The 141,473-nt window shown below is 46.8% G+C and overlaps 4 protein-coding genes across 5 annotated transcripts; 2 read left to right on the forward strand and 2 right to left on the reverse strand.

The window, feature by feature from the left end:
* Positions 1 to 9,839: 9,839 nt before the first annotated feature.
* On the forward strand, positions 9,840 to 12,282 carry NDUFB4 (NADH:ubiquinone oxidoreductase subunit B4). The gene is made up of 3 exons (XM_056341739.1): positions 9,840 to 10,087; positions 10,300 to 10,446; positions 12,131 to 12,282. The coding sequence occupies exons 1-3, from the start codon at positions 9,887 to 9,889 to the stop codon at positions 12,188 to 12,190; spliced, it is 408 nt and encodes a 135-aa protein (XP_056197714.1). The 5' UTR covers positions 9,840 to 9,886; the 3' UTR covers positions 12,191 to 12,282.
* Positions 12,283 to 15,563: 3,281 nt separating this feature from the next.
* On the reverse strand, positions 15,564 to 41,911 carry HGD (homogentisate 1,2-dioxygenase). Its single transcript, XM_056341268.1, has 14 exons — positions 41,803 to 41,911; positions 36,162 to 36,233; positions 33,589 to 33,677; positions 31,805 to 31,910; positions 27,821 to 27,880; positions 27,249 to 27,340; positions 26,613 to 26,647; positions 25,340 to 25,419; positions 25,106 to 25,205; positions 21,931 to 22,055; positions 21,247 to 21,351; positions 19,951 to 20,077; positions 16,510 to 16,691; positions 15,564 to 15,912 (listed from the first exon to the last, which is right to left on the reverse strand). The coding sequence occupies exons 1-14, from the start codon at positions 41,815 to 41,817 to the stop codon at positions 15,781 to 15,783; spliced, it is 1,320 nt and encodes a 439-aa protein (XP_056197243.1). The 5' UTR covers positions 41,818 to 41,911; the 3' UTR covers positions 15,564 to 15,780.
* An 11,027-nt stretch (positions 41,912 to 52,938) lies between these two features.
* RABL3 (RAB, member of RAS oncogene family like 3) lies at positions 52,939 to 64,631 on the reverse strand. The gene is made up of 8 exons (XM_056340922.1): positions 64,474 to 64,631; positions 64,193 to 64,284; positions 62,915 to 63,044; positions 59,901 to 60,015; positions 58,176 to 58,326; positions 57,424 to 57,495; positions 56,286 to 56,324; positions 52,939 to 53,667 (listed from the first exon to the last, which is right to left on the reverse strand). The coding sequence occupies exons 1-8, from the start codon at positions 64,517 to 64,519 to the stop codon at positions 53,602 to 53,604; spliced, it is 711 nt and encodes a 236-aa protein (XP_056196897.1). The 5' UTR covers positions 64,520 to 64,631; the 3' UTR covers positions 52,939 to 53,601.
* Positions 64,632 to 64,802: 171 nt separating this feature from the next.
* On the forward strand, positions 64,803 to 117,423 carry GTF2E1 (general transcription factor IIE subunit 1). 2 transcript variants are annotated; one of them, XM_056341050.1, is made up of 5 exons: positions 64,803 to 64,926; positions 72,152 to 72,629; positions 107,269 to 107,470; positions 112,260 to 112,507; positions 115,736 to 117,423. In XM_056341050.1, exons 2-5 carry the CDS (start codon positions 72,182 to 72,184, stop codon positions 116,164 to 116,166), a joined length of 1,329 nt encoding a protein of 442 aa, XP_056197025.1. In that variant the 5' UTR covers positions 64,803 to 64,926; positions 72,152 to 72,181; the 3' UTR covers positions 116,167 to 117,423. The 2 variants fall into 2 exon arrangements, with proteins under 2 accessions (XP_056197025.1, XP_056197024.1); XM_056341049.1 differs by lacking the exon at positions 64,803 to 64,926 and adding an exon at positions 68,083 to 68,107.
* The last annotated feature ends 24,050 nt before the right edge of the window (positions 117,424 to 141,473 follow it).

A 141,473-nucleotide genomic window follows, 5' to 3' on the forward strand; every position in this document is an offset into this window, starting at 1 on the left:
ACAGGGTCAGGCCATAAAAGCAGGAGAGTGACAAGCAGTATCATAAAGGCAATTCCAGCTGTGGAGCTGGTGAGTCACTTCTCCTGTGCCTGGACTAATGATCACCTTTTCCATGTCACATCCTGGTCTCTCACTGCCACAGAGCACAAACAACAAGCAACTCTTAAGCAAGAAAGCAAGCCTTTGCTAGAAGTCACCTCGGCATATCTATGCTCTGATCAACTAATATTCTGTCCAAAGGAGATCTCACCCAATCCCTGACTGTTCCTTTCCTCCATGAACAAGGTATCAGGCAAGGACAAGCCAATGCAAACAACATTATCAGCTCTAAACTGCTAGGAACATCTCCCTGCAGGAAGCTGGGCTGCATGCTGTGCGCCAAGGTCTCCTTAGGGCCATAGGCAAAGGCCAATACCCTCTGTAGGAAACTGCTTAAACTCAATATTGGTCAAAGCTGTAGCTGTCTAGACTCTAGGCCCAAGAAATACTTTTGCACTTTGCTTCTGAACAAGGTCAAGATAAGGCACTGAGTGACAGCTCCTCCCTCCAAAAGGTCCCAGGGAAGAGACCTCTCACCACAGTATTGCATCTTGCAGTTGCACATCTGTGCATCACGCACAAAGCATCAAGAAGTATGTATGAGCGGTACGCTGCACGATCAGCAAGTCAGAAGAACTTGTCCCAAATCTTTTCACAAATCTAGATGTAGCCACTGGACAGGTTCACCCATTGTTTGCTAGAGCTGGTGCCAGGTGCAATACACATCCACTCAGACAAGACAGATAGAGATGCTGGTATTTGGAAGAGGTTGTGCTGTGAGAAAATATGATAAAAGCCCATAAGCTGTCAACTGAAGTGATTTGCTTGACTGCTATCAGAGGTGGGAGGGTACAGCCAGAGGTAACTCTGCTCTGAGACTGCTCTGCAGGCCAGAAAGACCTTTTCCATCATTGCCTGACAAGAGGACAGCGTTGCTGTCAGGAACAGATCTTGCCCCTGTGACCCATCTGCAAAATGTATGTCTAAGAACAAGGAAACCAAAGCTTCATAATTCCACTGATCTTAAGAAACACACAGTAGATTTTTAAGAATAGGGGCTCAGTTTTCCTGCTTTGTCCAAGCTACGGTGAAGTAAAACAAGGAAGGAACAAGGAAATGAGGTAGTCCCACAGGGCAAAACAAAGGGATGGGAAATGAGATCTTGCTCTGTGCTGGGGAGGAGTTGTACAACTGTAAAGAAAAAGCACTTTTGACTTTGGTGACTGTTGTGCAGAGTGGGTGATTTATCATATTTCAAATTTTCATTTGGATTTGAGACAAACAGATTTTGGCATATTAGCTTCTCCCATGGGTGTATCCCAGGCATTTTCAGTCCCTACTGGGAAGGACTACCTTGGAATAAATTAGGCAGGCTGAGAGGTGACTCACTGCCCTTATTCCTTCAGCTGATGGGATGTGTTCAGTCCCCAGGGAAATTATGGAGAAATGCAACCTCCCTATTAATGGGTCCAGCAGAAGAGGCATCCCAGCCAGCTGTGAAAGCCTGATACAGACATAACAGCACTACGCTTTGCAATTCCCCTTGGACTTGTTCAGTCTGTGACCATATGTCATGGGCAGCTCTGGTCACAGCAGTGACTGGTGGACCATGTCATGAACAAGAGGGAGCTGCCTCCCTGGAGCAGCTTGCAGCAAGACCCAACACAACAACAGAAGGTGGTGATACCATGCCTATGCCCGAGCAAAGACAAACTCACTCCTGAGGGTACCACGACACACAAAAAAAGGAAGGACCAACCATGCAAGGCATTTGTACAGAGGTGGATGGGCCCTTCTCCGTAGCCTTTGCCATGGCACTGGTCTATAAAATTAAAAGGCTTGTTGCAGAAACCGAGTTTGATCAGCCCTCATGTGGTGAGGAGAGCCAGCAAGCAGTATGATGGCTGCTTGCACTTCGCTTGGCTTCAGGCCAAGTAGGGCTCTAAAGTAGGTGAAAGCAAAGTCAGAAGAACACGAGCGCCCCTGCCCCCAATGTGCTGTGTACAGGTTGCTTGACACAGAGAGGATGAGAGGAAACAGGGCACAGAGCACCACAAGGCTGGCAGTTGCCATCTGCTAAGCATTTTGCAAGTGGCTTCCACCACGACTGGAACTTCTTGTGAAGATGCTTTGAAGAGAGTGAGATATGGCCAGGAGAGAGCAAGGAGAAGACTGAGCAGCAAGTGTAGGAGGCAGAGGAAGTCAAGGGAAGTCAAAGCAGGTTTAAGGAATAAAGAGCCCTTCAGCAGTGGTGGAGCGTGGGAGGAGAGGGCTGGGTAGGGCGGAAAACATCTGCAGGTAAGTAGCAGGGAAGCAGATATGTGCAACAGGATGGAGTGAGGGGCAGTAGGAGAGCAAGGAAACCAGTGTCTAAAGGGTCCTGCAAGGATCACACCAGAGGCAGAAATCCTTCCTTCAGGGGTTACAAATCACAATTACACCAGCTGACTAGTGGGACGCCACTCTAAACAGAAGTGGTTTATCCAAAGAGCAAACCTCTCTGCTAAGAGCTCATCTAGAGAAGTATGGAGACATTAATTTAGGAGGCAATTTTCAACCCTGGCAGCTGCCTTATGCAGTCTCCCCAACAAGGCAGATGAAACCTGATGGATACAGGGTTCTACAATGCTAAGGGGTATTTCTAATTCAGATAATGTTACCGATTTATACAATGATACAAGAGTCCAAGGAAAGCACTGCCATTATATCTGTATAGGTCAGAAGTTAAAGGTTTTAGTATTGCCATCATTTTTTTTTAAACATTGAAATACCAAGGCTGGACACTGTATCTTTTCCACTGGCTGGCATTCTGCAGCAACAGCCTCATTTGTATTCTGTCTTTTACTTGAGCAAAAAAAACCCCACTCTGCATTGCCACAACTAAGTACTTCCCCGTTGCAATACAGAGATTGCCAAGCAGTCACACTAAATTCAACATGTCCCCACTAACATATTTTATTCACACTGATGGTCTGCTTCACAGCGTGTTCCCAAAGACTTGCTTTTAAAATTTAAGCTGCAAACTTCTAACAAAATATATAAAGCAAAATAAAGTCAGTATCTTTTTCTACGTAGCTGTAAAATGGAGCTGCCTCTCCTTCAAGGCTGATCTATCACAGATTTCAGGCTAGGTTTTTTAGCCCACACAGGGCTTCAGTGTCTTCTTGTACAAAGGAGAAATCTGTGACTTAAAGAGTTATTGTCTATAAAGTCCTGCTCCTTTTCCAGTTAAAAAATTATTTTAGGCTGTGAAGAAGTTTTGGAACGGATAATCCCACAAAGTGAGGCTTTCTGCAAGATCATGTTTATGAGTGGTCCCCACCAGGACATGGAAATCCCTGACATGAAACCAACCCTTGAGGCACTGTATTTCTGTCTTGAGGAGCAGAAACAGCCACATATGTTGGAGGTTAAAGTCTCACTGGCCTTTTTTGGTTGGATCTTTGCACAGTAGCCTTTACCGCACACTCTGATTTTGTTTGTGAAGGGAAATTCAGCTAAACCCATGAGGTAACTTCAAGTAAGGTGTGACAGGGAATCTGATGCTTTTGTGGGCCAGAGCCATTTTTGGAGGGTTTTTCCTTTGCTGTCAGCAAGTCCAGGGTTTCACCTGTGGGCCTGGGCAGAACTTACAGGAGCATCCTCCAGGTACAATAAAGGCTGTGTAACATTTGGCCTCCAGCTACATAAGCCACAGCACTTTGTCATACATTGGACAGTCCAGGGGCTGGGAAGTATCTGGGCTAAACTAGACTCGTTCCACAGCCCACAGGGAAAGACAGGATCTCCAGGGGATGGCTCACAGCCTCTCAGACGTGTTTTAGCGTAGGAGAACTCACCATCCAAAACTCCCTCCGTGGTGTCAGAGACATGCAGGCAGAGTTCACAGTGGGCACCGCTATTTCTCCAATACTTCAGCTGAATGAGGCAGATCTGTCCTTTCTTTCATGGGCAGAACAAAACACCTGGGGAGAAATAGGGAGAAAACAAACGTCAGCTGCTGGTGGTGATCTGTGTCAGGAGCAGTAGGCCAGAAAAGACGTCTTCCCTTACCCTGGGTGAAACATTTCCTGCAACACTTATTTCCTCTCACTGACTCTTGTTAGCAACTGCTTTTTCAATTCTTACTGGTGTCAGTTTGAGTCCACCCTTGGTGCCACACACACTCCCTATGGTCATGAGGCTGAGCACTGCTCCATGAGTGACGGTGCAGTCCAGGGACAGCAAGACTGGGCTGCTCCATGGAGAAGGCAAGCTGGGAGCCAAACAACGTGATCAGGGCAGGTCCAGTGGCAATAACCATGATCAGCCACAGTCCAATGATGTCCAGGCAAGGCCAAAGTGACAAGAAAGGTCTGAGGACAAACCAGGCACTTCAGCCACTGCTCTTCAAGGCTAGCCACAACGCACACTTGACCCAGCTCAGGCAAGAGCTAAGGCCAAGGGACTGAGCATCAGTGCTGCTTGCCAGTGGGTAATGGAGGGTCCCGTGGAGGCTGGCTGGGGCAATGACAGCTTGCTGGGGTACTCCAGTTCCTGACAGCCATCATGAGGGGAAGCCTACGAATAGTGTTAGCCCTTGGCTGGTGAAGCAATTCCAACAGTTAGCCAATAACAGGGTTGCCCTCAGACATTCAGCTTTCTAATTCCCACCATACGTTATTCTAAGCCCTCTTCCTCTCCCGCTCTTCAACATTATGTGACTATTAATAGCCTCTCCTGTGAGGAGCTGGAAGCAGAGGGAGAGCTTATACTACAATCAATGACCTGCAAAGGAGTGGAGAAGAGATGCCTGCTGCCAGCTTCTCTCTCTCCTACCAGACCCTTCCAGGCGGCATCAGCTCCCTGGCTTGGGCAGCTCAGCCGCAGCTATAATTCAGCGTGAGTCAAAAATTTTATTTTGGCAGGAAAAGCTGAAACAGCAGAGGGCTTCTTGTCACCATCTCCGGACAAGCCCAGGAGAGGCAGAAATGGTTTGTTTAATGCCGTCTCTCATTATTCCTGGCACTTTATGACTCATTAAGTGTCCTAGTTTTGCAACTAACTCCTGCTGAGCTCAACATTTGATACACATTTATGGGTGGCCTGTTGGTTGTAATAACGATTGAACTATTCATAATTCCCCTAACCATGTTAACTCCTTCTTTTGCATGCCAGGCTTCCTTTAAACAACTGTAAGATAAACATACTGGGGACTTCAGTTCTTAACGCAGAATGAATTACATTTATCTGGACAATTTATTAACACAGCTACATACTGCAATTAGACACACTTGTTCTGAGCCCAGATAAACTATGTGTGTACTAATAATTTCTGCACTGCTCCCCTTCTGTATTTACTATGCTTTTTACCATGGATGTATCCATGCAGATGGATGTCTGATACCAGTTCCCCTCAGAAGAAGGTCAGTGGCACACACAGCAGTATTCATTCACTTGTATGGAACGGGAGCAGGAGCCAAATGACCCTTCTTGCTGATTACAGATGGAAATTAGAAGTAAAGGACCTCTGTTCAGGAACCTTCTTGTGATATGAGTGATCTTGTCAGCTTCTCCCCTGTTTTGCAGCTTGCTTTCTTTGCAAAAGGTCAGTGAGAATTCAAAACAGAGCCCAGTAACATGTTGGCCCAGCCTGACAGCTGATGCAAACAGGGCAACCGCAAGTACTCAGAACAAGTTTGACAGACACAAGTATTTTTTGAGATGACAGCACATTTAACCTGTATCTTCTGAAAGTGTCATGCACGATCACCTCAGAAATAGATAGACAGATCTGTGAATCAAGTTAATTTTTCTTTCATTCACTTGAAGCACAGAGTCTTTTAGTCTGGTCACTCTGAAAAGATGTGACTTTGCGTATACTGTTGAACAAATCCAGTCTGTGTGTATTTTGGAGCATGACTGAAAAGTCACCAACAAATTCTCACAGGTCTAAACTGAAGGTCAGTACCTTGGGTTACTTTAAATTCAAGGTGGATGTTTCTTGCAGCTTCAACCAAAGAGTCTGTCATACAGTTTTCAGACTGTCATACTGATTTCAGACTAATTTGGATGAGAATGCTCTCAGAAATTCAGCAGTGTGTAGGACAATATTCAAGATGACTTTGTACTGGGTCTGGATGGGCTGGAGTTAACCTTCTTCACAGCAGCCCATATGGAGCTGTGCCTTGCCTCAGTGGCTCTGTGGCTATTGCATTGGTAACACATCAGTGTTTTGGCTATTGCTGAGCAATGCTTGCACAGCATCGAGGTTCTCTCTCCAGCGCCCCGCCACCAACTTTAAAGGTCTGTAGGCTGGAGATAGGCAAGAGTTTGGGAGGGAGAATAACTGGGACAGCTGACCCAACCAACCAAAGGGTTAACCCATACCATATGATGTCATGTTCAGAAATAACAGCTGAGGGGAAGGAGGATGATGGCAGGACATTTGTAGTGATGTCATATGTCTTTCCAAGCAACCGCTATGTATACTGAGGCCCTGCTTCCCCAAAAGTAGCTGGACATCTGCCTGCTGATGGGATGTAGTGAATGAATTCCTCTTTTTGCTTTGTTTCTGTATGCAGCTTTTGCTTTTCTTAATAATTGTACTCATCTCAACTCATGGGCTTTTCCATGTCTTTTTCTCCTTCAGTCTTTTTGAGGAAGAGGAGCAAGAGGGCAGCTGGGTGGGTGTCTGGCAGCCAGTCAAGGTCAACCCTCCACAGGGTTCTGGACAAAGATTAATTTTCTTGACTGGTTCTTTCCATTTTGGTTACTGCTACTCACAAAGAAAACAGATGATGTAAACTTCAAAGGCATTTTCATATGAGAATTGTCAATTTAATTCAATACTGCCAACCTCAAACTTCAATAATCATCAGTTCTGATTAAAAAGAAGAAAAACACTTGGGGTCTTACCTTTCAGGTCTTGGTGTCTGAGCCCACAAGGACGTGGTTTTACGACCAGCAATATTCTAGTTTAAGCCTGTGTTATCCTACTGAGAGTGGCCCCACTCTCATTAGTGCCTGTTTCATATTCCTGCTGCTTGTCTTAGGTCAACAATAGCAGTCAGGAGGTGAATGAAATGAGCTTCATGATCTGGTTGGCAAAAACAAGGGAAGAAGGGTCTCATTCGTTCTTGCAAAATCTTTTGTTTCAAAGGTGGTTTGCAGTAGCAGCCTGGTTGTGTTCGGAGTCTGCCATAGGGTGGCCCAGAAGGAGTAGATGGTGTAAGAGGTCTTCACAGGAGTCCAGTTTGTCACCGCAGCATTTCTCACTGTGTGCAGCAGTTCCTGTCAGTAGGAAAAAACCCAACAATCACTGATTTCAGTCAAGTGCTTTAACTGCAGTATTTCTGTCTTTGTCCTGCATTGCTTTATGCAAGGTTTAGACACTTGCTATTGGTGTCTCGGGCTTTTGCTAAAGGATGGTGTTTTAAAGTTAGAGACATGGCTGTTATGAAATGAAGCAAATGCACAAAATCACCTCCAGAGGAGTGCTAAACCACAAACTGCAATGCACAGGCTTGAGTGTCAGAGAATACACTTCTCTGGCAGGGATTTAGTTATTTTCTTACCCCATGAAACAAGTGCTATCTCTCAGAAAAGACTCCCTGTGGGGAACTTGATCCTTTGGGAGGGAGGATGAGTTAGTGATTAGAGATGAAATGCAAAGGTGTTTTCAGCATAGCGGCTGGCTTCTCAATTTTCTAATACATTACATTCTAATACATTATATTGTTAATGGAAATGCAGCTTTGCACCTTCTGTTTTTCTCCCAGTAGAATTAATTTTGGCACTGTTTGCATGCCAAGCTTGCACACTCGCAACTGTGAACTCCGGGTAGAGGGAGAAGGCACAGCTTGGACCTGCACAGATAAGATCACAAAGAGTCAGCAACAGGGCTGGGAGCTGAAGCTGAACCCGCTGCCTTTGCCAAGTGACTTCACCACAAGACCATCTTTGCTCCTGCCCACAGCAGCTGTCCCACACCATTACAGACAGATCTCAGGAGCCAGCAGATTGGGGGAAAAGCATGTGGCTGTTTTAAAAGTCCTTTGGGAGATCTGCAGGGACAGGATTTTTCCATTCCACTCGGTGACGCAGCAGAGAGGGGAAAAAGACCCACCATTTCCCACAGCGTGCTCTCTTTTCCCAGAACGCTAATCCAACCTTGCACCCCTGTTCCTGCCAAGAATCTCTCTGTTTCAAGGCTGCGTGTGTCATTTATTAAGAAATAAGAGAGAGCAGGGAGGAACAGCTTTTAAAGAAGCAGGCTGTGCACAGGCAGGGAAACACAGGCTGCCAAGTCTTTGGGAACCCTCGGAGATGAAAGTACCACAGGAGTGCCACATGGCAGTGCTGCTGGTATATGTAGCGCGCTGCTCAGGTAGCTCTCCACAAGCCAGCTACGGAGAAAGACAATCGCGGGGCTGGAGAGAGAGCTCATGAAATCTGATGGTCATGAAATCGGAAAGTAAAGGGATTAAATTGTTCCATGCAAGAGGAGCCACTGTCCCAGGCTGAAAGCCCTGGGAAACAAAGAAACAGGGCATGTAAGTACTTCTTTGGGAGCTGACTGTGAAAGAAACAGCTTGGTTTTCACTTGGATTTGCAGCCATGTGTTTGTGAAGAAAACGAGGGTGGAAAAGCTGGAGAAATGCTGGGAGAAAGTTTCTGAGAGGACTGCAGGCTTGTACTGGAGAGAGGGAGAAGTACCTCCTGCTGTGGGGGTGTGCTCAAGGTGCACAAACTGCCGGAATATCCAACTTGTATTTCATCCTGCTGGAAGCAAGTCACAAAGCCTCAGCTCCTAATTAGCTGCTCAGACCAGAAGGAGACTATTTGTTTTCCAAGTGCTTAGGTATAAGAACGAAATCATAAAGATGTGAAGCCAAGCTTCTGCTTTATTATTGCAGTGCCAAAGCACAGCATCTTAAGTAAAGTCAGCAATATTATTTTGTGTGTGTTTAGGAGTAAACTGTAATCCCTCATCCAACATTACCCGAGTCTGTAGTTACCCCAGTGTAAATGAGGCCATAATTACAGATACACAGCCATTAACTCACTCAGCTCAACAAGCACAACTATCATTGCTTTGCATACCCTAAAGAAGAAAAAAAAAACCAGCAGAAAACTTGTGTACTGGTAGGTTTGTTTCCGGAAAGGCAACTTGCATGTATTTTTTGCATCTCTGGACAACAGAGCTGTTCATATCGACGAGACAGAAACTTCCTAAAGCCAAAACCTTCAGGCCAGGGCTTGCTTTCTTTGCCCCCTGTTCATCAGCAAGGGTGATTTGTGAACCTGTCAATAAAGGTTATCAGGGCAGCGAGTCACAGCACAATAATCCTGAAGGTTACCTGGCGGCTTACCCAACCCACCCGGGCCTTGCTTAGGGAATCTCAGAGAGGATTTGCAGCTGAAAGCCAGTAACGGCAGGATTTGGCAGCTTCTAGCCCACCTGCGATGAACCACTTCTGTAAGACTGAGTGTCTTGCCTAAATGTGCGTGATGCAGGGCTGGGGAAGGGCCGGGAAGCCACGGCCGCCCCGTTCTCCCCTAGGTGGGCAGCCCCTTCACCCGCCCCGCGTCCCTGCCGCCTCAGCTCTGCCCTGGAGGTCCCGGTCCCCCCTGGAGGGGGCAGGGGACGGGCCACGCCACCCTCTGGAGCTCTGGCCAGGCAGGGAGCGGCCGCGCCTGCGCCCCCTCTCCTCAGCCGAGCTGCCGCCGGGCGGGAGGGGGCTCGTGCCGCCGGCGGGCCGGCAGGGGGCGCGGCGGCGGCGCGCGGGCCCGCGGGGGCGGGGCTTCTTCCGGCGGCGCGCGGCCAGTCCCGCCTCCCGCCTCCCGCGGCGGACGGGGCGCTAAGATGGCGGCGGGACAGGACCCCCCGGCCGCTGAGCCGTACCGGCCCAGCCGCTACGTCTCGCTGCCAGCCGAGCTCGATCACGCCACCTACGACGTGTCTCCGGAGAAACGCCGTGCCGAGGCCGAGCGCTTGGCTATCCGCGCCAGGCTCAAGCGGCAGTACCAGCTGCAGCTGAACAACCCTAACCCACCGGCCGTTATCGTGAGTGGGGCGGGGGGCGGGGGGCTTGGCCGCCTCACCCGGCGTCCCGCAGCCGGGCCCGGGCGTAGGTCCGGGCGGGGAAGGCGCTGGCCTGCCCGTGACCTTGGCCGGGAGGCAGCGGCGGGCTCTGTAGGCCCCAGCACGGCGGCGGGGGCAAAGGGTGAGCGGCGCTGGGCCCCTGGCCCCTCACAGCCGTTTTCTTTCCAACCCAGGAAAATCCTGCCTTGCTCCGGTGGTCCTATGCCAGGACATACAACATCTACCCGACTTTCCGCCCGACCCCCAAGACATCCTTTCTAGGAGTTGTTTGGGCGATAGTCCCCATCCTCTTCTGGTCCGCTGTCTTCAAATTTGACAGGGTAAGTCAGCTGCCGAGACTGAAGGTCAGCGACCGCCAGATTGTAAAATGTCCGTTGGCCTGGAGGCTTAATTGGTGGGAGCCTTTTGCACCTAGGAATGTTTATACCGTTAAAGTAAGGAGGGAAGGCTGATACTGAGCCTGCTGTCTCAAAAGCCTCATTAACTGGTTGCAAAGTCCAGTTGCGTGAAGAGCCCTGTATCGTGCCCTTCGGTATGGCCAGTCGCAGTTTCTCTGATCAGTGTATTTTACTGTAATAAAGCTCTCTGTAGCACTGGCAGTGTAAATCAGTCATAACAGACTTACTTTCAGTTGTTGAGGTGCAGTAACTAAGCTTTCTAAAATAAATAAATAGGGAGCTTATGGATGACAGAGCTAGCAACATCTCTGTGAATTGCTTGACCGTTTCCCTAATCTCATGAAGCAAAAGGGGAGGAGTACTTCGTGCCAATTGCAGTGTCTGATCTCAGAGATTCTGGAAGGTTTATCTTGCTTCTGTTCTAACTCCTGAAATGTGGGTGTCGGAACCTGAGTAATAGATCATTCTGAAAAACCTCAGCTATATACATAGATAAGAACATGCTAGGTTACTGGCAGACAGTGGTTGCTTTTACTAGTGAATTTGTGGCTATTGTAAAACACTTATTTCCCTCTTATGCACAAAAGTAGCATTTTTAGATCAAGTCATAAACTGAGAAGCACAAACATCAATTAAAATGAAGAGTAGTTGTAGGGAACGCTTGCTGGGATGAATTGAAAATACAGGTTTTGGGAAACATGCCGAGCATGTTGATATAAATGTTTTTGACACTTCGGCATCTCAGCAGTATTTTGTCATACTGGTTTTGTTTTACATGTGAAACCATGAAGTGTGGCTTAGCATGTGAGTTCTTGAAAATAAACCTGCGTGAGTGGAACCTAGACATCCTTGCCTGGGAATATTTAAGCTGAAGTCTTTAATGTAGTCTCCAGAACAACTTGTTTTCCTTTATTCTAGTTCCCTTACTGATGTTTGGGGGATTTTTCTTGGTTTTCTGGTAGTATATGAAGCTCAATAGCTATTATACTTTTTTTTTTTTTCCTGAGGGGTGTTTGCTGTGTTCTGGGAAAGCAAGAGACAAATTGCTGAGTCTTAAGCAAATGTGGTTTTATCCAGCAGAAGGAATTGGGGCAATATCTGCAATGTCTCAGTCTCTGTACTGTAACAGTACTTGTCAGAAAGGTACATGACTGCAGAGTGAGATACAAATGGGCTGAAAGTGAACACAGGCACATTAAGGCGAGTTATTTCTCCATAATTGGATCTCTAAGCTGGATTCTTCAGCCAGAAGGAGGAAGCAGAAACTAAATGTATAAATTAACTGCGACACAACTAATGTAGTGAAAAACGCATCACAGGAATTGGTCTCTGTTGGCCTGTGAGAGTGGCTAGATGTGCAGAGGTCAATCTGAGCACATTTTCTGTGGCTGGTAGGTGAATCTAAATGCCTTGTTCTTTTGTTAACCATAACAGGTGTTACCAGAGTTTGCTTATGGAAACATTTAGGTAGGAAAAGACCCTTAAGATCATATGTGGTGCTGTCTTCCTGTAGTCTATGCTATAATACTAAATGGGTTTTCTCTTATCCCAGGCTGATTGAAACTTCTCTGATAGGATAATGATGAATGTTCTCTTTCTTCCACAGGATCGTAAAGAGAAGCTTATCCGAGAGGGTAAATATGAGCGACCGTTCAGTGTATTTTAAGCTCCTGGAACTGCAGTGCTGTTCATAGGATATAAATAAGATATATTGTATGCTGACATTTCTCCTTGATTAGAATAAATCTTAATTGCTTATTGGTTGTCTTGTGTCTTTAACAATTATGGAAAGTGCAAAAATGCAGGATCTTTGTATCTAATGCAGATTGATACAGAGAGAATGTTCTGAACTCAACCAGTGTAGTCCTTTGGTCTACACACAGAGGCTCCTTTTAAAGCATGGAAGTTGCTGCTGTCAGAGCAACACAGGCTGAAATTTAAAATTAGTAGCAGCCTAAAATGTTAAGCAAGCCCAAACAGTTTCCTAAAGAACTATTCATTGCTTGCTAGGTATTTCTTCCTGTTGTTGTTGGTTTGACTATGTAGTTTGCCCTAATTGGATATAAGCAAGTTCTGTGATACGTTTTTAATAACTTTAGAAGTCTTCTTGCCTGTTCTCAGTAAGTTGAGTTAATTTTTATTTTCCCTAATAAAATACAAGCCTGAACCATGTGTTTATTACAATAAAATTCTGGATAAAATTATACCACACCTGGAAATAGTGAGCCTAACATTGTCATGCTATAGGTGACTAGCCTTTCCACTCATTCTGTGATTCTTGTGAGTGGGAGACAAGAAGTAAAAAGATAAGGATGATTATTTTTGATGCTGCTTCCTTTACAGTGTAGGAGAATTCCATTTCATCCTTGCAAATGGGCTGTGATTTAAAAAAAAAAACAAACACCACAAAACCCGCCAAGCCTAACAGCCTTGTCTCTGCAAAGGTGCCTTCTCTGCTTATGCTTATAAGAAACAAGTCTTTTCTGCCCAGGTTAACTGGTATATAGAGCTCTGGATCTGTTACTGTCAAAGTGCTGAAATGGGAGTGCAAGGAAAAGATTTTTAATATGGGCTTGAATTTTCACATGGCCTGTAAGTGCCTTCATGATCCAAACCCCCTCATTCTTCAGACTTCGTATGGGAGCGGTTTCTTCCCAAATGTTGAGGTCAATGCTGAAACCTCAGTTTGATGTAAAATTGGAAAACTTCCCTCTGCCTGCTGGTAAAGCGGCCTGTGCGAAGTCAGCAAAAGCAGCACTGCCCCATCCCTTTCCTCCTTGATAAGGGCAATAATACAGTCCATGTGAAGTCCCTCTCCATCAGTGAGTCGATGAGTTTTTTTCACATCATCACAGAATGGCTGAGGTTGAAAGCGACCTTGGGGGGTCATCTGGTCCGACTGCTCAAGCAGGGCTACCTGGAGCGCGTTGTCCAGGATGATGTCCCCAGGGCCTTTTGAGTATCTCCAACGATCAAGACTCCACAACCTCTTTGGTAACCCTCAGTAAAAATGTGTTTCCTGATACATTATTTATTTATTTATTTTACAGTTTCTTTTTGTAGCTCTTCTCCTTCATGGCTGGGTCATGAAATGTTCAGGCTGTGGGGAGCTGGGTACCAGCGCTGCGTGCAGCAGCTGTGCAAAGCCATGGCCTGCTTTTGCAATCCCATATGTGCTCCTAGGACCGCTCCTGCACCTGCCGCTGCAGCTTGTTCTGCTAGCTGAACTAAAGCAAACCCAGATCATTCTCTCTGCAGAACAGCTTCTAAAAGGCTGTCACAAATGATATTACACGATACGGCTGTGGGTCAGTGCAGAGAGGCAACAGTGCATGGGGAAAGTGGTATTTAGGGAAAGAAATAATTGCTTGTCTGAGCATGCTAAATTAACTATCTTCCTGCTGCCACAAAATAATTTGATCTCCCAGGACCCATTTCCTCAGCTAATTGGAACTTGGGTTGCCACACACGTAAATTCTGCCTCACAGCTGTATTTGTTTCAGGCCAGCTGAGCCAGCGGTTGGGGATGGGCTGCAGATGAGCGCGGTGCCTCTGGTTTCTTAAGCCAGCCTCGGACCGATGCTTGTGGTACCTGCCACAGCCCTTTGCAGATGAGTGTCTGATGCTGCGTCCCTGCAGATTTGAGCGTGGTGCTCAGGGAAAGGCTGCCCTACTTTCTCTTGATATTTTGCAGAACTCTCCTTGCTGTTTTCTTGGAAGGAATGAGCGTGCTGTGCTGCTGGAGGTGGGGTTGGTGGCGTGGGGGGGTGGTGCTGGGTGCGTAGAGGAAGGAATGGGGAGTTTCCCTTGAGGAAATGTAGGGTGAAGAGAGGAGCATGAATGCGCCTCGTGGAATTTTACCCTTGACTGATGTGTTACCAGCCGTGTGTGCCTTCAGTGATGAGGCTATAGCAAGAGAAACTCAAGCCTGCAGGTCACTGGATGATAAATTTGGTCCCAAACAGAAAACAAGCTTTTCCCCTCTGCCTGTGAAATGTTTAGACCTCATTTATCCCCAGATCAGTCTGTTTAAATCAGCTTCTCTGGCAAATTGATTCTCTGGAACATCCTTTTCTAAGCTGGCTATTTTATAGTAAACATCTCCCTGCAGATGTGATAATGTAACACTTTGCTCAAAGCTCATGGTTTCCAACACCCCCCCGCCCCCCCCCCCCCCCCCCCCGCAAGGATCTGATACAGATCCAAAACTGATGATGGATGTAACAGACTGAACTTAGGTGTTGCAGCTCTCCATTTCCTTCTCTTTTGGAATAATAGGGATTGTTTCTCTTGGGAAGTGCGAAGCACAGATCCCGATGGCACCAAGCTTAGTATCTTTCTCATGGGTATGTGCTGAAGTCAGGCCTGAGGGCCGGGGGGCCTGGGCTGTGCTCCTGGTTCCCACCCAACCTGGATCCTCGCTTTCTGCCTCTACCCTATGGAGCTCACTGCCTGGGGGTGAGGTTTGCAGACTCCAGTGCATTTTGATGTCTTCCATGACATTGTCTGCATTTGAGCTTTCTTCCAGGTACCTTCCCAGGAGCAAATGCCTGGACTGGCTAGATGAGCCCTTCCACATTTGCTGTGCTGCAAATTAGCGCTGAACTAGGGAGGGAATTTGTCAAGTGCTGACATGAGGAGTCGATGTTGAAGGATAGCCAGAGCATGGGGTTGGAAAGGAACCTTTCCATCACTTAGCAGTGAAGCACTGTGGATTCTCCAATCTTTTCTAATTTACGGTCTACTTTCCTGACCACCAAGTCTTTCCTTGGCAATCCTCCACAGAACAGCAGGCTGGAGCGGCCTGCTCGAATAGGAGGCTTAGGTCTGGTAGATCCTTCAGCTCTGTTTGTAAAGCTCTCCCCCTACAGAGAGCACAAAATGCTTTGGGGATCCCTGTCTTCTCCCTCTGGCAGACACATTTGGGGTGGTATTTTCAGGAGGCGCTGTGAGCGGGGGGCTGGCTGTCACCTCATGTCCACACCAGGTACAGCATTCACACCACCTACATGTGGTGAGAGCCGCGCAAGCACTTCAGCTTCAGTGTGTCACCAGGAAAGCTTTAATTGGTAAGAATAATCGTGGTTTTAAACGGCATTGCCAAATGCAGTGGGGATTTTCGTGGCTTGGTGGCTGCTGGAAATGCCGTTCTGTGCTCGAGCACTCCGCGTTGCCGGAGCTGAGTGCGGCACCACACGTCGGTATGCTGGATTTCCCTGCCTTCACTCACGTATTGCAAACAACAAATACTTCTCTTTACTTGCACTTAGGATTGAAATGGCTTTTCAGAGGTTCCCAGCACTTGTAGTAGTTTTTATCTAGGCGGTTGGAGGTCTGGAGGCCCCATTTGGTGACGGCGAGGCTGAGGGACGATTCGAACATGAATGCCTGTTGGGAAGAGGGAAGATAGGTTAGGGCAAAGGAGAAAAGGTTTAAATCCAGGCAAGGTGGCCCTGCTCCACTGCAACAGGACTTTGTACGTGTGGTCCAGCACTGCCAAATTCTGCCTCCTGGCTGATTAACCCAGGGGCAGAAAGCTCTTCAGAGCTGGCATCGCGACGCTGGTATTAACCAGGTCTCAAGAGTGACTCTGTGCTCCCTGCAGCCCCAGGAAAGCCAAGTTGTTCCAAAAGCTCTAGTTCAAGGTTCTGTTGGTGATCATCATTAGATTTTAGGGGGTGGAGAAAGGAGGACACTCAGAGGTTTTTCTTCTTTGTCCATAGGCTAAGACCAAAATTAAATTAATCAGCATGAAAATTCCCAGCTTCCTGCTCAGGCAACAATTTGTGTGGGCAGATGATCAAAGCTGCCTGGCATCACATGTCTCCAAGGCAGCTCCTGGGAGCTGAGCAGTGCGGGAGGTGAGTGCTGCAGCAGTTTGGTCTGAGTACTTTTCCAAGTTGCCAGCAAGAAGCCAGGCTGTGCTTTGAAGGCGGCACTGTGCCATGCTGTATTCAAAATCCTCTAGCTCCCTTGGCTCCTTACCATGGTCCCTTCCGCAACCCTCTCAGGCTCCAGCTTGGCTTTGCTCGCCTTCTCAAAACAGTCGGCATCTGGCCCGTGCGGAGTCATCATGCTGTGCAAGCTGGCCCCTCCGGGCTGGAAACCTTCCTCCTTTGCTTCATAGTGGCCTTTGATGAGCCCCATGAACTCGCTCATGCAGTTCCCTGCAGGAGGCATAGAGAAGAGGTTGCAAGGCAGAGTGGCCTGGAGGCATCGCAGCTGGGCCGTGAGCTCCTTGAAACCCACAAGCTAAGCTGGGCCAGACAGTGGAGCAGAGGTTTCTAAGCCAGGTATCGTGAGAGGATGCTGGGGATCCTGCAGGCGTGGCTTGGAAAGCTGTACAGGTTTTATTCCACTCTTAATTATCTGGATTCAGAAACAGAGCTCCCTACCGATGGTGCATCGATGCTGGCAGACCTGTGCTTTTCCTACTGCCTCGAGCTGCTTAAGTGCTACACCTGCCTACGGGCTGCGTGGTGGAACCTGATATTTACAGACTTGGATCAGAGATCTTAAAGCACTGGAAAGGGAGTTTTCCATCATCATCTCCACGGTACAGGCACAAAATGCCTGGCCAACAGTCTGGTGGGAGAGCCTGGTCTGCTGTCTCAGGTTATAAGCATCAAATCATTTTGTTTGATATTCTTCTATCACCTCCAGTGCAGTCAGGTGCTTATGCTTTTGTTTCACCCATTATCCACCTATTTCTCAAGAGCCACTGTGTGCCCAAAGACAAGGAGCCAAATCCTGTCCTTCCCTGAGGAAGAATACTTCAAGTAGACCCTTTGAAACCAACGGAGTAGTACACCACTAACTTAATTAAGGATGGCTGTGTCTAATCACTCACTGCTTACTGAGTTATGCTCCCTGTAAGTACTGTAACAACTGCCGGCCCAGTCGCTCAGCTTTAGGACACCTGATGTGATTCATCTAAATAACACGGCAACTTTCTGCTTAGTGGTCAGTTTTTGCAAAACCAGGACAGGCTTCTGTGGCTGTGTTATATATAGCCCTTTTTAACCACTAGTTCAGTCTTCGTTAAGTACAATCCAGGGTCTGAAATGTTTAACAACAATACTAATTTAGCTCAAAGCAGGGTTGGCCTATATACCTATGCAAACTTCCATTAATTTTCATCCCAGGCTGCCAGTGTCTCGTGTAAGACTGGATTGTTATGGGCTTTTCATTGACCCCGCTCTGTGCTGCGCTTGGCTCATTTGGACTGTGCAGACCCGAAGGGCTGGGTGGCCAGCGCTGCCGCAGCAGGGCTCACACCGGCACGGAGGGAGAGTGGGGCGGGTGAGTAGGAAACCAAGCTGGGACTTAAGACCTGAGCTGAGACCGGTTTCTTACTTGCTCACAGATGGCCTGTGTGACCCTCAGCGACTTAGGTGTGCCTCCATTCCCTGTCGGTGAAATAGCGTTGTCTTCTACAGGCAGGATGTTGTGAAGTTAAAATCCCTGAGTGGCCGTTAGATACCCAGTCCCAGCACGGTAAGAAGCATACAAGTACTGTCTCAGACATGGGGCAATATATGCCCACAGTATAAAAACTGCATCAGACATTTTCCAACCTGTGGTCCAAAGACCCTAGGAGTAATTCAGAGCCTCCAAGGATGTAGAAAGGTGACCAAGAGAAGTTGGTATTTATCAGCTGCACAGCCACCTTTGTGTGTAAAATTGTTGTGGTATCTAAGGCAAATATTTTTGGGCCACCGTTGTTATATTTATACATGGGGCAAAGTTAGTGCAAGATGAAAACCGTGGCTCTGAGTGCACAAAATTCTCTGAACACAGGCTTTCCACTGCACCTGAGAAGAGGAGGCAACAGGGGGTTGCTGGCAAAAAAAATGGGCCTCTTGTGAAATATTTGGAGAGAGAAGAGTTCAGAGCACTGAACCTGTGCTACTGCCCCAGAACAAGATTCTCATCATGGTACTAATTTCAGAGGGAACCAATGTCCCCAGTGCCTTGATAACTGGCCATTGCGGTGCCTGCCTTACCCACTCAGGCTCTGCCCTCCGTGCCTGGGATGAGCAGACAACCAAGTGGCTCATCATGAACCCAGTGTTCAAGCCTATGGCTGAGGTACTGTGGTGGGGTGAGTAGCTGGGGTAGCTGTATGGGTGCGCTTAGAATCACAGCATGGACAAAAGAATGAGAGTTATTTCAGCTGTCTGCTACCACGAACGAAGCAAGGTTGAACAACTTCATGTTCGTTAGGGCTCACGACGCATCCATGGGACATTAGCACAGCTCTGATGATGGGCAGCAAAGTAATTGTGGTTAACTAGGACTGCGTCTCACCTTTTAGGGTCTAAAAAAAGTGACTTGGCACTATCCCAGCCAGTCAGGAGACCCATTTCCATGTGGGATTCATTATTGCAAATGAAAGCAGGATGACAGGCCAGGACTTTGCTGGTGGGATTTACCCAGATGGCTGCATAGCTGCCTGCTGTGCTTGCAAGTGCCACTAATTCTGCCAGCCCCCAAGATGCTTGGAGATATGTCTGAGTAACAGGAGGAGTTGGCTATTAAACTGTGGTTAGTAAGTGTGCAGAAAGCCTCTCAGCACTTCAAAGTGACCACAGTGCAACCTCAATAGCTTCTGAGATGGGGCCTTTTAGCTGTTGCCAAAAGGGGTGCAGGATGGGTGAGAGTCCCCCCTCGGTCTCGCAGGGCAGGGTGCCCCATCCCCACCCTGAAGGACAGTCCCATCTGGGGAATTGGATTTCTAGCAGCCATTCATTTCAACACATGGCCATGCTCTGCCAAGACGAAACCAAAAACTACCCGAAAGAAATTAGCTCTGGTGATGGCAGCCAAATTCCAAAACCCTCAACCAACTCTCTGCCTGAGAAGGAGCCCAGTTCCTGATCTCTGGCTCCTTACATGCCAGGGGTACTTCCATCACTGTGTGGGAGATGAAGGAGGGCTCAGGAGAGCCAGCTCTCCTTTTCTGTAACTCTGATCTTGCCCTACGAGTGGCCTTGGGCAGCTTGACACACCTCTGCGCTTCTCACCACTTGTGGTATCATGTCTTCCTTTCTCCTGTTCTTTGTCTATATACTCTAGTGAGCTATTAAGGAGCTCATGGATGACAGGACAATTTCTGACACACTTGTGCAATGCCAAGTTCAATATGCACCCCGTCTCTGTGGGAGCCCCTTGAGTACAGGCACATCCATCTATGCAGACGCAGCCAGTCCTCACCCCTAAGTTTTTCTGAGATGCTCTAAATAGGAACATCTTTGGATTTGTTCATTTTCCAGGGAGGACTGACTGGCTCCGAGCAGCTGACTGCAACTGTGCCAAAGGCAGCCTGTCAGACTGCTTCTTCCCTGCGCCTGCTCTCAAAGAAACGGGGCTTGTTTTCTTTCTGCAGCCCTGTACTCAGGAAGAACCAAGGAGGAGCAGACATACGGTGGTAGTATGGTGGCCGGAAGGTGTTGTTAGCCACCCCCCATCGCGGGGGGAATATGACAAAGTCAGCGAGTGCCACTCCAGGACGGGTCGACTTGGCTGTCAGGACGGTGAAGATAGAAGGATCCTGAAAAAAGAAAAGCAAAAAGCATGAAGGAGAGCAGGGCTCAGAGCTGTCCGCTCCGGTCAGCCAGCCGGTAAACCTGACCGACACAGCCTCTCCCTTGCCTAAACACTTCTACCACCTGCACCGCATGGTGCGGATGAGATTTGTGACCCTGTATGACAGCACCCAGCATCTCGATCCCATGCTGAACATGGGGGGAAGACATGGGAATGTGTGGCTCTTCCTACGAGCAGCTTTGGAGAGCCCTCGCTGCCCCAAGCACAACACCCTCGGCGCTGGAGGCATGGGTGGGGGCAGCCGCGCAAGGCAGGGTGCTGTAATTCCAGAAGCAGTCTCCAGCACTCCTCCTACCACAAGACCATAGCTCTTCCTTAGCTGGTTACAGAGGACAGGAACATCCTGCTGGAGCCATTTAGCCTCACCGCCCTGTTAGTTTACAAACAGGGAGAACAAATTTCAGATAAATTGTGGCTTGCTGCAAGGATTTTTGAAGCCTCTAGTCCACTAAAGTGATTTCTGGGCTTTGATCTCAAAACCATCCTTCTCCTGGCAGGTTTTTCTGGAGTTTAAACAATGCTTTCTGTTGGTTTTCTCACTAGAAATGCTCCAGTCTCCTTGCACACCCACTTACAGAAGCAGCACTGAGAGATGGCATCGCTGTGGGCGCCTCTCCCACGGGGCTGGTTTCCTTTTTAGAAGAGCTGCTCACATTAGTTTGGGCTTTATTTTCCGTGAGATCTAGAAATTATTGCAATGAAAGCTGCCAGCTCTTGAAATGAATTTCAGTGCTGGGCTCGGAGGCAGCAGGGGAAGGAGGCTGTGCAACTGCAAGAAAGAAACCGAGGCAAGAATTTGAAGCAAAAGTCTTTTTGCTGAGTTGCATGTTGTGTGTTGGCTTCAGCATTCAGCCCTTCTCCAGGGTGCAGAAATTCTATGCTAAGCTGCTTAAAGCTGTTTAAGAAGCCGATCAACCTCCAGTTACGTCTTTCTACCACAAAAGAGGTGGTCTTTCTCTACAAGGGCTTGGTTTGGGTCCAGGGAAAGCAGTGCAAGAGATTTCAGACTGTTTCTTAGAGCACAACGTGTTTTTTAACGAGTGCTGAGCCCTTGGAGCTCGAGGTGATTTATCCACGAAGCATCGCTTTGCTTTACCCAGCTTCAGAACTTACCGCGTGGTCAAAAGCAACGGAATTAATGACCATGAATTTTTCCAGATGGTACTTGTACGGTGTGTAGTTCCCATGCCAGGCTACAACGTTGAAGGGGGAGAAATCCTACCAAAGCAGAGAGGTGGAGGGTTACTGTACACGGCCTGCCAACTTGCTGCACATATGCAGGGCGATGCTTTTTCCCAAATTCAAAATGGGTTAGTGGTGGGGAGAGTTGTGGCTGCAGCCTGGAGCACGAAGCCTTCAGGTACAGCCTGACATCGCAAGGATGTGATTTTCCTCAGCATTTCCATTCCGTGAGCCTCAGCCCTCCCCTGGGGCTTGGTCTCTAAGGGCTTCTGAGTGTCCAGGCAGCACCTGAACCAGGCCAGCTGGCGGCCACGTGGGCTCTCGGTGAGGAAGCACTGGCTTTCCATATCAGCCCCAGCTCCTCTTTTCTACTCTGCCACTACAAACACACGGAAACACTGAGGCAAAGACCATGGTTGAGTCTTTGGGCAACCAAGTCTTCACAAACATTTTTTTTGAAGATGAAGGAAGCAAGAAAGCAGGGGCTCAGTCCTGCTCTGCTTAACCCAGCAGGACCTCCCAAGACTACGTGCATGTGACTGAGTTGCACATCCCAGGTCATTTACCGGCAGTCACTGTGCTCCAGTGTTCCCTCTTCTCCCAGAGCATCCTCACCTGCTGGGCTGAAAACAGCTTGCCCTGGTACTTGCTGATCACCGTGTAGCCCCCCGGCACTTGGCGGTCCTCAAACCATGCGACGGGCACCAAGAAGTCCCGTGGGTTGGCCAGGCCGTTGGCTCCTGTGAAAAAAAAAAAAAAAAAAGAGAAATGCCAGAGCTCTTGGGCCACCTGCTAGCACAGCGAGAGGCTGCTGCAACTTTCTGGCTTTGTGGGTGCCTTTCTGCAGTTTGAATGACCTCACTGCTTCTTGGCCCACAGCGAAACCTGACATGGTCATGTACTTCTCGTGCTCGTATGAGTAGGTAATTGTAGTACATCCTAGCGTTTAAGTCCATGCTCCCCTTATGTGACTAAGACAGGTCTCCCCTCGTTGCCTGCTGAACATGATTAGCATGTCATCCTCGATTAAAGTCATGCAACAACTAGGAATTAATCAAAAAATGGAGGGTGAGTGGCTCTCTGTTCCCAGACACCCTGCTGGCTGGACACAGCCATGCAGAAGTTAGAGGCATGTAATGAGGGGTCCAAATAAACTTCTGAATGCTTGCAAAAAGAGTAATAAAATAAGAGATAGTGGTACCTACAGACTCTGGGCACACTGAGCAGTTGGTTAGTGTGAGGAGTGCATTTTCAAAGTGCAAAGCACCATATGGGTGCCAAAGCATTCTTCTTCTTCTCATTAGTATTATTGTTACAAAGTGGGTTTGAATTTCTTAGATAAAAATGCAGACATTACTACCTGCTGCGAAGGTTTAACAGTCAGTGCTTTCCTCCAGCTGTCATTTTTCAAGGGAAAAGTGAAGTCAGAATAAAGTAAGACCGAAATACAAAGGATCTTGGTCTCTGAGGGGAAGGCAGGTAGGTGGTGAGAAGAGGAGCTCTTATAATTGCCACCTCCTGAAAAAGTTTACAGGCAAGTGCACTCATTTTCTTTTCTCCAGAAAATAAACCTTATAATAGATTCCTGCCTTCTGGACTGGGCGGGGTGGCGGGGGGGGTGGTGGGGTGGCGCGGGGAGAATCCACCACACAAACCCATGCCAACAGTGTCTGAAAAACCAGCTAATGGGAAAACTTGTTACAAACAGGCTGGAGCAACATCAGTCATCAAGTGGAGCAGGCACGGAGCACGAGAACTGGGTGAAGGTGGGTAACCTCAGCTGGCTGAGAGGAAAGCTGCTGAAAACCCACGGTGGGCTAGATGTGGAAAGAGATGTGCCCGGCACGTCATACAGGAGAGATGCTTGAGGCAGGTTCCATGAAACAGCTGCAAATTGGGTCAGTTCCCCACTGTACAAATGACCATCTTCACTGTCACGGTGGCCATGAGATGTTTGCAAAGGCCCCCTGAATGCGGATGGGCCATGCCAAGCTTGTTACTGAGCAGTAACACCTAGTTAGGTTGCTTCAGGCAGGGCCAGCCTTTTAGATCTCACTGAGAGCTAGAAGTTAAGCCCAGTCTAGTGTGGAAAAGAACCTAAAATGAAAAAAAAAACAACTCATCTCAAAACACTGGTCCGAAAGCAGTGAACTATTGGTATGGGGTTTGTGGTGACTTGTAGAGGAATGAAGGCGGTGGGTTGATTAACATTGGTAACATGCAGCTGTGGCCTTGCCTCGAAGGCAGTGGGTTGATGGACCTGGATGATGTGCAGCTGTAGCTCGTCCCCACTAAGTGGTTAAATAGCCCTGAGGAGTGTGGGAGAGGTTGGTTGGTTGGTTGGTTGGTTGGTTGGTTGGTTGGTTGGTTGGTTGGTTGGTTGGTTGGTTGGTTGGTTGGTTGGTTGGTTGGTTGGTTGGTTGGTTGGTTGGTTGGTTGGTTGGTTGGTTGGTTGGTTGGTTGGTTGGTTGGTTGGTTGGTTGGTTGGTTGGTTGGTTGGTTGGTTGGTTGGTTGGTTGGTTGGTTGGTTGGTTGGTTGGTTGGTTGGTTGGTTGGTTGGGTGGGTGGTTGGGTGGGTGGTTGGGTGGGTGGTTGGGTGGGTGGTTGGGTGGGTGGTTGGGTGGTTGGGTGGGTGGGTGGGTGGGTGGGTGGTTGGGTGGGTGGGTGGGTGGGTGGGTGGGTGGGTGGGTGGGTGGGTGGGTAGCAGTGTGGTCTGATCTCTGGAGGAAGGAGCTACAGCACAGACAGTGTTGCAGCCTACTAGTTTGTGCTGCAACAACTGGTGCCCTGTGTGAGGCTGACTGAGTTGGACTCTGACTACAACAGCTACTTTAGCTGTTATGGGGCAAGTTCCACCTTCCCTCCCTGTGACAATCTTAGCAGCAGCAGCCAGGTGTTTGGTTTTTTTTTGCAGCAAGAAAAGTTTGGAGGCCAGCATTCCAGGGGTAAGGAAGATGAAATAACTGGAGCTGAGAACCTCCAGAAAGCTACCTGGGAAATCACAGCGGGGATGGTGGGGCTTCAGGTGCCATGCACCCTTGCCGTACCTTTGCTGCGGCAGCCAGAGGCCGTGCCTTTGCTACCTGTCATTGCCCAGCCCAGGGGCAGCTGGCAGAGGGTCTGTGGGTCACAAGAGCTACACCTGTGCTGGCTGAAAGTGGATCTGGGGCACAACACAGAGGTGCAAATGTGGTGCTGGTCTGAGTCCTGTGCCTCTGCTGCTTATTTTCTTGATTTCTAATTCTCCGAGGGGAATAGCTTCTGACACTAAGGCACTCTATATTCTAGAGCTCTAGGTGCCTCTGTCAACAGAGGTGGGGGGAAGAAACACACCTGACTAAATCTAAAATTTGGCTCCAAGAGTATCTGCTGCCTCTGAAATCTGCCTTTCCCTTCACTGGGTAAATTCCCTCCTATCACTCCAGCGTATGCCATGTCTGTTTGTAAGAGGCCTCAGCGATGACTGCCTTTTGAGTTTCTTTTGGTAGGAACATGTTCAGAGCCAGCAGACGGGGACTCCCAGACCAGAAGGGTAGAGAGAAAGTGGGAAAGAGGATGGGAGAGAAACAGTCTCCAGCGCCAGGGGAATCTCAGAACGACTGGGTTGTCACATTTTTTGGGGGGGATGCTTGCTCTGCTGGGGAGTAACAGTGCTGGGATAGAAAGCATCTTCGTGAAGGAGGGCGTGCGTGGGAGGATGTATTACATAGGGTATCAAAAGGTGGGTTGGGACTTGCAGTTCTTGCCTGTCCCTATGAATTTCACTGTAAGTCTGATGGGAGATTGTTACCGATGGGTCCCAGGTCAGGCAGCTCGAAGTGTGCCCCGTACACCTCCAGGAGGTAACCTCGGGTCTCTCCAAACACCTCCACGCTGAAACGCATTCCTTGCTGGAAAATAAAGGAAGATACTAGGATCCTCCCAGGATCGGGAGGTTTGCTGACAGACCTTGAACAGCTGAATGCAGAAGCTGGCTTGCTTCAACATCAGGCTCTGAGCCACAGGCAAGGCGCAGTCAGCTTACCTGGATGACACAGATTTCGTTGGGCTCCACTAGCATTTTCCCAAACTCAGTTGTAATGAGCAGTTTCCCTTGCTGGGGCACTGTGGAAACAAAATACAGGCAGAGGAGCTGAAGTAACGTGGTGATTGCCACCTTCTCTGTCCCCCCAGAGCACCCAGGCTCCAAGGCAGAGCACCGGGCCTGTTCTGACCCTGCTTCACAGCGGGACCGGGCTCCCTCGCCTGTGCGGAGCCTGCGGCAGAGATGCCCATGCTGGATGCAGAGTTTCCAGACCAGCCCCATGGCCTCCACGTCACACAGGTACCTGCTTGAGGCTTGGCCATCCATCACCTCCTGGTCCCTTGATGGAGCGTTTGTGCCACAGCCCAAATAAATGGGACTTGCTGTGGTTTTGGCCATACGTGTCTGTCTCATGACCTTCACGATAAAATGGTGCACATGCCCATCCTTGTCATAACTGTGGTGGCATGAGATGGCTGGGAATAACTAATTCTCCCTACTGCTGAGGGTGGAAGCAATGCTTCACTAACGTCCGCAGTTTTCCATGACTGTCCTTGTGCAGGGGAGCTCACATTTTGACTTAAAAACCTAGCAGATTTACAACACCTGCCCTAGCACTTTTACTTCACAGTAGTGAGGGAGGTGAGTGAGAACAATTTAATAGCTATTTGATGGGGAAAATGTTTCTGTTGGTGACCTGAAGGCATTTCTGTCCCTCGGTCAACCAAGACACAAGCAAATATCAGACTTACGATATCGCTCAGAATATTTTTTGGCATATATGTACTTTATGTGCCAACCTCGATGCTCAGTGTGGCAGCCTGGTTGCCTGAGGCTGGTGGAGCACGGGAGTTAAGCTTCCATCCCAAATACTCTTGGACTGCAGCAACGAAGGCATCTAGCTGTAAGCTGTTCAGAAATCTTGAGGCTTATGTTTTCCAGAAAACCTCCGCCTGTGGTGTGCCTCATACCGGTCAGGGGAGCACGGGGAAGCGATCGCTGAGCACCGCACCAAGGGAGCTGTGTCACTGCTCAAAGCCAAAGCTGAGGTCTGGCTCAGAGGGGCGCTCCCTGAGCTGCGCAGGAGCAGCGCAACCCACCCAGCAGCCCAGCTGGTGCCAGACCACCACATCGGGATGGCACGAGGGTGAAGCCCACCCTCTCCTCCAAATCTTGGCTGTTGGGCCCAAGGCTTTGGAAGAACAAAGAGGCAGCAGGTGGCAACCCAGGTAGACCCTTGTGGGGGAAAGGACAAGCCAAAGCATCAACTCACCAATCAGGAAGTCGCCATCTGAATTATAAAGGCATCTAAAGAAAAAGGAGAACTGGAAGGTCAAGATGCTGTAAGCCCCAGGCACTTACACATGCCACGACCACGGCTGGGGGTTTTGAGCTGGAGAATGACGTGGCAGAGGTCTCCCCTTTAGCACCAGAAATGCTATTTGCAGGTCAGTGAATGCAATATACTGGCTGGTGCAGAGGGAGGTTCAATATGCCTGGCCGGGAAGCAGGACGTCCTCTGACCTCTGCCAGGTCTCTGCTGTTGTGGCCATGGTTGCATCAGACGTTGTAAACTAGGGAGCAGGGCTGGCTTCCCCCATGAGCCGCTGCAGGGGTAGCAATGCCTGTCAGAGGCTGTGTGCATGGTGACCTCCAAGGAGCAGCTCTGGTCCCTGAGCCAAGAGCACCTGGATCCAACACATCCCCTCTTGTTGCACCCCCATGTCCAGCTCCTTCCTCTTGGAGGCTGCATCCCCACTCCCCCCGTGCTTGGCCATGGAGCACAGCCTGCCATGGACACCATGAGCACCACCCAACATATGGACACAGGGACATAAAGACAGTGACACTGTACACGTGTGGGCAGCCAGCCATGGGCACCCGAGCCTGCGGAGCAGCAGTCACTGACCTGTTGAGCATGGAGGTATTGCAGACGAAGACATGCACGGCAATGCCGTTGCGTGCTCTGGGCTCGCCGGCACCACACAAGGTGTGCAATCCCTGCGGGAAAGCCAACGCATCAGGAGTGAGTGGTGGGCACGGGGCAGGGGGCAGCCCCCTTTTCTCCCCTGATCCCACCCCCGTGCTGGGCTCACCCTCTCTCCTTGCTTCCCACACCACTACCAGCCTTCCCATGTATGGCTTTTTGCCAGACATCTTGACTTTCCTTTAATAGATGAAGGATTTCTTAAAAATCCATGTAAGCTGGTGTTTTCCAGCCTGGGAACTGGGGAGAGCTGCAGGTTGGGGTTTGTGTGTTTGGTTTTGTTTTTTTTTTTTAAGAGTTCCTTCAAAGGCAATGAAGAAAATCAAGTCCACTGTCAGTTGGTGGATATCTGGGAGCCTCTCCCCCCTCCCACAGACGCTCTGCAAGCCCAGCAGTGGCAAAACTGCTGCTGTTAGCCCGCCGCTGAGCATCCCACGTGCCCCCCCACCACCCAGGGGCAGCAGCGGTGGAGGGTGCCCTGGCCCCTGACTTACGCTCACAAAGTCCAGCTTATTCTGAGGGGCTTTGGGGATCTCGAAAGGTTTCCATCGCAGCTAGATTCCAGCAAACGAAAAGCAAGAAAGGGATGCCAGTGGTTATAACACAAAAGGTGGCAATTCCAAAGAAAGCAGACCCCCGTGTGTCCCCCCGCCGGCTTCCCTGCCCTCTGCTAGCTGAGGTAGCTTTCTCTTTCCTCCTTGCCTTGCTTAATTTGGTTTACAGGTTTCTTTTGATTTATGGCACTTCTTTTCCTTTTTAATCATAATTTTGTAAAATAATTGGCAGGTCTGTGTGGTGCAAAGGTTAAAAAAAATAATCCTATTTAAAAGCTGTCTCTCCCTCTATTACTAACAACACTACTGACAGCAAAGAAATTCAGTTCAGCTGTCTTTGCACAGCCAAATCGTCACAGCCCTGTGCTCCGCTCCGTGCTGGATGACTCACTCCCTCCATGACCTGAGCTTAACGCTTCTGTTTGCTCCACCTCATTTTCTCCACATCTGAAGCAGAAAAATCTCTACCTGCGTGAGTGGGAGCTGCGAGCAGCGCTAATTACTTCTTAAAAAGCCTGTGGAGATCCTCAGGCAGAAGGTGCTAGAAATGTCCAAAGTATTTATTACTGCTAATATTGTGTTAAGGGTCTTTGCAGCTCTTGGGAACAAGGTGCTGCAGCTGAGAGCTCCTCGCTGGGGGGGTTCAGTGCAGGCCAACCCAACCCCCCCAAATCAGGAGGATGCTGACACGGCAGCTGCCAGATGTATCCCCTGCATCGATGCGCTTGACCCCAGAAGAAAGCGCTGTGACTCTGGGAACCCACAAAAACATTTTCTGGCTTTTAGCTACCTGACCTGCGGGTTCTCAACATGTTTTTAGGCTGCTGCCCTGAGAAAACAAAGTTTATGGGACTCTGTGTCTGTGCCTGCTGCTCCCCAAAATTGTGAACTATGTGAAATTTTGGCTAAATTGGAAAGGGATACAAAGTTATTCAATTCCCCCAAGCCGTGTTGCAGTTTTCCAACACCAAATCAAAATGTGGGTGCCCAGGCAACTTGTCAGGCTCTCCAGAGAGCCGGCCTTGGGAGAAAGCAGGCGGCTGCACCCAGCCAGTGCATCGCCAGCAGCGCTGAACGAAGCAGGGGCTCGTCGCTAATTAATCGGCTGCACCCCAGGCTTGGCCCCGCAGCTTGGCCCCCTCTGCTCTGCTCTCCAAAGCCATCTGCTCCCCCAGGGCATCCCACCACCACAGCCTCGTGGCAGCCCTGGGTCACCGGGGTTGGATCCATCCCTCCTCCCTTCCGCCCCCCATCCCGCTCGCTGCCTGGCAGAGGCATGTTTTCCTCCCTGGGAGACCCGGGCAGCTCCGTGCCAGTGCCTGCTGAGGGTCACACTGCTGGGTGGAGGGGAGGAGGCTGCTGGAGAACCTGTGTGTTCTGGATGGAGACACCAAATGCACCCGCCAGCAGATCAGCTGTGACCCTTGCGAGACATTGACACCTCACAGATGAGCCAGTGAGCCAGTGCTGAACCTCAGGGTTTGCTTTCAGCCCTCTTTAAAGCTTTTTTTCCCCTTTGGCTTCCAAGACAGCCTTCCAGACGTGAACCAGAGCCAAAGCAAAGCATGGTCAGAAGGTGCTGCAGAGCCTGCTGCCACCCCCAGCAGCGGGACCTCCCCCAGGTCCCGTTCATTTCGGGGCATCTGTGAGGGCCAGCGGTGGTGGCTCAGAGTGAGCTGTTCCTCCAAGAACTGTTTTAAGCCTTTGGGGTTGGGAATTGGGACCCAGTGGGTAGAAACCGTTGGGAAATACGGACAAAAAGGACACGCAGAGGGACAAAGAGAGAAGACCCCGAAAACGAGGGGGAGAGAGGCGGTGGGGAGGGAGAACAGGGGAAAGAAAAGGAATAATGTCAGGTATAAAGATGGTCTAAATAGAAGCAATTTTTCTGGCTGAGGAATACAGAAGATGACAGTAAGTCTACAGACGAAGTACTAAGTATAGTGCAGTCCCTGCAGAACAGCTCCATTTTCACTTCGGTCCCTGCGGACACCTCCACAGCTGTCATTCCCGTGGGACAAGGGGAGCAGTAAGTGCGTGTGTCATCCAGCCTGTTGGTTGCAACTGAAAATGGTGTCTGGCCCCTCTCCTCTGAAATGTTTGCAGACTGCAAAGCCACTGCCTGGCTCTGCGCCGTTTGTCCACCGTGTCTCTGCTGCACTTGGGTGTCACCAGCGCAAGAAGAGAAGGGGCGCCCTGAGCCAGAATTCCAAGACAGCCAGTGGCAGCCAGCACCAGGTGCTTAAAATGGGGGGGGCTTTTAGTGTTGTTTCCTTGCTGCAGCATCCGTGAGCCTCCTGAGATATGGCACCTCTGTGCTTACTATTATTTTATGGGGTTTTATCTTCCCAAGGTTTGTCCGATCCCTTTTTGAATCCACCTGCATCCTTTTGCAAGAAGCTCCACCGCTGACGCTTTTTATTTTTAATTTAATGTGACGTTTGATAATTGGTATTTGTTTTCTCCCTGCCTTTTAATCATAGCTTCCCTTGGTCATCTCTATTCCAGGCTGGAGAGCTTTCCTTTGTTCCTGCATTTCTTGCACAGATGCTACCCATATTTTTTCATCACCTTTGTCCCCTTTTCTGTTTTGTCCCCTATGCCTTTTATAATTCTGTCGTTGTCTTTGGGCAAGGTTAAAGGATATTTTTTCCCATTGACTTCAAAGGGCTTTGCATAAGGTGCCTCCATATGGCCATCCTTTTAGATGGATGATGATTGGGAAAGCTCCCTAAGTGAGCTGGGCGAAACGCAAAGCGCCGCAGGGAAGTGTCGGTCTTTTCCAACAAACTGAACCTGGTCCCTGGCTCTGCTTCAGAGAGGATGAGAGGGAAAGCAGGAAGATGGGTCCCACTTACTGCTAGGAAATGATCCCTCTGGGTTTGGTGATTGCCATGGAGAGCGGTGAGAGAGAGTGGGCAGGAGCTTTGTGGCTGTTCCCTTAAGTAAAAGATGTGCAGCATGTAAATGGCTTGAGATGCTGGAAAGCCAGGCATCGTGGAATTACTGTGACCGTAAATAACCACAACAGTAGATGTGGGCTGCAAAAGAGCATCAGAGAGGGATGAAGTGGTCACAGAAGTCAATGGATCTTCATCTGAGAAGGAGCACCAAAGGCACGTAAATATGAGCCGGTCACCACTCCTTTGTCAGTGGCTGGAAAACATATTCCAGCAGAACTGGGAAAGTATTTAGACAAATGGGGAGGCCGCTGGGAGGCTGGAAATTAGCTAATGATGATGCATCAAAGGACAGAACCTGAGCAGAGTGAAAACTGATGGCCATGAGATGATGTTGAGAGGAGAATGGCGGGAGGAGATACTCAGCTTAGCAAAGCCAAATGTTCTGGGGCTGGCAGGGAAGAAATCATGATTAAAGATGATGGCAAGGCTGTAACAGAGGAAGACAAATGCCATGTCTCTGCATGACTCTCCAGAATGAAGCCTGATTTCCCACAAGGGCTGCGGAGAAATGGGCTGGCAGCCAGCAGCCTCTCCAGAAGCGCAGGGAAGGAGGGGGTGGATGGCAGAGACATGCTGCTGCTCTGCCTGCCGGGCCCGGGCATGATGAGCCTTTGATGGGGGACACTGGAGAAGAAGAGAAAGCGGCCTGAGAGGTGGCCAACAGGAGCCTCCAGGGGAGATGATAGAAAGCACAAGTCAAACCCTGTGACACCGGGAAGCAGCACAAGCATCCATCAGGGTGGGAAGCAACAAGCATCACCTCAAGGTCTGTCTTTCCTTGGGTGAACCAAAGGTGAGGAGCAACGGATGGCACCCAGGACCCCAGCCCCTGTGTTGGCCAGCCCCCCAGCTCCCTACGGCTCTTCTCAGACCTCTTACAGCTCAGCACCTTTGCACCCCTGTTAGCTTAATCGCTGGGCTGTCATCCTGGCAGGACCAGAGCTCTTTCCAGCATGGTTACCTGGTTGGGGTCAGGCTCAACTTCATCCCAGTTGTGTGTCAAGTGGCCTTCCTCGAGAGGCTTGAAGGGTTTGTGGCAGACTGAAGGTAGGATCCGATACAGCCAGCTACAAAGAAAGAAAAGTCCTGGATTAGCCTGGAGAAGAGGTTAAACCCTCTGGGTGGCTGCCGGCTGATTGAGCTCCTGAAGGCATTAATAACATTTATGATGGTGGCAACTGGGCCAGAAGTATTAAATACCAAACACTAGCTCATAGGCAGAGACTGCCAGAGAGATGGCTTTTTGTTATAGGCTCTAATTACAAATATATGCTGTTCTATATAGGTAAATGCCTATATGTGTGTTTACCTATACATACATTTACATTCTCACACACACCTATATATATGTATATAAAAAATAAAGATACAGCTTTATCCGTCACTGCAATACAGCCACCTCTGAAGTGAAATAAAAACCTATTTAACCACAGCTACAAAGCCGGCCGGACACGGGATGAGCGCAGTATCTAACTGTACGTACAGAGGAACCTTCAGGAGCCAGAAGGTCCCATCCAGTATCTGAATTTGGATGCGCTACTGCAAGAAGCATCCTATGCCTGGCTGGCCACGCCCATAGGACCACCAGCAAGCCCATGCAGCGAAGGCCAGAGTTTTATGTGGGATGCTGTAGGAGGCCTTCCATGCCTCCATTGCCACCTGGGACTGTCACTCTCCTTCCTGGCTGCCTGCCGTGTCCCTGGCTGCAGCCCCTGCTGCTCCAGCAGCTGCAAACAGCATCCGCACACCGTGCACAGGTGCAGCCAAGCCTGAAACTGGGCTTTTAATCAGGCAGGTGAGCAGAGGTGATGGGGAAAGCCTGAGACAGGCAGGGCTGCCAGTGCCTTTGATGTGTTAACAGGGGTGGTTGCAGTTTGGGTAGGTGGGAGAGGGGAGGAGGGAGCTCTCCCTTGAGAGCTGGAAAATTTCCATCAAGGACGTCTTTGTGCAGCAAACAATGATTCATCCCTTTCCCACGCACACCGCGAGCTGGCACCAGCCCCGAGAGCAGAGCTCTGCTAGGCAGCTTGGATGATGCATTTGCCTTTCATTTGAACGAACAACAGAAGGGACAGAAAAGCCACCGTGGGAGAAGTGAAATGAGAAATGCATCTTCTGCAGTCTGGTCATGGATGGAGCATGACGCCTGGGACAGAGCTCCAGGACGCTTGCTGCTGGCTGGAACAAGCCGTCCCCAGCAGTGCTGGCAGCACGGGGTGGTAGGCAGGGTGCTGGGTGCCTGGCTCTGCTCTGAGCCCCTGGCCAGTCCCAGGACTGGTACAGCCCAAGCTAGCGCCTCACCAGCCCGAGCCCATGCGCAGGAGCATCCTGAGGAAGAGGAAGGGCTCCTGCTCAGAGGCTTGGTTTTGACACTGTCCATCAGGTGCTTACCAGTGCCAGTCGCAGCAGCGCTGAGGCGCTCAGGCTGAGACCCTGAGATTGTTTTGCACAGCACACACAGCCCACTCAGGACCATCTGGCCCCCATGAATATCACCTCCCCTTCCTCGCCTTGCTCAGAAAACCACTTTCTTTCCCACCCCAACACCTCCTTTCTCAGCATTTTTGTAACCCACTCACCCCACTGAAGCCTTCCCTCTCCCATGGTTTTCTGCCCTTGTCTCTCTCCCGGGAGCTTTTTCAGCTGGCAGAAGGCACTGGTGGCCCAGAGGCAGCTCCTCCATCGTTCTCTGCTGCATGCCCCAAGCGCCCCCCATCACCCGCCCGCTGCTGGGGGTCACAGTACCTTCGCTTGTTGGTGGGCCGGGGACAGGTGAAGGCAGAGCCCGAGAGCTGCTCAGCGTACAGGCCGTACGGGCAAACCTGAGGGTTGTTCTGAATGGGAGGAGAAGGAAAAATAAGGAGTGAGGAGTGGCAGCGTGGGATTTAACTGTGGAGCCCCAGACAGAGCACAGTGATGGGTGCCCAGCACCCCGATGCCATGGGGTGGACTCTGCTCCTGAGGCTGTGCATCAGCCCTGGAAGCTGTATCTTCTTGCTCCCATGATGCTGGGTGCCCCACGGGTACCACCCAGCCCCCCAGCCCCTTTCCCACACGAGTGCCCTGAGGAATCGGCACAGCCATGGAACAAGCTGCAAGAGGGCAGTGCTCATAGCACCAGCAACGGGAGCGTCAGGGAAAAGGGGGTTATTCCCAGTGCTTACAGATTGCAAAGCAGACTGTTATCATGCCCAGATTTTTCTGAGGAGCAAGCATTCAGAGGGGTTGCCCCAGAGCCTCGTGTCTAGCTGGCTTTCCAGAGGACAGACTCCCAGCAGCTGCACCTTTGCTTCTCCGCTCCTGCGCACTAAGGGCCCCCTTCTCCTCCTGCCCTCTGCCCAGGGGAGGGGTGATGGAGCAGGCATTTGGGTGGCTTGCTCCTTCCTCCTGCCCGTGCTGTTTGCTGCCTGAGAGCAGGGTGACCTGTGTGGGAGCCTTTGCTGTGTCTCAGGGTTTCTGCGCAGTGCCAGTCCTCCTGCGGAGCACAGAGGGGACACCTTCCCCTTCGCAGAGCCGTGGGTACCACTAGCGCAGGTTTAGCAGCCCTTGTGAGTTCACGACTGAAGGACAGATTCCTCCTTTTCAGAGAACAGAAACGAAACATTTTGATCTAAGTAGGCCAGCGTCTATTTGTTTGAGATCAGCAAGAAGCAAAGGCATCCAAGAACTGCAGGAAATATCCCGGTGGGACAGTCATACGCCATTTGCTATCCCATCTCCCTCCTGCAAGGTCTAGTTTAGCATCCTGTTACCCTGCTGCGGCCGAGCCGCTCAGCCATCCATACGGCATCAAAGGCTGCCCTGACAGGTGGGCAGAGGGAAGAGGTAAAGCTCTCACAACCCACGTAGCTTCCAGCCTTGAAACTCCATCGTGTCCGTATGAGTATGCAGTGAAGCAGGGGGATCAATAGCCCTTGTCATTTTTATCTTAGCCAGCACTACTGCAGATGCCAGTCTTATAAATACTGCAGAGGGGAAAGGATCCACCTCTGGGACTGGAGATTTTTTTGTGTCTAACTCGTTTTCGGATTTTTCTGTTAACCCTTTGGACACCGAGGCCGACCTCTGTGCAGATGAGGGCACCTCAGTCAGGAGCTGGAGGGGTCCTCCTCCTCCTCCTCCTCCTCTGGAAAGCGGTGCTGCCCGGGGACATCACGAGGAGCACAGCTCACTGCCTGTTCAGACCAGCAGCCACCACTACCAATCTCCCAGTTTTCAGGTGCCTCTTTCTTACATTTTTTCTCCAAGCATCTGCTATAGCCAGTCTCAGAAACAAGGCACTGCACCAGCTGAGCCACCAGTCTGACCCAGCACAGCACTCTGTCTTTTTTGTGGGCACACCATAGGCTGCAATGCAGACCCGGGGGACATATATATGCATTTAACGCGACCTTGTGTTGTGTGTTACCAGCCACACCAGCACACAATGTGTAAAACATCAGAGCTGGGGAGATCCAGAGAACTCAGGAAAAGCAAAGTGTAGAGCTCCCAGTTTGACTTTAATTCTACTGGGCTCTTTGCACAGAGGATGATGAGTTGCTCCAAGAGATGTCATTGACTGAGCATCAGATGCTGCCATCCGAGCACGAGGGATTTCCAGAGATCCAACAGAGGGCACAGTCAGCCTCGAAATGTGCGCTGGTGTACCGGAGACCAGGGCAGGAGAGATGAGAACACTTGAACCCTTCAGTTCTTGCCTTTGCAGACCAAGTGGCTACTGTCACATGGGTCACCATTCCTTTCTTTCAAACAGAATGACACATGATTTATTTTCATAAAACATGTTCATAAAACGTTTAAGAATGGATCTGTTTGTTTATATACTACAGGCATTCATGTCCCCTCCCTGCAAAGAAGCTGCTCTCCTGCCCAAGGCTTATAAACCAGCTTTGACAAACCCAATTCCTACAGAAATTCCCAAAGCTGCTTCTTCTGCACGAGCACATCTCTCTGCCAAGCTTCAAACTTCTGCTCTGGTTTATTCCAGAGCCGGTGGCTTCCTTTTCCGTGCCACTTGTACCACAGACTCCTTTTGGAAAAAAACCCTGCTGTTGAGCAGAGGTCATTTAAGCAAGTCTTAACCTCAAGGTGAAACTTGGAAGCTCGCAAGTAACTTAAAAATAGAACGTATGAACAGAAATCTTTAATTCTGATTTTTGCCAATGTCTTATTATTCCAGTCCTGCATGAAGAAGGATCCTGGAGACTTTCATGGTGGCAGAGAGGAAGGAAACACGTTAAGATGAAAAGAAGCCCCAGGAACAGATATTCACTCCATTGCATGTAATTTTAATAAATCACTTTAAAAAAACTCGGTACCTGTCCCTCTGGTAAAGCTCCTGGGCAGCGTGGATCCTCAGAAACATGTTCATTTCCAAATCCTGACATGTACTGTAAAACAAACCACACAGCTCATCAGCGATTTGAAAACACAAGCTAAACCTCTCCAAACCACCCAGTCATCACTTCCCCGTGTGTTTTTCCAGGCTCTTTGTGTGCATTAAGAATTTCTCAAGTCATCTACTTGCATATTGCCACAGGCCATTTCCACAGTTTCTAGGTTCACTTCAGTAGCTAACTTGTGGCCTGGGAAGCACGGATGGGATCTGCTCTCCTGCCAAGTCTGCACATCTATTCTGACCACACTCTGCAGCATGAAGGCACTTGAGAAATAAGCAAAATATCACATATCCAGTCAGACTGTATCAAGAACAACAGGGTGATGTACAGGAAGAGGTGAGCACCAGCATTCCGGAGGCATGCTAGCACCATCCACATTAGACCTGACTTCACTTGAATAAGGGATGTTGCAAGATCTGCAGACTGCCTTGCAAATTTATGCACTCACATGCTCAGGGGCCGAAAGTGGGAGCCATTTGGTTGTCACGTTCTTGTGATACAACCCCATGACCATCAAGAAAAAGGTCAGGATGTAGGTGGGATGAGGGAGGAAGGGAAACTCACCTGGGACTTAAACTGTATCACTGATTTGCCCTAAATAAGCATCGCCCAGTGGGGCGTGAACTGTCCACCGTGGCGGTAAGTGAGAATTAATCCATTCCCGGACAATAATCTGATTTTCTAGGGCGATGTCAATAATCTGATTTTCTAGGGCGATGTATACCGGAGGGACCCATGGCTGGAACAGAGCTGCTTGCCCTCCCGTGCCTGCCCTGCCTGGAGCTGCGATGCTCTGCGCGTGGCTAAAAGCCACGGGATCCCAGGGGACGTGGCTCCCGGCTTTGCGGCACTGAGAAAAGCCCCACGGTAACCCTGAGGCACACAAGGGAAGCCGGTGTAACAGAAACCTTTGCTTTGCACTGACAGAAATGTAAATACAGTCCCTTCAGATCCTATAGAAAGGCACGAAGCCACCCTGTTGAACTCTGCGTGAACACGGAGGTGTTTTGGCAGCGATCAGTGGTTCAGCTCCGTGGCCTGGGGAGAGAGTTAAATATTAATGCTCCCCTCTGTCACCTGCCTTCACCCAGCAGCGCTGGGATGGCAGAGCCCAGGATTGCCAGCGCTTGGCTGACACACACACTGCCTGTGCCGGGGTGGCTGCGGCACTGCCATGCGGCTGCACCCCAACAGCTGCCGGGGGGCTCCAGCGCCGAGACACCCCGGCAAGTGGCAGGGACCCCCCTCGGTGCGGCACCTGGGAGGCAGAGGTCTGGCACAAAGCCAGGGGGACAAAGCCCCTATACCTGCTTTATTTTACTATTAGAGTGCCTGGATTATTTCCCCCAGGCGTTCTCATCCTTGTGCAATTTGCAGCCCCCCTCCCAGAAATTTCCAAGCGTAGCACACAGAGCAAACCGAAAACCGCCTGCGAAACCCAGTGGTTTCCTCAGGCACCTTCCAGGGATCTGTAAGAAAACTCCTTTCCCAGTTGCAGCCAGGCTGGCTGGAAGCCCTGCTTAGCCTGGCCCTGAAAACATCTCGCTTTCCATCAGTTCGGGGAGGATATTTCTCTCCTTACAAACGAAAGTGCATCACCAGGACTCTGCTTTCCCCTGCAAGAAGCATATTGATATGCAAAGCAGCAGGTCACCTAAGCAGCCTTGGCAAATGTATTGTACTGGAGCATTTCTTTTTTTTTTTTTCCCTGCCCTTTTTTTTTTTTCCCCTCCCCTCTTTTAAACGGAAATGCAGCAATATCTGATGGGACTGCAGCAGTTCCAGAATTAACTGAGACCTTCCGCACTGCATCCTCCTCTACCAGCCACATACAGGTGGTGGGAGCATTTGCCTGCGGGGCAGCCTAGATGAAAAGGCGAAGAAGGGAGGAAGAGGAGGAGGAGAGAGGCAGGCTCGTTTTCTAGAGGCACAGCCAGCAAGGCCCAGCAGGTTCTGCCATTATTAGCACAGCAAGGAGAGGGTTAACGCAACGTGCAGGCTGCTTTGCTGAGCATCACCTGCAAGATGCTCGACTTGAAGCTGGTGGGGGACTGGGAGGAGACAGTCCGTGGTCCTCGGGTGGGTTTGTCTGGTGGTAACCAGCATGTGCTGCCCAGCAGCCCCTTGCCACGCTGCTGGGGCCAGGGGGGAAGGCGGCACGGAGACTTTCGCTGTGAGAAATCCATCGTCCATCCTTCAGGCTGAAAAAGCTGGTGAGCCACATAGCTGGCCTGCCCGTTCCCATCGCCAAAAGCCCCTTTGCTCCTGCCTGCTGGGCCAGGGGACGGAAAGGAACCCGGCTCAGCAGCGAGGACCTGGTGCCAGCCACTGCGCAGTGCTCACCACCGGGCAGCGGTGCAGGCGGCATCTGCTGCCTTCCTTGGCTGTGCACCACCGGGGGCTGTGCACAATCATGGGCTGTGCACCATCGGGGGCTGTGCACCACCGGGGGCTGTGCACAATCATGGGCTGTGCACCACCGGGGGCTGTGCACCATCGGGGGCTGTGCACCATCAGGGGCTGTGCACCACTGAGGGCTGCGGAGCTGCTGCCACCACCCAGTGATGCAGGAGGCTGGGTGCTCTGGGGCAGGGGAGCCGAGGCAGGGAAGAGGTGGCGTTTGGGAGAGGGTGCCATCACCCTGCTGCCCTGAGAGGGGGGGCAGAAGCTGCTGCATCATTGTTTGGTCAATTGATTCTTCCTTGCCAAGAAAAAACCCCAATTAATCCTCAGGTAACTGCATCGAGGGCCAAAACAAAGACATTGGCAGGACTGCAGCCACGGGAGGGGAGACATCATCCTCCCGGTGATTTATCACCCCGCGTGTGGCTCCAGGGTTTTGCCTGGATGTTCAGAGTGGCTTTTCTCATTCGCTTGGTTTATTTTGTCTTTCCCTGTAGCAGACCTGAGTCTCTCTGAGGATTCTCTCCCCGGCACACCCTTAGGGGTCGGTGTCAAACACCACTTGGGCTGCCACAAAGAGCTGGGTCACCCAGCTCACCGTGTGTGTGGAGGCATCACGCGCCAGGGCTCTGGGGCACCGCACTGGGACCCTGCCGGTGCAGACCTGTTGGGAGCAGCGGTGCAAGTGCCAGGCACATCACAGCCCTTCTCCCTGCCAGCCCCCTGAGCCCACCTCCTGCCTCTCCATTGGCATTGCACAGGGTGCCCCCAAGACAGGGGAAATGACCCCTTTCTGCCCACCCAGCACCTCCACCAGAGCATCCTTCCTGGGTGGCAGAGATCCGGCAGGATGGAAGCCAGCCCTTCTCCATGAAGTGGCACAGTGTTTTCAGTCCCACGCAGCCTCCCCCCAGGTCTCTGCCTGGCCTCCACAGTCCCCAGCCATGTTCTGGGCATCTCCAGGCTGGGTGGGTTAATGGGCACTATTCTGGTAACTGGGCAAGTGATTTCTTTGTAGAACAAAAAGTTCTCTGTGGTCCTTGTTTTCACTTTTCCTTTTAATTACTGTTGTTATTTTGTTCGAGATCCTGTAGCTTTATATGCAAACAGGATCTTAGGAATTCATCTGACTCCTCTTTGTTTTTCGTTTTGTAGTTTTTCAATAAAATGGGAGAGATAAAAGCTCAGCACGGCATAAAAAATTCAGCAAAGCTCATTGATTGGAATAACTGGGATGCAAAGCAGAGTGCTCGCAATGGATGTCGTGCTCTGACCTATAAACTATAACCTTTTGTTCACCGGATTAGACAGCAGGCATGGGAGAAACGCATTTGAAGTCTGAACACACAGACTGCAAAATAATTAAGGTCCTTCTTCAAACACTGCATAATACATTTCTCTATCAGCTTGTGCTGCAGGACACGGGAAAACAATATTCATCACCCCACAAAAGGCACGGCACTTTGTACTGGCTCTGTCCAGCCAGCACCACAGCGTCTAACACAAACCCGCAGGAACAGGGACACGAGCATTTGGGCAGTGAGCAGAGCAGGTCTCACCCCCTGCATGGGGCTCCACAGTCTCCCTGAGGGGTAAAACCAAAGCACCCAAACTGGAGCTCTGCCCGGTGCCACCACGGTGCCATGGGGCCAATATCCCTGGCAGGAGCTGCCACCTCCCCGGCGTCTTGCCGACCTTCTGCTCCAAAAGTGCTGGGGGTGGTCCAGGTCCCAGACCCTTCCTGAAGAGACCTGCCCAGCTCCAGCATGGGGGAACTTGGTGGAGGAGGGAAGAGAAGGGTGGATGCCAGGAGGAGCGGAGAGAAAGGGCGAAGCAATGGTCTTGGGGGAAAGATGCCGAGGGAAGTTGGCTGGGGAGAGGTGACAGTGGGGTGTGGATGTATATGATGCCTCAGAGGAGGTGCTGGCACAGCAGCTCGTTCCTCTGGCCAGCTCTGGGCAGAGCCGTGCTCAGCCTGCAGCCACGGTCACACCAGCCAACAAGGTGTTAGGGTCTGCTAGGAGTGAGTTGAAGCTGGACATGGAAGATGCTGTCTTTGGTACTATATATAGGGCTACAGCTCGATATATCCTCACTACATAAAGCGGAGCTGCAGCTGTACATGGCAGATGCTGTCACAGCCGTGGCAGAAACCAGTGCCCACCCACCCAGAGTGGTGCAGGGGCAAGGCTGCCCCACTGCTGAAAGAGGATGGTGAGAGCTAGGGGTGTCGGGGACAGGCAAGGAAGAGGCACGGTGACGTTTCACTGTATGAGACAGGACTCGTCAGAGATGGATCAGCAGACCTGTAACACCGTGGTGTAAAATAACAAACATGGCGGGAGGTGGTGAAGGAGCACATCCATGTGTCTTTCGGGTATATCCAGAGCCAGGAAAAGGCTTAGTGACAACCACAGCCCCAGAGTCTGGGGAGAAGCATGATGGTCCTGCACAAACCCTTGAGACCCACCACGTCCTGGGGCCAGCCCTTGCCACTCACGCACCCTGACGGCCCCGGGGCAGCCCCCCAGCAATGACGAGATGCTGATGAGATCCAGGATTGTAAGTCTCGTGTTCCTACACATGAACGCCAACCCCACCGCATCCCACCCTTCTCCCCAGCCTCCCCCATGCTGCAGGAACGGCGGCAGGGGAAGCTCCTGCTGGCTGCCCCTCTGGGGCTCGGAGAGGGGGGCACGGCTGGACCCCGATGTGCCAGCGTGCCATGTGAGGGGTGCTGAGAAACTGCCCTGGAATGGAGCCGCTGCTCCCCTGGGCTGCCGCAGAAGATGGTGGCTGGGGTTGCAACATCTGGGCAGATGTTGCCAGCCAGATTTCATAGGCTGAGGGGGAAACACCCCCCTGGCAGCGGGGGCAGGAGGAGGGGTGCTTGCGGAGGGTGGGGGAAGGACAAATCATGCGATGAAGAGGTCCTGTGCTGGGACAGCCTGACCAAGAATAGTTTCCAAAGAAGGAGAAGAGGGAGAGAAAAGCCTGTTCATAGATGAAAAGCGGCGAAATCCTTTACCCCAAGAGAGCTTTAAAAAAACACACCTTGGAACACCAGGAGGTGCACACGCACTGACACCAAACCCAGTGTCGGCAGGGAAGGGGTGTCCGCAGCCAGCACCGGGGGTCGCAGACACCGACTCCTTACCTGAAGGCCGGTCATCTTCCTCCTGGTCTTCCTCCTCTTGGAGCAGCCACAGAGCCCTGGCTGGTCCCTGGCCGAAGCAGCGAGCCTGCTAGCTGGCTGGCCGAGCTGGGCTGGTGGCAGGGTGACAGTGCTGCAAGTGAGAAAGTCCACAGGAGTTTTCAACCTGTTTGCTCAGCCCAGTCTGTGTTTAACCAAGCACCAGCCCTTCGGCGCAGGACCAGCCCGGGATCCGTTTGAAGATGATAAGCAGGGGGTGAGGGGGACTGGGTTCCCTCACTGCCACTGTTCCTCTTTAGATCTTAAAAATGGGGCTGTATTCCCCACCCATGGCGTGGCAAAAAAAGAACAAGGTGTTTAAGAACAAAGAAAAACCACTTTTGCAACAGTTTTATAAGCTTCTTTCAAAAGTTAAACCTCTAGAAATTTTTAGATACCGTCCTCTAAACGTGTACCAAAAGTTGTTAGTTATGCTGTGTTATGGTGGGGGTGGAAAGGATCACATCACCGTCCTGGTGAGGGTAGCAGTATTTGTGAAACACCATGTGGCAACATTACGCAGCGTTTTGGGGCCAAAAGTAGGGGAGGGTTTTGTATTCCTGTGATTAGAAGTAGTGAGAGGAACTTATAAATTCTGAAATATTAGTATTTTACAAGACAGCTGTTGCTGAAGAAGGAGCAGCAGCAAGCATTTAGCTACAGAATACTAATGAAGGTAGTTCTGCATTTCCAGAAGTTGCAAGGAAAAAAAAAATCAATTTTTTTATTTGATTTTGTTTTCCTTTGAATTTTCATCTGTCCTCAAAAGAAAAAAAAATAATTTGCAAGCAATATTTTTTTTTCCCTTTCTGTGACCTGCTCTACTATTAAGTCCTGCCAGGAGGAACGCTCTAGGAGGCACACACTGGAATTCAAACACAAATGGAATCCAGTGAAGTTAACGTCTCCCCGCTCCTAGAGGATCCTGGAGCATCCTGGAGCATCCTGGAGCCTTCCCTCCTGAAAGCAGTTACTGAGCGAGAGCTCGGGCTGCAGGAGGGACAGTTCATGGGTTTGCCTCTAAAAACCAGCACCTCCTCACACCACCGGAGCAGCGTCAGGGCCACCGGGAGCTGCCACCTTTCAAGGTCTGGCAAGACAGGTGAGTGGCTACGAGGGAGGAGGTGGGGTGTATGACCAGGATGTGGTTACGGGTGGGGGACACAGAGCTAGTGTTCCTCAGCTGTCCCTTCTGGTCTTAGGATCACAGGATCAGAAAATATTTGAGGTTGGAAAGGACTTTAGAAGGTCCCTAGTCCAACTCCCTGCTCAAAGCAGGGTCGGCTCTGAGGTCTGGCTGGGCCGCGCAGGACCTTATCCAGCCTTGTCTTGAAGACTTCCAGGGATGGAGACCGCACAGCCTCGCTGGGCAGTTTGTTCCACTGCTCGATCGCCCTCACCACCAAAAAGCTTGAACTTCCCTTGTGTCAGCCGATGCCAGCTGTATCGCCTCCTCCCACCACGCGCCACTGTGAAGAGCCAGGCTCCGTCTTCCTGGTAACCTCTCAGCAGGTATTGGGAGCTGCTGGCTGGTTCCCCGGAGCCATCTCTGCCCTGGTTCCTCCCCGTGTGGGCTGCAGCCCCCAGCCAGCCTGGCTGGCCCCTGTGGTTGGTGTGGGGAGCTGGTTTGGTAGCCCCAAAGCCGGGCACGGGATCTTCCCCTGCACCACTTGCTCCGTGGAGCAGGAGCACCACAGCCCGGCGGCACCTTGCCTGCTGCTGCTGTTTCTTCCTTTGCTTGTCCACATGTCCAAGATGTTCTGAGCCACTTCTGTCATCGCTGCTGCATGTGGTTTTGTCCTGAGAAAACAGCAAGACAGCAAGCCCAGGCAGAGCGCTGGAGACATGGTGTGCGGGGGAATTACTGGGGACTGGACGCAGAGGGCTGCAGTTGAAGGCTTGTCTAGAAAGCAGCAAGGCTTATTTATGGGCAGCATGGGCTGCAGCTGATGCCTCACAACCCACAAGCACGTGTGTTGTGAAGAGATGGCCTAAGAAAGCATCTTATCCTTTCCTGAACTCCACAGGGACTTGCTTGAGAGCCACCCTGACCCACTGCCTCCAGCTCCCCCAGCACAGGGCCAGTCCGGGGGCTGAGCTGGGCTCCCCTGGTTTCATGACGCCGATGGTTTTATCACATGGTCACCAGGAACAGACTCGGCTAACCTGGCTGTACAGCATCAGGTAGTATTTTCTCTAAAACAGATCAAAATTCAGCCCCGGTACAATGTGGGTGGGGTGAGGATGGGTACAAGCGGGAACTTCCATCATTTTCTTACAGCGGTACCCAAAAGTCTTGAACCGTAACCTGGACCCCCTTGCGTTAGGCTCCAGAAGAACAGACTGAGTGATCTCCAAGCTGTGAGTCATCTTCAGGTCTCCGTTACCGCTTGCCATCTTCTCACTCGCCCAGGAAGGCTCTCTCCGTATCCTGGCCTCTTCCAGCTTTGCCATAAAAACCCGCATCAGCTGCAAGGAATTCTCCAGCTCCAGGCAGAGCCCGTGAAGGTGTTCTCACCCCGAGCAGTGATTCATCACTGCCAAAGAAATAAAGTACCTGGCACCTGCCACCTACCCTTGAGAATCCTTTCCTACCAGACAATATTTAACAGTAAAGAGTTCATCTCACTTATTTTCTGACAGTGAAGAATTACACATTTGGCTACAGGTTTGCAAGCCGAAGTTGCAAAGTTTCAGGGGTTTCCAAAATCTCCTTCTGCTGAGCCACGCAGCAGGAGCGATAATATTACATTTTAGCGGATATTGCCCTTTGAGAACCTGCATTTCACCTTGTTCACAGTTCTTCACAGGCTCTCTTCTCTTGTTTTCTTCTTGTGGGACAGGTAAAAATAAAGGTTTTGCTTTTTAATTATGGGGAGACCTGCTTCTTGCTTGCTCTTGTTTCCTGAGAAAGGACGAGGTATTATCACTTTACTCACTTGATGGCTGTGTAAATGTTTTAGAGCTTACTAGGGTGCTGACCCTTGCTTTTCCATTCTGTGCAGGGACAAACATCATTTAATGAGATACTGTTGGAAGTGACACTTGATTTATTGACCTCCAGATTCTGTGGAATACAGAAAAGATTTCTTAACGCTCCTGTGGTGTTTCTGACCTAGCCCATCCCATTTCAGAGAGAAATCATAAATCCATGTCGACTACTCCCAATCATCTTAATGTCCTTCACGCATCTGGAAGCAGTTTCCAGGATTAGTTGCCTTGGAGTGATGGAGCACCCCTCCTCGGGGATGGAGGGCGAGGCCGACTGGCCTGTAGTTTGGTGGACTTTCCTTTTTGCCCTTAAATGTGAATAGTAAGTGGTCAAACACTGGAACAGGTTGCCCAGAGAGGCTGTGTGTTCTCCAGCTGTGGAGGCACTCAAAACACAACTGGACGTCATCCTGGGCAACCTGCTCCAGCTGACCCTGCTTGAGCAGGGGGTTGGAGTAGATCTCCAGAGCTTCCCAGCCTCAGTGATTCAGCTTAAACAACCCCTTTAGTTAGTTGCAGCAGCTCTTAACTATAGATCTTAGGAAACATTAAGTATAGATGTACTTCATTAATAATTTAGCAACTGTCTTCATTATCATGTAAATACGATTCAGAAAAACAGTGAATTGTTACCACATAAACATCATTCATAAACACAATGAATTAAGCATGGAAGAACAAGCATAGAAAGCGTTTGGTGTCTTCTCAATGATCTTTCTGGGTTTATGACATCTGGCCAGCACATAGCTTTACGTGGCCTTTACTCCAAGGAGATCCCAGCTGAAATGCGTAATGACCTAAAAGAGATATGTACAAAAGCATAGGATATCAATGCAACTGTTTGCTGCCACATGATGTATATGCAACTGTATAAGCTGCGCACCAGCAGCTTTTTAGATATGAACTCTTCTCACAGGCATCATGATGGAGATGTGCAAGGTGCTCATCTCAGCGTCAGGGTGAGATGGAGATGCACAAGGAGCTCTTCTCAGAGTCAGGGTGAGATGGAGATGCACAAGGAGCTCATCTCAGAGTCAGGGTAAGAGACCGTGCCAAGGGACTTGCTAGAAAAGTCAACAGCTGGTGTTCAACATCTATCTCAGTGGTGAACGGAAGATGAGGAGCAGAATGGAAAAAGCCTTTCCAACAGAAGATGAGGCAGCAATATTTGACCCGATAGACAAAGGGAACTCAACTGAAATTCATAGTGTGGGCATTGAAAGGCTTCTTGTTTCCTGCTGGATCACTTGCAGGTTCAGGTAGCGGGGCACTGCGTGGGTGAGTGACCCAGGTCTCTGCGAGAAACGTGAGAGACATGGGACAGCAATCCCTTTGCGTCCCGATGCTCCCCACCAGCATTTTCTTTTGCAATGTGTATTTCATGCCACGTGGCAAAGGCAAAGCTATATATTCTTCCTATTCTTCCCTGTCCCTTTACCTTAATACTTGTCTATCAGGGTATACACTTTCGAGCGGGGCCGATACCTTCACAAACCCCTCCATGCTTAGCGCAGCGCTTTCTAGCATGGATATTGCAGTCTCCCAGTGCTGCTATGATGAGTATAACTACTGGATCATGGCTCACCACCACTTCTTGTAGCAGGTGGTTGGCCAGTCCCAACAGTAAAGCTCCTCCGTCCCACGCACAACATATTTAAGAGGTAACAGAGAGGGATAGATCCTTTCTGATGTGGCCACGGACCTGCTGTTGCAATGGCCTGTTGCTTTTCACAGTGACGTATCTTGTTTCTCAAAGTACCAACCTCTTCTCCAGCCTCTCTTCATCCAGCTTAAATGTATTTATCGGTGTACATATTTATTAATATATCCATTCACTCCTGTCTCTGTAATCTCAGCTTCCCCAACTTGCATTTCTTCTGGGTGTTAACCCTTCGCATGCTGCCAAATGGGACAGGAGCTCTCTAGAGCAGCTGCCTCTGTTTACCTGCTGGTGTACCGTGTACATGCTACCAGAGGATTTAATCTCTTTTTTGAACTTTTCATCATAATATGAGAAAATAAAGCAATAATATACTTTTTTATCACTGCCAACAGCTTTGTGGCAAAAAAGGCTCTTTTTAATAACATGTACTTTTTTGTAGTGTGACTCTTATGAAATATGTCCTTGTCATTTTTCTGGGATCATTCAGCAGCAGATGCCAGACAAGTTAATTATTACCATTTATTTGTGCAGGAAAGATCATAGAAACTGTCTGCAGTGGAGAACACACACTCCTTGTCACCAAAAAGCAGATGCTGCATGAACAGAGGCTGGAGATGCCACCTGCTCACCTTGCTGTGATGCTTCTGTCTTCAGGCTAGAAGAAGCACTCCTAGGAATCAGTAGAAAATTTAGTCACCTTGCCCTGTTCTGTCCTTCCCACTCTGTTGCAACGGCTAAAGCGGGTGCTAATTTTGGACAGTCACTGAATTTTGTGGTCTGAACTTTTATTCATCAAGGGTAGGACATTCATCAGGCCCATGTAAGCCACGGCAGAACAAGCCTGGGGAAGAGAAGATGGCATCAGACAGCAAGATACAAACTATGGACTTAGTCCTAGCTTTCCAAGCTACTGGGCCTCCTTGTCCTTTGATAAATCTTTAACCCAAAGGCAGCAGTACATTTCCACTTTGTAAACGTTAACTTTCGGGTCAAAGGGAACGTGGCTGTTCATGAGTCAATCGTACGCTATTTCACTTCATGGTCCTCCTAGTTTGAAGAAATGACTGAACTTTCACAGTTGGATTGCCCGCACAGCCCAGACTTTTATTCGGTTGATCTAGTCAAGAAAAAGCGTGTTTTCATTTATGAGCTTGTCTTGTATTCGATGTCTTTGTGAGAGAAGCCCGTGGTGGTATGCCAAGAAGGAACATCCCTGTGCAATTCCAGTAGGTATGGAACCAGAGTTTCTGCGCAGTGATAAGCCCAAGGGGCACAACAAGCTGTATCTCAGCGATGTAATGCCAAAGCAGGAAGAAGAAAACACATCTCTGTACTTAATAGTATTTGCAGCAGGGCTGGCTAAGCAGCTGAACTGCCAAAGCCAGATTTCACAGTCTCTTTGCGGCCACAGATAGCTGATCACCTAAACCAAATTCCTTACAAACACGCTGGGGGACTTTTCCTCAAAGCTGTGCTAAAGCTCGTCTTTCAGAAAGCTACTAATTCTACCCTGAAAAACCCCAAACAATGACAAATCTGCTTTTTTTGCAATAACTGTTTCGGGCATCATCACTCTCACTATTAGGTAACTACATCTAATTTCAAGATCCTTTTAGACTCGGGTCCCGAGAAACCATGGTTTATTGCAGCTTTGCCTGCACAGCTGGAAACCCTTACGCTGCTCATACACCCATGGATAGCGAAAGAAGAATCTGAACTTCTTCATTAGGTTCTCATGTTCCATAAAGAAACATGTGTTCCCCATTTACTGATCAGATGTGAGAATAACCCCACAGCAGCCCAAGTGGGTGACACTGAGGACAATACTTCTGGCCTCCTGTCAGGCCCTCGCTAGGCAGGGCAGCTCTGCCATTGATTGCACATCTGAAATAAAAAGAGGATTGGGACCGATTTTATTCTCCATCCCCTCTTCTACCTGACACCTATGTGATGCTTTTTCCAAACCCAGTGTCGGCCTGAGGACCTAATGCCAGTCCTGCAGTAAGGCACAGCTTCAGCAGAGCTTTCCTCCAAGCACTTTCTGGCACGTCGCCAGCCAGTGACAGGTTCATCGATAACGATAACGGCTTTTTGTCAAAGAGAACTAGTGCACTAAGCCACAGACTTGCTCAGCCCTGTAAAGGAATCAAAGCAAATGGTGTCCTCGTAAGGAAAGGGAGACAGGAACATGACTTCTAATGGGAAGAGCTGACTAACAGAAGAAATAAAAGGACTAAGCTCCCTTTGCTGAAAAGCAGAGGCAGGTTTTCGACCAGTCAAAGTCTGTCGCCTCCTTATCAGCTGAGGAATGAGAATTCAAGCCCCAACTTCACTACACCTCACCAAAAAATCCGTTGGCTGCAGGCTACAATGCAGCAGTTTGTACCTCATCTGTGATAAATGGAGCATATTGCAGCTGCTTCTGCAAATACTGTTATCAATAATGCAAATTTGTATGAAGGTTGTACTGAAACCCCGTTACTGGATAGGTTTCACATGCTTAAAGCCAGCGTCACCTTTGCTAAAGATTGCTGCAAGGAGCAGGCGATCCTGTTGCTAGGAAAACAAAAACGTATACTCAAGAATTTAAGGTTATTGTACACATGGGTCTCCTACTTTTCTGCATGGAAATCAAGAGGGGCAGATTTGGGTTTTTTTCCACATTTAGGACATATTCAAGCTTCTGACTATTCCCCTCAGTCATCAAACGGGTCATAAATCAACAAGAAAGCTCTGCCGAGTCCCTCGGGAAGAGGAGAGGCTCATTGTTTATTAGCTATACATTTCACCCGTGCACACATGGGTAGCCCAACACATCTCAAAGGTAGCCGCGTGAGCCCTCACTGGCCCTTGTGGTACGCAGCACCCCGGCTTACAGTTCTGCCTGAGAAGTCAACAGAAAGATTGAGTAGCTCCAGTTTAAAGGAACTGCATAAAAGTGCTTGGATGTGAGATCTGTGTGCCTGTGACAGGCACCAGAGAGACAGACGGAAGGAGAGATGTAGGGAAACAGAGAGGCAGCAACAGGCAGAGAGAGGAACAGGGAGAACTCGAGTGGTACAGCCAGAGAGACAAAGCATGGTGGAGAGAAACAGAAACAGAGGAAGAAAGGGGGAACAATGAGAGGGGTCTTTGTGACCCCCGGAGACAGAGCGATCAGACAGGTAGGGCACGGAAAGTGGGGAGAGAAAGAGGAATAGAAACTGGGAGAAAGGGCGCTGGAGGAACAGAGAATGGGGTGTGGGTGGACAGAGGCAACACAGACAGAAGGGCCATAAAGGGCATGGGGGGACGGGGGACACAGGGAAAGGAAAGGTGAAACACAAGAGGAACGAAGTGTGACACAGAGTCGTCTGGCGTCACAGCCCCAAGAACCTTCTCCAAGGTGCAAACAGCAACACCACTGACTCCAGCTGCTGACATACTCCTGGGTCCGACAAGAAGCTGGCACCTCCTTTGAAATGAAGTGTAATGTCATCAACATACACGACTTCATTACACATCACCTTGTCCTAAAAGGAAAAACTATACCTAATGGCGGTTACCTGCTGAGATCTAAACAAATAAGATACTTAATCTGGACTGGAGACCTATCTGTATTAAAATAGCAAAGATGTTGGATTCATGACACAACATTAACACAGGTGTAAAACAACCACTACACTTAAACCCGTGATCAAAAAAACAAAAAGGGTTTGGCTGCACAATGAATATTTGGGAGAAAGATCAACACAGCTTTTTTTTTTTTTTTTTTTTTTTAAGTGACAATTTAAAGACTGATCTTTAGACACTTTAAGACAGAAGTAAAGCAGAAGCACGGAAGGGGTAGGGTAGCGAGTAAGCGTAAAGTCAGTAACAAAAAGAACTGGGGTGGTCATTCTGCAGCGCCCACTGGATTCTGACATTTGATATATGGCCACAGCAGGTGTGAGACATTCTTGCTCTATAAACAGAAACAATATGGGTACCACCAAGGTACAGTGCTAAACTGGTGGCACTTGCGTACCGAGCCACTACCTCCCATTAAAATAAAGAGAAAGATGCACCTAATCCCACACTACACCTAGTCAGTAGGCTAACGGTGCCTGCAACAACTTCTACAAATTTCCATGGTTTGTCTAATATATAATTATCAGCCCATTCTGGCTCTGCATTACATTCAGGAAAACAGAAGCTATCACTCCAAACAAAAATCATATGGAGCTACTTCAAGAGAGCTGCAGTGTGTGTCTGTCACCTAAATGTAAAAACCATGAAACAGGGATAGTGTAATTATCCAAATCCCAAGCATGGGAAACCCACAAAACTTCAGGATTGTATTTAAAAATAACTGGAATATGCTACTATCCTTAACTTGGCCCTGATGAAATAAGAGAAGAAAAGTAGGTAAAAATACATGGAAAAAACCACGTGTTTTACACAGTAATTTATTCTAATCTGTGACCACGAAGGCTAAAACACTGCAATCATGGCGAGATGGGTCTGCAATCATTTTTCAGGGCTATTGATGGAGACAGCATAGAAATTTAGCCTTTACCCTTTACAATGATAACCAAATGACAGGTGTCTAAAGGATTTCAGTGAATTAAAACTAACTGCCGAAGTTAAGATTGGCAGGACAGAGTTAAGGGTGGTGATATCAGAATAAATATTGTGATGACACAAACATCTTGGAACAACCCTGATCCTCATTTTCTTCAAGTTAAACATCCAGACTTTACTCTTTAAAACCCTGTGTACTGAAAAAAACACAATTTGATAAACAGATACATAAAAGCCATGCTGCCAGCGGAGCCTCCTTCATTTTGCAAATTGGACAGCGAGACTGACCATGAAGTCGCTTGTCAACCACACAGGTCTGTTCAAGAGTGGATGGAGGTGTCCAGGGAGGAGTTTTACGGCTTCCAGCCGGATGAGTGAGCCCAGGCAGACTTAGCTGAGCCTCAAACAGGAGCTGCAGCCTCAACCACACTTCTCTTTCAATCTGCTACCACCACTTGCCCACAAGCTCTACATTTCCTCAGTACTATTCTCTATCTTCTCCCCTCCTACCACAATAGCTCTACTTTGCTCCCAAATCCTGATTGTCAACCTTCAGTACCACTGATGCCCAGGACTTGTGCATTCCCTCCTATTCCTGGAGCATGAACCGGGTTTCTCATACAAAGGCTTTGCTGTTTGTTTGTGGAGCCTGAGGTGAAACACACGAACACAGGTGTGCTGCAATCAGGGCTCAGGCCACCTACAGCATGCTGAGCAACGTTCCTTTTTTTTTTTTTTTTTTGATTATTTGAAGAGGGCTACTTTGGAAAGTTGCTTCCTCCAAATCAAAGATCTGTGCAACCGTTCTTAAGGCAGCATCTTAAACTAAATGGCCTTCCTTATTCTGGAACACTTCCAATTCTCCTAAAGAAGCCATCAGGTGAAGAAGAAATAGCCCTAGCTTGTGTTCTGCTCTGCAGTTCCTTAGTAACCCGAGGGAGCCCAGGTCTGGTTACCCTAAGGCGGCACCTGACCTGGAGAAAGTAATTCCAGCTTTCACTGTCACAGGAGCAGAGAGAGACACTGGTGCTGTCACTGTCATGCTGCTATGAATGTTTTGGTACCTTATTTTCCCTGGTTGTAAACTGAATGTTAAGTAATAACCTATTTCACACAGGCATCTGAAAACTTACTGCACTCACCTTTGCAAATGCTCCAAGACCTTTCTGGAAATGGCCTAAGGAAAATAATACCTTTGACTGGTGCACCTCTCACTGTCATTTTTGTGCCTGATTAGTGGCAAGAGGCAGTTTTGCATTTATTTCTAAGCAGCTGTTAAAGGAGAGCTGCAGGCAGGCGTAACCTGGAGACTGCGAAACACTGCTTGCTGTCAGTTTCACACCAGCGTTTTACTTTCTTCTACCCCCATTTATTATTAATCTGTATTTATATCTAACTGCAGCTCTTAGTTAGCCTTTGCCAGAGGCTTAACCATTAGAGGTGACTGTGAGGAAGGAGGGGAAAGAAGAAGCTGCCATAAATCAGGCTTTTACCACTCCATACAACTCCGGGGAGGTGAGAAACTATGCAAAGCTTTGGCTATTTAGGAAGACAACAGCTTGCACAGTGGATCAGGTCAAGTCTCCTTTTATCCTTAGTACTAAATATGAAAAGGAAACATCCCTATCACAGAACTTTCCTTCTAATCATGCTCAGTTCCTACTTTCTACAGTGCTTTAAAACCCTTTTAAATTTCTGCCTATTCTAATTCAGAGGATGTTCTCACATTTAATGTTTTCTGAACCCACTAAGCCCTCAGGCTCAGTAAGACCATGTCATATTTGTTCTGAATAAGCACTGTATAAAAATGCACTTTTTCTACCAGCTTTCAATGCACTGCCTTTTAATTCAGTATTAAGAACAAGACCACACTCAATTACGAAAAAATAAACAGGAGTACCTGATTCACTTTGTCCTCTCCAGAGTAAACAGTTTTAATTTAAGCAGTAGAATACCACTTGTTTTCTACTCACAATTTTCTTTTTAAGGCTTCAAATCCTTTTTCATCTCTTGTTTATTTCTTTTATCCCTTTTGAATCAGGCTGAGCAGTGTGTTTCAGGTGAGACACCACCATTCATTTAATGAAGACATTTATTATTTTCCAGACCATTCCTCACCCATCCTTACATTTCACTCACTTGGTTTGTTCACTTTACTGTAAATGAGAATCCCACTCAGTGTCATCTTTCCTTTAGAGGTAAGATAAATGTAATTCATTACAAAGACTGTCCATAAGTTTTCCAAAATGGAGACACAGATGTCACATATACTTGCTGTGTATGATAAAGGTTCCCACAGCAGCGTGAGAGGAATTCAACTTCTTGTACACTTTCCCCAGATGCCCCCATGTATCCAGATGGCCTGCAACCCCAAGAAGCACCAGGCTTCAGATTAGATTTTTGGAAATTCTTCCCCAAGTCTTTTCCAGCAGAAGTAACTTCAGCAGTCTACCGAGCCGTAGTATCATTTTACTCTGCTTGACATAAGCATTATTATCTTTAAGCAACCAGTTGGAATGGAAATGTTGTTAGGAACTTGGAGAAGTCATCTTCCACTTATTCAGCGTTCAGTCATAATGAAGGCTCTTCAGTGTCCCTCCTCCAAACCTTTTCCTTTCAGAGAAGCCAGGAATCTAGAGACAGAAAAGGTAAGTTGTAATGTCAGAATCAGCAGGAGCTCCCTTTAGCCCACATTTGAGAGCCTGTTACCAAACCAGCTGCAACAATGCCTTCCTCTTCCACACCGTCGCCAGAATCAGGACTAAAATGCTTCAAGCTTACTGCTAGAGGAGCAGCACCATTAATTAAACAAGCTGCAAAACTTGAGTATGGCTCATTTGTTCTATGGAGCTCCTTAAGGCTTTTTGGCAAGGGTTACAATGAAAGCCTTAATTTCTTGGGCAAATCCTAAACCAGTTAATTGCAGATTTCAAAGTCCATATTTCCCCCCAGATTCAAATGCATACCAGAATTTCTCCTCCATTCATTTTTAAAACTACAAAATAGTATTAATAAGTCCTATTAAAGAGCTTTTAGGACTTTATGCCTTCTAACCTGAGACAACAGCAATTCACTGGTAGTTGAAAGCACAGTTTTATCAACTGCTGAAAACTAAGAAAACCATCAGAATAGAAATGGCTGCAACAATGCAAAGGATTAGCACTCCTGCTTTTGTAGCCAATCTGTAGATACTGCTCACACCGTGACAAGGAGTGCTTACAAAGAAAATCTACCTGAAACCATTGGAAGCTTCTCTGGCTTAACAGTATTTCAAACAGATTTGCAATCCAGTGCACCCTTGAATCCCTTAAAAGAAAGGGATGCACTGCTTTCTAATACTGTGTACCATGTTTGTCCTATTGGCATCATGAAACTCTCCGATTTCAGTCCAGAGTAACTTTTAGGTACCTAACTACACACAAGCAGAAACAGCAGACCCAGTGAGCACATGCTCCCAAAACAATTTCACACTCTCATAGGAAATACACGGTGGAAGGTGTCAAATGAGCACTACAAATCATGCCAGGAGAACATGGGCATGTAAGGATGGGATGGGAGGAAAATGTAATTTACAATACAGAGCAGACTGCTTCATTGGTAAACTGAAAAAGCTATTACCCAAAATAAAAGTCCACTAAACCCCCCACAATTTAGATTTAGTTAGGGTTTTCAGGCCCAAAACTCAAACAGATATGCAAGGTATTCATTCAGGAATTGTTTTATTCATCTCTGAGAAGCAATCATTTCTAAGGGAAAAATCAGGCAGATTTTGCACAAAGGTTCATCTCATGAAAACTGCTTTGGGAATTCAAAACGGAAAAATGCAATCATTAGACCTAAAAAGTAGCAGGACACCATAGATAAAATGTTATCTGTTTCTGTATTTTTTTATATCAAAGTCACTAATTAAAAGTAATAATTATTTATCAGAGATCTTATCGAAATCATGGCTACAAACAATTTGAAACTTATCATTCTTTTCATCCTGAAGAAGTCTATAACAGAAATACCTCAAAACACGAATGATCGAAGTGACCTATTGTAGAAAACCCACAAACACGTTCATAAGATTTACATTCGGTAGATCATTTCAACTAACAACTTTAAGAGGTTATATTGAAATCTCCAGTTCCAATGTGGATTTTGTCTCTTTAAAAATGACTGTCCACTACTTAAGATTTGTTTTAAGCTTCTCAGCTATCGTCAGTGAGGCAAATGAAAATAGTCATCAGCAGGCTGTAATCTTTGGCACGTGGCCATAAGCAACATAAAGTTAATCCCTGGCTAGCCACTAAAACCGATCAAATCAGAAAAATAAAAATCTTACATCACTCAAAGACAACCAGCACACAAGCAGATTTCTGCATTAGGCTGTTATCCCCATGAAAGGGAGACTCTCTTTCACTAGAATGTGGGGAGAAGGGGAGAGGGGAGGAAAAAAGGCAGCATGCAGAACTGAAAGAGGAAAAAGCAATTTTTGTTTTTAAAAGGCATAGAAAAATGCTCAAAGAAAGTAAGCATTTTGTAATTTGTGACTATTCCCCCCCCCCTCCCCATCCCTAAGGGGCTTTCAGCACAGCTACATCTAACGATACATTTGATTGTATTTCGGAGGTGCTGTTCATGGTAATTTGCAAGCACCTCACAGGTACGGTAAATGGAAACTCACTGCTCCCCGCATGGCAGACTGTGCACGGCGGGGTGGGGGGCACAAAGAGCTGAAGTGGCCTGCCCAAACCAGAAGAGTCATTTCACTGCTTCTTCACCACCTGTACTGAAAACAGTTAACTCAGCCACTAGGAATGGTATCTTACTGCTGTTCTCCTTGTGGCTCCACTGGTTCTATGAAAATTACCTGTACAAAACATAAAATGCTAGTTCCAGCTGTGGAAAAAAAAGCCTTTCCATTGACCTTCAGGACAGCATCTCTGGCCTAAATCTGCAACCAAGCAGCCTGAAGCTGACAGATCTGACAGAGATCATATCTGCCCATTTTATCTCACTCTTGCAACTTCTGCTATGTTAGCATACTTAATTATTTCACTGCCAATCACATTACAAATACTTTAGCTGAGAAAAGTCAGCCATTTTTCTGTCTATCCAAAACAGCTGTGCTCCCACAGATTTCAAAACCCAATTACCAGCATAGATTACCATTTAAGTCACATGAAACCCATGTTCTAGAGGACTCTGTCAGCAGTTCACATTACAAAGGGAGAAAGAAAACAAAAAAGGAGGAAAAATTACAAACCTGATTGCCATCTCTTAAGAAGTATCTCTTCTCTATGACCTGGGAAAAACAGAGAATGATCTTAGCTGGCACAACATAAGCATAACCTCAGATTCCAATCAAAACTTCACATGTGAGCACCGAAACTCATGGCTAACTGGGACAAGGTCTGAAGTCATGTTCCCTGCTCCAGGCCTATTGCTTTAAGTGCAATGCTCTAGTACACATAGAAGGAGTTGCCACCTCCAGCCATTCTTAGTAAAGCTGTGTTATTCTGAACTTAGACACACATCATTTAGTTAGCCCTCTTTAGTAATGGAGGTGATGGTTTGGGTGTCTCCTTACTCATCAGTTATTCCCATCTCTTTCTGCAGATGCAGTGGTTCTGAGCACTAGAAAAAAATCTCATTCTGCAGGTGCATAACACCTCCAGTGGTTCTGAGTAGCCCCTGGGCACAGGTGATGCTTGAGAATAGGTAGCCTGACTCATGCTCTGAGAGTGATGCACAACACTGTCTGTGCTGAGGGGTACCTATGGAGGCAGTACTGTCAATCTAAAAAATAAAAAGTGATTTGTATCATTTGTACAATCTAAACTCTCCTCCAAAGAAAATCCAGGTCAAGCTTCCTCTAAAGCATGACGTGTTACAGGAGGTGATCTGCTCTGCTATGGTATCTTTATCCAGGGGGTGCTTAAACCAGAGCATTCCTTCTATCATTTTCACAGTAGGACTTGATGGTTTTGCACAAGATGTCTTTTGCAGGGAGGGAGAGTACATACCAAATCTCTTAAGTCCTAAAGTTTTCTTTAACCACGATCAACAGAGCTAACCACAGCCTTGTAACTTCCCGCATTACTACCTCAGCACACTGCAAACCTTCTGGCCTGCCAGAAGGCTCCAAAAATATATGCAGTGTCTCTGGACATTTCTGAGCTCTTTTTCATTGCTCTATGCAGATCAAGAATCAACTCTTCAAGCAGATCAGCTATTTTCTGGAGTTTCCAGGAGCAGACCAGTCTTTGGCACCTCCATGCCTGGCTTCAACCAACTCAAAAAGCAGAACGTGAAAGAGGCAGCTAAATGTTGTTCCATGTTCAAATCACAGACAGCATTCAATACACAGAGCAATAAAACATAATTTCCTTGACTTGACTTACTTTATCAAAAAACCTGCTTAGTTTGACAGCGTTGGATGAACCTGCAGCCAGGTAACGAGGATTGGTACAATCCTAGAAGACACAAACAACAACACAAACAACAACAACAAACCAAGCACAAGGAAATCAATGCAAGGAAGCTGTAAACATGGAAATCAACCTACCCTTTCCCCTGACACACGGACCTGCAATCAGCTAGGGAAAATACAGTCTATCTGCTGCTTTCTGCCTCACAGTCCTTCAAGAGAAAAGGCCAACTTTTGTTCTGTGAATTCACCAGAAAATTCTAAGTAACCCCCTGTGCGCTCCACGTCTTCCTTCTGCTACCAGCTATACAGTCAACTAATAATTTGTACAGGCTACACATGAGATTACACACACACACATACAAACACTTACGCAGCACAGGTATATTTTTATACATATATATACACATTAAATATATATAAATAAAAATAAAGTGATCCTGATGTTTCATTCAAGGATAGTGTCAGAACTAAGAACAGGGAAAACTGAATTCCCAACCATCAATTCCAAGCTGCAGTGACCTTATCTAACACCCCATACACCTCTCTGTAGTGAAACAAGGACGGTCATTTCATCAAGCAAGGGGGACAGCCAACCAAAATGTGATTACTCCAGCATTATTGAGAAAATCTCCAAAAGCCCAGTTTTTGTCACATCTTTACTTACTAAAATTTGGACTCACTCCCATATAAAATAAAAACAACAGCGGTGACAAGGATACTAACCAGATTTATCTCTTCAGCATTGAAGTCCTCAGCCAAGAAAGCTGTTCTGGTCAAAACTTCATTCCGCTTAGTTTCTGGGATCTGATCCAGCTTAGTTCCTATTACCAGCAGTGGAATTTGGTTATCAGCAAACTGTTCACGGTCATAGTCACTGGTGAGGGAAACAAATACAGTCTTGAATACAGCCATGGTCATGTAAGTGGGCACAGGGATGCCAACAGCTCCCCCTCTTTTTCAAATAATGGTAATTTATTTATGGGTCATTATTTATCTAAGAAAGGATGTGCTGCATCTATCAATTAAGGCAGGGCTTCTGCATCTAAGTCACTACACAGGAATTAAAAGGAAAGAGAAAAGAAACCACGATTTGGATTTCTTCTCAGCATAAATGAACTGCAGAAAAAATGCTAACACAAGCAGGAAAGAAACAGGAATGCCAGTATTGTACCAAGCATATGCAGCCACCAGAGACATATCAGGCAGCTGGCATTGCTGAACATCTAAGTTTCTACATACATAGACTGTTAAAGGAGGGACAACGAAATAAGTTGCAACACTGAAACACTACCCCTTTCCACGTTAAAGAGGGCTGCAGTAACAGTTGTGTGGTGTCAAGTTATTAATTCTTCTACATTCAAATAAAGGCAGCCACCATAAGCTGAATTCCAACAAGCTTTGATTCAGATATGAATAATCATCAAAGATAGCCTTTATAAAATAAACAATAAAATTAAATGTCATCACAAATCCAAGCTCCAATCATTCTCCTCAGCTAGGATAATCACTTGTCTTTCATTTTTACCTAAAAGAAGCTTTCTAGAAAGTAATTTTACAACGAACAGCAACAACTCAACCAAGCAATTGTTGGTGGCTGAGCATCTGTCCCTGACAGAAGCTAAGCTTTTGAAGATTAAAACAATTATGAAGACCCTGCACCTGGAAAAACTGGAGAAATTTGCAGTTATATAATGCAAATCCTCTTTCTCTTCTCCCAAGTTTCTGTAGAAAGACCTGCATACCAGCATAGGTAGGGAAACAACTGATATTCTTCCCACAAAAAGCTACCCTTTATGATTGCTTCCCTGCTCATGTGTGAGGTTTTATCAATGATCTTAAAACCTCCTTGACTACATGTATAACAGGAGCATGGAGGTATAGGAGGAAATACTTGACACCATGTTGGAAAGACAATTCTGAACATGCTGTTTAAGCAGAGTTTTCTGTGCTTTTTTTAGCCACACTCCTGAAATAATTCCTTCATCAGCCGTCCCACCCCCCCAAAAAAAAATAAAATTAAGTGAACTTCCTCAGCCTTGGTGCATGGAGGGAAAGCCTTTTGGAACAGAGACATGCCATCCCATGACACTTCTTGTGCAAGGGCTTTGCACATCCCAATACAGACACACAAGTCTTCAGGTATCAGGGACTGGACCCACTCTCACAGAGGCCTCACACAAATGAAGGATGCAGTAAACATCTTTTCCCTTAAAGCAAGGTCTCTGCCATACAGTTTGGGAATCTACTGGCAGAATGGCCTGATTTGCAGTGTAAAACAAGAACAGCAGTGATTTCCTTTGATATCCTGCGCTTTTTTTCTTTCTTTCTTAAAAGTCTAGCCACATCTAATTTCATGTGGATTTCAAGTAGCCTAAGGGATGAACAAAGACTTCCATAACAGCTTGGATTTACTGTATCTTAACCCTGCATGTGTGTTTTTTCTCTCACCCATTTGTCACGAGAACTCCTGTTGGAGCAACATCTCTGTTGAGTGCTTCCAAAGACCAGCGATACAAATTCTGGGATGATTTCTTGTTAGTTAAGTCATGCACTAAAATTATCCCTAAAGTGAAAGAGAAGACAGCAAGATGCTATTTAATGATACACATTTTTTCCCCTTATCTTACCAAAACGACATCTGCAAGTTCCCAGATATCCGAGAACGAAGAAAGGGATGTATAACCGGTTCAGTTACAGTGAATGAGTAAAGCTGAAAATATCAGGATGTAACAGGTTTTTTAAAGCTGCTTATCAGGAATAGGATAAGAGCTAAGAGAAAAATCTCATGAAAGGAGGAAACGAACAGCCACCTCAGGGTTTAATCCGCAAGTGGCTTGCAGGCATTCCCTGATGCTGCTCTGTCTAGGCCTCAGATACTGAAACTCTCTATTCCTGCAGCAGAGAATGTAGCCTTCCTCTGTTTTACCTAATTGGTAAACTTAACGTTCTTTTTGTCACACCACCTAAGAGTCTAAAAGCTGTTTCTTTGTTTCAGAGAGTTTAGAGAGCGCTGTAGCTTTCCTCCATTTTCAACAACTAATGCTACATACTTGGGGAGGTATCCAAAGGGAAAACAGACTGATACAAATTTTCACAGTTCAAGTGTCTGGTAGAAACGTGAATCAGCAAGATTTCATGTATTTAAGATTAAGCTTCTAGCATTTTTCATTACCATGATCCTTGAAAATGTAAATTCCGAGATAGAAAAATAGCCAGCCAAACTTCCTAGCTGTACTATTAACAGACGCCCACTTCTGATAACCACAGTTCCTAATTCAATTACCAGCTCCTAGCTAATTTCTTCTATTTATTCACATCTCCTGCAGCCTGTGGGACATTCCCACCTCCTCCAGACCTCAAAACATCACTAATTCAAGGGCAAAATGTAATGATACCGCTTATCTTCATCAGCATTCATTCTCAACACGCTGCACAGCCTATAGGTGGAGGAAATTATTAATTTATATTCTCTCATCTTAACTCCCAGAGGTGCCACCCACTGTATACGCTATGAAAAAACCACATTTCCACAAACATTTTCCACTACCTCACAGGACTGTGCACAGTCTCTCCTATGAGAGTTGCCAGCATATCACAACCATAGCCCTATTTCAAAGCATTTATCGCAGTAACAGCATAAAAAGGTAACTCAACTGCGAGTCCACCCCCGGAGTAGGGAGAAAAAGCCTGCTGCAACATAACTTGGCCTATAGCAACACGTTCAGAGGCACTGCTGCATAATCTGCGAGAAACACTCTCCACCTCCAGACACTCATCCTCAGTTATGTCTTTGATTGGTCAGTTTGCTTATCTGCTTCACCGAAAACCTACACAGTTAGTTGCACCAGCAGAAAAAGACTCTGTCGACATCAAAAAAGAGCAGGCAGCACCCGTGACTACTCAAGGAAATGTTCCTCCCACATTAAGGTCTGCGAGCCATGGCCCTGCTGCCTAGTCACTGTCCCAGACTCTCACAGTCCACACACCAGATGCCAAACCAAAAGCAAACCGTACCCAACCTTGTCAACAACCAGGTGTTCCTGACAGCCTGCACAGATGCTGCCACCACCAAACACTAACTGCCTTTTGATCTCAGCTTTTCAGACCATGGCAAGCCCAGAAAGCACAAGCAGTCAGACAGAAAGAATTCTTCTTCTCTTCTTAATTCTTCATTCATCTTCTCTTCTTAAATCAGGTCAAACAGAGGCAATTTGCAAGACAAGCTCTAATGAAGGAATTAATCTAATGAAAGAAACCAGAGCCAAGGCTAACTACCAAAGTCAACAGTCTTCATATGTGAGCTGCCTAATAATACCTTTTGGGCAGTGGAGATAAATAACTCTAATAACATCATCAATTATAATTCAGACACATAAGTTCAAGATCTCATCTCCTAATGGGCTGTCCTAGGATATTTCCAAGTCTGACCCACACTCACTGGCATACTGTGGATGTAGTGTCAAAAAGAGATCAATGTTTTTCATACACCAAAGAGGCTTGCTTTGAGGACACAACACAACTCAAACCTTATTTACATTAACAATATAAGCAAGAGGTACCTACACAGTTTTCCTCCTGGGAAAGGAGAAAGAAATCACTACTTAAATAATCACAGAGCAAAAATGTTTATTGTATGGCTTAACATATTATTGAAAGGCCCTCAAATGACTTGGAACAAGAAAAGAGAATCCAACAGAACATTTGAGACAGATTTTCTGAAGCAGTTGTTAATCTGCTATACATCAGTTTTTAGTGAACTATCCTCGGGTGCCAAAAAGTAACAACGGAAATTCCGCACTGTTTAGTTTGTAATCTCTTATTTGCTCTTATTAGTGGTACAGATGAACTGCTAGGCCTTTAAGTCAGTACCTCAACAGAAGGCATAATACTACTTTCTATATACAGCAAGTTGCAAGATTCAATTCTTAAAAATAATTTGGCAAATTAAATGAGCAGAGGCAAGATGGTTATCAACACATTGCAATTTTATGGGAGCTTTAAATTTGCCAGGGTAAAACATAACTATCAAACTTCATATAAATTCAAATAAATATTTTCCTGCTGTAGGTTTTGGAACTGAATAGATAAGAAAATATAACTCATATTTCTGCATGTATATCAGGCCTGGAAAGGTGAAGGCAACATTTATGTCTGCCAGTGTAGCTGGAAGGGACAACACTGCAACTTCAAAGACTCCCTGTTGTGCCAGCTGCACAAGACTGAAATGAAAGGCTGATCAAGCTAATCTGCACAGGTTTGCCTAAAAGAGCTTTCCAGTTCAAAACTGAAATCATAAAATACTGCCTATGAATGCTATCAGGTTTTTTTCCTGTGTAAATGTACCGGAATCAGAAAAGCAAACAATATAGCCCTCAGCCAGACCTAAAGGGATCTGGCCCCAGAACCAAGAGACAGCTCATAACTGAAACTGATAAAACCAGATTTACAGCAATCAAACTTACCATTCAGCAAGTTATAAAATACTGCTCGTGTGCTTTTCACACTAGTGGCACTACCCACTGAACCTCCAACATCCCACAGCTCAATGTAGTAGGTCTTCTCTTCTGGAGTCCCTTCTTTGTAGTCATGTATCTGATGAAAAATTCGCATCATATGTAAACACATCACTAGCTCACAGGAGTTAATCTACACAACACTTAAGACATTCAACTGAAAGGATTATTATACTTGGACAGAAATCTGTAAATTCTCATGCTGACACCATTTCAAATCTCTCAAGTAGAAGAGATGGAATGAGTCAAGCAGTGGCCACTGGATACCACAGCTCTTACATGTGAGATGGAGCTTGGTGAGTCAGCCGAGAGTAAGTATCCTTTCCACCTCAGTATTAACAAACCTAATGCCTCATGACACGTTTAGAAGAAGCATGTTGCTAAAGCAAGATGAAAAAATAAGGTTGTGACTTCTTACAGTTCTTAAAACCCACACAGTAGTACTACAAGAATATTAACCCAGGTGACCACATCAGATTTTGACTACACCTTTTTCCTCTCCAAATTCTCATAGACATCTTGACTGAATTAATCGATCAACAAGTTTTGCCCCTGGATCTGCTAGAGTTTTGCTCCACAGTCAAACAGAAAACCACGTTTCTTTCCCCAAATTTTGGAAGTATATTCCTAACCTATGACAATGCATTTCAAGGAGAATATAGCAAAGAGTGATAAAGGAAAAAAGCGTTTATAACTATCCCATGAGGACTGTAGCTTGGGCCAAAAAAACCTGCTAGATGAAATTCCTCATTCTGCTGACAGTAGGTCCTGCAACGAGCAGGCAGGAGGAGCAGCAACCCTACAGCCACGGCCAGCACCCTCAAACTAAACAAGCAAATTGTTTTTCCCCGCCACGTTTGGCTGACAATTTAGCTGTGCATGAGGTGTTTCTCAGGGCAGCGTGGTTTCAGTGGCGTGCCTTCTGACTGAACCTGGCTGCTTCGGGCCCTGGAACACAGCGCTGGCCACCGCAGCGAGGAGATGTGCTACGAATGACAAACACGTCTGATTCCCACAGCCTTGGAAGGTCAAAATTTGCTCAGGCAAGCACTTGGCTCTTAATAACATTTGCCTCGAAAGATGAAGCCCTCAGCAAACCAAAACACTGAAAAAAAACTTTATCTGGGACAGTAAGTAATGGAATGAAAAAAAAAAAAATGAAGTCAAGGCCCTTGCCTTCCCTTACACTTCAGGCTAGGGTACCCTGCCGTCGGGCACATCACCTACTCGAACGTCCACCGAGCAGCCCACGGTCCAGGACGGGTTTCCCAGCACCTGGTTCTGGCACAGGAGATGCACAAGCGAAGACTTGCCGACACCTGCAAGCGCACAGACAGAAGGAGCCCTGGGCCCCCGCCAGGCAGGCCGCAAGGCCGGCAGCCGGCGGGCGGCAGCTAACGGCGGGGCCAGGGCCTGGCGGCAGACAGGCCCCGCGGCTCCCGCCTAGGCGGAGGGGCCGGGTGAGTGGGTCCCCGCCCGGCTCCGCGGCGCAGCGGGCATACACTCACCAGAGTCGCCCAACACCAGCACCTTGACCCTGTCCAAAGCCGCCATCTTACTCTACCTAGCAACAACACCAGAGACACACACACCCACCCCCCGTCCCGGAGCCGCCAATCGCAGCGCTCGTTCCTTCCGCCGCACTCAGCCTATTGGTTGCCTGCCCGAGTAGCCGGCGCCACTGTCACTTCTGACTGGCTTCATTCGCATGAGGGCGGGAACGCTAAGAGGTCTATGAAGGAGCTGATTGGCTGCTTTCCTGTCGCTCACCGCTCAGCCGCAGAGGGGAACGCGTGCCGGGCAGGCCGTGGGGGCGGAATCGCGCATGCGCGGCACGCGGGGAGCCATTGGGCAAGGCGCCTGGCGCCCCGGTGACGCCACCAGGGCGCGCGGCCGTGACGTGCCCGCGCGGAGCCGCCGGAAGCGCTGCCCGGAGCGGGGAGAGCTGGAAGCGGCGGCAGGTCAGTGCCGGCCCTGGCGGGCGGCGGCGGCGGCCCGGCCCGCCCTGAGGCACCGAGCGGGCCGCGCCAGGCGCCAGGGTCCCCCCGGGGTCCCCCCCGCTGTCCCATAGCCGTCCCTGGCGGGGGACTCAGACGCGGTGCCGCCAGAGGAAGCTGGCCGGGAGGCCCCCCTCCCCCCTTCCGCCTGGGGGAGTCCCGCCGCCGGGGGTGCCCGAGGCCCTCAGAGCCCCCGCTCCGGCGCTCCGCCCCCCCCTTGTTTTGGGCGCCTCTGGGGGCCTGAGCACGCCGGCACGGGGTCGGTGCTCCCCGCACGTTGTCCGGGTGGGCCTCTGCCCCGGGCCCTCGCACCACTTTCAGCTCCCTCCCACCGCCTGCCTCTCCTCTTGCGTGGTTTGGGGGGGTTCTTTGTGTTTTTGTTGGCGTTTTTTTAGGAGGACCTGCTGAGCCCTCAAGTCTCTTGTCCTGCAGGAGCCTACACATTCGGATGTTTCAGACTCAACACATAAACGTGGGCAGGGAATAGGGAGCTGTGCAGGTAGCAGGAGGGGTTCCCTCCTTCACTTGGCCATAACGTAGTCTGCTGCTGTAGCCTAGGGAGGCTGTGCAACTTGTAATTTGAGGGAAGATGCAAGAATCTGAGGAGTAACTAACAGTATAACAAACCTAGCTCGTTGCTTTTTGCCAGGTTACCATTCAGTTCTCTAGCTCAGGAAGATCTTTATTATTTTTTTTTGTGCATTAGTTTTCTTCTGGCTTCATGAGCTTGCTGGTTCCCTGAGGGGCAGATGAACATCACATCTAATGGCACCAAGCTGTTAAATGAGTACAGCTGCCAAACTTGTATTTTTACAAGTGGCTCAGAATGAATAAGGAAGAAGGGCATTTTGCAGAGAGTGTTCAGCAGTGCACATTAAGGTGCATTTTCATGAAATACAGCTGGCTTAATGTTTTTCAGCCATGAAAGGAGGAGGCTCTTCTTTCATCTCTTCTGCACTGGCATCCTCTTAGATCTGCTGATTCTGTTGCTCATCACACTTTCCTACTAGCTGATTAAACTGTCAAAAAAAACTAGTAGAGGGAGGGGGGGAGAAAGGGTATTTTTCTACCTTTTAGTCATGCAAATTGGTGCACAGGAAGGTCTTGTGAGTGTGAGAGCTGGCATGGGAGAGGGCAAAGCCATGTCCTTGGGAGAGGAGCAAATACCCTTCTGGCAGCTGTAAGGGATGATGTGCGAATCTCATTCCTACCTTCTGCTTCCTTTAAGATTTATAGCTTGCTTTCACACAGGATGCTTTAGGGAATTCTTCTGAACAAGAAACTACATGAATTAAAGCTAGCCTGATATCTTGTTACTTAGTTTCTCTGCTTCTTTATTGCTTACATCCTTAGTATATAGACTAGTTTGCTACACCCTGATGCACTAGAACTTTTCTGAACCTAATACTTTCATAAATTTTTGTCTTTCTGAAATTCTTGACAGTCAGACAATACCACTCACATAAGTGTGGTGTTCTAGGTCTCATTGAATGCAGGGTATGGAAAACAATTTCTGCTTTCTTCCCATCAGAAACTTAAAAGGGATGCTGGGGCTAAGCCCCCTGTACTTCAGTGTAGTCATGACTTCTTAGGCTTGATATTCATCAGGAATGCTCTTTTTGTCCTTTAAGAAAGCCCCAAAACCTTACCACTTCATTACATGAGAGCCAATGCTGAGATGTCTCCAAAATGATGTTCTTCTGCTGGTATATGTTCAGATTTAAGTATAAATTTTAAGAGTTTCTGATGTCCGTGGTTAAAATGTGCTAGTGGCTTCACATTACAATTGAGTCATCTCAATAGTGTCTTTGCCAGCACGTGGGGAAAGCTCATGTTTCTGTATCCCTAGCCATTCTTTCTTCTCTTTGTTTTGTGTAGGCTCTAGTCTAGTAACATAAATGATTCGGTTCTTGAAGTTTTCCCTCTTGCTTCCCTCTAAAATATGCTACTTTTTTTTTGACATGTTTGTTTTTCACTTTTATCAACTTGATTTACCTTGCTAAATGAATAGGCAACTGTCAGAATTAGCACATGATGGCAGGGGTTGTGGCTGAAGACTGAGAAGGAAAAAGACTTCTCTGTGGGATGGAGGGTATAATTTGTGACAGGAAACTGTACCTGCACTATTCTAGTTGCTACATTTGGCCTTCCATAAATAGTGCACTCCAAGTTTTTTTCCCCTGCAGCTATAACTGTTAATAGTTTGTTAATGCTGATGTGCATTTGAAGTACTTCTCAATATTACATCTGTTTGTGTACATGCGCGTAGGTAGTCCTTTAATTTACTGACATCTTGCTGTTATGTTGGACTTGGATTATGAATGTGATTGAGAATTACATCCCAAGCCTGTATTGTTCCAATTTCTGCCTTGCATGGTCAGACCTTGCATCCTTATCATGTGGGGTTCCATATATTTTACTTGTGAAAGAAATTAGGTGAAAATGTCCTAATTTCAGGCAGGGTGTTCAGCCTTTCTGTGTGCAGCTGTAGCACAAATTTTCATCTTTAGTGAAGAAACCCCTTTGATACCTATGAACTCTTGGTTTCAGTTTATGGAATGCCAACAAGAAGGTAGGATTTGAGTGAAAGCAGATTCTTCTCTTCTCCTTTAATGCTTCAGGGTAGGTCTTGAAATTAAGATACACGATTTCTCATCAAGATGTAGTGGAGGAGGAAGGCTGAGCAGCAATGCTCCTGAAGTCTCTAGGGAATGGAATTCAATAAGCTTCTGATAAAATACCAGAAGACTTTGGGTTTGCAAGTGATGTGGGATAAAGGCAGTTCTGGATAGTAGCGATGTGTTGCACAGATTATCCACTTACTACGGAGAACAGTGACAAAAAGCAGACTGGAAAATGGAAGGTTCTTTGCCATTTTTTGGAAAGATAGAGTAGTGTCTGAGGTTACTTCATACAGACATGTAAAATCTTGATGGCATGTTTTCCCACTGTAGTTCTGAAATTTGTGCCTTCCCTGCCTGTACTCAGGAAGATTCAAAATTGCCCCTCTTAGCTTAACCTCATAATCTTCTGAAATAATTTTAATTTAATTAGAGCGAAGGATCTGCTGCTCGCAAGTGACTGCTGGAGTGGGATATGGTACACACTGGCTCCCAGAAGCTTGTTGTACTTGCCATGTTTACAGGTGAGGGACTCATAATCTGATTTTGATTTTTCTGAAGAAAATGTCAGTGGTATAAGCAAATAATTTTTTTTGTCTTTTTAAATCTGATGGCAGAACCCGCAGAAAGGTTTTCCAAACAAATCAGCAAAATCTGGTCTCAAAGATTTAATGAAAAAGAATGCTAACAATTTCAGTTAGATGTGGGGAAAAATGGGAAGCACCTTTCCAAGTATGTCTGATAGGTGTAGGTTCCCAGCCAACCCTACAACTCCCAAGTTTTCCCCCAGAAGAGATCTGGGGTGTTATAAAGGGTTTCTCTACCCAAATGAGTCTGAAGAGCAGTCTGCTTCCTTTTTTGTTTCTGGTTGATTTTTTTCCCCCTGACCATGTCCATGGTGTTCATACATTATTTAGGTCAGTACAGACGTGATTATGAAAGATTCACGTTCATTAAAACCTTGTTAGGAGATGTTATCATACTTCTTTGCACATGTAATTAATTCAGGCTTGACTTACTGCTTGGAGGAAAGGTGAAATCACTGTTCAAGGATGCAATGGTAAGGTTCCTTGCTTTTGGATTTTAAACTGATACTCGTGGCACTGGATTGCAGCTTCTGAGCTGGGTCGCTGTCGGTCTTGCCTGGTGGTACGGTGACAGGTAGCAAGGATTTGCAGCTCATATGCTGTAGGCTGAGATTCTTTGTGGGCTGGGTGTCAGCTTGTCCCAGAGAAGCAGTTTGTTAGGCCCTGGCCTGGTGAGTTCTGGCAGTGGTATGTGCTCACTCTTGTGCCATTGCTCTCTGTCGTAGCTTACGTGAGAACGTCATTTTCCAGAATGATGTAGAATATGTTCTTCATCCAACCATACCGATCTTGTTCAAGCTTTTGAGCAGTTTGGCATTAGGCCTCAATGTAATATAAAAACTGGTGTTTGCTGAATGTGTCTCCATGTTTGTTTTTAGAGGCAAATTCCTTGTGTTCAGCATTGTTAACTTGTAGCAAAGCTTGATGAAGGGTGATCTTTGGTGGCTTTATTTATTCCTTTATTTCTTTAAAAACTGACACAAGTCAGTCAGTTGGCTCACACAAAGGCTGTCTTCTGCAGGATTTAGAATTTAATCCGTGGATTAGTTGCATCACCAAGCTTTTCTGGAAGGAATTTTCAGGGGACAGTGAACTGGTGTGGAGAGAAGGGTTTTTTTGCTTCGTTAGTTGGGTTTTTTTTTTTAGATCAGCACTTAAAAAACTTTTGCCTTTCAAAATCCGACTTTTTAAATCTCTTCTGTGGTGCCAGGTTTTATTTAAAATTGATTAAATCTCATTCAGAGTTTAAGCACAGTATATAATGTAAAGATCAATTTGAATAAATGAAAGCTTCTGGCTTGCTTCTGCATTGACATTGTTTTATAGCATCAGTATGTTGCTGACAGATCCAGTCAAAAGCAAGATTTATCTTTAAGTAAGTGAAAGACTGTAAAAACACCAACAGAATGAAATGGATTTTCAAGGACAATGTCCTGTGACAGTATTCAGGTTGGGTCTGACTTAGAGATTCAAATATACTGTATGGCTAACTCACAATGGGGCATCCTTTATTGCTAATGCTTTCACCTGTAACGCAAAGCTCTCTAAAACTGTCCTTTGTGTGAGATAAATCATAATGCATCTGCCATATAAAAGAAAGCTGACTAACTCGAGAAGTACTTGTTTCATGGCTAATTCATGCTGTGATAAACATATTCTATTAAATTTCCTTGAAGGGAAGCTAGGGCTGGGCATCCAGGCACTGTTTTCTGTAAGCTATCCTGAGCCTGCACAGCAGCAGTCAACAGATGTGGCTCAGTTCTTTTCAATTTGAGCACTGTGAATACCATCGAGCCCTACGAGAAAAAGAAAAGCTCAACCAAGGAAGTGTTTTAAAAGGAAAGAGTTAAGGTGGGGTTTTTTCTTACCCATAGGCAGAAAAGACAGGACAATCTTAATTTACCTCCTGTTAAGCTCCACTGTCCGCAGCCTAATTGCTTTGCAGTTGCACTGGCTGTAACCCTTGAGAGGAACATACCTCAGTTGCAGAGGAGGGTAGGGGTTGGAGGGAACCAAAGCTTCAGTGAGTAGTGTTACTTACAGTTTTTTGAGAGGGCAGTGTTTCTCATACCAAAAAAATTAAAATAAAATAGATTTCCAAGCAGTCTACTGCGATAAATGATCACGGATTTTTGAGTGGTCTTAGCTGATGGAAGTGAGTCATCAGCTGCTTCGTTTAATGTAGAGCTTCGTGATTTCAGTGGGGTGTTTGGGGTGGGGGGTATAGAAAAGTTCTGTAATGGTGTTTTGTCAGAAAGGATATTACAGGTTTTATGATAGCAATGAAGAAAATAGGATACCCATCCAGATCCTTTCTTCTGCTGTCACTCTTCTCTATCCTTTATTTGAGACTTGAGTGCTGAGGAGGTACATATACAGTATGTGAAACATCTAATGGAAGAGAAAATTGAAATTGGCAGAGTTTTACTATTTATGATATTCATTCACAGATAAAATTGCTTAGCAGTGACAAACAAATTAAGGTGTGCACTTTTTCTTCAATTGAAGGAACCTTTTTCTTAATAAATGGTTATTCATATCTTAAACTAGCATAGAAGTCTCATATTGAAAAAGACTATTCAGAGTTTTATTTGAAGTTAACTGGAAGTATAACCCCCTGAATAGGTATTTCAAAAGCACCTATAATACGCCATGATTATCTTGAACCTTTCATACATAGAAATCCCAGTGCATTGTGAGTGGAAGGGAATTTTGTTACTGCCAACAGATGTATAGACTTGAAAGTGTGGAGAGAAAATGCTCAAAACCACCCTGTGAAATGACAGTAAGGGTTTGCTCTGTGTCTTACAGAGTCGCTTCCCTTTTTCTCTCCACTGAACAAAACCAGCTGCTTCAGAAGAGTCAGTGCTGTTAGTTGTCTGCTGGGGTTTGATTTCTGGCTGTGTCTGTGGTGGGGGTGACAACATGAGGAATTCCTTGCATGGTATCATCCTATATGTCCCATGTATGTCACAGAAGCGTTGTGTGATTTCATGATGGTTGGTAATTGTTAACAAGCATTTGTGCCATTTGATGTTAAGGTGAAGAAAAATAAAGTGAAAATACAGTATTTCTGTAGAAATTATTGTCTGGTCAGACAGCATGGTACATTGTGATAAGTAACTCAAAGGATGCTTCATGCAATATTCTTTTTCTTTTTAAACATATTGTCTCTTAATGCTCACCAAGTCCTGATTTTTACTTCCTTTATTGTGCTATAGTATCCATGGGCTTCTAAGGCCTGAATGTGAGACACTTTAAATGAAGTATCCATCCTTTGGAAAGACCTATTTGCTCATCTAAGATCCAGGCTGAAGCAGCCTGTGTTGTAGGAGTTGGTAGTGCTAACAGTTTTCATGCTGCAGACTGTTGTCTAAGGTCTGTTTATCAGAACGCATCAGAACGTTGTGCAGCTGGGAGCTTTTGCTTGAATGCACATCAATCTGTACTAGCAAGCTGTCCTCGCATGGTATCTCTGCCCAGCGATACCCCCAGATCTGAGGAGTAGAAGCAGGCAGGGCTACTTACAGTGTGGTCAGGTGACACCAGCTGGGGCCGTAAGACAACTCCACTCACGGGCTGTCTTAGGACCTTTCTTGCCTTAGCCTCTTTCTGCTTCTCCCAAGTTACAAGTCTCAGCTGATCATGAAGCTGTCTACTGGAGCTCAGCTTCAAGATAGTTTTCTTATTCCAGCTCTGTTGGCTGTGACTGAGTAGAAATGAAATCTGTATGTTATGGTACCAATTTCTTGTGTGCTTTTTTTTAAGTTTTCCACCATTTTGTTTTGAATGGGAGGTACAGTCTTCTAATTCTATTTCTGTAGCACTGGCATTATTAATACCTAAGGAGACAGTGCAAGGCTTGGGAAAGAGAAATGGAAAACACCCCTTCCTTTTTTTCTTTTAGCTCTAAATGAGATAAATTAAAACTTCTGGAGTTAGAAGACTAGCTAAGAGTCCATCTGTCGTCTTTCATTGCAGTGTACATGAAGCTTGAGATCTGAATCTGCTATGACTGACCCAGACGTCCTCACTGAGGTCCCAGCAGCTCTCAAACGCCTTGCCAAATATGTGGTGCGTGGCTTTTATGGCATTGAACATGCTTTGGCTCTGGACATTCTCATCAGGAACCCCTGCGTGAAGGAAGAGGACATGTTAGAGCTCCTGAAGTTTGATAGGAAGCAGTTGCGGGCTGTCCTCAATACCCTCAAGGGTGACAAGTTCATCAAATGCAGGATGAGGGTAGAGACAGCTCCAGATGGGAAAACCACCCGTCATAACTACTACTTCATTAACTACCGCCTTCTGGTTAATGTGGTGAAGTACAAGCTGGACCACATGAGGAGGAGGATTGAGACGGATGAAAGAGACTCGACCAATCGCGCCTCTTTTAAATGTCCCATTTGCTTCAGCACTTTCACAGACTTGGAGGCCAACCAGCTCTTTGACCCCAGGACAGGTAAGAGTACAGATAACGGAATGCTCTTGCTGTCTCCTTTGTCTGTAAGTGCTGGACTTTAAAACAGCATCTTACAAAATTCTCTTGAGTTCAGCCAGAGCTAGAGGGCACTCTGTTTCTGTGGGTGGTAAATGTTTGAGCAAGATACAAAAATAATGTATACAGACTTATAAAGTCTGTACAGACAAACAGCAATGTTGGTAAAATGCTTGAGTGACAAGCAGTAGAGAGGTGGAGGTCTTACTGCAATAAATTCAAGGGTGAATAAGGCAGTCTGTCCTTGTTGGAAGCTGATGTTTTTTCAGTATAACCTTTTCTTGCCTGTAAGCTGTATGACTTAGCGGTAGTTTGCAGAGAGGGCATATGTGTAGTTGACTTTGGTATGCAAAAATTTTTTAATTTAGACATGGTCATGCAAGGAGTGAGTTGTTACTATTTAATTTTCTTCTAGCCAGTTCATTATACTGCACACCCTTGTCTCCTCAGTGTAAGGCAGTCTCACAAAAGTTAGAGGAAATTAATTACAGGCTTGTCTGTGGTTGGAGTAAACAAGGTTCTTTTTGAAGTGTGTGTCTCAGTTGAGGTGCATGTCTTGTCTCGTGCATATGAAACAAGATTTTTTTTCTGGGTGTCATTGCCTACAGGGGCAGCCCAAGTACTTTGTGCTTCTGTGCTAGGGAACAAAAGGAAGAACATCTGCACCTGATGAGAACCCATTTTGATAGTCTAATCTGGGATTATTTTGGGGGGAAGGCAAGGAGCAGGGGTTGGGTGTTAGGGTTCCACCTTCTGAATTAGTTTCTTTACTTTTAAATTTTTCCTTTTGAATTCTTTGTCCTGATCTGACCTTTCCTTTTTTATTTTCATGGAAAAGTAAGAAGAGCTCTTAGAGGTATTGAAGTGTGTTGCTTTGTGTCAGTTATAATAAGAAACTAAAAATTTACTGTTTAGTCGTATTGGTACCACTATTTAGTGGTATCCGTCTAGGGTACTGGTACCTGATCTGCTTTGGAGAAGGGCAAACACCCAACAAATGTTCAGCCTATCATTTGCCCTCTTTCCTGCCTCCAAAGATCAAAAGCTGTGAAACTCCTTTTATTTGAACAACTGTGACAATTGTATTGAGTACTAGAGAAGCAGATTCTACTAGGTCAAGTAACAGTCGTTGCTGTAATCCAGCACAGCTCTCTGAGTAAAAGTTGCTCCCTGATGGAGCACCAAAACCAGCACAGATCTTCTATACTCACCGCTGTGTGTGGAAACTATACGTAGTCTCTACAGTAATGATCATCTGTGGCAGCTGCAGTCGTGGGTGTTGGGCTCAATGGGAATTAGTGCTTTTGCAGTTTTCTTCAGTAAGGAGAGAGTGGGGAACCAGCACAGAGAACAAATGCAGTGGGGAGTGTGAGAAACTAATCCCAGAGGGACCTGTACCACTTTGCAGGTGAATCCTCGCAGCCTGTGTGGGTGTTGAGTTCCAAGAGCAAAGATGTGGCTGTTGAGGAGGTGCAGGACACAATAGTGCTGGGATTCAGCTCTGAACAGCAAGGCATGTGCTCCAGGAACTGATGAGGTCAACCAAATGTTTGTGTGCAGTACAGGCACTGGCTGTCTCCACAGTGCAAAATCACTCGCTGGCACACAGTGTGTTTTGCAGCTTTGCTGATGGAAGGAAAGGTTGACTGCTGTTTCCCCAGCAATTCCCAGCAGTTGGTTTCTGTCAGTGTAAAGGCAAAGAACAAGATAGCCAGTTTACCTTCACTTACTTTCAGTAAGAACATACCTGTCTAGAATTTATGTATATTCTATTTCTCCTTATATGACTTCTAAGTCAATGATAGCTTCCTCTCAACAATGCATGATGATACAGTAGTTTCTCAAGAGCTTTTACAAGGAATACCAGTTTGGATAGGGCTCTCCAGTTACTGTGTAAGATGGTCTCACACTGTCTCCAAATCATGAGATAGCTGCTTGTTTCCATTCTGAGTAAATACGTGGGCAATTTTGTTTGCTTTTTTAGTGAGAATGACTGCTTTATCTTACAGTGGATTGTGTTGTCTGCACAATTCTGTATTGGAAAAGAATGGAGACTCCTTTGGGCCTCTCACAGAGGGAGCTTGTGAGGACAAGGCATGTAGAAGAACAAGGTTTATTAGACAGCCGGTAGCATCCCTTTTCCAAGGATGTCTTTAGCCCTTATCAGTGCTATACGTAAACCTCTCCCACTCTTTGAAACTTCTGGCAGTACCACTGCTGAAGGGTAGCTGAAAGCCACATGGATTTGCGTCATGGTTGACCTGGCTGCAGTCTAGGAGCAGCTCAAATTGATAAAATTTTGTGAGTTAAAGGGCCTGCAGGGCCACAGTTGTAGTCCATGGAGCAGGTAGAGCATGGAAGACATCCTCTGCACTAGTCTCGACCAAGCTGCACTTAAATTGGCAATTTGTTGTTAAAAGACATCCAGTTTCACTGTCTGCTTTTTGTCCTTGTCACTTGGAGATGGGGATGCTTTAGATGTCCTGTGTTTTCTTCTGCTTCATTTTCCTCTTCCCTAGTTACCACTTAAATGCGAACTGAGCAAATGTTGTAGAACAAAAGGGCTAGAAGAGGAGGTTATTGCTCTTGCACTTCCTTATTAGTGATGGTTAGGAGGTTTCCAGAATCTCTCTATGACTGTAGCCACTCTGTTGCATTCTATTGTGAATTAAGAGTGCTTGTGAAGAGCTGTCCGTAAGTTCAATCTGTAGTGCTCTTTCATTTTTAGCACAGCACCTGTGTCTGTCTCTCAGCTTTAGCAGAGGTCTGTTTCGTACAGGTTACCAGCTGTCAAATGGAGGGTTTTTTAGCGCTTTGCTTGATTTGTGAATAATTCTGAAATAAACTTCCATGTTCATTTTTTTCCTCAGGAGATGTGATTGTTGGTGTTTTTGTAAGGTGGAAATGTATCTACTGAGAGAAAATAATTGATAGTAAGAAGGGTGTGTAATAGATGTGCTTTGATTGCTGTTTATCCAGTTAATTTGGAAAAATATTTTTGAACAGAGTAGCAAGTTTGCCACTAAGGTGATTTTAAATGGTATAAATGTTAGTTTGAGAGTGCGATCTCTCTGTTTTTAGAAGTATTATACGATTTTTCTCTGTCCCTTTTTCTGCCATTAAACATCTCAACCCAAAAAAGCTCCAGAAACTTGCTGTGCTGTCAGAGGTTGAACAAGTATTGTCTGGTACTTGTAAGAAGTTCAAGGACAGGAATCATGTAATATTGAAGAAACTGTCAGATGGTGAAAAGGTGACAAAAAACCCCAGAGTTTTGCTGCAGCTCCAAATCGCAAAGGGATCTTTTGAGAAGTGAAAAGAAACATGTGTGCTGTTGGAGGAGTCTCTTGGCTGTATGACCAGTGGGTGCCTGCCCCCTCTTAGCATGGTGTGCCTGAGTTATGAATCTTACCCTGATCTGTCCTGAATGAAGAGCTTGAACAGATCTCCAGATACCACACTTTCTCCTCAGTGGCAGTTTTTACTGTTGTCTCCAAAGAAACAGTGTAAGTAACTTCTGCTTTTAGAGGCGTGCAGCCTGGACCCAGCCTGCTTTTATTTTGTGAAAGTTTGCTATGGAAGCTTGTAGCGTAGCAAAGACGAACTTTCTGATTGAAGAGGTTGCAGATTTGCAGTGTGCTATTGACCTGGCGGTGCCTTTGGTGGGGTTTAGCACAGGCTGGGTTGTTGTGGGCTGAGCAGACATTTCTTGAAATACACATCATCGCCTTTCACTTGTACCTGTGCTCTGATATTTCGTACTCTGTTCTGCATGCTAGCAATTGCATTGCAGCTGCCGTTGTGATGAAGCCACATGCAGATGGAAAGCTGCGGCCTTAAACAAGGTAAGGGCTATCTCTTGGGGCAGTGATGTACAAGAGTTTAATTGAGCAGCAGTAAAAAAAAGCGAGATGTTAAATGCATACTGTGAATAACACTGCTGAACTCTGCCTATTCCCAGACCTAGGCTGGCAGTGGACACTGACATAAGGGACACCGGTTTTCAAGCGTTTCACCTCTTACGTAGACCTGTGGAAAGAATTTTCTTCTCTGTGCTTTTAAATGTAGAAACTACAGAAATATGGTTTCCGTAGGCCAATTCCTGAAATTGCAGAGCAATATAAATTACTCTATGCCATCTTGTGGATTGGACTTAAAAAAAAAAATAATCTTGGAGAATTAAATACACACAAGTCTGTTCTGTGGCATGTGGGGAAAGCACAGGAGGAGCTGCGTTGTCTCACCCAGTAGAGGGAGCTGCCTTCTTTTCTCTGTGCGTACGGGCTTGAGTTGATTAATTTATTGAATGTCACAAAACTGGAAATTATGCACATGGATATGTGTTCTGTAGCCTGATTAATTGGATCTGGTTGGGGAAGGTCTCTCTGATGTATCCTGTTCTCATACCCTAATCATATTTGTAAATCTAGTGTAGAGTTGGAGTTGACTGTCAAATTCAAGGTCAATTTGAAAGAAAGTATGTGACTAGAAACTGCAAAAGGGAGAGTGGGGTTGAAGAGCAGGAGTGACAGAAATAACATCCTGCAGCGCATCACACTTATTCAGCCCTAGATTTCCTTAGGTATTCCCAATACCAAACTGTATCAGGTTACTCGGCAGCGTAGCAGGTGAATTCAATGTTAGGATGAAAATATAAGGCTAGGTGAAGTAGTTTTTCCTCTGTTCTTTTCTACCTATGCAAGATAATTTTTATCCAGTCTTGTGTTTCTTCCATTTTTGCTGCTGTGAAGAAAAATCTTGATGTTATTGGTAAATTGTAATTACAGTTGGTCTCTCTTATGTACATTAAGTGTCTTCACCATAACATTCAGTTAGATAAGAGGAGAATAATAGTGGAAAGAAAAGGATGGAAGATAAGTGGGTGACATGAATCAGGAAGATGATGTTGGGATGTTCTTAATTGCAGTTGTAATCACTAGAGTCTTTTGTTGTTATTCGAAATCATAGCAGCTAATTACTTGTCTACTCTTTGCCCTCCCACAGTTTGCTCTTGGTTTGTTGAATGACTTCGGATATGGCTATCATACTGTTCCTGAAGATGCACTGTAATAGTGACATACTGCCTATCTGGATCCCTTTCTTATTCTGTGTGCTGATATGAAATGTAATTTGGAAAGAGATTGAAGGTGGCAATATCGGTTTTATAGAAGGGAAGGGAAGATGTTGAATTTCATTTTAACCCGGTTTGGTTTACTGTCAGCCTCTCACAAGTAATTTGTGTACTTCATAACAGAATTGCATGTAGTGTGTTCAGAGGCTGGTTTTCTGTGCCTGTCACAAGGCACCTTATATCACTTTCAGGCAGCCTGGATGCGGCTGGGCGTTTGTATGGTTTGGGCCCTGTTACTGAGATTAGAAATTTGACTACTCTTTGATTTTTTTGCTTTGGTCTTATGTGTTGACTTCTAGAGCTACTGCCTTTTTCTTCTGACTGCCCAGTTTCTCACTTCATCCCAAGCGAGCTATTCAGAACACATCTGTCCTCATGTTTTGAACTTCTACTTCCTCAGGCAAGTTCTACACTAGCTTAAAATCTTCCTCATCTGATTCAAATTACTTTTGAGCCTGTCCTGTCTATTTTCTTTTTTTTCTTTTTTTTTTTTTTCTTATGGTTCCCCTTCTCCCTGTTTTTTTGCCTTGCCTTTTCTTGTGGAGGTCTTACCTCTGTTACTGGTACACCTCTTTTTGTGATCTATCCCTTCCAGCCATTAGAAAAAATAAATCCCTTAGAGCTATTTATTCTATATATTCACACTATGTAGTCAATCCTAGTTGATCTTTATGCTGCTTATTCTTATCCTTTATCAGATTCAATGATTGTCAGAACAGACATTCTGGATAGCTTTGTCTACCATGTACTGCCATGCATGTGCTGTATGATATCGCTTCTACAACAATTTACAGCTTTTTACCAGCCAAAATCAGGACTTAAAAAGTCTTTTTGTAAATTGGCATACCAGAGACATCCCTTGAAAAAGAAGGGATTCAGAGCAGTTCTGGTTTGAACAGCTTCAAGTTCTGTGAAGATTTTTTTTTTAATTGTTGTTAGCTTTCCAAGTGTATGTAAACCCATCAGTGTGTTTTTTCTTGACTTTACAGGCCCATTTTGTTTGTCTGTGCTGCCACTGAGAGCTTTTGGCAAACACCAGCAGAAGGAAACTGCCCATGCTCTGCTTAGTTTCTCTGTTTCTATTCAAATTTCTGGCAAAAGCTCCAAGAGTATTCCTGTCAGCTTTACTCTGCCTCAGCTTGATAAGGCCTGGAGCCACAGAGAAGGGAAAACTGAGAAAAACCCATCAGAATTAATGCATGTTTTTCTAAAAGTAAGGATACTCTTTAATTACTTAAAAGGGGATGTGTAGGTTAAATCTGTAACTTGAACTCATTCCGTGCAGGTTGGACACCCTGTCTGAAAGGTAACAGTCTAGTCTAATAACCACAGATCTCTCAGCTTGGTGGAGAAATAGGTGAAAGTAGTGTTAGAGCTTGTGCCGTGTAGAACATCAGAGCGGAGGATCACGAGTCACTGCAATAATTCAGAAAAGCTGTTGCCTGTAGAGTGCTGGCTGGTCACTTCCCTGTATTCCACATTGACCTCTGGCTGGTGTGCTGTGTCTCTTAGATTTAAAAAAAAAAAATATCTGATAAGTGCATGCCTTGACTTACAGTATTGATACATCTTTTATCTGCAAAGGACACTTTATTAGTAGAAATGCAGGAAATAATTGCCCTTCAAGTAAAGGTTATCACTAAGTTTTCTCTTGGCTTTGCAAATTAAAATAGATAACAGCAAGAACATCTCTGTAAAATCTGTGAATATCGCCAAGCCATTTGCCGTGATGAACGCTGGACTGCAGCATTCCTATCTCACTCTGCTAACTTGCTGTTCTTTTGAAACTGCATCCTTGGTAATACCATCTGCAAAGTGTGTCATCCTTTGAGGCACGGGTATCTGTAAGTCAGATCAGGAGCTCCTGGAGAACCCTGTGTTGTAGTCTCTCTGCTGTTGGATGCAATTCGAGGGTGGAGTGTGTTGACTTGGTATTTTGGCATAGTCTTCTTGGTTAAAGTTTTTTAAAAAAAAGTTTCTATAATTACTAATGAGCTTCTTTTGGATATTCCCTCTTTCTCTGCTTACTGTCTGGCTTAATCTATCCACAGCAGGACAGAAGAAAGAACTCTGAGCTTGGAGTTGTGCATATGAGCTGGAACAGAAATAGCTCTTACTGGGAAGAGGGAAGGATTCCTCTCTTCTTTTTCCAATTTTATGTTGAGTATGTATTAAATCATCTGGCACTTTTGAACGATCAATAATTTGATGTGTCTCATGCAGTCCATTTTTTGAATGTTTAATTTACCTTTCCCAGAGAAATGTCTTTGAATGCTCAAATAGTCTGTTAGAGTATTTTTAATTTAGATAGGCTAAAAATGGTCAGCACACTGAGATGAATGAGCAACTCTGTGTTCCTCTAGATAATACAAAGTGGTTCTGAAGGTGGTGGTACTTTTTTTTTTCCTTCTTCTTTTTAAGACATCAAATGTTAAATTGCTCCCCTTCTCTAATTGCAAACCCAGGTCAGCAGGAATGGGAGACTGTACCATAAAATGTAGATTAATGTTGTTGTTGCGAAATGCAGAAGCAAATTTGGTTGATACCTTTTGAATTTGCTGGAGCTTGCTACCTAAACAATGCCCAAGAAATATATATGTAGGCAGTTCTACATATAGATTGCAGGCTGTGATCAAGTGGCTATTCCACAACTATACATAATATAGCTATTAACAAGAGTTACAGCACTGCTGTGCCCTTAGAGCACCTTGCGTGCCCCACTGTCCGCTGACGAGCTCTGCCAGGGGCCACAGCAGGTTATTAGCTTGTATCCCATACAGGGCTCTAGAGAAATGTATTTTAAACTGCTGACTAGGCCCCTGGACTGTCTTTGTGTAGATGTACTTGATCCTTGGCCAGAAAAAGCTAGTGTATTTTTGTTTTTCAAATTAAGATCAGAGTAATAACAGCATGGTGTGAAGTCAGAAGTTAGAGGCCCAAGCGTGTCCATCCTGTATGGAATAAGTCTTTCAGCACATGCTGCAGGTCAGGCCTGGCTTTGATGTATTGTCGGTGTTGTCTGACAAGTGGTGAGATGGCATAGTAATACTATCATTACAATGGTCAAACGTGGTAAGTCATGTGAGGTAACAGTGAAATGTGTTAGGCAACAACACAATTACCAATGACAATTGGTGGTAACAGGGGCTTTACCATGAAATGGTTCATTAGGCAGATTTGGTCAGCTTTACTGCAACGTTTTACAAGCTCTAGAGGATGAAGTGGAAAGGCAGAGTATCTGTGGCCATCAGGTATTTCTTCAAGAGGAGGTATTTTACTTAAGGATTATTATTTTATCATTTTTTTTTCTGCACCAGAGATGTGTGTGTCTGTCTGCTGTGTGGAGGCACACAGCAGAAACTTCCTGCCCCTCTGAAGGAGTTTTTTGGGAGCCCTGACCAACATGCAATTTAAACAAGTAGATGGTAGGAGTCTAGAGAATGTTACTAACGTGTACACAAGCTCTAGAGCAAATGGAAGGTGCCCAGAGTGATTTGCTGAAGCAGTTACATGGTTAGAGGAGTTCTGACTTAACTCGGTTTGAGTGTTTGGAGATTTATAGTATTTTTTTGAGGGTGAAAAGTAGGTCCTGTACAGACATAGTAGAAATTGTAACAACTTGCAAGCTAAGATGTTCTATTATACCTTGCAAGGTAAAAGTGTTCCAAGTTCAGCTGCTTCTTGTTAAAGGAAGGTGCCTTCTCAGGTGGGCCTAACTTTCACTATGTCTAGTGAAGTAATTTTCTATTCTTTGATTTTTTTTTAATTTGAGAATAACCTGATGAAAAGTGATTGTGGCAGAAGAGTGAAATCTCTTACTTCTAAGGGGTGGGAAAACAAGGGAAGAATCTTTCTCTTGCCAGTCTGGTAAAGTGCTTGTAGGTTGGTGTGGGTCATTCTTGCAGGTGGGGCGTGCATTTTTGTTTCAGGAATTTTTTTTTGTGGGTTGGTTTTGTGGAGTGGGTTTTTTTCTTGGCTTTTCTTTTTTTGGGGGGAGGGAGGGATATTCTTTTGCATTTAGCTTTCCACATACAATGTACATTATCATGTGTTGAAAAGCTCCAAGTTGGTTCCTATTGCCACTTAATTCTGTACACAAAAGGTATACATTTGAACCTTGATCTGTGAGTTTGGACAAATATCCTTTCGACTAATCTGTTACATTGTCTGAAAAGTTAACAGTTTCCCCTTTGGCAACGTTCAAGCTGTTCTTTCTGATACCATGTCAGTTCAGACTGGTTTCCCAGCTTACCAAGAAATATCAATCGTATGAATGAGTGAGAAACTTGGGGTTTCTGTAGTCGGCTGCTCAATTGTGCTGCAGGGGCTCCAGCGAGGATGGTTGCTGCTAGCCAGCTTTCACAATAGCTGAGTATTGTGAGGATGAAGTTGCTTGCAGGAGCATGCCAAGTGAAACTGCAGCAGGCTCCCTAATGGAAATGCTCGACAGCTGGCAGTAATGCCATCCTCCTACATGCCAAACATACTTTTTGCTGTTGCCATCCACATGTGCCCTGCCAGTGCACAAAATCTGCCTTTTTTTTTTTTCTTCATTTCCAAGAATAAGAACTATTTGTGTCCTTGCCAGATTCAGTCTGGTTCTTAAACGTGGTGGGTGGGTTTGAGGGTACCAACAGCAATCTTAAATTCAAAGCAATAGTGAAGTTCATTTTGATAAAAGGTTGCTGGTTCCTTCCATCTTGTGTGACATTTTGGGGCAAGAAATTCCACAGCTGGTTTTCCAAAGAGTGACCAACTGCTGGGAAGCTGTGTGCATGTCAGAGTTGTAGGTAAAGGTAATGTCAGTATGGAGACTGTAAGGAGACTGTAATACAGACCAAAGGTAAGGACTGTATGGAGAAATGGAGGCACAGCATTTGGGAGGCTTGTCCAAGGATTTGAGTGGATTATAAAGAGAAGCAAATGTTCTTTGCTTCTGTTAGCCTTCTGGTCTTATGCTGTGTCTGAAGCCATTGCACATTTCAAAAAGCTTTGGTGTATGATTTGGAATATTGTCTCAGAAATGCTTTTTCTGAACCTGGGCACATGGCCTACAAGGCAGCCAACACAAGGGGTCTATACTTGGATGGTTCTACTTAAATGTGGCCCAATACACATGTTTGCAGCAAAGAGACTCTTGAAAAAAGACAGCAGGAATAACACAAGTGCAAATTCTCCTGGAGCGTCCTTCCTTGCCCACAGACTGTATATTGGTTGGCATTGCCTTCTTTAATCAGAAGTGCAGACAGCCTGGTGTACATCTAGAACTTGCACAACTGAAATGGAGAACCCACTGTATACACCAGTGCTGAACAGATTTGTATTTAAAATATTTGAAGGGACAAAAATGTTCCACAAGCAAGTTTGTTGTGTTTCTCACTGTGTTTTCTGAGGAATGGGCGCAATGCGGAATGCATGTAGGTAATACATTCATTGCTTGCTTTTTTGTTCCAGAGTTCCATTACGAAATAAAGCAAAAAATAAGGTTTGTATTGTTAAGAGTGCTGCTAATCAATTATCGGCTATGAAAATTAAAATTTCTGTCTGAATTTGAAAGTTTGATGTTAGAATCTGTAAGTTCTTAATGATACTAACCTATCGTTGTCGAATAGTGTAAAATTCTTAATTTTTGTTCCTAAAAGAGAAAGGAAAAAACCTCTCAACTCCACATCCATCAGTATAGAGTTGTTCCTAAATATGTGTTTTCACTGTATTTTTCAGTCTTGCTTCAACCATTCTAGTGATTCAATACAGTCCTCATAACTGACTTCAAGAGAATATTTTGCAGCATAAAAGATTTTATCTGGATAACTTTGTCCTGGTGCACAAAACTTTTATCTTTCACTTTTAGAGGTGATTATGTCTCTCTCTGCATCATCCCCCACAGCCATGGGCTGAAATTGATCTAAAACCCCCAAAACTATGCTAGGAGTCTTTAAATTGACAGTTTCTTGCTCCCTTGAAGGGAGGTTCAGTACCTTCTTTTCTCCTGCCATACATTAGATTATGGTCTGTGTGCTTCTTACTCGTTCTAATTGTACTCCTCCTTTTTAATTAAAATGCTATTCCCCTGCCCATGCTCTCCAAAAAAGGGACAGAGAAAGAATTTTTCTGTTGTTAACACGAAAAAAAAACATTTGGGCTGAATGCTTATTCTGTTAAGGTTCAACAGGTACCAGAAATAGTACTTGAAGAAAGAAATTCTAGTGAGCCCTAGTGGCTATGCAGATAAGAGAATTAATGATTTTGCTGCTGGAGGATCAAGCTTTTTTGCCATCTAGAGGTAAAAAGCTTTTTGCTTGAAAAATGTGAGATTTGGGGAGGAGGAAAGAGGAAGAGGAAAATGGAGGGATTAGAGGATTGCAAGTGCAAGACAATAATCATTTTAGAAGATAAGCAAACAGTCCACTGTTCACTGTTCCACCTAAGGTGCCCTTCAGGGAGAGGCAAGAATAGCAAGAGGCATGAAACCTACTTGGTGAAGATTTGCATTTCAAAAGATTGGCAAGGCTTTTAATTCCCTCCACCAGGGATGGCCAGGAAAGGCATTTCGTCAGAACACAGCATCCTGTCTTCGATGATTAAAGGAAATTTGGGTGTAGAAAGGAAATAGGCAGCTGCTTTGGCAGAACAGGAGAAAGCTCAATAACACAAAACCGCTCTGCGAATGCCAGTCTAAAATTGCATCATGGAAGAATTTTCCCTCTTTGCAGTCAAAAATTTTCTTTCTCCTGGGCTGTTTATATAGTTTTATTCTTACTTTCCTGCTTGTTCCTGGGGACTTAACTGTCGCTAATATAAGTTCTTTGGTTGTGCTTACAAGTGGAGCTAAGGCAGGCTGTCTTTTCTGGATTACCTTTGCTGTTAGTCTGAAACAGTATGATCCAGTTTACTGAGTTCAGGCTGAGAAAAAGGGCTAAACGATTCTGCTCCTGAAAACAGTCTTGTTGACAAGTAGATAAATGCATTTAGTAGTTAAACTGCACAACTTGAGTATATAAACTCTGATGTCTGTGATTATGGGAATGCCTGAATACTGTAGTTCTAAGTTGCAAAGAGATTAGTAACTTCTGTATGTAATTCACTGGATTTGAGAGAAGAGAGGCCTGCTTTTTAATTTCCATAATAATTGCACTGAGCTGGTGAAACTGATGAAAAAAGGGTTTGCTTTCTACCCTCAAACCTGAAAAGAAGTACATGTAGGATCTTGCAGTGAGTGGAGGACAAGGATGTAACTTGACCATGAAAGACAAAGGATTAGGTGATTTGTGATGCCTCACTCAAGCTGAAATGGAGAGATGGCAGTCTCAGTGGTTCTTGCTTTGTGAACAAGATCACAGGAATATGTGATTATTGTTGGGAACAGACCACATCATTTTTAAAAACAAAAAAAAAACCCAACATGTTTTTTTTTCATATGAGAAGGTAGTAACAGACATAATTAAATTGGCTGATCCATGTGTGCATATAAAAATATTGATGTAAAATCTTTAAAATTGTCAGAAAAGAGGAAATCATCTCCACTTCCTGTATGTGATGTTGTATCAGCTAAAACTTTGGGCTGGTTCTGTGCTTGACTTGGCTCTTTGGGGGATTTTAAAGTATTTAACTTGAGCAGATTTGTGTGTGCTCAATACAGTCGACCTGCTTGCTATCCCCCAAATATTTTTATGTGATAACTGAACATTGGGTGTCCAGACTGGAATGTTTTTGCTGAGGAATGAGTTCCTCAGTCCTGCCTGTAGTCCTTCCTCTTGGCCAAGAGTCTTGCCACTGGTAAGTGCTTTGGTGTTTCATCTTAACCTCCCTGGAGCTGAAGGTTAATGACCCACAAAATCAGTAAATTGTAAAGCAGACAGAAACGTGCTGCTTTCAAGCAATGAAGGCTGCTGCGCTCCTCAGCCATTAGTACTTGCTTCCAAAATGTAATCCTAATCATCATCTGAATCTGTAGTATATATTCAGGAATTCCAGCGTTGAGGATTTGCCACCTTGTGTGTTGTCAAGACCGCAGTGGATAGTGTAACATGGGGACGAACAGCTTCAGTTGTGTAACCAGGGAAGATGTGGCTAAGCCTCAGCTTGACCCGTGCTCACATCAGCATGCACCTTTTGGATTCTCCTAATATTCCTTGGATGACTCATTTAGATACTACAGCAGAAATCTGCAGGTTGACATACTGGGCAGGAGCTCCAGAGATGCCCCTTGTACCACATACCCATATTTATGACTTATGACTCACTTTATGACTTGATACTTGGGTTCTCCATCTTCAAAATGGAAAATGTATAACACCTTTGCACTTGCTTGATTTGTCTGGTTAGACTGACAGAAGTTAGAAACAGAAGTTTTCTTACCAAGTATTTTTTGCAGGTCTCCAGTTCTGTGCAACTCTGGGCCTCTGTGTCCCATGTGAGTAGGACTGATGCCTCAGAAGTACCAGTGAGTCTCTGCTAGTCTTCAGCACTGTTCCAAAATTCCATCTTTGTATTATGTTTAACTAGAAGGCAAAATTACAAACAAGTGTTTACAAATTTCTGAGGTTCTTCTGTTTTTCTCTCTTCTCTTGGATTTGAAGCGACTTTATGATCTCTGGCAAAAATGAATCTTTCATGCTTCTTCCTCTTCAGAGTAAAGGTGATGAATTATATCAGAAATTCAAGTTCCTTGCTGCACTGCTGCTCTTCCACCTGTGAAGGAAAGGAAGTAAGGGTTTGTTTCTCTTAACCCCTTTTTATTTGAATTTTAATTTTTTAGCTCGCTTAAATCAAATCTGGTAAAATACAAGTTAAATCTGTGCACAATGCATTTGTAACAGCAAAACGGCAATTTACCTTGGAGTCACGCCAGTTCTGCTTGCTCCAATACAAGCATTTGCGGTACCAAGCATGAATGCGTACTTAAGGAGAGAGAAAGGAAAAGCAAGTAAACAGCACAGCGGGCCTTCTATTTGAAACTCTCTGTGAGAGCTGAGAGATTTGCAATTAATGTCTGTATGTTTGTTTATAATCAGTTTTGAAAGGAGCATTAAGACCCTGTAAGCTTCTGAACGCTGAGAGACAGGAAATCGGTTTTGGAAGTCTGTGTCTGTGAATTCACTTATGTGGTTTGGGGTTTTTTTTTTCCTTCTCAGATCACTGCCTGCATCAGAATTTGTGTGACAAAGAATTTCCAAGATGCTTTTGCTGGGATTTTTTTCTTAAGGCTATATAAAGTCACTTTCTTTAATGTAATGGCAGTGTTTGCTTACTACAGATATGCTATACAATTTCTCAGTGTCAAAACATTGATTCCTCAACTTGTGATGACTCTTCATTTAAGAACTGCTGTCAGCTGTGATGCAAAATCCTTTAATATATTTTGTGATATGCTTTTTCTTTTCAGGTTATGGCAGTTAAAGCTTTGGAATTGGTATCTTACTCAGAAGTTACCTTGTTTGAGAATATCCCTAGTGGTACAGTCTCAAGCATAGGCATTCACTTTGATCTTGCCTGTGTAGGTCCTTGTAAGTGCCCCAATATTGCAATGTCTGAACAGTGATATGACATACTGTTTTCATACCTATTCTGCAGATCCAAAGGTGCTTTTATAAGGCTCACAATGGTCTTCTGTAGGCAGTGTAGAAAGTAAAATGCTAGTTTGGGTGAGTAGTATAAAAAGCATGATGCTTTGGACTTAGTAAGCTTAGTAAGTCTTTTGACTTACGTCAGTCTTGTTGACTGCTGACAATTTCTGTAGTTTATGAAGACAGTTTTTCATTCCAATTGTGTCTTCTACCAAGGATTTGCCACCTTTTCCAATTTTGTTTCATTAGTGCATTGCATATGCATATACAGTTCTACAATCAAAGTCTTTAGTGGAGAGTATGACATAGAAGTGAACCAGAATAGACCTGGAAATGCCCTCTAAGGCTGACAGTGAACCATTACTTGTATCTAAAGTGTTGTTCTCCACCAGTTATGCAGTCATTTTCTGATGAATTTATCAAGACTGTGTTTCTTTAGTTTGCTGACAGAGCATACGAAACAACTGGACTTCCTTCCTTCAATCCAAATAGATTGCTTCCCATTTCTCCTGTTATCCTTTAGCTTCTCCAAAGCTTAGGATTACACTCATTTTTTTTTCGTTCTGTAATGACTGACATTCCTGCTCAGTTTGCTCGATACAAGTAAATTTTTTTCCGTGCCTCCACCAGCACCCAGTTTTCCTTGAGTGTGTTATGAAGTGTAATCCCTAACAAAATAAGCCATGAGTCTCCGTCCTCCTCCACTCTTCCCCAGATCCTGAATGCCTGTCGCAGGGCTCGCTGCCGCCATAGTTGTTTTTCTCGTGTTAGCTCCAGTTGAATGCTGTTCCTTTGTTCCTTACTGTGCTGCAAGGGAGCAGATGATGTCCTTGGGAACGGGAAGGAGAGGTGGCTGTACATCTGCAGCAGTCTCCCAGGTGGGGTGCATGAAAAACAAACCATTGTTGGGGGTGTGTATGAAGAAAACGTGTTTTGTACCATTAGTAAAAAACTCATAAACCATTTTTTCATCTTTGTCTCATCCTATTTCTGTGTATGTTTTATAATGTACATAACATACTATTACAGTAGTACATGTATGTAATTTATAAGTAAATATCCTCATAGTGGGGGTGTGTGCTCAAAATTTTTTACTGATGGGGTGTGCAATCAGAAAAGTTTTGAGACCAGTGATCTGGACCTTCAAAGTTCCTCCCTTCCAAAGATAACTGCCAGTCTCTTGTCCAGTGTCAGGATCTTTGTCTTGGAATTTTTCCCTTTTTTTTAATCCAGAACATTATAATTTTGTTACTTAAGGGTTAAATCAGACTCTGGATTTGTTTATAGATTTGATAAGCACTGTTTTGTGCTCTTTAGAAGACTTGGGTGGATTTTAATGAAGTACCTTGATCTCTTCCTGACTGCTTTTGTCAAAAATCCGAATGTTTCTTCTTGCTTCCTCTAAAATCTTTTGTTTGGCTTTCCTTGACCCTGAAGTAAATCCTTTAAACATCGAATACTGTGTTGTGAAGTGGAGAGAGGTTTCTCTTGCATCTTTGACCTGTATCACCATGTTTTTGTGAATCTATTTGGATGTGCATTGGGCAGACAATGAACAGATTAAATGGAGATGGCTGTGACTTCTACATGACGCACTAGCTGAAAGGTAGTCCTTGGAGCACAGGGAAGGTACCACTAACTTTGTAGTGTTGTTCTTCATCTTGTGCCCAAGGAGAATTGAGAATACTCTCGTTTGGGATTGGGGTGATTGCTTTTGTGTCTACTTCCCGTTAAAAGCTCATCTTTTTGCAGATGCCAGCAGAGTGAGGTTATGCGCTTTGGGGTTTTGCTTTTGTTTTTATTCTCTGTTCACCGCCTTTAGTTCTAGCTGTAAGGCAAAATACCCCTTGGTCCCTGTGTGCTCAAAGGGAACCAGAACAAATTGCTTCATTCCCTAGATTGTTGTGAATGAGGCAAAATGAATTTGAAAATATGTAGGGAAGGTGTTTTTTTCGTAAAAAGGAAAGCTGATAAAAAAGTCATAGAGAGTATCCTGGATTGTGTAAATAAGGAAAGACCTTTGATCTGAGTGGGAAGAGAAATTTGTGATGGAAACTTGCTTTGTAAAAAAAAAAAAAAGTATGTTTAATACAAGAATAGATAAGTTCTGGGATTGCTGTTTCTGTTAGATTTTTCAAAAATGCATATATTCCAGGAGGCAAGGAATAGCAGAGAAGAAAATTTATTGACATCAGAATCTAGAAGTTACTGCAGTGATGGACATGAAAGATCTGAACAGAACAGTACTGGAGCTTTCTGGCTTTGATTGAAACAGAGTGAATAACCGATACTCAAACACCAGTAAATTAGCAATGTTAAGGTAGATTGACAGCTTTATTTCTTCTGTATGTATGCATCTGACACAACATACAAATGCCCTTTCTTCTCAGAAGAAATGCGATATGTTGTTTCTCTGCAAAAGTTGACTGCCTTGTGTGCGGTATCAGACAGTGTACGCTTGCATTAGACTGTATTTTCATGTATAATGTTAAAATATGCTGGCACTTAGAGGCAGCAAAATTAATTTATTAAAAAGAACTAATAATTTTGTCAATGTTCTTCTCTAATGGTGATAACTGACAATGTTACAGCGAGGTCTGGCAAAGTTAGATAAATATGTAAACCTAAGTTGCATGGATATGTATATGATGTGTTCCTAATTGGAAATAACTTGGTGACAAACCCATGAAGAGACTCTGAGTTCAGACTTCCAAAATCTCCTCAGAGAAAACCTGAAAGGCTGCGATGTTGTTATTTTCCTTCTCAAGTCATAGTTTGAAACTGTAAAACATTTCATCTGCCTGTGTTGCAAAATGCCAAATGTAGGATGGCACTCTTCATTAGTTATTATTGCTAAAATAAAATGCAGTTCTGGAAACTGATGCGGCTAACTTCTCTACTCTTTTGAAGACTTCGTAAGGAAGCCAAAATTAGCCTCACTGTTGGTTTTGTTTAAAAGTGTGTTTGCAGGACCTTAAAAAGTATTGCAATAATACAATTTGATAAAGGAGAGCGAGGGATTCCTCTCAAGTGGGCCTTGACACTGGACAGGGTATTCATCTTTTCTAACTTAAAGCATTTATAGACCAGACATGGACACCGAGGCAGAAGTGGTCTGTAACAGAGCTGCTCTCTGCGCTGCCAGTCAAGGGAGCCCCTGTGTTCGGACTAGTAGCCCCTCTGTTCTTGTCTGAGTTAAGTGTCTGAAGTCCAGTGGGAAGAGCCCTCTCTACCTGTCGTGTGCACCATATAAATGCCAGTTTCATTCTGTGACTCTGGAAGACTGGCACATGTTCAAATTTTGCTCACATAGTGTCTGGTATATGGTAAACTCTTGTGTAGAACAGGCCAATCCAGGAGAAACATTGAACTATCATAAAAAAAAAATTACTAAGTTTTAGTTTTCATTAGTAAAACTAGTCTTTAAAAAACATTTTTATTTATAAAAACAAATATTTGATCTTAAAATGGGTTTTATGGTAATCATTATTATTCTACTGTGCTTTATTTTGATTTGTTAAAACCACCTATAGCAAACTGACATGACAAATGTCTCGGATTCTGGTCAGTGTCCTGAGTGTGAAGGTAGCTTTTAGTAACATTCCTCATCTGTAAATTTTTTGTCTTCACTCCCGAAATTGCTTAGAAGTGCAAAGGACCAAGAATGTTACTGGTTTGGGTTTTTTTTAGTGGCAGTCACTTAAATGAATTCAAGCTGGATTAAGCTGTCTTCCACCCACTTTCAGATCAGCAAGTTCATGCTAGCTAGAAGGGTGAGTGTGCACCTGACAGCATACCTTGGAAGCGAGCATGCTAGGAGCAATAGGAAAGAACGTGAGGTTCAAGAATTTCTTGTAAAAATCAGTCTGCAATTTTACACTCTTCAGCCTGTGTCTGTTGAAGATGGGGAAAACAGGACAAGAGCATCATGAGATGTTCAGTGCCAAGTCAGACGTGAAATATTGTGTTAAAGTAAAAAACACTGCTGTGACTTTCACTTAAACAGGTTAGCAGATGGTCTGTGTCAGCCATATGTGTAAGGCACTGGTACAAGTGTTTGCTATGATCCAAGTAAGAAAAGCATTCAGACTCTGTGAGATATTGATTAAAGTATCATTTATTGGAACTAACAAGAAAGAAAGGGGGAATGGATGATCTTGCAACCCCTCTGATGCTGGGAATCCCATGTTGTGCAGCATGGGACACACCTCCAGTTGGGTGCACGACAATATTCAGAACCCCATGCATGGAGAGGTTTGCCAGCATGATGGTCTTCAGCATTCTTACAGGAGCTTCTTTGATGAAAATTTTACTGACTTCTACTGCTGAGCAACAGAAAGTTTGCATGACAGTATGCTGCTTCACTTTAAGATAAAGACATGGTGGTGTAATTGCCAGTGCGAGAGCTGCCTTGGGGTCCTCTGATATGATTAACTTTGACATCTGATTTTCAGGTTTATCCTGCGGCCAGGGTGTGTGTGCAGCACAGGGCAGCACATCACAGAGCTGCTGCCCAGGCCGGCGGCTGCGTGGGTCGCTGACTCCAGGCAGTAGCCTCCTGGTTAGGATCCCGACAGTACGCAGCCACTCAGACTGGGCAGCCTGCGTTGTTCCTTACTGCAGCAAGGGACAAGTGTACCTCACAGCTCGTAAATCACTGCTCTGCTTGCAAAAGGGCAGTTGAGCTGATCATTTGCAGTGATTCCAGTGTCTTCTAAAAGAGCCGTAGTTTCTGTCTGTATGCACGCTGTTGCATGGAGTTTGCGTATCGAACCAGTTCTTTCTGGACACTGCTTTTGTACCGCTGATGGGTTAGTTTCAGTGGGGAGTACAGGGCTCCAGAAGTGGTGTGCAGCTTGGTACCCTTAAGTTACTGTCCCCCTGGTTTACTGGCTTTCAGCACAAGCATAGTGGGAAATTTATATTCTAAAATTGGCATTCTGTTGGTTAAAAAGTACAAGAGAAACAAGAGAGGAAGGGTTTGAGAACGAGAGCGATGATGCAGAATCAAATTTTCCAAGGAAAACTGGTGTTAGCAATCACTTACTAAACAGTCATCAGTGGTGGAAGGGAAGTTCTGTTTGAATTTGTCATACTCAATTCACAATTTTATGTTTGCAGCTTTAAAAATGTTATGTTTGTTTCTGCTTTGAAAAGTAGGTTCGAAGTAGGGAATGAGTATGCAATTTAAGACACCTGCATTTCAGAATATGCTGAAGGCTATTTTCAGATACAGTGCAGGGCTAGAAGAGATAGCCCATCATCCTGTTCTGAAGCAGGATAAATTTAACCTCCGTGGCTAGTATATTCCAGGCTTCTCATCCTTGGTTTTTCTTAATACCTTAACCTAAAGCTTTTTTTTCTACCCCAAGTTAAAGCTGTGAGTAATCTTTTGTGTGTATGTGTGAAATTGAAGAACAGTTTGTCACCATTTTCATTACCGTAACATACTAAATAACCAAAATTTGCTGTTCCCTACCACCACTTTCTTAAAACCAAACAAGTCTGTCTTCCTATTTTTCTCTAATGAAACGTGTTAAGTTGTGTCATTTTGTTTCTTTGGAATTATTACAGTTAGTCTGTATCTTCAAGTATGGGATCTGAAGCTGCACCCAGTTTGTCAGCAGATATTCATAGGGCAGAATAAAGCAGGTTAACGTACTATTGTCTCAGGCTTTGCACAGCATAGTTATTAATATATGTTGCAGCTGGATTTTCTTTTACGTTTTTTGTGGTACAACGCTGTTGGTTCCTGGTTTTTTCCTCTGTTACAAACCTGAGTTGCTTGCAGTCTGCTGCTGGAACAGTTATCCTCTTTTGGCCGCTCACCCACCCCTTGTTTGTTTTTTTAACTCAAGTACATTATTTTCTACCTTTGTCTACTGAATTTCATGATACTTATTCCAATCATTTCTCCATTTGGATTTGCAGTCCTGCCTCCCCAAGTGTTTGTAACTCCTCCTGCCCTCTAAACTGTGAACTAAATTCACAGAACTTGGTTATCTGCCAGTCACTGGAAAATATTACCTGTTATCAGGGCCTCACTTCAGGGCTATCCCAGCTGATACTGACCTACTCACTGAGCAGATTTTTCAGTCGTGCATCCTCCTTATTGTCAGTTCACCTTTAGCCTCTCTCTCTGGTTTGCTTGTGAGGATGTTTTGCAGGACAGCCTAGCGTCAGACTGCATCACATCCAATAGTTGTCCTTCAGCCCTTACAAGAGATTACCAGGAAGCCAGGATCTTCACAGCAGTGCCCGGTGGGAGGAAAAGAGTTGACAGGTATAAATTGAAATGAGAGGCTCCAACGTGATGTAAGACCTTTTCACCATGAGGATGGTCAGGCAAGTGCAGCAGGTCGCCCAGGGAAGTTGTACAGTCTCCACCCTTGGAAGGTTTCAAGACATGGCTGGATAAAGTCGGGAGCAGGCAGGTCTGATTGCCCTGGTTTGAGGAGGAGGCTGGACTGGAGACCTGTTAAGGTCCCTCTGTGTTTCTGCTCTTTCTCAGATCACTCAGAGCTTCTCTTTTTGCCCTTTGTGTTTGTCATTCTGAGATCTTGACAATTCTTCATATCCTGGAGATTGCTTTCAACAGTTCCACTTTCTGTGGGGTAATCACCGTCAGATCCTGTGACAGTATATCAAAGATGCGTAGCTCATCTTACCAGCCGTGCAAAGCTTTGGGCTCCACCTGATTTCATTCTAAGTCTTTATTACAACACGACATCAGTTTCCACGTACGTCATGCCCAGCAGTGGCATAGCTACAGTGACACTGTAATTGTCACCTCCTGGACTGTACTGCTGTACCTGAAAGTGAGCACGAAGGCAGTGAGCATGGCCATGTGGTTACAAAATGAACCTCCTTACTGCCTTACCACTTTATTAAGCCTGTGTTTATGTCCTTCCCGGGGCTTCCAGCTGGCTTCCCGTGCTGCTAGAACATCTTAGTGCACCTCTTCGAAGGAAATTAATGAGTCAAGTCCACACAACGCAAAGGATGACATAGGCTGAGACTAACCGGCACAACAGCACAGCTTGCTCGGGGCAGTGTCTGTCTGTGAACGCTGTATAGTTCTAACTTTCAGAGGTGAACCAAAGTGATCAAAAAAGCTTTTACGTTGAAATTTTGCATGGGCCTCTGTAAATGGTCAGTATACATCACTTCACCCTACTTCTCCTACTAACTTTGACCATTTAATGTTACCAAACTTGCCCAAAGAACTGAAAAAACAGCAGGCATGCTCTGTCTGCTGGAGGAGAGCAGGCAGTTGCCTACCCCTATGGTGAAGAAGCAATTTTTCTTTGATCCTGCATTTATCCATCTGTTTCCTATCCACCATGATGCTCAGGGGCACACAACTGGACATTCTCCCCTTGCCCCCCGCCACCGCCTTACAGCACAGCACTTCCAGGGGACCGTGTGCCGTTCCTGCCACGCTCACTGCACTGGAGGGAGCGATGACAGGTTAAAAATAAATCTGGGAGCAGATGGCGAGGCAGATTATTGTTCATCCTAGGGCGATGATGATGATGTGCCAGCTAACTGCTGGTTGTCTATCAGAATTAATCAGGAGCTGTTGTGGCACATGATCAGTGAAGCCACTGTTCCCCCTGGGAAAAGGGAAGGAAGAGCAGAGAAGCAGCTCTGTAAAGTGAGGTATCGGAGGAGCGCTTGCTTTTGAAGATACGAGAAGTTTCTGATGGAAAAAAGACTATATAAAGAGAAAAACATGAATGTTTTTAGGCTTTGGTTTTGTGGTTTTTTTTAATGTATTCATGCTCTTTTCTGTGTCTGCAGGTATGCCTAGCTCCTACAAAACAACTGGGAAAAACTCGGTCACTTTCTTCTTGATTTGCTTGGTGGAATTGTAGATGATCAGAAATAAAAACATTTAAGAGGTTTATAGGAGCTTTACGAGCACTATCTGTATGGATAGCATAAAACGTTATCCATGGATGTGCCTGGTTTGGGTTTGTGGTGTGTGTCAGAGGAAAGGACTTGATACTTGCTGTGCTCAAAACACTTCACAACCACTCTCTATACACTCACAAAACAGATGAGGCAAAAACTGACTCATCACATTAAGGTGAAAGGCAGTACCAGAGGTACAGCTCCAGAGTTTTGATGTTTAGCAGCCTGAAGGGTAGTTTATCCATGTAACCTTTGCTTTTTTTTTTTTCCCTGTTTGACTTGAGAGGTTAATGAAATGGTGTAATAATTAGTAGGTGTTTTGTTTGATCATATTAAGAAATAAAATAGGGAGTACCTTTTTCATTATTGTTTTGTAACGAAAATCAACAGTAAATTTCAATCGCTAAGTCCTCTTAGGTAACCTGTCAGTTATTTTGTTAACCTAGTAACATTTGTTAAACTGAATTTCTTATTTTGTGTCTTCAGCTTCTGTTGTCCAGGCTGTCATGGCATCTCAGTGTATGTCCAGTCTGATGTTCGAAGATACATTTTGTTTTGCTATGGTGTAATTTATGTTATTATTGTGGGTTTTGTTTTGAAAGATGTTTCTGGTGATACATTAAATACTTTATGTCAGGTCCATACGGTCTAACCTAAATAGCGTGTTCTCCACAAACATACAATGTAAAATACAAAAGGTGGGATGAAGTTGGATATTTCTTCACGTTTTTTAACAGCTCTTCTTGTCTTTTATACTTACTTTTTTAAATGGTAGTGCTGTTTTAGGGTGTTAAAGAGATACTTGCTATGCAAAATAATCTGAGGGCTCTGTATGTAGCAGTGAGTGGGAGACAAGGCAAGGCTGAATTAAGCTTCAACTCTTATTTTTCAGGTGATCTAATTTGAGACGTTAGCAGTAAGAAGAAATTAATGCAGAAATAAGGTAGAGTGACATAAAGAGAGGTGGTCTCTCTGGACTCTCAAAATTTGCAGATGTCAAGGAGGCTTTTTATTGCTTTTGTCTGTCATTACTATAAGCTTCATCAGTGTCCCTCCTTAACAGTTCCTTGAGTAAGAAGGCAAATCACTAGTAGGTTATCTGCAACAGCAGTATTCTTCAGGTCAGGAACACTGTTAAAATACACCAGATATGAACAAGTTCTTTTGTATTGCTAGTGTTGCAAATGATGAGCGTGGAAATAAATTACTGGCTTATTTCTTGTTATGTGTAGGTCAGGCTGAATGGGAAAGCTAGTCTTGCTGGCTTTGTTTCTGACCAGTTCTCCTTTGTGGCCCTGCAGGAAGAATGGACTCTTGGTATTTTGTATCTCTATGACCTGAATTGCCCTGTCTTACTTGGTTTTTTAATATAGAAAGAATCTCAGGATCCGGTTTATTGCATTGCCCTTGCCCTTCCAAACTGCTTCTTTTGGCATGCAAGTTGCTGGAGTGAAAGCACAGTTTAAAGAAAGTTACGTGCACATGGGCTGGCTTGCTCTTTAAATCTTTGTAAGTGGTTGGATGCTGCTAAGACAAGGTTCTGTGCAAACCCTGCAGTGCGGAGGTGCCTGGCTCCGTCGGTGAGCATTACTCAGTTTTACCATGAAACCTGTGATGGGAGACTGCAGTACTCAAGGCAAAAATTGCCCTTAGCTGTAGAAGACGTTTTTCCTCTAAAAAGAGCAGTAATTGAAAACAACACCTCCTTTCCATGCAGGCAGTAGAGGTGAGAGTGCCGGGAATTCAGTCGCTGAAGGGTTGTTGGCAGAAATTCTGGGTTTTAACATTTGCCCATGGCACTTGTGAGGGTCCCACTAGGCCATGCTGTTGTTTTAGTCCCTCTCGCCTATTAGGCCTATGTGGTTCCCATTGCACAAGTCAGAAGAAAAGGGATAGATAAGGTCATTCTCTGGTAAGGTAAAAAATAAATCTCCCCAGTTGCTTTTTTTTCTCTGAGGCAGCTGGGACAGAGCTACCCAGACCTCGTTCCTGGCTTCACAAGAGACCCTGCTCAGTGTTGTGGGCCAGCATTTGAGCAGCCTCAGCAATTTCTCCCGCACATTTCACCTGCTGCCCTGTTATTCCCTGCCCCAATTTCTTTTCCCAACATTGTTGTAGGCCTAGCCTGTGTTAAATTCCCTTTGTGCTCCAGGTTACCTGCTGGCATCTGTGCAATTCTGACTTAGAAACCGCCAGCTTGTTTCTCTCCATGGCAATTCTGGCACCATCCTGCTGTTTGGAGCTCAGCTTGGTCCTGAGGAGCTGCTGTTTCCATTTGCTTTCTCTTCTATTTAATGAGAAAACGGGGTCTGTCTTGCCAGCCATGGCCTCAGCTGCAAAGTGATGCCCCAGCTTTCTGTGCTGCTCCCATTGCTCTGATAGCTTTACATGGATGGAGAGGGTAGAAGGGCGGTACAAAAAAGAATACATGGATATTCCAGTTTTCTTGATGGCAGGTAACAAGCGAGGCTTCATGTGATAAAATGTGAGAAATACGAAAAGAATCAATAGATTTATTAGAATACTACGTAAGGCAGCAGTTTAAAGGTGCCACTTCCAGGCAAAGCGTACACGCATAAGTTTCAGGAGGGGATCTATTATGTTTTTTGTGTAGCTGCGAACACAGGTTAGCCGAGTAGAAAATGCTAACATGTATTCTTTGTATGTCCAGCAACAAGCGAATTGCAAAAAGTCAGCTGAAGATCAATACTTGTGCTTATCACATATTATTGCATATTTTTGCATTGCTGGGGCATCTTTCAAAAACTGCAGGCTAGGAGCATCATCTCGTACGCCACTAAACAGCTGGCGAGTATTGCCCATGAGCTATTCCAGACCTTCAGCAAGAAGGTTGACATGATGTCTATGCTGGTTGTAGTCTTTGTTTTTAAGTAACCAGCATCTGAAAAACCTGCTCTGTTCGTTGTGAAAGGCTTTCAAAGCCTTTTGGAAAACAAAAAGGAAAAAGTGGACCGAAGAGCAGCTTGTCCTCTTGATGTTGGCCCATCGTGTGGTGCCATTGAAAATAAAGCTGGGAACAACGCCCTGGCTTGGAGCTCGCTGCCTTGCTTCTTCCTTCGTGCCATTGTCAGCTGTTGCCATCCCGAGGCTGGCCACTGCTTGAGGCGCCGGTATGGAAACACATGCTTCTGACACTGGCCCTGTCAGCCTTTCAGATACTGCCTCGGGACCGTGGCTTAAGGATTTCTTTCTTGCTCTTTGTTTTTTAATAGATTTCTTGTATGTACATGAGCAGATTTGTGTGAAATGCAAAACCTTGGCATCCATGGCATATTCCCTTGGGTACCCTTCTTTTTAACTGGAGTTTATTATAATGGAGAGAAAATGATATTTTTAAATCTTTTTATTAATCTGTATTGTTCTCTGTTGGCGGCCCTAGTAGCTTTGTGGAGGAATCTCATGCAGTAGGGATTTTTTCTTGCTACATGTTAACTCTGAGGAGAATTTGAAAAGAAAGGGTTTCAGCTGTTGGCATTTCTGAGCCTCCACCTATTGAATTGGGATCCCTTTTTGACTACAAGTAGCATAGTAGGTGTGCCAGAGTGGTACATCTCTCTCCTCAGGGAATCTGTTACTGAAGGGATTGGGCAGTGGCAGCAAGCATGGAAGAAGAGATCTCTTCCAGAAAATCAGAAGTGCTGGTGTAGTTTAAGAAATGGATCTCAGGCATGGGAAGGATTTTATGTTTGCTATTGCCTGAAACAGGAGGAGAGGCTGGAACGAGCCTCTGAAACCTTCTGTTTCCCTGTCCCTAAATGCTGGAGATTTTCAGGGAAGAAAAATGCTGTCCATATGTATTCAAAGGTGTTGAAGCGTGTCTTATCTCAGCAATTCCTACTTTTATTGTTGCCAGCAGGGTTCATTTTCTGCCAAGAGAGTCCAGAACAAGTGCTGGACACTCTTCTTGGCCATCTGTAATAACATTCCAGCACCACCATTTTTCCAAATTATGCCTAAGATAATGTAACTGCCTGAGTAAAATCCGCTCTTCAGCTTAACAGAGAGACCTTCTGTTTCCAGGACTGCCAGTCCCTCAATTTTTATACATTTACACACTGCTGTCAAGGAGAATAAATAATACATGAACATATGCACTGGCTAAGTGAAATTTCCTTCTGATTATAGTGAGACACTGGTTAATGGCAATTATAAAATACCTTTCTTTCATCTCTTGCTAATCCTGCTGTGTGTTTAAGAGTATGCCTTTATCTTTTTGTTGTTGCTGTTGTAAGTTGCCATCTTGTTTTTATTTTTTAAACAAATTGTTTTGATCATTTTTCATATGTTGGTGAGTTGCAGTTTTGAACCTTCTTGAACACTTTTCTGGCAGAATTACCTCATCTGAATCAGAAATAGTGCTACTGCATAAGTGCCCTTAAATGCTGTGTCTGCTATGTCTATATTACAATAATAGAACCTTTAAAAAGAAACTGATTGACATTAATCCCAAATGAAATGTTTACTCTGTTTAATACCTGGTGGGCAGTTGAATACTCTGAATCTGCATTAAACAAGAAAAACATTTAAGAGGCATTATTAAGGCTCAAAATCAGGTACTCAAAAGCCAGAGCTGTATCTTGATGTGCACGGGTTATGAAATGGTGTTGAATTGTATGATCAAATACTGGGTTTTGCACTTAATGAATTCATAGAATAAACCTTTTTTGAAGGCTGATTTGGAGGGCAGAAGTATGTAAGACTCCTTCCCAAACCTGTTACACGTGGGCTACACAGCTGAGTGCTGTCCCAAGGACCTGGATTTTATCCTGCTGCCTCTACTGTACAGTCCTGTTTCTTATTGAATAGGTCCGTGAAAACAAGCAGTTTGCAGGTGAATGGCCCTTGCTCGTTCTCTAATTCACAGAAACCTGTCTTAAAACCTTATGGTCTGGTACTGAGAAGTATTGATCTCATAGCTGTTGACTCGGTAGGATTTAAGCTAGAGTACATACAGACCTGGGAGAAACTGGATCTAGATTTGGGGCATATAAAATTTTAAAGACTTCCCCGCCCCTCCTCCCTCCATTTTGGGGTCTTGATCCCATTTGTAAACAGTAGATAACAGAACTTTCTTAGGAATTCAGATACTGCAGAAGAATTCATGGAGATTAAAGTCTCTCTTCAGATAACAGTATTAGTTACAGTATTTGTTCCTAGCCCCATTTTAAGTTGAACTGCCGTGCCTGACATTTTATAAACGTGCACTCCACACGCTTCCTCGCTCATCTGAGGCAGAACTGTGATATCTTTTATATCACATTATCTTTTAGCAAATGTCAGTCTAGGATCTGATAATGGGATGCATATGGCAGCCTTGGTTGTTGGTGTCCTTCCTGCCCATAATCCTAATTGTGTGTACCTGGTGGTACCTCTTCAGGAAAGCATGCGAAGGGACAGAGGAGATGCTGTACTTTCTCAGCCTGCTATGAAGAGAGCTGTCAGTTTTGGGGGCAGATGCTGCATTTAGCAGTCCACGTTCCTGTCTGCACAGACCTCACCTGGTGAGTGTCACCACTTGGTTGCAGCGCCATTCGTAGGGGTGCTGCGTCCTGCGCCCCAAACCGCAGCCACTGTGCTGCCCAGCTCCTTGGGGCAGCACCATCCCACATCCTTTTCAGTTCCCTGCTTCCAGGTATCACCCGCGTGTTCTGGCTTTGCTCTGGCACCATCCCTGACTGAGGTTACTCATCTCAGTTGCAATACACCTATCTTCCCTATAGTCAGAAATGTTGAAGCGAGCCTTTTCAGGCTGCTGGGATGAAACCTGATGCATGCGAGGTTTCAATGGCAAAGCTGGATGTTTTATTCCAGAAGTGGGGTTAGCAAATCTTCCCAAAATGCTGACATTTCCTACACGTGGTCCAGTGTTTGGTTTTGACTGTGAGAAGCTGTGACAGCAGTGTCTGCTCTGGTCCATCCCAAACAGGACTAATATAAAACCATACACTTTCTGTGTCACATTTCAGGATAGAGTATCTGCAGTCAGCCCTGGGCTGTGGAGTGTCCTCAAGAGATAGAGATCCAGTGGACCATGAAACCTGTCTTAGGAAGATGAGCTGTGGCATTACATTTTATGTAACACTGTGCTCTCGTAATGCATGTGTAGCAACATTGAATTACTTGCAAGAGAGAATGGTATTGCTGCAGCGTTCAGGAGAGATTTTATTGGTGGCTTTCTCCATTTTCTCCCTAAAGCAACTGGGGTTTTGGAAACTGAATGTGAATACAAATGTACTTGGGACTACAGGTCTCCAGTATTGGGAGAAAAGAGAGATGGGGCCAGGGAAGGCTACTGGATAAAATCAACAGGAGACTTTTTGGTGGGGCAGGAGCACATTTGCCACTGGAGACGCTGGGCTGCTAACAGGGACAGTTTAATGAGGGCTAAGAAGTCTGTTTGAGTCTGGGAATCACTAAAGATCAACAGCTCTTACAGTCTAATCTGCATCATCATTAATCCAGTTAACAATCAACAGTTTTAACAATTAGCTGTTATGAGCTCAATCCATTAAGGTCATTACAACTCTTTTTGCTTCACTTTAACCCCTCAGGTTGGTACTTCTAGTAGGTGAGTATCCTTATATCCTGATGTGGAGTATGTTGCAGTAACTAATGATCCAAGCCTGTTGTAGCCAGTCGGCCTACTCTTTGTGTCTTTAATGATTCAGGAGAGAAATGCCTTTAGGTGCTGTTGTAAACAGTCCTGTAAATCTTGAAAATCGATGAGAAATGACAGGCAGTTAATTATAATTTGTATTGACAGCAGTGCCTATTACTTAGGTTACTGAGTATTTCCATTACATGAGCTTGGATCGTTCATGGAGGGCGGGCACAGGAATTGCTCTGTGTTTTTTCTTCTGTTCACTTTGTCAGACACTTACTTCATGCTGACTTTTTCCCATTCTGTGCATCTGACTAAGTTTAAATTGCTTAGGAAAATCTAATCAAAACCCCGTTTGGCTGTATTGAAGAATGGGCTGATGAGAAAATGGAAGAGGAGACTGGAGAAATGTCTGTTCCTTAGCCTGTGTTATATTGTTCCGAATGACGGCCTGTGCTGTGAAAAGATCTTCTGCCTCTCTGGCTTGAAACAGGAAATTAATCTGATGACGAAGGCTCAAATTAAGAAGTAGGATTAGCTGATCAAAGAGCGTGGGGCAGAGAGGCATGGGAGTGGGGAGAGGCTGAGGCTGGAAAAAGCAGCCCAGGAAAAGAAGGGTGGATGGAGAAGTGATAGAAGCCGGGGCTGAGAAAGCAGGACTCGCTAGCAAGGAGACTAGGACCATCAGAGCGGGGAGAAGCCTGGAACTGGGGTGGGACCAGATGGGAAGCACTGGGTAGGAAACCTCAGGCTTGGGGCTGGCAGGTAGGGTAGCAGGTTCCCACAAAGCACATTGCTTTCAAGAACCTGGAGCAGGACCCACGGTGTTTCCTTCTCATCCTCCCTCTGTTGCCAGGAAGCAAGCAGGCAAGGTGTCCTGCTGCCCCTGCGGCACAGCAGGTTGTCATCTCGTCTTTGTTGAGCCCAGTGGCAGAGGTCTCGGCAGAACCGAGGGCGTCGTGGCTGCAGATGAGCCATGTGGCTGTTGGCACAACAGCACGTGGCAGGAGGCGTTTGTCCGGATTCCTGTCGGCAACTGCTATCCTTTCCTCAGGGTCTTAATATTCTCTTTCCAACAGTAAATGAAGCACTCACAGTTAGGGATGCTGAAATTCAAGTTGCTTATTCATCCTGTAACTTTTTCTCTGTGACATAATGGGGTTTTTCCCCCCAGAAAACATGTGCTTTGCTTAGTGAGAGAGAAGAGCTGTGCACATACAGTGCACTTTTTGTCTGGCTTGCTGCAGAAGAAGGAAAAAGGTGCAGTGGGAGACTCGGGGAATTACTTAAAATTACTGTAGTAGCCACAGGAACATGATCTGGTCCTCCAGATCTGGTCTGGTTTCTGTGTGGCATTGGACTAGTAATTTTGAGTAAAACTTTGCAAAGGCTATCATGAGCAGTTGTACCTAACTCGTTTGAGATGCCTGATTCTAGAGCCTGGAAGAAGAATGATAAAAATACTGCACGTTCTTTTCTGAGACAGAAGTTTCAGAAAAGCATTTCTTAGGCATCTCAAATCAAGTACTGCTCAAATCAGCAGATCCTGCTGAAATATTGCCATCTGTGCCTTAGCTCATTCTCCACGTAATGGCAATAATGCTACTTCTAAAAGAAGGTTGTGGGAGATTTTGAAAATAAATTAGCTTAATGTTTTGTGCCACAACAGTCAAGAATCAAGTATATGATGAGGATGAAGGCTGGAGGAATAAAAAGGTGCTGAAAGGTTATAGTATGAAGTTACAGTGTCATGCACCTAGCATCTAATGCAAATGTCTCCTATAAACCTGGAGTTCATCAACTGGAAACTACGAAGGAGCAAAAAAGATCTGGGGGTGTCGTGAGATTTTGTGATAATTGAGGCAGCACTTTCATGATGTTACCCTGCGATCTTAAAAGGTCTCAAAGGCTATCAGAGAAGCACTAATGGTGTTGGGCTTTGGGGAGAACTCGTCTGGATGCTTGTGTATACTTCCAGCTTTACAGCAGAAAGATGGGATCGAACTGGAGTGAGGCTGCTAGCATGGGCGGGGGAATGGGTGGCTGGTTTGAAAAGGCAAAGAAGAACGCGGGGCTTATTGAGACTTGCAAAATGAAGATGGGGGGGATGCATAACAGCAGTTTGTAAACAGACCTGAAGGATTAACAGCAAGATGGCAGCTAGCTGTGCTGAGGTGTGGTTTTGGGCATTTTTTGGGCATGGTTTGAAATTAATGAGAGTAAGTTTAGGTTGAAAAAGAGTTTGTAAGCATCAGAGTAGTGAGGGTGTGGGGCAGTATCGCAAAGGGCACAGTGGAAGACACCTTGTTGGGCCGGAGGTGAAGCTTGAACCCTTGGCAAAAGGTGTGAGCAGGACCTGGGCTTGGACTCAGGAGGCTGTAGCCAGCTAAATGTGTTAATTGTACCAGATGCAGCAGGCACGCTTGGACATCATGCATGCAGTGCGTGTGGGTGGTTGACCTTATCCTTCTCTCAAGTGAAATCAAGTCATTAGGAATTATCTCGAAATATTCTGGCCCTATACTTCAAAGCTTGAGCTGCTTTAATCTTATTGTGCCCTGGGGAGCCAGATTACCAGCGTACCTGCCCTGGAGAGTCTGGGAGCAGATGAGGAGATCTCTTTCAGATGGCTGGTTTTCAACGTGTACCCAGAGATGTCTGCTGAGGGCCTGAGCATGTGTGGAAAGAGGGGATAGATGCACTTTCCATTAGCATTTCCAAGATGCAGGCAAGCCTCATGTCTGTTTGCTCCAGGATGTCCACTTGTCCTGGTTTATGCAGCATATTTGAATGGAAAACTATTAGTTGTGTAAGGGCTGAAGAAGGAAATACATCGGCGCAGTGGGAACATTGCCATTCTGAGCCTTTGGATGGCCTCCACTTCACATTTGTCACATTGAGTCCATATCTGTAAGGAACATGTGTCACTGCTGATGTGATGTGCCATGTCATAAAAGCTCTGGTGACATTTTGTGACCTCTTACAGTCTAACGAAAGAGGTTTGCAACATATAAATGCCATCTGCTGTGGCAAAGCAACTTCCTGGTTCTCTAATCACATATGCCTCTTGTGAAATGCTGCATCACTTCAAAAAAACCCAGCATATTAATGGAGGAAGCTTGTCATTTCAGTCATTCCCAGGTTCTTTACATAATTCATCTATTAACTTTTTTTTTTCTTATTAAGAACCCTGAGGGGTGGAAGTTGCAGCAAATCCATGATAGCTTTAGGAGTTCCATTTCATTAGAGCTGTATTTACTTTCTGATTTTTTGGTGCTCTGAATTGGAACCATTCTCCCTACGATCTTAATCTTTTGCAAATACTCATGGGGTTCACAGACCGAAGTGTGAAAAGTCTGAGCTGTCTCAGGAACATGTAACAGGACTTTTGGGGGGTGTAAAAAGAGGGGAGTTTTCCTCATTAATCTGCGTCTGTTCACTTAGTCCATTATGGGAACTGAGATGTGCTAATTATTTTAAATGGATTCAACTTGTTTGCCAGTATGTCATGCCAATAGCCTCAGATGTGGGATAAGGAGATCAAACTTTGGCTTCAGATTTTGCTGGGCTGACAGCTTATATAATGTACAGGTTTTGAATCAGTAGGGGCAATCTTTATAGCCTGAAAAAAAATAAGCAGACTGTTTCATGCTTGGATGGGAGAAAAGAAGACTTTATCCACTTATCCTTTCCTTTACATACTGCTGTTGTTGGGTGCTCTGGCTTTTACATGTAGATAAGGCGGATTTCCTAAAGAGTCTATTGCATGAAGTGTGTACGTATTACAGGTCACGTATACAACACACATTAATTAATGAGTAACGATGAGCAAGAGCTACTTTTGCCAGGGTAGAGGACTGCATCTTTACAGGCTGTGATGAGAGGCAACAGATCTGATTTCTGCCATAAACAGTGCTTTTGAGGGCTCTCCAAGAAGCATGCAAGCATTGTCTAGCCCTCACAGCAATCAGTGAAGAAGTTAGGTCTGGTTTTATCACTGTATTACAGGCAGAGAAGGAGATACACTGAAAAATGAAGTGACAAGACTAGCAAGTCTGTGTAAGCAGCAAAACAAGATACCAGAAGCCTTCATTACGTTGTGCCTGTGTGCCCTGGGCAAACCCCATTCTTTCGACTGTGTTTGTACATAGCATCGGTGATACAGTAGGCTTCATTACTGATTCTAATTCCGATTTTTATACATAAGCTTATTGTTTCCCTGATACGACCTGTTCTCAGGCTCCCCATTGGTAAAAAGATCTTTTCCTTTCTACGCTGGGGTATTGAGAGATGATGCTAGATGTGTAGAGGTGTCACAGAACGGTTAAATTAAACAATCCCACAGGGAGCAGGGAAGTCGAGAAGCCTGTGAGCATCACTCTGGATGTAAGCGTTCTGAGGCGGCACTGGTATGTTCTCAGTCCAGCACTTGCAAGGATAAGTCATTACACCGTGTTGCTCCCCTCGTAGTGGACCATATGGTAAAGTCCTACTGTGCATGCACTGCCCCAAGGGTCCTACTTGCAGATGGAGCGGTGAGACTGAATAAGCCTGCTGTGGAGGAGTTCAGTAGGTTTTTTGTAACTGCATTGCCATGCAACCATTTCAGTTGCCTTTCTGTTTGACCTGTTTTTATAGATCCTGGTGAAGTCTGTAAAATGAGCTTATTCTTAATTGCCATTCATACAATTCTTATCTTGCCATTCTTAATTTGGAAAAGTCAAGTTGGAGGTTAGGTGGGATAAGTTTTTGCATTTGCTGCTCTGCAGCAATGACTGTTTTGCATGTTTGGGCCCTGAAACATGATGAGAAAGCCTCTTATTTTATTTTTTATTTTTTTCTCTCTCTCTCCAGTAGTTGCAGAATAAAAATGGTTATACCAGCAGCAGTTACTGCAGGCTGGTTGGTGCAGTGTAAAACTATACCCTGTTTCATTGTGAAATTAGCCTGTTCAGGTGGCCTGGGAGATGCCAGCACAAGCACCTGAAAAACAGACGATATGTGAATTCCTAAGAGTATATTGTATAGCCTTTTATCACAGCCCAGTCGTAGCTGACATTTAAAATGTGCAGCATGAAAGAGGGAGTGAGATTAGGAGATGTCTCAGTAGAGGTACTGCAACCCATCTGGGCTTTTCAGAGCGAGGAACTGTACCCACCTGGGTATCACTGGATGGCATCAAAATGCTTGCTTTGTTGTCTGCTTAAATAATAACCAGGTACACTGCGTGTGGGAAGGGATCGTCAGGGGGAGAAAGGCTCTTTAGCATCGAGCTAAGGAGAGAGCAAAGCACTGCTCTTGAAAGGCTGTGTAAGAGCCGGGCCTGCTGCTCTCCTTCCAGTGCTTAGCAACTTTTTCTCATTCTAGGAACTTTCCGCTGTACTTTCTGTGAGACTGAAGTGGAAGAAGATGAGTCGGCCATGCCCAAAAAGGATGCAAGGACACTCGTGGCAAGATTTAATGAGCAGATCGAGCCCATCTATGCGCTGCTTCGTGAGACAGAAGACGTTAACCTAGCCTATGAGATCCTGGAGCCAGAACCCACAGAGATTCCTGCCCTGAAGCAGAGGTGGGAACGCGCCTGCTCTTCTCTCGCTGCGCTGCTTCCTTGCAGTCGGTCCCTCTGCTCTGTGAGGCTTTCCCAGACCTGGTGCAGCCTCTGGCTGCCTTGAGGACTTCCTTGTCCAGCACCAGCTGTGCAAGCAACTGACAGATTCCCCAAGGAATGTATGTTTAGAAGGATACAAAGGGCCATAACCAGTTTCTGCTAAACAAGGCAGATGACTATGCTTCTGGTCAGCCTCCTGCCTGTAGTTTTCCATGGGGTGGGGTACACGAATTACCTGCTGCTGGCTGTGCTGCAGCGGGTAGGTATACCAAGCCCTTGCCGCAGTATTTAAGAAATGCAAAGTGCAGTCGTTCGGCAAGGCTCTCATGAAGGTGCCATCTACACTGTCTTCTTTCTCTCAGACCCTTATCTTTCTTTCATCTATTCCTTTTGCTTCTATCCAGCTTTTGAAACTAAGCTATCTGCGTTCTATACCTTGCGTTTCAAACCCACATGTAACATCATTCTAGTCTGAAGGCATTACTTATAATAAGGGTGCCTTTTTCTTCTGATTTTCTCCTACTTGTTACACACCTCTTCTTTTTGGGAGGAGACTATGTTATCGTCAAAAACTCTTTAAAATGTTCCTACCCATGGGAAATGACACTTTCTTTCAGAACATTCCTAGCTGTACAAAAACAGATGATGTTTAAATAATGCAGAAAGATGTGGGGAGCTGTCAGTTTTGTCAGCTGTGGTGAAATGTGATGCGCTTCTCTGTGTTTAAAATAAATAAATTAAACGCATGGAGGGGGGGATGTACCATGAGGGGAAGCATTCCCACAGAGCCTTGGGGTGCCTGGCTTTACTTAATGGCAGAGCAAGCAGGATACCCTTTTTTTTTTTTTTTTTTCCTCTCAGGCTAACCTTGGGAGAGAATATTTCTCATATATTCATGCTAGACAGTTTCTAATTAATATAATAAAAATTTCTTCATCTATTTATAATCTTTTTCTAGCCAAGAAGGTAGCTAATTTTCCTCATCGTTCTGATGGAAAAACAGAAGCAATATAGAGAGGGGAAGAGATTTTTCGAAGGTCGCTCAACATGTCTTTGGTGATACGGGAATTCTTTGAAGCCTTTATGCCCAAGTTGAATCGCTAGACTTTGCTTTAAAAACCCTTTTCTGTAGTTTGAGTAGTAGAACTGGGATAACCCCACCAAAAAGAGGGTAATTTCTCAGTCTTCCCCTTCTGTGCCCAAGAAATTATCACAGCAGAAGTCCAGTGCAGTCCCATGATTAAAACCAGCACCCACTTACTTGACTCTTAAATACTTAAAAACATTGTAAATGATTAATTACTCTGTGCAAGGAATGACAAAATAAATAGGCGGCTTTTTAAATGGTTACTTGAACACAACTTGCTTCAGCACATACAATGATTTAATTATTTATTAACACTTATTAATGCAAAGCAGCCAATTGCATGAAAGCACCGCTGTGAGATTTTTTTTGAAAGTGCCAAACCCTGGATTATTTATTCTCTCTATTTTTATGGACTCTTGAGTGTCTGAAAGCATTGACAAAACTGACATTTGGTGATTCTGAAACAAACAGAAAAGGTCACGAAGTGCCTGTGTCTGGTGTTGGCGCCAACACAGGCGGCTTCGTGTGTTTTCAGGAGACTTACAGCATGAAGCGACCACACTGACATTGCATAACTGTCATTCACCTGCTGTGGGAAACTGGGCTGATCTTCATTTATATCTTTCTAGGAGGTCATTAATTTTCTTAATCTTGGCAGAACATGAATTAGCCCCACAGGTTTTGAAAAAAACCTGCTTTACCTAAGCCCTTCTCTGTGGTTTTCTAAAACAGATGGACCTTAATAACCCCTCCATTTTCTTATGTCAAAATAGCATGATTTTATAGAAGAAAAATCTTCACAGAATTAATTTTCTGTGGTCATGCTATCAAGGACCATGGGTTGTCTGCTGTGAAGTTGAAGCTCTTAAGAGCAGCAAAGTGAAAAAATGCTTTATTTCAAACATGGCACAAAAAGACTTATCCCCATTACGCGAGACCTTTTCTTAATAGTCTGAGCAGGACTGAGATGAAAATTTAAAGCTGTTTCCCCATTGCACAGTGTGGTTTCTGTGGTCCATACCTCACCTATGGCAAGGATTATTTATGTTGCCTCTAAAGGCAGCTAACTGCTCGTTAAGGGATTTCCATCAAGGTAAACCAGCCGGCGGGTAACTGAGCAAATGTAGCCACATGCCACACCTGGGCCACTGACCTGCCGCAGCTCCCGACTGCAGGATGGCCATGCGGAGTCTGGACCGAGGGGAGAGAAAGCAGATCTTGGATCTAAGAGAGGGAGAATTTAAGAGTGCATTCCCTTCACCTACTCCGTGCTGCTTGTAAGGCAGCTCGCACAACTGGTTTGTTGCCAGCGCCAGATCTGTGGTGGTCAATCCTGTACTTTGGAACGGGGTCGCTGAGCAGCAAGGTCTCCTCTTGCCCTGAGGAGTATTCCCCCAGTCACGTAGTCTCAAGGGGTTGCTCGCTCCTACCAACAGTGTCGCTGAAGATGCAGTTCCACAAACAAGGAAGGAAATTGATGCACGTTGGCAAAGCTCACTGGGGTCTGAAAGTAGTCAGAAAGCATCTAGATGGTTCCACCTAAGTGTAGGACATTGCAGTAGATGGCTTAAAGTCATGGGTACTGTAGGTGTCTCTTAAGGCTTGTTACTTTCATTTTTGAAATGTTCCTGCCATCATGGAATAAGTGTTTTGCTGCTAAATGATACTATGTAGGAAAAAAAGTCCATTTCAAGCATGCTTACGGGGACCTGTGTGCAAAAGCGTTATTAGGCAGTCCCTGGCGCTGCTGAGGGTTTAGCTGTCACGCTGCAGTCGTGGGGAGGGAGAGCTGCATTGTGTATCGTGTGAGGAAAGTGGATTACATAAAATCGTCAGGGAAACGCTAGTTAGAGAATTCTATTGTGTGGGAAGCAGAGTGGTGCTTTTCACAGAACACACGCCTGTCTTGGAGAGCTGAAAGGTACCAGCACTTGAAATAACACACTGGGAAGAAGGTCTCTGTGTGGTTCCTTAGGTTGTATAAGCAATACGTGTGCATGCATCTTCTGCCCCAAAATTCAAGGCTGCTGTGAAGCTCTCCTGGCAGGGCTGGCTGCAGGAGAGAACCAGTTAGTGTGTGGACACGCGCTAACATGGATGCTGTCACGTGTTTTGCGAACAGACCCCAGCAAACCCACTGCTGGGAGGCTGCGAGTAGCCCTCAATCCGACCTGCAGCTGAACACACCAATATTTTTGATCTGGGGAAGAGCGATGATCATCTCCCTATGTATTTTCCCCTCACTGTTTGCCCCTAAAAATCCAGCAGAATTAGCTCATCAAGTAGCGGTTAAGTCCTTGCTGATTAAAAAAGTTGCGCATTACTCAGGTCTTCTCCAACGGCAATCTGATTTTGAGCTGCTCCGTTGGAGGAGGGGCTGTTGGGCAGAAAGCGGTGACCGAGCCATGCTTACTGGCAGCTCCTGCTGCCTCAGCTGGCAGCAGAACAGGGACACTTCGAGTATCCTTGATGGATTTGCTCTGGACGAGAGGAATCCAGGGAGGACTGTTAGCTGTGAAAATCCGTAGGTACCACTGGCTGTCAGATGACTGAAGTGATGTGGCTAAGGGTGGGCAGGCTGCAGCGGATCCATCTCTCTGGGAAGATTAAATGTGATCCTGAAGTAGAGGAACGGTCACATTTGGCTTTCCCCACCCAGAACGTAGTGAGTTTCCGTTCAGCTGCTTTCCCTGGTCGATGCATATGTAGCAGCACAGACCAGAGTATTTTAGGCTCATTGCCATCACTGTGCAGAAAATACTCCACCTGATGTCCTCTTCCCATCAGATCCAAGCAGGGATGTTTCTTTTCTTCGTCAGTCCCCTGAGCCCTGGAGAATGTGCTGGTGGCAGCTCCTCTCAGGAAACAAAGGAGGGCTTGGTGACTTGGTGACGGTCATCGCCTTTCTTTCTCCAGCTTTTCCAGAGTAACAGCACTTCTGTCTTGCCTCCTCCCACACACCATCACCGCACAAAGCCCTTTGCCCCGGTCTCTGATTTGAAGGTGCCCTCCCATCTTTCTCCTCTGCCTGGCCTCCCCAGTCCTCCCAGGGCTGTGTCTGTGGGCAGTACATATCTCCTGTGTAACGCAGGAGACGTGGCTTATCGTGTCCATCGTCACTCACGATTCAAGCAGAGGTTTGAACTGTGTTTTTCATGGTGGGTTAACTCCTTCACGAGTCCTGTGATTCATCGTGGTTCACACATCTGAGCATGCTGGGTCTCTGGACCTGCCATCGGACTTGTTTAAACTTCAGTGCTTTCTTCCAGTGGTACATGGTTGCTGTGTGAAGGCCAAATAAGAGGCTTTTCCAAATACCAGATCACTGCCCGACTGTTTTGCTACTGTGGCTTTTATTTCAGGGTGTTCTGGGGTTTTATGTTTGTTTTTACACGAGTGCGCCAGCAGCTTTAGGGCTGCCTCTTCTTTTCAGTGTCTGTTGTGGATGTTGCCACGGAGTCATGCGGGGTTTGCCATTAGAGATCCCCACGTTCTCCAAACCAGCAAGCTGGTGAAGAAATTCCTGGCACCACATGTTAGAAATGAGAGTGCAAGTTCTCGGTGCAGATCATGGGAGATAAGTAATCGTAGCTGAAGTGTTGCAGGGCTGGCCAAGGAAGGCTTCTGAGCGCTCTGTTTTTCTCTTTTTGAATTTTTATGTAGCAAGGAGCGTGCAGCTGGAACTGGCTCGGGGACAGCAGCTGGCCTTGCAGGTGGACACCATCGGGAAGCATGGTCTACAAAGGGACCATCATACGAGGACTTGTATACCCAGAACGTTGTCATCAACATGGAAGACCAGGAAGATCTTAACCGGTCTGCAAGTGAAGGAAAGCCAGCCAGAGAGAGGCCAATTTGGCTACGGGAGAGCACGGTGCAGGGAGCGTATGACCCTGATGAAATCAAAGATGGTAAGAAAACGCACAGGGCAGAAGTACTGCTCTGCTTATGTGGTGCTTTTAGAGTGCTGTCAAAAACATGTTCCCCTGTGTGTGTACAGCTGCTGCTCCCAACACTCCAGATTTTCTCTGCTCCCCTCTGCTGTGCAAAGCACCTGTGTGTAGGCAGACGTAAAAAAATCTGATTTATTAGATCCAGGATTAAAATCTAGGTCAGTAAAGCCGAGCTGTCCGCAAAATCGTTTCTGGGCTTCTAAAATGTTAATTATCTGTTACATCTTCCACCTTGAGAGTTTATTGCTTCTAGGTGAAGGTCTTTCAGCTTTATCTAGAAAACTGCCTCTCTGATAGGTCACTGATGAAAAATAACTTTTATTATCATTCAGTGACTGAAGCCCACCAGATTTACCAGCAGTGGTTTTCTGCTCTCAGCCTTTTTCTTGCCAATTGTTTTTCAAAATGTGTTTTATAAGAAGACTGCGTCAGAAATAAAGCTTCTGGAAGTAGAGTAGGAAGGAAGGTCTGTCACCGTGGCAGGTGAGTCTTCTGTTCGTTTCTCATTATCTTGGCTTTTATTTTCATTTGTGTTGGTATCAGACTGTCTGTAGACCATAGTCAAGATCTTGTAACCGCTAGTAGAAATATTCTGCTTTGGTAAATGTGCTATTTAAGCTAACACACTACAAATAGAAAATAGAGACCTTTTATGATTGTTAGAAGAGTGAATAAATAGATGCCATCTTCCAAGTCATTTAAAGATTATAGACTGAAACTGTTGATGCCCTCGGAAGAGCAGATGGCAAAGGGAACCGCACGTGTGAGTGTGAGACCCTGGAACCAGTGCAGTGATCAGGAGAGGAGTGGAGTATGTAGGTAGAGTGGAAGTGAAGAAACAGATGTGAAATCACGGTCAGAATATATCTAATGATCTTGTTCACCTGCAGCATCTTTCAAGCATACAGATCCCAAAGCATTTTCCAAATAGGAAAGTGAGGTGACTGAAACAGCCTCCTCTGTAGTCTGTAGCAGATGTTGTTACTCACCAGCCATGGTGAGTTCTCACCCCATTTTTCTGCTAGACATTCAGTTCACCTGTAGTTTTATATTGGCTCCTCAGCATGGCTTTCAGTCTACACAGATAAATGTTCCTCAAATGCCACTAAAGGACATGGAGGGGGAGTGTATCTCCTTACGGCACCATGGCATCGCTGCTTAACCTCTGCCGCTACTGAAGGTCAAAGAGGGGACTTGTGGAAATAGCCTGAAATCGCTGCTGCCACACATTTCGGTAGTTCTTGGGGGACATAAACGGGGAGGACAGAAACTTGTGAATGTTGGCAGAAAAGATTCATTGCTTGGATGTGGCAGGAACAGTGCTTGCAAGCAAGACACAGCCCCATTCCTGAGCCACAAAGCCAGACCTTGCGGAGCTCCCTCAGGCTGTGGTCACTTCACAGCTCTCCGTGCAATGAGCTACGATGTTATTTCACAGAGATGCTCTCCAGTAGCCTCTGAGGCTCGACAGGCACAAGCAACGAGCTGAGCACAAGGCTGCCAACACAACACCTTTGTTCTTCCTTTCAAGAATTTTGCCAGTGTGCTAATATTAGTAGTTGTAGCTGTCACCCATTACTGCAGTTTTATTTACAAGGAAAACACAAGTCCAGTGACATTAAGGGTGGGTCTTTTGGCCTTTATTTTACTGCAGGAAAGGAGTGACCACAAACTCCCTTGGCTTTTACTGCTAAACTCATAACTTACTTCCCTAGTTTACCTGTTTCATAGCATTTTTTCATCTCGGGTTGAAAAAAATAACCAGTGCATTTTTGACCCCGGGAGGATAGGCTTGGGTGCCAGGTGCCTGGATGGGGAGCTGAAACCACGAGGGTCCATGCCTTGGAGAAGTGGCATTAATGTATGAAGGCAGAATGCCGTCACCTCAGCTCCAGCAGTTGTTCATAGGCAACGTCTTTTGGTGCAAGATGGAAAGTTTGCCACAAGGAATCTATCCTACTTTTTAGGCTGTGTTTTTACATAAGGTTCTCTATTTTTTATTTGTTTTGGTTTGTTTTTTTTTTTTCTTTCTTTCCATACTGCCGCAGGTTTTATTGGTCCTGGGTGGACTCACAGCCCTCTCATCCAATGTAGGATTAGGAGAGGTTTTCTGCAGAATGCCCCCTTTTTGAACAGAATTTTACCTTTTGAATCCATGAACTGCAGACGTCAAACCCTCCCAGCTACTGTGCTGCCAAGCTTCCTGAAAGAGGACACGCGTGTCCGTCAGCAGGGAGCCCGCGGTCCCCTGCAGATAAGAAGTCGGGTAGGGAGCCAGGGTGGCTGGCTGGGCTGTTTCAGCTTGGAGAGCCGGAGCTGGTTTAAGCTGCTGTGCAGCTTGGCTGCAAGCTGTACGCTGCATCCGCCTGATGAGGTAGGTCCTGCTCGACAGCACAGCCACGTTCCTCCTGTAATGAGCTTTTTCCCTTCCTGCCTGGTAGGTGCACCTCTGAGCTTACCAGAGACACCTGCTTGGAACGTTGTTCTGTAACACACAGTTTCCATGTACTCCCCATCCGCCTGGATTCATCTGCTTCTCCATTTTAATCCTTACGTGGGGAGCTCAGCCTGGTTTGGGGGCTGCACTTATGGTCTGTGCTGGCAACACACAGACAACAACCACCGACAACACAGTTGTCTTGGTCTTGACCGCAAGTCCTCCAGGCTGAGGAAGCAAAGGGACACAAAGGAAACAGCCTGTGCTCAGTCACCTGTGGAACAGCACCGAGGTACTCGCTGTCTCTCTGGCAAGTGGCAGCATGGGCTGTGGGTGCCTGGAAGGGCAGACGCAGGTCCCCAGGGCTGCTGTCTGCTCCACAGCCAGGGAAGCGCATCAGCCCGGCTGGGGGGCACCTGGGCTGGACATCTCCCGCGAGGGGCTAATTTCCAGGTGCCTGCTCCCCATACGTTTTTTGTCTTCTCTTGTGATGTGCTCCTGGCTGAGGCTCCCAGCTGGGAGCTGCACTGACTCCAGACCTCCCAACTCCCAGGACATGTCAATACTTGCTCTGCTGTTATGAGAAGAAACATGACTACCTCTGGCTTTTAAGGGAGAGGAGGTATCGAGAGCGGGTGTGACTTGGCCAGGCGTGCTCTGTGGCAGGAATTCATATGGGTGCAGAAAGCCTTCAGGGCCATTAGGCAGATCTCTGTGAGGAAGCAATCATTCCCTTTGTCTGTTTGCAGGGAGCCGGGATCTGGGTGCCTTCCAGGAGCGTGAGGAGGGCCGGGCAGCTCTGGATGATAACGAGGAGGTGATGCGTGCCCTGCTTATCCACGAGAAGAAGACGCCTTCTGCTTCAACAGTCACCGTCGGAGGTGCTGCTCCTCTCTCTGGTGCCAACGCTAGTGACTCCGAGAGTGAGACAAGTGAGTCAGAGGAGGAATCCCCTCCCCGCCCTCCCACCACGGCCACCACAACATACGGGCTGGAGGATGAGGATGAAGATGAAGAGTTTGAGGTGGTGGCAGAAGACCCCACTGTCACAGTGGCTGGGCGTCCACACTCATACAGCCAAGTGAGCCAGCGCCCTGAGCTGGTGGCCCAGATGACGCCAGAGGAAAAAGAGGTTTACATAGCCATGGGGCAGCGCATGTTTGAGGACATGTTTGATTAACTGCTTCCTGCCGTGGCGTCTTTTAAAAACTGACTTTTTCAAGCCAGAGTGTCCCTAGTAGAACAGAAGACTGACACGCACCTTTCATCCCCTGTGCGCAGGGACCCTGGGGCTTGGGACTGCTAATCTCAGGCATCGTGCTCACCAGTGCGGGGGAGCCGGGCACTGCGCGTGCCAAAACAGGTAGGGGAGGACAAGCCTCAGCAGTGAGGATGCTTGCAAGGTAAAAATCTGCTTTGGGGTGCCCTCCCCCAATTGCTTGGAGCTGATTTTTTTGCAGATCCTAGTGAAATCCACATCCCTGCCCTCAGAGGACAGAAGGGCTCCGTAGTCTGGTGAGAGCGCTCTGCAGAGGAGGGCTTAAGTCAGGTTACAGCTGCCTGTGCTCAGCGAGGGGAGAGGGAAGCGCTCGTCTGCCGATGGCGAGCTTGGGCAGCACTTGCAGCTGCCCTACCAGCACCGCTGCCCACCAGAGCAGCTATTTCTAAGCAGACCTGTGGGCAGCCACCTTTTCATGCTCCTGTTCCCTCCTTACTAGGTCTCAGCACCTCAAGTAACTAGAAAGATGCCGAGTGAAAGCCTTGGCAGGCACACACAGCTGCTCTTCGTTCCTGGTTCTGAGCTGTCAGAGCGCTCTGACTTGTCAGGGGACGCTCTCGATTTCCAGTATTGCTGCCTGTTGTGTCTGCCTAGCCCTGTCCGAACTCCAGCGTTGCAGATGGTTCGTAGTGGGCAGGGCTGCGGTCAGGCAGTGCCAGAGAAATGGCATAGCTAGTTGTTCTTTGCAGTCACACCAGGGCCATATCATTTTAAGGAATTATGCAATTTTGAATTCTGCAGTTTTGAATTCTGCTTTGGCACGCTCTTTCACCATAGAAAAATATTTATCAGTGCCTACAGAGCAATATCATATTTTTAATGTTTCTCTCTTCCAGTTGAAAATGTTGCTTTTTAAAATTGTTGTGTTTTCCTATCCCGTACTACAATAAAACAAAATGACAAAATAATTTTTCATGACAGAGGGTAGGGGCAGATCACATGCTGTTCCATTTACATGGGCACCATGAATTTGCTGTTCACTGAGACTGTAAATCTGTTTTATACTAACTATGCTTTCTATGCTCTGCTAACCTTGTAATGCCTCCTTTGTGGTTTTATTTTCAGCTTCTCGATATTTTGAATCCCCTCTTTTTTTTAAATAGTGTTTTACATTTCCTTTTAAGTAATTTTAAAGAGGAATAAATAAACAGAAATTTCTGCCCTTTGTCATCTTCCAATTTGTCATGTGCCTACTTTGGAGAGTTGTTTGCTTATCATATTGATTTACTCCATTCAAGAAAAAAAACAATTTGCGGCTTTCCTTTGAGGGAAGGACTATTTGAAATCCCACTGCTCGTTGTTTCTTCTCACCAGAGCCTCCCTGAATGCCTCCTGGACTCTCCGCACTTCCAGGAAGGATGTTCCATTACCCTGGCACTGTGGGGAGGCCCTTTTTGATCAGCACTTCCATTCCTTTCCTCCTTCCTTGAGGGAAGCATAGGCTGGCGGTGGAGCTCTCACAGACATCCTATTGCTACTTAAAATCGTACTCTTGTGTAGACAGGCTTCCGAGATCTGGTGTCAGTCTTCTAGAGGTCAAGCCATGGAGCTGCTAAGTCAGATTCAATCATCAGCTAATGGAAAAGAAGCAGGGGACCAATTGCGCCTAGATTTCATCTGGTTGAATTCAAGGTTAACACTGGAGAAAAGCAGGTAGATTTACAAAGAGCCGAAGACAGAACCTGAGGATTAACCCTGAACACCGCACAGCTCCTCATGCTCGTAACTCACCAGTATATACTGAGTTTTAAGTCTGCATAATCAAACTGGAGGTTTGTTAAAGCTTAAGTGAAGAAATACTGGCGTTTCCTTTAAGAGCGCTGATACTGCATCTGTGTCCAGTATAATCACGTATGAATAGTGGTTTTACTTCGTAAGCGCATTTAACTGTGGTTTGTACCACGGTTGTGATTTTTGTCATTTCAGTAAGGTACGTTCTGCGCACCAGGGATGGCAGATTTTAGGGCATGCCTCCCCTCCTCGCCCACCGCTTGCGGCCCTCGGGACTGGGGAGGTCAGAGTACACGAGCAGACGCCATCCGTGTGTCCTGCCCTCTCCAGCAGCTCCTGGCTCTCGGGAAGGACGGCTGCTCTGCGCTGTTCCAGGGGAAGGACAGCTATAGCTGCTGCTGCCCTGTCACGACAAGCGCTGCTTGAATGAACAGCGGCACGTACAATCGATAGGGCCTTTTTTCCCCTGCAGCTGAGGCAGGGCTCTGTGTGCCAGAAGATGAGGAGCGGCCGCTGCTGCGAGCAAAGCCACCCACGGCCAGCAGGTTGGTGCTAATGCACGGGAGAAAGCCGGGGATTCTGAGGAAGGGCCTGGCTGTTCCCTCTGGCTGCTGGGCCGTACATGTGGCACTGATAGCAACCCAGTGACACCGCGAGCCTGGCCTCATGCTGGAGCCTTCCTGGGTGAGTGATCCGCTAACCCCACTCAGAGCAGTTTCTGCGTCTGCTTTCAGCCTGAAGTGCGTTTCAGCTGGCAAGTGCACTTGAGGCCAGGGCACTGCAGCTCAGGCTGGAAAGAAAAACACATTTCTCAAGCTGCTCATGTTCCTCTTCCTGGAGGTCAGGGGTGCCTCTGTCCCTGCGCCCATTGCGGGTCAGGGACGCCATGGTAGTGATGCACAGAGCAGATCAGCAGAGCTGCTGATGGAGGGGAAGATAGCTATCAACGCTGGAAAACAGGATGTTTTAATCTTTTCTGCTGAGCTCCCCAAACTTTGCTTCCTCCATCCAACTCTTCCTGGGTTGCTGCCTCCTTCAAACAGATGAAACAGTGTTGCTCTGTGAGAGTCGAGGGATTTGAAGATCCCCTGGAGGAAGGGCAGGAAAATCGTATCACCTCCTCCCTGAGACATCTAAGGAGCCCTGCCTGGGTGATGCCTGCCGTGCCAGCGCATGCTGCGGGCACGTCCGACAGCTGGGGGGGAGCAGCCAGCTGCGCTTGGCTCTCTCTCCTGCTGTGCCCCCATAGGAAGAAATTGTCTCAGGGATCAAATGCAAGACAAAGCCTTCATGGAAATGGAAAGTTTATGAGCAGGTGGAAGGGCGTTTCAGGAGCAGGGCAAGCCAGCAGGCTGTCCAGGCTGCTCCACCAGACAGGCTGCAGAGATGCAGCAGCAGCCCCATTCCGCTGCACTGGCGTGTGTTGGCATAAACAAGTGAGGCTGTGGGCTTGGTCCCTTGGAGGGGGGGTGTCACGCAGCGCTGCAGGAAGTTGCACTGGACTGTGCTAGGGCCGGTGGTGCCTTATCCCACTGGAAGCTGTGGGCAAAGTAACCATGTTCCTGGCTTGTTCACAGGAGGCTTTGGAGCAGTGAGCATGGCCAGCCAAGGATCCCTAAGCACCACCACACACTCCAGTTTAAAGTGTATGGACTGTGAGTCACCACAGCCTCTTCTCCAGGAGCACAGGAGCTGGGGCTGAAGAGTAGCTCCTGTCTGCTGAGCTGCTTCCAGAACAATGATCGATATTTATAAAGTCCAAGGAGATCATCACTCATCCAGTCTTGATAGGAGGCGTAGCCAGATGCTTGAAGCCATTTAAGATGTGGTTGCACAGAGTCATGGAGAAAAGGAGCGGCAGCCCAAAGCATGGGGAGCAATGTCTGGCTGCTGGTGCTCCTGGAAAGCTGCCTGCCTGCCCCCCCCACCTGCCCGCCCGCCTGCCTGCCTGCCCACCTGCTGCCTGCTTGCCTGCCTGTCCCCCTGCCTGCCTGTCCCCTGCCTGCCCGCCTGCTTCCATGCCCCCCTGCCTGTTCCCCTTTCTCCCTGTCCACCTGCCAGCCTGTCCCCCTGCCTGCCTGCCTCCATGTCCCCCTGTCTGCCTGCTTGCCTCTGTGTCCCCCTGCCCACCCGCCTGCCTGCACTCTCCTAGCAGGGAGCCCAGAGCAGAGCGCCAGGCTGTCCAGGACTACAACCCCATCTCTATGGCAGAGCTATTTTCTCCCTCTTTCAAAGTTATCCAGGGAAATCTGGGCTTTTGACTGTTTGGGGTACCTAAATGAGCTGCCAGAAGGTGGTTTCTTATTTACCAGCATTAATCAGATTGAGAGAGAATGAACTTAATTTGTATTTAAACAAAAATCAGATTCTGGAAGCACCTGCTGTATCATTAAAAAACATTAAGGACAGTGAGTATTTGTGCAACCATCCTGGAAGCAGCAGAGAGTCTCTGAACAAGATGCTTTAAATATAATAGGTATTTTTGCTTAAAATATGTGACCTAAATATAATTTAATTTCCATCCCTTTGAACAGTTTGATGCTAATGAACCAGCCAGGGATGGCAGAGAGGAGGCAGCGCCAGCCGCATGAGCAGCCACTCGGCTCCACTGCAGTGCGTTACAGACCCTGCGTGCATCGCCCCGGCTGCATGCAGCGATGAATGCACAAATCCTGCCACGGCGGCGGGAGGAGACCTGGGGCTGCTCAGCCACAGGAACAGGCAGGGATCCAGGCTGGAAATTAAGGCTGATCAGATACTGTTCCATGAGCATTAACGTCTGTGTACAAAAAGAGGTACGTCTGGCAAGGAGGAAAAATCACATCTCGGATAGATGTGATTAAAGCCCTGACATATTGCTCCTGCTTATTTTTCACCTGGAACCCATATCACCAGCCTCTGCCATCCTGTTCCTTGCTGAAAGGAGGGTGAGCAGCGGTAGTTTTGCAGTGAGCTAAAATTGTGCGTAGAGCTGAGAAGCCTGGCTCGGTTCCACCCGGTAAAGGGATCCTCCGAGCCTTGAACACTTCTGTTCTGCACTTCTGACAATGGAACCTGCCTGATCCAATGCCAGATTTGCCGGGCTCTCTTAGCAGAGTGTGTGCTTTTCCTGTGCCCTGTTAACGTAGATCATGGGGGTACAGTCCTGCCAAACCCCACTGAGTGGCTGCTGCCAGCTGACCTGCGTACCCTTAGGTCGCAGCGTCTGAACCAGCCCTGAGGGGAATGGTAGGTTGGGTCATTGTGGTCAGGTTGTCCGTACCGGCTCTTTGCGAAGGTGCTGGTGATTCTTCTCCCAGTCAGTGCTGATGGGCACTCATAAACTCAACCCCTCTGTGACTGCACGCAGGTGTCAATTTAAAATGAAGTTTTAGTCTTTTAACCACCACCACCACTGCCATCACCACCATCACTACCACCGCCATCACCACCACCACCACCACCACCACCACCACCAAGCAGCTCTGGCTTGTGCCCCGTCCACTCCTGGGGCTGGTGGCACTGTGGTGCTGAGTTCCACCATGCTGGTCTGGGCCATGGCTGCCTCAGGCCACACCATGTCCTGGCAGAGGTTTCATGAACGGCACGTTTGTGCCTTCTCCAGAAATGAGGCCTTGGCTGGGCTCGGGGCAATGCCTCCCAGGATCCCTAATTCCCTGCAGCAGGGAGGGAACTGGCACCAGCCCCAGGCTGGTCACTTTCTTACACGTGATCTTTGCTGCTTGAACCAGATGTGATTTGGTAGGACTGGATTTGATCTTTTTCTTTTTTTAACCCTTTTTCTTTTTATCCCATGAGAATATTTTGAGTTGCTGAGTTTGTCATGTTTTCCTGCTGCTTCTAGAAAAAAAAAAACAAAACCAAAACCTTTTTTTTAATGCAGATGAGGCTGTGAAATCTTTTTAGGGATGTGTATCTGCTCTCCCTGTGCTGTCACCACGATTGCTCTCCCTTTGCCTTACAATGCTTCCTTCCAAGAAGAGCTTTCAGCATCTCCCAGCCCTTCTGGTGATGTCAGGAGATGAAAACTATCCCCATTACAACAGGGAAGAGTAGAGGGAAGTGGGGTTAGAAGGAAATATGGCCTTTAGGAAATGACACATCTTGGGAGAAATGTCCCTTCCGCATACTCTCCCGGACCACACGGGTGCCATATCCAAGCAAAGACACATACAACGTGCTGCAAAGGGACTTGGCTTGCAGTGCCTTTATCCTGGTGTATTCCCCTGCCGCAGAGCCCGTCGGGAAGGGTAATACTCTCCGAGTGTGCCAACCCCTTGGAAGTTACACAAAGGCATCAGGAAGGTCCCACGTTAGCAACCAGCGCCAGCAGGAGCCTGCGGGTCCGTTGGAATGATCTGACTCCTACCTCTTGGTGCAAGAACGCCTCGCAGCAGTGAGTTGCAAAAATGTGTTTGGTGCTGCATTCAGAAGTGCCGCTGTCTCTGAACGTTTCATCTGAGCGCGTGTTGTGTCTGTGTATGAGAAACAAGCACATAAAGTCATGCAGGGTGCTGCCCAGCCCCCCAAAGCATCTCCCATTGGGAATGCTAACAGGTAAGGGATGTTGTACGGTTTAGGTAGGAACTATTGCCAAGAGCAACAAATAGTGGCAGGTTTTGTTATCGGGACAGTCACGCTGCAGCCTGCCTGGAGTTCGGAATAAAAGAGCTTATCTCCATCGGCTGCAGACATGGACTCTTCCAGTCGGACGGGTGTCAGGACGCCATGTGTTCAGCCCTTTCCATGTCGGGTTTGGGGTTTTTTACCTGCATTTTTTTGCTCCTCATGCAGTGGGCACCAGCATCTTTGGTGCATTGATGGACCAGGTGCTGCCATGAACTAAAGGGCTCTGGCCTGGCACTGTACTAACGAGCCCCTTGCGGGAGTGCCCATTCCCATGCTAATGGAGCCTGCCCCGGGAAAGGTGTGAGCCGAACCATCAGAAATACCAAACCCAAGCCTGGTGAACACTGTGCGGGGAAGCACATTTGTTCAGGTGGTCGAAACCAACGAACAGGAGGTGAACAGCATTACCGAAGTGTTATTTATCATGTTTGTTGACTAGAAAGGGGAGGTGAACCAGAACATTTCCCTGTCCCATATGAAACACCCTTTGGCACCTGGGGATGTAACAAGGAAGCAGAAACGGGAACCGCTCTGGCCTCACAGCCACTGATGGATCACTCTGAATGGGAAATCCAGCCTTTTTTAGCCCTGGGAGCCAAACGTTCAGTGGGACTGGTGCACTCTGTGCTGTAGCAGCGACAGCTGCAGCAGCGCAGGGAGCTGGCGGGCCGCAGATGCTGGTGCTGTTTGTCCACTCGGGTCTTCCCAGGAGCCGTGGCTGCGCTGCAGGATTCACGCAGCGCATCAGTGGGAAGAGCTGTACACGGGGCACGGTCTGCGGGAGGTGGTTACTCCCATTCCTTCCTAGCCTGGCCACTTCCCCCAGCCCTCCCCTTGTATTTTGAAGAGTGAAAATATGAAAAAAAACCACCCAATTTTCCCTTTAAACTGGGAGAATGAAACAGATGATACCCAAACCTATAGCTTAATGGCGAGGAATCAAGGAGAACAGATGGTTGCAGGTGACTCTTTGTCCATCTTGCTGATAACTTTTCCTGACAACAAGGGCTGTAACTACACAAAATCACAGAATAGCTGAGGTTGGAAGGGAACTGTGCGAGTCATCTGGTTCAACCCCCTGCTCAAGTAGGGCCACCTTGAGCAAGCTGCACCTGGGCCATGTCCAGATGCCTTTTGAATATCTCCAAGGATGGAGACTCCCCAGCCTCCCTGGGTACCCTGTGCCAGGGCTTGGTCACCCTCAGAATAAAAAAGCATTTCCCGATGTTCAGCTGGAGCCTTTTGTGTTCCGTGTTGTGCCCGTTGCCTCAGTTCCTGTCACTGGAGAGCAGCCTGGCTCCATCCTCTTCACACCTTTCCTGCAGGTGTTCATATACATTAATAAGTTCCCCCACTGAGCCTTCTCTGCTCCAGGCTGAACAGCCCCAGCTTTCAGCCTTTCCTCCTAGGAGAGCTGCTCCAGTCCCTGCCTCACCTTTGTAGCCCTTTGTTGGACTCTGTCCAGTATGTCCATCTCTCTCTTGCACAGGGCAGCCCAGAACCAGCCACAGGACTCCAAGTGTGGCTTGGAAGACCACCTCCCTTGACCTGCTGGCAATACTTTACCTAACGCAGCCCAGGATACCATCAGTCTGCCTTGTGGCAAGGGCACGTTGCCAGCTCATGTTCAACCTGGTGTCCACAGGGACCCCTCAGGTCCTTTTCTGCAAAGCTGCTTTCCAGCTGGGTGGCCCCCAGCGTATATCGGTGCATGGGGTTGTTCCGCCCCCAGGTGCAGGACTTTGCCCTTGCCCTTGTTGAACTGCATGAGGTTCCTGTCAGCCCACTTCTCCAACTTGTTGAGGTCCCTCTGGACCCTCTGGTGTATCAGCCACTCCTCCCGCTTTGGCATCATCAGCAAATGTGCTGAGGGCACACTCTGCCCCATCATCCAGATCGTTAATGAAGATGTTCAACAGGACTGGACCCAGAACTGACCCCTGGGGTGCACCACTAGTTACTGGCCTCCTGCTAGACCTAGATGATAACCACCCTCTGGGCCCAGCCCTTCAGCCGCTTTTCAGTCCACTTCACTCCCTGCTCATCCGGCCTGTACTCCATCAGCTTCCATATGAGGATCTTACGGGAGGCAACATCAAAGCCTTTCGTGAGGTCCAGGTAGACAATTTCCACAGTTCAACCCTCATTTGCCAGGCCAGTCCCATCTTCACAGAAGGTTATCGAGTTGGTGCAGCCTGACTTCCCCTTGGTGAATCCATCCTGGCCACTCCTGATGGTACAGATGTCTGCTCGGAGGTATGGATGCTTGGAGCAAGGGGTTTACTCCTGGCTCTCCTCCCATTCCTGCCCAGCAGTGCACAGAGTTCCCTCTCTATGAGTGGAGCATCTTACCCTGCTGCAGGCATGGGAGGGTGGGAACTGCATTGCTGGAGCTGGGGGGATCTCTCCTCATCAACCCATGGCGAGAGGACAGGGCAGCGGGGCCCACGCGCCCTACCAAGGCACTGCACAACTGCGGGGTGAAAACTGCCCGTGGAAGTGGAGAGGAAAGTGAAGTATCAGGAGAGCAATAAGCAGGGCACTTATCTCGTCCTTAATCGCAGCCCAGCCTTCAGGCAGTCTGCAGGGAGAACTAATGGATTAAATACAGGTATTAAATGAAATCTTGGAAATGTTTCCCTCACCTGGCAGGACCGAGAAGCTGATGATGCGAGGGAGCGCTCCCAGCACGGCTGGGCTGTAGGAGGTGGCCAGAGGTTGCTCATTTCTGGCCATGGGATTTAATAACCTGGCTTTGCCCTGTTGGTGCCAAGGCCAACCCTGAAACTTCCTGACCTTGTCCTTCAGCGATTCCGGGGGCACCCAACAGGGTGCTCCTTCCCGAGCTGCTTTCCGCCTGAGGAGGAGGTCGGTCTGTGGGTTATTTCATGGTGGGGATTTGCTGTGTGCTTGTCCCTCTCCAGGGCTGGGCCCCGTGCACGAGGCACAGGAGCAAAGAGCTGCAGCTCTTTCGCAGCCAGATTCCAGCAGCATCCTAAGAGATGCCTTGACCGGTCACTGATACGACATGCACAAAATCTGGCAAGGGTATCCTTAAAATGCTTGTTTGAGTCCCCAGGTCCCTTTTATCAGAAGGAACATTCCAGAATGTATGGCTGAGGATGAGGAGTGATCTCTGTCCTGGTGCCATGGGTGGGGGAGCTCACCAGGAAGGCTTCAGTGAGTAAATCCACTTTTCACAACTGCGAAGTGGAGGTGGAACAACGTGTTGTTAATCATACACCTTAGTGCAACGGGGTTTAATGCTGGCTACATTCCTGGGCCGTAGAATCTTACTTTTGGTGGTGCTTTCAACGAGGGTGCACCAAGCCTTCCTCCTCCTTCCTCTCCTGGGAACTCCTTCTCCTTAAAAACATTAGCAAAAGGGGTGCTTTTCCTATTTTCAGGGTTTTACCCTGACGTGCGAATTGGCCCTGCCCCTCAGGTGCCTGCGGCACAGCTGGGTGCAGTGTTACCGGCTTTCTCTTGTACCAAGTGGAGGGGATGGCTGGAGCCTCCTCGTGAGCAGGTGCTCCAGGTGTTTGTGGAGAGGGCAGCTTTGCCGCAGCCGGAACCAGCTGTGAGCTCTACGCCTAAAACTAAACTTCAAGCGCTGTGGGCAAAGCTAACACATCTGTTGGGAGAAAGGAAATCACATCAATAAATGTCTGTGTAAGCGTATAATTCAAAGTATCTTCTCAATATAAAGCTAAACTAATGTAATGCATTTCTTAGGGACAAATCAAGAGCAATCAGGCTAATCAAACTGACGTTTAAAATAATCTGACACAAGCAGAAAATCCTATGTAGCTAAACAATGCCAGTCACTTTATTCAGCCTCTTTCAGACTATAAAGAGAATCCTTCATCTTTGAAGTCAGTGACATTTCGTTTCTCCAGCTCCTTCTCCCTTTCCTAGCGCACTTCCCCTTCCTTTCAGTGGGTCACCGTCCTCGTGCCATCACCACCTAAATAAAACCTCCGCAGAAGCCCTGCTTCGTTAACACACACCATTAACACCTCCTGGTTGTGCTACACCAGCACTAGGTGCCAAATTGTCATCAGAGGTTGCTTGAGCGTTACTGGGAGTACAGACACCCCCTGCATTTTAGATAAAACCACGTTGTGCTTGCTGTGGCTACCACATCATCAGTGGGGAAAGGCTGGGCCGAGGAGGTACAGCCAAGGTCAAGGTCAAGGTCAGGTCTGCAAGGAGCCGCGCTGGGTAGCTGTTGTGGGACCGTGAGAGACAGCGACGGCACAGTAAAGCTGACCCCGTCCGGGAGCCCTCATGTCATAATTCAAGCAACAGTAATTAAAACAAAGCAGCAGGGTATTATTTGGACCTGCTTCAAAAGAGCGTCTGTTCTCAGCCCCCTGAGCTAACTCAGCCCACGGGCCCCACTGGCAAGGCTGGATCCGCACCGTGCATGCGCAGGAGGCGGCCCCAGGTGAAAGCGGGGTGGAAGGCGACTGGCACAGAAATTAAGGAGTAACAGCTAATTCATTCATCAGATACAGGCAGGCTTTGGCGTCCCATTAGGCTGTAACACACAGAGTCCCACCACTGCACTGTACAATTGTAGGTCCTTGGCTTCTTCCCAGTGCAAGTGACTTTTAGCTCACTACTACTCCTCCGAGAAGCAGAGTTACACCTTTGTGCAGCTATGATAGTCAGCATGTGAAAGGTACGTAATTCAGGCAGGTGCTTAGTGTCATTTTCTTCCTCATCCAGGCTACCATTTGGACTTTTCTAACCATCTCAGTTTCGTGGGTTGGTGACCTAGCTGCTTTGACTTATGGAATCATCTTCTTCCTGCCCCTCTAAACTCCAGAAATGTTTTTGCCCCTTTTTTTTTTGCTCCGTACTAGACTCTGTTTTCTACCCCCAGAGCCCCAGGAGGGAATTAGCCCTTTCCTTTGGTCCTTGGCTGTGCCATCGCTGCCCTGGTGCCCAGGACAAGTCCTTATGAAGGAAGCTTCTTCAGAACCTCTCCATTGATCTGAGTCTTCTCCAGTTCTGGAGAGAAATGACAATGAAGTTGCTCATCTGTCGTGTGATCCGCCATCTGGAGAGATTATCCCCCACACAGAAGGGAGCTGACATGAGCCGAGGGATTCAAGCACATCTCAACAGTTTGAATAGATGTGAACTTTCAAAGAGGATTTAGCTGCAAAAAATACCACCGTGCCATGCCAGCACCCAAGGCACCGGCGTTGTAAATTTAAGGATGTAACCAATGCACCTACCTGAGCTATAGCTTCCCTGGGACACCATGTCTCCTCCATCCTTCCTCAGTCTGCACACTGGAAGATGGATATGTGCAATCAACTCTGTGCTCTCCAAGATCCTGGAGATCATCCAAGGGCTCAGCTACTCAGGTGAGCAGAAAACCTTCAATAACATGGAACATAACAGAGAGCAAAGCACAAAGGTGCCACGGGGGCTCTGCAGAGGGGCAGTGTGGACCTGGGAATAATTCTTCCCTGTTCCTCTTGTTCCCACTGGCCCCTGCATCCCCCAGTTCCCTGTTAGCACAGGCCTGTCCCAGTGCCACCACCCAGCACTGCTCCCACGGCGTGAGGCAGCGTGGCACAGAGATACCTGGGGGATGCTCTGGAGCAGCAGGAATGCCACCAGACCAGATGCCTCTGGAGTCCATCTGGCTTTGCACAGGTCATCATCTCCCAAGGGGTCCTCAGGTGTGTCCTGTGCAGAGCTCCCTGGCCCCACGGTTCAGTCGGTTCAATCGCTGTGGCTCCATGCTGAGCAAAGTTTCCGGAGCGCTTCCGGACTGCAGCTGGTACTGGCAGCTTGGGCTGGCCTTGCAGAGCAGGGCACCCGGCCTACCACCAGCCTGGGCTTTCGACAGCGCTGCAGGAGCCAGCTCCCACGTCTCTACCTGCAGCACAGCAAACCCACAGCCCGGACAAATGAGGCCGGGATTTTACTGTATTTCCAAGTATGAGTGTCTCATGACAGTGCCTGCCAACCCGCTGTCCCACCGGGGTACGGGCACCGTGGTACGCTCGGTCACCCATCAGGGTGGCACCGCCAGCGGGGGAGTGGGCTGCTGCCGGCTGCTCCGTGGGGACGGTGATGCTGTAAGCCCAGGGGAGCCGTGGAACGGGAAATCGGCAAAGGCGTTGCGTGAGCCCCGGAGCTGCACAGGCAAGCGAGCCAGACACCCCGCTGCTATCGCAGACTGCCTTCCTCGTGCAGCCACCGAGAAGCTTCAGCTGTGATTTTTCCCCAGCCTGTGCTGGTGGCAGCCGCCCGGGGGGGACACTGAACGGCAGACTTCAGCTGCACCCCTGCAAAATCCCCGCTGTAAACAAGGCTGGCGTCTGCACCTGCCTCCCCCCGCTGCAGCAGCCCCCTCCCCTCCAACACAGCCGTCCTGGCAAGCGTTGCGTTTTTCAGGAAGGCTGGGAGCTGCCAGTTGCCCTGGCTTTTTCATCCCTTGGGCCTCTTCCTCTGCCCCCATTAATTCCCCCGTAAATTGGATCACAATGAAAGGGAAGCGGCCGTGTAATCGAATTGTCCTCTGAGCACAGCCAGGTGGGGAGGGATGCTGGTGAGGAGGGCTCCTGCTCGGCAGGCGCCTTCTTCATCCCCTGTAGCTTCCTTCGGCGGGGGGGCTCAGCATTAGCTTCTTATCTCCAGGTCCCTTCTCGTGCTGGCCGGGAGCGGATCGTGGAAGTTTGCTGTGCTGCAGCTTCCCCGCATCGGGAGAAGGGGAAAAATCGAGATGTCCTCACTGTTACTGGATGTAGGGGTGGGGGATGGGGATTAATTAGGCAATCATTGCACAGAGCTCTGAAATATAAACTGCTCCCTCATTGTAGCTGTCAGGCGGCCCCTGTAACTTGGCAGAGCACTGCTGGATCCCGTCCTGTCTCCAGCGAGTGGGATCTGGGGGTGGTGGTGGGGGGAGGACAGATGAGGAGCGGAGAGATCGGTGTGGGGAGCGTTTCCTGCAGAGACAAGCTGGGTACCAGAGCAGGGCAGCAGCCAGAGCTGCTGCAGCTGATGCGAGTTGTGAACCGGCCCTGGAGCTCCACATAAAAGCAGGAGAGGCGCAGGTGCACAGAGCAGCTGCCTGGGTAGGGAGGCACCTTGCAGGACCCCTGCACCGATACCCCTGCACCGATACCCCTGCACCGATGCCCCTGCACCGATGCCCCTGCGACTGCGCTTCCCCCAGGCACACTCACAGCAATGCAGATTAAGGTACAATTTTTTCCAGAGCCTGTGGCTTTGCTGGGATCCCCACTTCCCTGCACAGGGGCGGAGCGGGCAGATGGACGGCTCCTCTGCTGCGGTGGATGCATAGTAACGTGTTTGCTATCTCATTTTACCTTGAGCTTTTCTTTGAAGGCTGTGTTGGCTCATTTCTTCCTTTTCTTTGCATTCCACTAAAACTTTCTCCAGTTTCTAATCCTTCAGGGAGCCACTAACAAGTGGGAAATTAAATTAAAGTGACATTTTACAGGGAAGCTACTAGCTGGTGTGGTGGGAAAGCTCGAGAAAGGTGTTGAGCTGGAGTCAAGGGACACTGAAGCTTCATTTCCACCTCGATCTCAGGTGAATTTGTTCTCAGAGGCTCTGACATGTGGGAGTTCCTACATGATGGAGAGATCAGTGGCTCCCTGCATGGTGGTGAAGGACACCACACAGCTCTCCTTGCCCAAATGGCTGGAACAAGATGAGGGAGGAGAGTGGGGCAACTTTGAGCCTCTCTGCAGAAGGTGGGATGGAGCCTTAGCTCTGCATTCAGCAATGATCCCCTGGAAGTGGAGCACAGGCAGGTGACACGGCTGGAGAACACAGCAGGAGTCCTGGTCAACTACAGGAAATCCCACAGGGACAGACGGGACCAGCCCACCTTGCTGTGAGCCATGAAGGATGGAGGACAAGTGCTGGTGGTCTGCCGTAACGCTGCCGGCCTGGCACTGAGATGCCAAAGCCTCCTTCCACTCAGTGCTGGCCTGGCCGTCATCCAGAGCCTCGTGCCATGGCTGTAGGTGCTTTTCCATCTTGCCTTGCAAGGAGAAGTAGAAGTACTCTCTGCTTTTTACTTCTCCAGTGCCTCTGTGGCCTTTCCTCTTCTCTGGACGTGGTGTCTGGGGCGAGGGGGGCGGTCCTGCAGCTGGCTGCTGCAAGGGCATCATCTTCTCCTCCTGCAGCCAGGTGAGAAAGAGTTACAGTGATGCTGTGGTTTGGGTAGCTCCACATGGGGCCACGGCTGCCCAGCACAATCCAACCAAAGAAAGGTTTCAAAGAGCAGGGGCTACTGGTCCATCCTCAGCTCTCTGGGAGATGCTGGAGGAAGGGTGGTGGCTGCTCATTAGAGGCAGTTGACCTGGCAAGGGGGGAGGCTTCAATACACACCAGCACTGGGAAAACGCTGTGGGAGCTCTGCAGGGAAGGATGTGCTGCTGGGCCTGGACGCCTGCTGTACGGCCTCCTGCAGCAAAGGGCTGGGGCTGGAAGGAGCCCGGGGCCCGGCCATAACACCCCCAAGCAATGTCTGTGGCTCACAACTCCTACAGCACTGATCCACAGACATGCTACTGCAGCCCTGTGCTCTATCCCCCACCTTTCACCTGCTCCCAACCTCCGTCACACAACCAGGTATTTATTCCCCTCTTGCTGGTTGCCCAGCATCTATTTCTTTGCGTCTTTTCAAGTTCATTCCATCATCTTCCTCAGCCTGCCTGTGCTTCTCCAGTCCGGGCTGTCCTTGCTCCCGTGATGCCTCACCCCTCGCTGCGGTGCCAGGGGGTGGGAAGCTGCAGCCTCTGTGCCTGTGATGAATTGGAAGTGCCTGAAGGCAGGGTCACCGTAACTGCTGCCATCACCAGGCTCGTCACTAAAAGGGGTCTGCTGTTGGTTTATAGGGAATCTGAATTGAAAGGGCCACATGCACGATGTGCAGCCCCTCCAGGAACCTCCCACTAGCTCTCCCACTGCTGCCGGATGCTGGAGACCATGAGCTGCACGAGGTGGTGGCTACAGTTACCAGCATCTGCATTTTCATGGTTTGGGTTGTTCTGTGCTCTTTGTCCTGAAATTCCCAAGCTGCTCTTCAGTTCTTCTTCCCCATCAAGACTGAAAGGTCTTGCTGGTAAAATATTCCTCTTTCCTCACCTTAAAATGTCTGCAGCAGAAAATGTACATGCTTCTGACTTCCCCTCCAGGTGACTTACAATTTAATTAATCCCAAGTCACATTTGAATATCCTCTGAGATGGAGGCACGATACTAATTCACTCGCATAGGAAAAGGCATATGAAGATAATTGCTTCTGTGTCTCTTTTAATATGGGAAGAATGTCCATCAGACAGCCGCTTCCTTACGTATTTCTGATGAATTACTGTTTTCATTTAAATCCTATAAAATAATGAGGTAAGTTGATGTGCTTTGGAGAATTTTGGCCCCTAAATTATTGCTGGATCAGATGCTCTTGGCCAGTGTTCAGCCTATTGCAGGTTGCCTGGCTCTGCAAGGTCAGGCTGAGATGGGCTGGTAAAGCTCCCCCCGGCGCAGGGTGGCCCTCGCCTGCCTGGTGGCACTTCTGACCCACAGTGGTAGGAGATGTTTTGCAGGAACGTGGCCGTTCTGAGATCCTGCCAGCAGCGGATAGGAACACAGATGTACCTGGTTCACCAAGTGGCTTCATCTGCTGTGGGACTGAGCCCCACTCCCAGCCCTGTGTCCCTCCAGCGGCCCAAGAGCTTGTGGCTTCCTGGTCCCTTGCTCCTTGCCAGCCCTTCTGGAGTAATTTTTCCTGGTCTGGAGCTGAATATTCATCTTCCAGCCAGCTCTACTAACCAGTTAATACCCAACCTGTGCCTAAATCAGATTCCAGGTTCAAACACAGTCGTCACCAAGGACACAGCTGCTGAACAGGCAGAATGAGAAAGAGATGCAAACCAGAATGGCAAGCAAACACGCTCAGACTTTGACACCTGAGATGTTTATAACCCAGACTATTTACAGTGAGATGTCAAACCTCATTTGAAGATGAACAAATAGTCGTGTACTAAAGGAGCAGGAGAAATAACGGCCGCTAAAACATGCATGAGATGCCTCTGAACCCGGTCACTGGCAGGATGGCTTAGGAAGGATGACACAAGCCTTGCAAACCCAGTCCCTTCACTTCGCATGTTGCAAGGCACTGCAACAGCAGACAACCTAAAAAATGCAACCTGATTTCTTTTCTGGTGCACGTAAGACTAAATCTCGTTGCCTTGCCCCGCCTGGCCTGCAGGATGTCCGTCACTGCTGCTGACGGGTTCTTCTTCCAGGTAAGCTTTGTAGAGGACTTGCCACACAGACCTTCCTGCTGGGAAAAGCTACATAATGACAGCAACCCTCGCAGCCTTGAAAGCTTAAAGAGTAACTTTTTCTGTATATCCTACACACAGAGGGTACCTTTGAGCAGACCAAACTGAAAATACCACGTCTCACTTTGTTTGCACTCCCACAGCACTGAATGGCAAATCCTTGGAAAAACTCCCAAGTGGAAGGTGAGGCTGGAAGTAGGGGTGCCTGTGACTGTGTATATATGCATTTATAGAAAGAGGCTATAAAGTATAAATTTATTTACAAGTAAATAAAAGTAAAGTATAAATTTATTTACAAGTAAAATTCCTTGTACCAGAAGGAATGGCACGGTTTGCCTCTAAGATGTTCTCCTCTGCATGAGAGGCAAGGTGTGGAATACATCCTCCTTACACGAGGCTGACTTAGCCCCCATAGTTATGTACCATTAACTCAAGGCTCACCTGTCTTCAAACCTCGTACACAGCTGACAGGCGTGATACTACAGCTCTGTGACTGGACAGCACTGGAATCTATGTGCCGTCTTGAGTCCTAAGTAATTTTAGTGGGATTTGATGCTAAAATGTGTGGTGTTGCTAGTACTTGCTGGCAGAAGAATCTATTCTGTGTTGAAATATGCACATTTTAATTTCTTGTCCTTATTGCTTGATCAATAGGCATCCTGGGAAGGTGGTCAGAGCAATTCTGTTTGGTGCCGCTCTCAGCCCGCAACGTCTGAAGGTGGTGAGCAGAAGTGAGCCTGCGATCATGCTCTTGGCACTGTAGCACAGACACAGCCTGGGTACTAGAGCAGCAGCAGCAGGTAAGCGTGTCCAATTTTTTTACAGGGTATGATTTCCATGCTCACCAGATAGTGGAAACTGGAATACATGGAATTAATGAGCTCTTGGGACCATTGCAGACAGTGTCAGTAGAAGTTCTCAGGCAGAAGCTGCACTTTTCCATGCTAAATGCTCTTAAAGGAGCCACCAAATGTGCAAAGAAGGGAGATCCCGCTGGTATCCCACACTTCCTCCAGCCATCTCCTACACCAAATGCTCACAAATGAATGAAGGATGAGATTGGAAGCAAAGGTGGAATTCAGCTCTCCTACTGGAGAGAGGATGCTCTGGAAGAATCACTGCTGAGCCTGATGCTGCCCCAGGGACTGAACAAAATTCAGAAGCGATCATAAAGGGAGACAGAAGTCTGGTAAACAGCTGGAGAGGAGCAAGGTGCCGAGCAGCACCCTGGAATAGCTGCGTGTGCCTGTATCTTGGAATATGGGCTGCCATCCTCCAAGCCGTATCGTCCTCGAAGGGATGTATTGGCACTCCAGGGTGATAAAACCCACAAGACTACTGTCACTTCAGCGTCTTCTTCCCCTGATTCTCACACACAGACCTCTCCAGCCTGTTTCCAGCCTCCAAGCCCAGGACGCTGGAGGGCACTGGTATGGGCTGAGGGCACCCTCCTTCCCTGCTGAGGAGCCGTGCCGAGTTGGGAGCACCCAGACCTGGGAGCCCAGCGGCACTGCCGGGCCCTACAGTTAGACCAGGGGAAGACAGGGGACGGCTCCTCTAAGAGCAGATACTAACCAGATGAAGACTGTCACCAGCAAACTAAGATGATGAAGCCCCCAGAGGCAGCATTATTCACTTATGTGATTTCTCTGGATGGCTCCAGTTCTTGCGTTACTGGGCAGCATTTGTGCGACCACAGGGAAGGGCTTTTTCCATGATATACCCCATGCATGGTGGAACTTGCCACTGTCAGGTGTTGTGAGGGCAGAAACCATAAACATGTTCAAAAAGACTTGAAAAAAATCAGCGGATGAAGTTTGGTGTGAGACAAGATGCAATTTCTGATAAAACAACTGGCTATTTAGGAATGTCTCCTTCCCCATGGCCCTGGTTTTTCAGTCCTTCTGAAGCTTCTTCCACTGAGTAGCTGGCTGGCCCCAGTGGCCTTTTGCTCTTACACAGTATTTTTTAATTTTTAAGTTTAATTATTTTTAAGTTTAAAATGAGGAGAGATGAGATACTGTCTTTTCCAGCCTTGTTGCCTTGGGAGCTAGTGAGATCCTTGGTGAGGTAGCTCTGAGTGCTGGAGTGCTCCTGGAGCTGTGCACCATGACTTACAGCAAGGTCTGATTTTCCCCAACATCAAGTGGGGGATTTTCCCCCTGTTGGTTACAGAGCTTTTGTAACTCGGACACCACCGTCCTCCTCTCCTCAAGAGCCAAGATGTGGATCACATCCTACAAATTCCAGCCCTGACTCTGGAAGGACCCACTAGTGGGGTCATAACTATTTGCTTATTTCACTTAAAAATCTGGTCTTTGCAAGTGAAAGAAGGAGCTGGGGGGGTGGGGGGTGGGGGGGTGGCGAGAATTTTAATTCATGCTACTGATGGCTTTATGGAAGAAATGTAGTAAGAAACACCTTTGGTGTGAGACTGATATTAAACCAATTCAAAAATTATTTTCCTCCTTTGAAAGCAAAAAGTAATTAACTCTGAAGTGCTGGCAATATAATACCAGCTCTGAGTGGTCATGCATGTATTTAGTGCCTCAGTTCTCCAGTTCCGAGAGATGCTAGGGGATAGGGTTTATAACAAGTATATTATCTTCACATCAAAGAGGTATTTTTTTCATTTTAGAGGTAGTTCACGGTCACGGAAAAGTCAAGCTTTGCACAAGCCATAATTAGCAGCAAGGGTGGCTACTGGGCAAAAGAAATCTTTGGAAATGGACAGATGTTTATTTCCCTGGATGTTTAGGAAAACACTTTGGGGAGATGTATTTGCTGAGATTAATCCCAAATTCTTGTCCTGGTGTGGAAGACTCCTGGTGGGAATATTGAGGGTGTCTTCCCTGATCAGAAACCATGCAAAGCATGACCTTGCTGGGCTTTGGTTACGTCTTGTCAGTCACCTCCAGGCTTCAAGGCTCAGTATATTCCCAGATAAAATCTCTCAGCCTTCAGCGCTTTGGGAAGGGTCACTGGATCTCCTATACAACCGGTGAGAATGAGGTTTAGCTGGTGACAGCCCAGCAGAGGCACGCTGTGTGGGATGCCATATGCCACCCCAGAGCAAAGCTGCAGCGCGGTGCACAGGTCTGCTCAGGACAATGGGGTGAGAACAATTCTCGACCCCTGTTCTGTGGTGACAAACCTGCATCTTCCCAAACGATGGTCAGCAGAAACGGGGCTGGGCTTGACTGACAGAAGCCATGCAAGGGAAGAAAAAGCATAACTCAAAAAATGAAATTCACAAAATGAATTCACAAACTAACAGAAGTGGGGAAGATGCTCCAGAGGCCCCGCTCACAGCCGGCCCATAACGCAGGTTACTTAGGGCTTTGTCCAGCCGAGTCCTGAACAGCTCCAAGAAGGGGGATTTCATAACTTCTCTGGGCACCGTTTCTACCTTTGATGACCCTTAGGATAAAGAAGCTTTTCCCATACCACATCCGAATTGCTCACGTCCCACCTTGTGCCTGTTGCCCCTTCTGCTACAGCGCATCTCCAAGGAAAGTCTGGCTCCCTCTTCCCTGTGCCTTCCCACCGCAGGCAGCATCCATACCTTCTCATCCGACAGCTGAACAGCCCCACTTCTCCCGGTGTCTCCCTGCATGTTATGAGCTGCTGTTCCCTGACCACCCCAGTGACCCGCTGCTGAGTTCCGTGTTAATATCATTCTTCACTGGGGAGCCCCAGACTGGATGCGATGTAGGGTGGGTGAAACAAACTGGTGCTGCAACTGGAAATCCCAGATTTAGTGTCAGCAGGTCAGACCCTTGGTCTCAGGGTAAGAAGATTCCACCTCCCTTGCTGGCAACACATGCCTGTAACCAGGCTGGGGGTTTCGCACAGAGTGCGGCAGGGATGCTGTAAGAAAAAAACCAAGTGTTTCAGCAGATAATTAAAAATAAAAATAGGTGTAGGTGCCAGATCAGCCATGAGCCCAAACCTCCACTGGTCCAAGCTCTGAATATCCTTCAAAATGCAGGTGTGTCTGCACACCACAGCAAAGGCTGCAACCGGGGCTGAAGTTGGGGTGCACCCCAGTTTCGAGCAGTCCTGACAGTGCAGGACAGCCCGTTTTCCTTCTGCAGGATGATGGCAGCGGTGGCAGATCATGGGGTGGGAGGAGAAGTGGGTATGGGACTCTGCAACAGCACTCAAGGCAGGAGAAGATTGTTGAGGTAACGCTATGTGGAGAAACAACATCAAATAAGAGCTTAGAGACTATAAATGTACAACTTTTGATGCTCCATGGCTCTTGCAGGCGGGGGAGGAAGGCAGGGGGATGGATGCCCCCGGGGGGCTGGGAGCCATGGGAGATCAAGGTTTTCTCTGGGCTGGACATTTGCTCTGTGGTTATGGAAGTTCAGGAGATCCTTTCTCTGGTGCCAAGTGGGTGGGCGGCAGGGAAGGGATGTGGTGGGGTTCAAGAAGCATCGGCTGTGTGTGCCAGCCGGGGGCAGAAAGCAGCGCTGAAGGAGAAGTGAGGGACTGTGGAGCCCTCCTTCCCACCCGCCTCGCTGCTCTTGCCAGCAGGCAGCGGGGTGTTGTCTTCATGCGGCTTGAAACAGCCGGTTAAATATCGTTAAATGGTTTAAAATTCTCAAGGTGATTTCAATTCAAGTACAGACTCTCAGTACTTGGTTACTATTTATTTTAGCAGCTGAGGGTTTTTTCCCCTCTGTTATCAGGCTTGTGACTTTCTCTGTATTTCTGTGATAAATCACTGACCCTAATTATTGTGCCACTTAGCAAATAGCAAGGAGCTGGCAGAGAGGGGAGGTTTTGCTATATTATGCATGTGTGTATACACATCCCATTTTCTTCTAACGCACTGTTCCAGGAGAAGTCCAGGTGACCTAGAGGCAGGTGCCAACACTGAAAACGCGTTCTAACAACAAAACCTGTTGTTAAAACCAAGTCTTCATGTCTAGAAGGCTGAATTATTGGGGAAAATTCTCATCCAGTGCTCATGACACATGCATGTAGGCTGCTTCTCTTCACAGCTATCTCTGGTCCTCCAGTAGTCATCTGCTCAGTTATGGATCCCAAACCACCGACTGCATCCTGTCTGCATTGACAGGACCTCTGCCATTTTGCCACATCAGAAATCCTCCTGAGAAGCTGTTTTCAATGCATATGAGTGGGGTTTATTTGAACATTTGTTTTCAGAAGCGAATAGGTGATTGCCTCAAAAGAGGAGGATGAATGAACCCCACAGAACTGACACCGGCCTCACATAATTCATTAATGTTCAACGTCTTCCCGCACTGGGCTGCCAGCATTGTTAAAACGTCACCTGTTAATTAAACTGCCGCAGCCACATGTTTCATTTATGGCTGTAAAAGAGCAGCAAGCCTGATGAAGGAATGGAGGCACGGAGACCCCCGCGGTGCCCATCACTGCCCATGCCGAGCTGCTGCCCACCGCCGAGCGCGGGGACAGCCGGGCTTCACGCGGGCGTGCGCGCCGCTGCCACAGCCTCCCATTTCATCAAGTCCAGCACTAATTGAGAAGTGCTTACTCCTCTTCAACTTGAGTGCTCGGTGCTGCCGGCGTGGTTTGCGTAGGGAGGAACAGCCAGCGACCCCGCTGCTGCTGAAGAACTGGTTTGAACATGAAGTAGCAATTCACCGTCGGTCACGTATGAAAAACATTGTTGTATTTCTTCGGTGCACAGGGGACTTTTCCCGACGCTCCTAAAGCTAAGCTGCCAGCAGGCTATAAACCCAAAGGGATTCAATCAGACCCTGCCTGTTCTTCATCGGGGGTGCCCAGGCTCCCTCGCCCTGCCAGCCACGTACCGACCCCCCCGTACAGCGAGGACCCTCGTGCTGCTCTACCTAAAACTGCTGGGGAGGCCCCTGGGAGCTGCTCCCCAGTGAGAAATGACCCACAGCGTGCCTGGCCTCACCTCCCAGCCCTCCAGCAGCACTTCCAGGCTGGGGGGGCTGCTGGGTGCCGGGCGAGGTGGGGCTGTGGGAGCTGGCAGCCCACTCCCGAGCTGGGGCTGGGGCGTCCGCCCCAGCCCCAAGAGAGAAGCTGGGTGCTGCAGGTGAGGAGCCCGCACGAGTGGAACAATCTTGTGCTCACTGGGGATGATAGGTAGGATTTCTTTTAGAAGGGGTAAAAACGAGTCAATGGGAGAGCTGGAAACCAGTGGCTCCCTCCGTGGAAACGCTGACATGCTCGGCCGTGTGCAGGCAGACGACTTCCAAGCCTGCAACCTTGTCTTTGGTTCCTTCCAAAGACAATTCCCAGAGGTCAGCTACAGTGAAATAATTGTTACAAGGAAAAATGTTAGCATAAAAAGAATATTGGTTTTGAACAAACCTAATTAGATTCCCCCAAACCCACAACCTGTCATTCTACGGGAGGCTTTTTGGTCTCAAATCCATCTTGGTAAAGACAAGAAGTGAAAGCGGCAACCAATAACAATCATTACAAACCTTATTATATATCACAAATGTGAATTAGCAGAAAGTCTGATAGCTGTGCAAACAAGTCACCAGCTAGGAAAGAGACAGCTGATGGCGAAGATAAAACATTAATGAAAAAATCCTGGGTTTAAAGATTAAGGGCAAGGCGGCATTATTTAAGTATACTAAGACCTAATGAAATCCTTGCTATCATACAGGAGAATAGGATTCAAAGGGACCTCGTGGATCATTAAATCCCCATGCTATCTGTAGTGCCGTACGAAATAATCCTCTTCATGGAAAGAATGATATTAATCTTAAAGTGGTTCTTTTTGTCCCTAGACCCCAAGGGCTGCAGGGGAGTGTAGAAAGAAGCATTTTAGAACCTGATAATTCGGTTGGTTATAACCTCCTTGTGATTTCATATTTAAATCTGTTTGTCAGTATTTCACACCCATTTTCTCTGACAAAAACATTGAGTTCAGTAATGTCTCCTCCCTCTGTTAGTCCCTGTAGGTCCAGTTGTTAATTGTGATACACAAAAAGAAGAAATATTCATTGAATATTTATGTTCTGTGTTTGGAAAGAAATGGGATGTGCTTATTTCACAGGAAGGAATAAATACTTTCTGTCTCATCAGTAGCAATGGAGGCTGTCAAATAGCAACCATTATAGCAACGTACAGTAGCAGCACCAGAAAATTTGCAACAAAGGATATTACAAGAAGTGTCCGAGGAGCTTCCTGCATCACTGACATGATTTGTAAAAAATGCTGAAAGATCAGGGAAGCTACAAAGGACCAGGAAAGCGCTGAAGTTACGCTGGTACAGCCTGCCAGGTGTCATGCTGATCACACACTAGCCAGCAGCACGTCAAGTCCATACTTTAAAATGGTATTGTGATGACCTGGATTTCCCAAGCCCAATTAGTCTGACACTAGTCCCACACAAAATTGTGACTAAGTAGATACAGGAGGCGAATAAAACATTAATGAATAGTAGCACAGTCAATGCCAGCCAACGCCAAAATGTATTTTCTTAAAAGCAATCAACGAAACCTCTTATAAAAATGAGATTTCATATTTATCTGATTAAAATTATCTTTATAGATTGCTGGAAATCAGAGATGTCTATTTGACAGTTTTGTGTGTCCTTCTGATCTAAAAAAAAAAAGCAAGCAATAAAAAAAGGAGTGTAGCCTGTACTACACCAGTGAGATTAAAGACCGGTTCATAGATGTCCAAGTAATTGTCAAAGAGAAATTGCTCAGTAAGTGATTTTCATGAGAGCCTCAAGTTCAGTCCAAAGAAGATCAAGAACTGACTTTGGTTGTGATCTATAAATACACACAAGGGCGAAATTTTCTGGCAGTAGATAGCTCTACCACCTAGCTAAGCTAGATTTGTAAAAGAGCATAGCTAAGACCAAGGCTACACAAGTTCCAGGTAGGAAGAAGAAGAGATTTTGGACAGGGAGCAGGTGACCATTAGACCAGCTCATTAGGTGAGGAGTGGATCCACCACCGTTTGAAGCCTCCAACTACTGTTTGCCCAGACAAAGTCGGTGCAGGCAGCCCTGGTGGTTGCTGGTGGCCAGCACCAGGCAGCAAGTCCAACTCAGGGGAACTCCGTTTTGGAAATGGGCATGGGTGCCTTTCCATCTTAATTCCTTCAGTTTAATTCCACAGTGCACAGGAGTGGTGCCAGCTCACGCCACAGGACATGCATCGTTGTCAGCTCCCCAGCTCACGAGCCCTTCGGTGCCCAGAGGACCAGAGTCCCAGCAAAAGCATCGCACCGCGGGTGTGTTTCAGAGCACCCATCACTGCCTCCAAGCTTCGTCTCTCCACTGTGGTGTGCGGGGCAGCCACCAAACCTGGGGCAGATACAACACCACATATTTGCGATGCCTCTTGCGATGGCCATCACCCCATCGTTGTCTGCACGTGCTCTGTTCAAACAGCCACCTGGGCTATTTTCAAGCAGCTTCTTGCAAACATTGTGGATAGACACCTGGATTTCTTTTTCTGGCACTACAATTTCTGTGAAGTTACCTTGAGAAGGGAGGAATCTG

This window comes from Falco biarmicus, chromosome 5 (genome assembly GCF_023638135.1).
Source record: "Falco biarmicus isolate bFalBia1 chromosome 5, bFalBia1.pri, whole genome shotgun sequence".
Lineage (NCBI taxonomy): Eukaryota > Metazoa > Chordata > Aves > Falconiformes > Falconidae > Falco > Falco biarmicus.

What these genes read in the sequence shown, in the direction of transcription:
- NDUFB4 (XM_056341739.1), top strand. Translation starts at nt 9,887, where the DNA reads ATGGCGGCGGGACAGGACCCCCCGGCCGCTGAGCCGTACCGGCCCAGC. An exon ending in CTAACCCACCGGCCGTTATC is followed by an intron (nt 10,088 to 10,299) that starts GTGAGTGGGGCG and finishes TTTCCAACCCAG; the next exon opens with GAAAATCCTGCCTTGCTCCG. An exon ending in CTGTCTTCAAATTTGACAGG is followed by an intron (nt 10,447 to 12,130) that starts GTAAGTCAGCTG and finishes TTTCTTCCACAG; the next exon opens with GATCGTAAAGAGAAGCTTAT.
- HGD (XM_056341268.1), bottom strand. An exon ending in AGATGGCGACTTCCTGATTG is followed by an intron (nt 25,420 to 26,612) that starts GTGAGTTGATGC and finishes TTGTTTCCACAG; the next exon opens with TGCCCCAGCAAGGGAAACTG. An exon ending in CCGTTGCTTTTGACCACGCG is followed by an intron (nt 20,078 to 21,246) that starts GTAAGTTCTGAA and finishes TTCTTTTTTCAG; the next exon opens with GATCCTTCTATCTTCACCGT.
- RABL3 (XM_056340922.1), bottom strand. Translation starts at nt 64,519, where the DNA reads ATGGCGGCTTTGGACAGGGTCAAGGTGCTGGTGTTGGGCGACTCTG. An exon ending in GCTGGTGTTGGGCGACTCTG is followed by an intron (nt 64,285 to 64,473) that starts GTGAGTGTATGC and finishes GTGCGCTTGCAG; the next exon opens with GTGTCGGCAAGTCTTCGCTT. An exon ending in TCTTAAGAGATGGCAATCAG is followed by an intron (nt 53,668 to 56,285) that starts GTTTGTAATTTT and finishes TTCTGTCTCTAG; the next exon opens with ATTCCTGGCTTCTCTGAAAG.
- GTF2E1 (XM_056341050.1), top strand. Translation starts at nt 72,182, where the DNA reads ATGACTGACCCAGACGTCCTCACTGAGGTCCCAGCAGCTCTCAAACGC. An exon ending in ATTCCTGCCCTGAAGCAGAG is followed by an intron (nt 107,471 to 112,259) that starts GTGGGAACGCGC and finishes ATTTTTATGTAG; the next exon opens with CAAGGAGCGTGCAGCTGGAA. An exon ending in CCCTGATGAAATCAAAGATG is followed by an intron (nt 112,508 to 115,735) that starts GTAAGAAAACGC and finishes GTCTGTTTGCAG; the next exon opens with GGAGCCGGGATCTGGGTGCC.